This window comes from Eleutherodactylus coqui, chromosome 6 (genome assembly GCF_035609145.1).
Source record: "Eleutherodactylus coqui strain aEleCoq1 chromosome 6, aEleCoq1.hap1, whole genome shotgun sequence".
Taxonomy (NCBI): domain Eukaryota; kingdom Metazoa; phylum Chordata; class Amphibia; order Anura; family Eleutherodactylidae; genus Eleutherodactylus; species Eleutherodactylus coqui.
The window spans coordinates 140,969,265-141,078,900 of NC_089842.1; the positions used below are offsets into that span (position 1 = coordinate 140,969,265).

General features: G+C 44.6%; 2 protein-coding genes across 3 annotated transcripts in view; both read left to right on the forward strand.

Moving 5' to 3' along the window:
• Nucleotides 1-1,025: 1,025 nt before the first annotated feature.
• PPP6R1 (protein phosphatase 6 regulatory subunit 1) lies at nt 1,026-80,533 on the forward strand. Of its 2 annotated transcripts, XM_066607751.1 has the most exons (24): nt 1,026-1,240; nt 22,752-22,984; nt 24,934-25,120; nt 28,254-28,391; nt 29,894-29,959; nt 32,907-33,019; nt 35,637-35,750; nt 36,383-36,551; nt 47,029-47,181; nt 50,630-50,764; nt 52,198-52,262; nt 53,327-53,442; nt 53,919-54,004; nt 57,689-57,778; nt 58,340-58,437; nt 64,170-64,193; nt 65,525-65,582; nt 65,672-65,817; nt 67,931-68,049; nt 68,153-68,315; nt 69,705-69,802; nt 70,519-70,711; nt 72,412-72,534; nt 73,864-80,533. In XM_066607751.1, exons 2-24 carry the CDS (start codon nt 22,758-22,760, stop codon nt 73,865-73,867), a joined length of 2,685 nt encoding a protein of 894 aa, XP_066463848.1. In that variant the 5' UTR covers nt 1,026-1,240; nt 22,752-22,757; the 3' UTR covers nt 73,868-80,533. The 2 variants fall into 2 exon arrangements, with proteins under 2 accessions (XP_066463848.1, XP_066463849.1); XM_066607752.1 differs by lacking the exon at nt 64,170-64,193.
• Nucleotides 80,534-105,201: 24,668 nt separating this feature from the next.
• TMEM86B (transmembrane protein 86B) overlaps nt 105,202-109,636 on the forward strand; it is a 15,226-nt gene continuing 10,791 nt past the window's right edge. The window contains exon 1 of the mRNA XM_066605776.1: nt 105,202-105,252. Within this exon, the coding sequence (XP_066461873.1) occupies nt 105,202-105,252 (51 nt within the window). The remainder of the gene's footprint in view (nt 105,253-109,636) is intronic.

Consider the following 109,636-nt stretch of genomic DNA (forward strand, 5'->3'; position numbering starts at 1 on the left):
AATTAGGAAACGGTGATTTTCATTCCCGTTTGTGATGTGGTGTTTTCTCTCTAGCCCATGTTCCCCTATGGAGCCTCCTTTTTATCGCGTCGCGTGAACTTGTGATTATTGTCTGACGTATTATTGACTTTTGGTTGATTTTTCACAACAAAAAGCATCGCTGACGCTCAGAGATCACCAGAACAAAAAGACTTTCTAACAGCGATATGGCGACCGCCAGTGTGGAGGAGCCAGTAAGGTAGTTTTCATCATATTTTGTGAGATAAAACCAGGAGTGGAGCAGAAAGTAGATGGGGAGATTTCCATTTCTTCAGTATTTTGGACCCGCTGCTGGTTTGGTTCACAAAACACTGTATTACTACCCTAATACCCCGGGAACGCTGCGGCCCCCTGGATTATACAGCTGGCTGTACATGGGTATCATTTTCCTCCTCGGTAAAGGACACAAAATATGTCTTAGGACTTGTGACCTTAATTTTTAACCTTTTGCAATCCAATTAGGGGGCTTTCTCCTTCTGGCGCCATCTGCTGGCTAGAGCCAGTACTGCAGCATGTGACATGCCTGAGAGGCCCCTGACAACAGAGCGGCCAGTAATCTACAGTAAGAATACCCTGCCGGACGTCTTCCGACATCGGAGCTGTACAGCCTTCAATCAGAATGTCTTCAGACATCAGACAGTGGATTGGAAAGGGTTACAATTCTCACAACCCCCGTGGAAAAACACCTTAAGGGTTAAAAACAGATGATTTCTCTGTCAAAAGAAACCATATTTCCAGTCTACAGCGGGACACACCGGCCCGAGCACAGCGCCCGCCCGGCACCGCCTCTCCCACCCGCACCAGCAGCTCTGACAGGAGAACGCCGCTCCACACTTTCCCGCCCACCCTTCTCACAAGCCCCGCCCATCCTCACGACTTCACCACATGACACCGCCCAAATGTTTCAAGGCGCCCCCTAGCTCCACAACACTTCCGCAGCGCCACCCGCAGGTCAGTTGAGGTGACGCACACCGGAACCCCCTCTCCTCCCACCCGCAGTTCTTGCGAGCGGAAGCGGAAGACTCAGCTCTTTCCGCTGCTGCCGTCCTTCCAGAGATCGCTAGCCCCCGTGACAGCAGCGATAGCCGGGTGTGTGCACCTCCTCTGCCCGTCTCCTGTACTCCCCCCGCCGGGAACGGAGGTCTGGCCGCCGGCGCTGAGCCTGTCTTGTACGTCACTGCTCCGGGAGAGCCGCCGCAGGGTGAGTGTGTGCGGACGGCCTGCTGACACGGGCTCGTCACCCCGGGAGACCTCCGGCTGTTAACCCCTGCCGGCCCGCCGCCGCCTGTCACCTAGCAACGCTGCGGCCTGCCCGCCCGCGCGTGGTTACCCACAGTGCCCTGCGCCTCAACTGCCTGGAGAGGGCAGTACAGAAGCCTTCACCTGTGGGGGGCGCTGCTGGACCTCCTGTCAGTCACTTCATGCAGGGGGTGGCTGATGCCAGTGAGCAATAGAGTGCAGTGATTATGAAAAGACTGTTATAAGGAGTGATTGGAGAACATTAGGGCTAGTTATGCCGATAACTCATATATTCCCACGCTGCCTCCGCTGTCAGGCACTGTATGAGCCGGGCTTCCCCAAACGCCTCCCCTCCGGGTCGTTTCTGACACGTTGCGTCCCTTGTGTCGGCCTGGTGCCTCGCGCCCGATGCTTGCCACCCTCACCCACACGGATTGTCCGTGTACTTCTCACTGACTGCGTACAGACGGCGAGCGGACCCATTAAAGGGTCTGTCGTTACAACAAGACCCGTCCCCCTGCTCACCTGGCCTAATACCTGTCCTGGAGCCCAGGGGCGCAGCTGATAGCTGCCACCAGTATCAGGGGCAACTTCCAGGTAGACGGCGGAAGTCAGGCGTCTGCAGCCAATCGGAGGCCGCAGCGTACCCGTATATACGGCACCGTACATGATCCGATTGGCTGCAGGCGACACTTGGCGGCCCGTGTACCTGGAAGTCACTGCCAGTACCGGTGATGGCTCTCAGCTGCGTCCCGTAGCTTCCGGACAGGGGAGTATGCCCTCTTTTATTTAGGCCGGGCGCAGTGGGTCTTGTAACGACAAAGCCCCTTTAACCCTTTAATGTAAACCGGTGGATTCAGAGTTTTTTTTCTTCTGCGGAACTTTATTTCACGTAAAGAAAAAAAAAATGCGCTGGTCCTTTTTTGTCCCGTATTCTCAGACCGCCCCCCCCCCCGTATTCTCAGACCGCCCCCCCTCCCCCCCGTATTCTTAGACCCCCCCCCCATCCGCCGTATTCTCAGACCCCCCCCCCATCCGCCGTATTCTCAGACCGCCCCCCCCCCGTATTCTCAGACCGCCCCCCCCCCGTATTCTCAGACCGCCCCCCCTCCCCCCGGTATTCTCAGGACCCCCCCCCATCCGCCGTATTCTCAGACCGCCCCCCCCCCCCCATCCCCCATAGTCTCAGACTGCCCCCCCCCCCCCCCGTATTCTCAGACCGGCCCCCATCCCCTGTAGTCTCAGACCGGACCCCCGTATGAGGGTTTATTGGGGCCCGGTCACACAGGCGTATTTCTCATCAGTATTCTGTGAGCCACAACCAGCAGTGGATCCAAAATACGGAAGAAACGCGACTCTTCCCGCCATACTTCCTGTTTGTACGCTCCATGAACGATCCTGATCTGTGAAGGAGCCCTGAGTGTTTAAAAGACCAAACCGCATTAAACATGGCGTGGGGCCGCCTTCACATTGGCGTGAAAATGCAGAATTATGAATCCAGTGATGTTTATTGGTCTAATTCCCACTTGCCGTGTTTTCACTAGGGGACAGTGAACACCCCCTCACCCCTCCCCCACCCCAAACAATCTTGGTCCATGAATGCAGTCCATGATAGAATCTGCTGCGATTTAATGTCAGTCGGTCCGATGGGCATCATATCCGCCCTTGTAGGGAGCATCACATGTGAGATGTAGGCTGGTGGAGGTCATCAGCCCCTGCGTGCAGACAAGGAGGTTACCGCTTACTTATGGCAAGCAAAGATTTTGGGAAAAGTGGCAGTAAAGTATAAATGGAGTGGTAAATCTGTTGGGGTTCCTGTCCCCGTGTGTTCACTGCACCGCCGCCTGATACAGGTGTAGGGAGTCAGTGACCATGGACGTTCATTGATCCATGGACGTGTGTATAGACACTGTGTAGATCCAGAGATAGATGGCAGCATGCTGTATCTCTGATACCACGCAGCATGAGCCCCATGTGTGTGCAGCGTATGAAGCGCGGTCCATACACAATCTATTGCGCTTTCATACGCGACTTCGCCATGACATTTTTTTTAAAAGTTGCACTGCCGTGTGTGTGAGATACGTGGGCATTCAATGTACATTTGCAGTCCTACGCGCTCTCAGCCGGCAGACCCGCTTACATTTACCGATACATTTGTGGACGTGGCCTTAGGCTGGGTACTCACCGGACGGAAATCCCACGGCTTAGCCGCACCAAAAAAAAAAACCACGGTACAGCCACACTCTTAACACCCGCGGCATTTCGCCGCAGGTTTTATAGGGGAGTGAGGCTACAGTGGGGGGGAAAAAGGATTGACATGCCGTGGAATTGAATTCCGCACCGGATGTCCGTTTCCACCCAGCTTTGCCGCAACAAATTGACCACCCAGTGTGTACGAGAATTTTGCAAAAACTCGTCCAGATCACTGGCTAATCCTGGGATTAGGAGCCACGGGCGGAATTGCCACATGGAAATTCTGTGGCAATTCCGTCCCGTGTGAACCCAGCCTTATGGTGGTTTCGCATCTGCGCTTGGGGTTCCTCTTTCCTGCTCCATTTGGGGAGCAGGAAAGGTGAATCCCCGCAGTCAAATTGCTCAGTCTTTGAATGGAACCGAAGAGCGCCGGATGCACTCCATTGACTAGAATAGGATCCGTCTGCTTTCCACCCAGCTGCCTGGTTTTTGGACGAGGTGGAGTGCTTCCACTGCAGATCCACAGCAAAATTCTTGTGTGGTGGTCCGATTTTGCTGTGGATCCTATGTAGTTTCACCCCTATATATTGAAGGGGTTGATCAGCTGTGAACATCCACTGTATTTCCACAACATGAGCTTGCTGTGGTTTTCAGTACAGAATTTTACCGCTGGCTGTAATTCTCAGGCCAGAGAAAATAAGACCCTGTCTTATATATTTTTTTTGCCCAAAAATAGGCACTTGGTCTTATTTTTGGGGGATGTCCTTATACTTGCCTAGTAGGCTTGGTCCAGGTCCCTCCTGCTGCTCTCCTGAGCTCCGACGCGCTGAACCACAGCATTGGCCAATTCATAAATCCCACCTCCACAATGCAATGTCTGTGATTGGTTCTTCGACCAATTGGCTCGATAAACCAATTGCAGCCATCGATTTGGTTCGAGTCCTGCACTGATTGGCTGAGAAGTGCTCAAGACCCAATCAGAGCCATTGTTACCTGGAGGTGGGATTTATGAATCCCATAGCCCGGAAGTGATCATCTGTGGTCGGCTGAGGACTGCAAGAAGCACGTCATAGCTCCAGAGAGCAGCGGGAGGGTCCTGAACCGAGCCTGCTAGGTAATGTATTCCTTTTTTAAAATGTAATGCAGCTAGGGCTTAGTTTTAGGTTAGAGGTTATATTTCAAGCCTCCCCGAAAATCCTGAAAAGTCAGAGTAGGGCTTATTTTCAAGGTAGGTTTTCTTTTTGGGGGAACAGGGTAACTGTGCTAAGGACTCGCTCACTCAAACTTATTTACCGTAACCTGCGTATTACATGTGTATATTTTGCACACTTAGGGTGCCTACCCACTAGTGGGTTTTTTCCCTGCGAATTCGCTACGTTTTTTTTCCCTAGTTGTCATTGGGCCTTTTTAATGTTAAAAACGCAACGCATCAAAAACGTCAACTTGCGTTTTTAACATTAGAAAGTCCCATTGACAACTAGAAGAAAAAACGTAACGAATTTGCAGAAAAAAAAACAAACCTGCATTTGTTTTCCATGTGCGTGGAAAAAAAAAGCATCAGCTCCTCTTCGGTGCATCTTCCACCCCATTCTAGTCCATGGGGGCAGTACATGTGCATGTTACTATGTATTTACTGTCTTACGTGCGTTATAAATACGTGTATTACGCAGACCACATAGACCCGTGTGAGTGGGCCCTGGACGTCTTCATTCTCAGAATGGGTGGGTGTCCCTTATAAAGCCGTGGTGTATTCGAATGATATGCTATCACTGTACAAGGTGGGAATAGCCGTTTACGAGCGGATCATGGGTAGGCACGCAGTGTGGGGTGTGTATTGTAGTTACCATTTCACTTCATCCTTATGCAATGGTTACCTGTGGTAAGAGAAAAACACCTTGGCAGGTGAAGGGTAAGACAATCTCCAACAGCAGTAGAAGCAAATAAAAATATATAATTAAGCCTTCTGCTGACAAAATAGAAGAAAAGCCCGTTCAGGCATGATAAACGTTTTCATGCCTGGAAATTGAGAGAAAAACTACTAATATTGGTAATCCTACTGTCCTGTGATATCGCCTTTATACCCAATGGAGTAGATTTGTGAAACAGCCTAGAAGAAAAACTGTCTTGGTTCCTCCTAGCAACCAATCACAGTGCAGCTTTCATTTTGTTGATCTCTGATTGGTTGCAACGGGAACTAAGACTGTTTTTTTTTCTATTAGACCTTTTCATAAATCTACCCCAGATTGTTTGTGTGTTCCAGTCTTTGTTTTTCATATTTTTTCTTCTTGTGGCTCTGGGCGTTGGTGTATCTGCTGTTCAAATTACTATTCCAAATCCGCTGTCGTGTGTACATGAGGATTACCAGTATCTGGATATATGATGTTATCAGCAGTGTTCTCCTCTGCAGACTGTAGCTGTGATTTTCCATGGTCTCTGAAGTGGTGGGAGGAGCCTGCTGTTATGTCTTCTATACTCTGTGCATAGAGAAGATTGCAGAATGTATTCCATAACTGTCAGACACAGACTTAACGTCATCACGGAGGACACTAAAGCAGTACTGAACAGTGGAGATGTGATTCCAGTAGCTGTAACAGTCTCACACAGACTGATTGTTTACGATCTCCAGTAGCTCACTCCCCCGCACCTCCCTATTGATTTCTCTGGACAGTATGAGTTCTCATATGGGCTTTCTTGACAACAGGCAGTGGACAGCAAATGAAAAGAAAAGGAGACCCCTTAATGGCCAGCACTTTAGAGGGATTTTTCAGCACAAAAATGTAACCCCTTAGTGACCAGCCTATTGTGTTTTTACGTCCTGTATCGCCGGGCTACGTATGAAGAGAGATTGCACTGTGATTTCCCTCCATACATCCCGGCTGCCGTGGGGTGGCTTGATAGAATGCCTGCCCGATCACAGTATGATGTAATGCTGTCTCCAAAAAAAAAAAATACAATAAAAAGCGAGCCAAAAAGTTGTATGTATTCCAAAATGGTACTAACGCAAACTACAGGACGTCCCGCATAAAATGACCCCCGCACAACTATGTTAATGGAAAGATTTAAAAAAGCTATTGCGTGCAGAAGATGGGGGAAGAAAATGATTGAAAACAATTAAATGTCTTTGAACAAAAAATACTAGTACAGTAAAAAAAAACAAAAAAAACTGTTTATCGTAGTAATCGTACTGACCCATAGAATAAAGTTATCATGTCATTTTTGTTTCCATAGAAACAAGACTGTCCCAAAGATGATGGAATTTAATTTTTTTCCCCCTTAGAAGTTTTCAGTACATTACATAGCACCATTGAAAAATACAACTCGTCCCGCTAAAAACAAGCCTCATACAGCGACGTCGATGGATAAATAAAGGAGTTATGATTTTTTTTTTTAAGAGGGGGGGGGGGGGACACAAAAATAGGGAAAACTAAAAGGCTTTGTCACTAATAGGATAATGTTAGGTAGATGGTGATTTGCACTCTTGCTAGTTGTTCATTGGCTATCATAGAAGCACAAGGTGTTTGAAAATGACTGAGCTCTTCCTCTTCAGTTGGGTCATGTGATTTCATTGGGACCGCCTGCGCATTGCGTTTCTCTCTGTTTTCTCACGAAGTCACTATGTCCGTCACCAGGTCTTCCTGTATGTGACACTTCATGGCTTGTAGCGCACAGGCTCCTGTCACACTGGCCCGATGAGCGTATTGGGACGTGTCTGTATTACACTTTACATTACAGCCGTATCTTATCAGCATTGGCCTCCGTATTGTTTTTATTTCCTTCTCGGCAAATACAGATTTGAGTTTGCTTTTTTCTATTAGGCAATATGGAGGCAGAAATGTAAAAAATAGGGCATTTAAAAGAAAAAAAACTGAAAAATACAACCATGTGAATGGATACGTAGGTTTATATTGGCTCCATATTACAGTCCACAAAACATGGACCAAATACGGAGCTAAAATATGATTGTCTGACAGCAGCTGTGTACGGTTGGGCCTCTCACACAGGCGCTTTATACATGCCGTTGGCTGCAGGGAACTGCGACCAAATGGGAAATTGCAGCAAAACACGGCGCTCTGCCACATTCATGTGTGAAAGCAGCCTTATAATGGGGATGACCGCTCCTCCTCCTCCTCACTGTATATTTATGATCTGTAGTCTATTTAGAAGAATATACATGGTGATAATCAACCTCTGTGAAGTCAGCACCCCATCTTTCAAAAAAGTTAATTTTTTTATAAGTTCTGGATGCACCCCAAAGAGTTCTAGAGTTCCCAATTAATTTTAAAAATAGTTCTAGCAAATTAGGCAAAAAAATCAACAAATGTATCTCTGCGGTGCTAACTTCCAAAAGTGATATTACTAAATCAGCGAGAACTTTGTAAATATTGGTTCTAGAGCTTCGAGCATTAAGAGTTTTCTTCAGAACTCTTGAGGTGCTACCCAGAACTCTAATAAAATCGCAGGATTTCCCCAAAAATTATTTACACATAATAACTGAATTTTTTTTGATCCGGCATTTGAAAATCCGCGAGAACACTGTAAATATTGGTTCTAGAGCTTCGAGCATTAAGAGTTTTCTTCAGAACTCTTGAGGTGCTACCCAGAACTCTTATAAAATTGCGGGATTTCCCAAATTTTTTTTTACACATAACTGAAATTTTTGGATCTGGCATTTGAAAATCAGCGAGAACTTTGTAAATATTGGTTCTAGAGCTTCGAGCATTAAGAGTTTTCTTTAGAACTCTTGAGGTGCTACCCAGAACTCTTATAAAATCGCAGGATTTCCCCAAAAAGTATTTACACATACTAACTGAAATTTTTGGATCCGGCATCTAAAAATCAGCGAGAACTTTGTAAATATTGGTTCTAGAGCTTCAAGCATTACGAGTTTTCTTCAGAACTCTTGAGGTGCTACCCAGAACTCTTATAAAATCGCGGGATTTAAAAAAAAATTATTTACACAAATCCGCAGCGGCGGCTTCTGCCGGCTTAGATGCAGCGGATTTGCCATCCCGTGTGGACGAGATTTCTGAGATTTCTCAGCTGTCATTCAGCTGAGAGCTGCCCCTGATTGGTCCCTGCTCTGAGCCAATCAGAGGCAGCACTCACTCACCCATTCATGAATGGGTGTGAGTGAGAGCTGCCTCTGATTGGTCAGGCTGTGACCAATCAGAGGCAGCTCATTCAGCAGGCGGGGATTTTAAAGCCCCGGCTGCTGAATACTACTCTGAGCAGTTCAGGAGAAATGCCGGCCGGCCGCGGCTGAACTCTGTCTGCCGGGACCAGTGAGTATATATATTTTTTTGTTTTTACACATTTCTGGATGAATTTCAGGGAAGGGCATATATTTTTAAGCCCTTCCCGAAAATTCATCGTGAGATCGCCCGCAGCCCATTGCTATCAATGGAGCTGGCTGTATTGCCGATTTCTATTGAAACGTGGCTAGGAGCAGATTTTGGGGGCGATTTTCCGGCCCTGGTAACGCGATTTGCGATCCGCAAATCGCGGGAAAAAATGCCCATGTGACCAAGCCTTGATTTTCAAATGCCGGATCCAAAAATTTCAACGTTATGGATAAATTTTTATTTTTATTTTTTTTGAAATCCCATGATTTTCTAAGAGTTCTGGGTAGCACCTCAAGAGTTCTGAAGAAAACTCGTAATGCTCAAAGCTCTAGAACCAATATTTACAAAGTCTCGCTGATTTTCAGATGCCGCATCCAAAAATTTGTTATGTGTAAAAAAATTGGGGGGAAATCCCGCGATTTTATAAGAGTTCTGGGTAGCACCACAAGAGTTCTGAAGAAAACTCCTAATGCTCGAAGCTCTAGAACCAATATTTACGAAGTTCTCGCTGATTTTCAAATGCCGGATCCAAAAATTTCAGTTATGTGTAAAAAAAAATTTGGGAAATCCCGCGATTTTATAAGAGTTCTGGGTAGCACCTCAAGAGTTCTGAAGAAAACTCTTAATGCTCGAAGCTCTAGAACCAATATTTACAAAGTTCTCGCTGATTTAGTAATATCATTTTTGGAAGTTAGCACCGCAGAGATACATTTGTTGATTTTTTTGCCTAATTTGCTAGAACTATTTTAAAAATTAATTTGGAACTCTAGAACTCTTTGGGGTTCATCCAGAACTTATAAAAAAATTAACTTTTTTGAAAGATGGGGTGCTGACTTCACAGAGGTTGATAATCACTCTGTCCTCCCAGCAGGCAGGGATGGTGCTGACACTAGTTGCCCATGTGATGCTGTACTGATGCATCATGGGATTACTAGCATGGCATAAAGGAAAAAAAAGCAGGGTGAAATTTAGGGCTGGGTTCCCACACGGCGTATTCCCGGCAGACATCTCGCAGTTTGGCTGCAGCGAAAAACCGCGAGATTTCCGCTGGGAAAGCGCTACTTCAAAACCCGCGGTAGTTGGCCGCTGGTTTTGGAGCAGCTTGGGCGCATGCTTTTTCTCCCATAGAAGAGAGCGCAGCCACAACGGGAAACAAAAGAATAAACATGCTGCTGATGGCAAATCCATGACGCAGCGCCGGCTTCTGCCACGATGGATTCGCCGTCCTGTGTGGACAAGATTTCTGAAAAGTCTCGTCCACATGGCTGGGTAATCTAGTGATAGCAGCCGCAGCGAAATTCTGGACGGAATTTCTGCGGCAAATCCGCCCTGTGTGAACCCAGCCTGAGGCTTTATTCCCCATCGACTGCCGCTTTCAAGGCTGGCTGATATATGCTATGTTGGGAGAAGAAAATCTGGTGAACGGGCGCACAAATCAAACGTTTGTGCGCCTGTTCAGATGGCCTGGTGAGGCCGGTGCAAATACGCCGACCTCACCAGGCCATCACCCATTTCCCCTCCCTCCCCATCGCACTCTCACCTCTTGTTCCTACCCGCTCGTTCTGTGCAATAAGGAGGTGGGACAGGGGCGGGACTAGGTGCCGGTCCGCCCTGCCTCCTCCCATTGATTGCTATAGACAAGTGGTGGGGAGGGTGGGCGTTTACTCTGCCCATGTCCCAACCCTGGTCTATAGCCATGAATGGGAAGAGGCGGGGCGGACCAGGGCTTAGCTCTGCCCATTCCCATTTTACAGAACGAGCAGGGAGGAATGAAAGGTGAGCCTGCACGGGGAAGGGCGGGGGGACAGAGGGAGGGAGTTTAGCAGCCACGCTGCTAAACTTCCTCCCACCTACAGCCAGCAGCCGACGTATTCTGGCCCAAAAGATACTTCCAGGACTATCTTTTGGGCCCAACGTAAAAACGCCCGGCGCTATATTGGCTTGATTGGGCGTTTTTATGTCTCAGAATTATGCCCATGTGATCTGATGTATCAGATCACAGCGCATATCGTCTGGGCGTGACACTGGCTAGCCGATATGTGCTCGTGGGAAAGAGCCCTAAAAGTGAAGCTTGTCCCTGATGATTATCAGACAGGTGGCTGCATTGCATAGGAGACATCTAGAGTGTGATCAGAGAGACGCAGTGATGGTAAAATGTGTTTTTGCTGGAGTGTGGTTTAGATTTCTATCTCCATTAAAGGCCTGTTCACATCACGGTTCACCTAAAGACCCATTTATACACAACGATTATCGCTCAAAATTCGCTCAAAAGCAGTCTTTTGAGCGATAATCATTGTCTAATTGCGCTGACATTTTGCACTTTTCGTTAACGAATCACTGATCGTTCTCTTTCAGCGTGCTGAAAGACAACGATAAGCCTTATCAGGTGTTCACAGCGGGATACAGCTGATACTATTGTTTCAGCTGCATCCCGCTCTTTGAACACAGCCGGGGTATGAAGAACACAGCGGTCCAGCTGTGTTCTTCATACTCCACACAGAGCGCACAGCTGTATACCAACTGAGCACTCCGAGAAGAGAACAGCTGGATGCCGAAGACAAGCAGCCCCGCTCGGAACGCAAAGTGATTGTTCAAAACTATCAGTCAAACTGCCATTTGAGCGATCACCTTGCCATCTAAATGCACAGACCTCTTTTGAGCAATAATCGTTGCCTCTAAACCAGGCTTTACTTTCCAGTAGTTCTATCATGATTTACGTCTAAAATACTGAAACTGGCATCCAGATGGAAGCCATTGTAGAAATCTGCTGACGCGGCGACCACTAGACCTGTCTTATTGCGGTTCCTGCATTTTGTGCTGGAAAGTATAATGTGCTGCACCACGGAAGTTGTTGTGGGTTTTTTTTGCACTTTGTTCCAGAAAGAATAACAGAAACCTGCGAAAACGGGGAGATATTGGTTTTGAGGATTTTAGATGTAAACTGTGATGAGCTTCCAGCATGTAAGGTGAAACATGATGTGCATCGGCCTGAAGGCTGACCTGCTTGCCTTGGGGAGCCTGTAATTCTAGTAGGGAATCCTCCCCTGCTTCCCTGCCCTCCTTGTGATTGACAGCCTGGTATCCAGAGGACGGTCACTCCACAGAAAGGCAGACTCCAGTTGTTACCTAATTCTACTTGTATGACATAAGCCATGACCAGGTCTGAGCATTGTAGAATGGAAGTTGTACTTGTTTATGAATTCCTGCCCTCGGGGAAGGTTGGCTGTAAGTTTTTGTGCCTTCATGCTGGGATAAGGGCAGATAATTATGGGGTTGTTTGCTGTAGAAAATCCTCAAAATTTTGAGTTAATACAAGGATCCCCTGTTCAGAACCCTCATGTATTCTCCGTAGTGGAGAATGGGTACAAAGAGTGTCTCGCTCCGGGGGATCCGACAAGTCCGTGCAATACACAGACAGCCTATTGATCTCCGTCAGACGTTGTATAACGTCACTGGTATAGGAATGGAATATGTTGCCGGACCCCTGACAGATTACACCTGATTACTGGACATACACATCTCCTCCAGCCTCACGCACACGGCCCTATTATGGCTGTTCGGGGGCACCTATGGAGGTGCATGGGGCCATTACCGTACCTTTATATGCCTCTAATGTTTCAGTCTGATTTGCAATTCTCGGGTGAAAAGATTCGGGGGGCGCTGGAGATGAGTGGGGGTTACAGAGGGGAGTGGGGGGGGGGTGAGAGAGAGAGAGAGAGCTCCCCCCTGTTCCCCACTGCTACCCCCGCTCCAGCACGCCGCCCCCGAATCTTTTCACCCGAGTAGCCAGGTACTCAAAAATAGCGATGCTCGATTGCGAAATCGCCCGTAACGAGTACGTTCGCTCATCTCTACTCTGTACATATATATATATACTCCTGATGGAACTTTGTGCAACAGCACATGGAGTCTCGTACACAGCCTCGTCTAACTTCCTGTAACTTCATACAAGCTTTCAACCACGGGCAGCAAGTGCAGGGAGAACAAAACTTCTACAATGTATTGTTAGTTTTTTTTTTTTTTTTTTTTTTTAAAGTGGTTCTCCACCTGTATGAATTTTAGTGAAATCTGATTGATTTAATGCTATCTGGGAGAGAGTGTCATGGTTGTTGCCAAGCCACATTTTTCCTTCCTCCTGGCAGCACTGTGCCAATCCACCTTTGGGCTGAACAGCTGAGTCATATGATAGACGACAGCCTCTTATATTCAGTTGTCAGGCAGCTCTTCCATTCCAAACACTCTAACATTTACTGACGTCTTTAGCTCAAGTCACTTAGCTGAGGACAATAAACGGTATTAGTGTATCTTGACGCCACCATGAACAAGTGGTGGAGTCAAGATTGACAGGAGGGTGACTCCCCCTGTAGCTGATTGGCTGGAAATCTCTGTTTGCTGCAGGTCCTGGCAGCCCAGTACACTGATGCTGCAGCTGCAATCCAGGGCGCCCTGCACCTCCGTTCGCTCCCGGACCCTGTGTCAGGTGCGCATTGGGGCACCTTAAACCACTTCCGCGCCGTCCTGCACGTCCATTGCTTCTCGCCCCCAGGGCTCCAGCCACGCTCCGTTGGCTCCCGGCCTCCCGCTACAGGCGAGCATTGTCCCAGCTTAAACCTCTTCCCTGCCAAACAGCTAGAGGCCGGCACCCCGCTCTCTGTTGAAGCGCAGAGCGGGGTTGGCATTAGAGAGGCCACAGTGGCGTTAAGCGGCTTTACCAGCCGTGCCGCCGAAGGCGCATCCCCCCCCAGCTGTATTAGCGGTCGGCAGAAGGGAGGACAGAGTGGCGGCGGTCCCCGTAGTCTCACACTGGCCGCGCTGCTGAAGGCAGTTTACAGTATATAAAAACTTGTTTGGATAAAAAGCAAGAGTGTAGTAAAGCAAAAAATCCACCTAATGGTGAGTTTAGTCGGACAGCCCTAGGGTCCTTCGATGGACCCTGGACTGTTTACCCATTCTAGGAATCAAAAGGTCGTCGCCATTCCGTAGATTCTCCCTTAATGTCATAATTTTCGTGGATCATGGGTTAACCCTTTCCAATCCAATTTCCCTGCCACCCGCACTCTCCCCAGCTCTTATTTATTTTGGGCCGGAAAGCACATTGTGGATTCCTTGGAATTACTCAACAGAAACGCACAACAGTAAACGGTCATGATGATGATTTTATTAGCAGTTTTCTGAGCATTAACTTTTTCCAGTCCAGTGTCTTATTGTATGTCAAACCTCATTCACTTGGACTGTTAGGCTGCAATATCTGGTACTGCCAGTAGACTAGAGTAGTGCTGTTTCCGAAAAGCCTTCCAACATTCCTAGTTATGTTGCAAGGGCCATTAAAGGCTCTGATATTGACTCGCAGGGTAGCAGCTGTCCAATCGGTTACACTGTGGGGGTATTATTCGATCATTCACTTGCATAGTTTTTTGTAATTTTTTTCAGGGAGCATTGCATGGCCTGTAATACTCCCTGCACCTCTACAGAGTAGCATTAAGGCTGGACTCACACATGCAGTGAATACAGAAGTTTCTTAAAACCTGTCTTTTCTTAAAGAAGGTATGTCATGTCCTCGGGTCAGCAGGGCTGGCTGCCTAGCTTTGCAGCCACAGCCTTGGGGACTCTACCGCAGCTTTTCTTTCCCCTCTGCTGTACCAAGTCCCGTTAGATTCAGCTTCTACTTCTTTGAATCTGCCTAGTGGCTGGTCTCACTGCCAATGGATGACAGCCATGTGAGGTGGGTCCACTGGATTGTCCATGCAGAAAATCTACAGCATTTACAGATTAAATTGATTTATAACTAAGCAGATGACCAAAAAAACGCAAGATTTCCGTGGGATTAACGCAGCTTCAAAACCCCCAGCTTTTAGCCCCTGGTTTTGAAGCGGATTCGACGCCTGCATTCCGCTACGGCCATCTCTCCCCATACAGGGGGGAGAGGCTGCTTCGAAAATGAAAAAAGAATTGACATGCCGCGTCTGTTTTCCACGGGGCATGTCAATTTCAGTGCGGCTTGGCCGCAGCGTGTACACGAGATATTTGCAAAATCTTGTCCACATTGCTGGCTAATCCCGGGATTAGGAGCCGCGGGCGGAATTGCGCGGCAATTCTGCTCCGTGGGAACACAGCGTTAAGCAAATCTTATCCACACTGTGTAGAGAAAAATCTATATGAAATCTGCATGCAAATTGAGGTTGTGGTGCGGATTTTAAATCCACAGCATGTGAAATCTTGTTGCTGTTTTTCAGAATGGATTTTGACTTTTCAATGTAGAAGGTAAAATATACAACACCAGCATATATGTTCACATCATACATATACTTGTATACTTATTTCCTTGAATCGTTTTTAAAGAAGTTTTGATCTTTGACCTACTATTCATATATTTATATATATTTTTACTGTTTGATCAAATTTTTTGATAAAGTTTTATATATATATATATATTTTATTGATTGAATTGCTAAGAATGATTTTTATGCATACATTTCGTTTAGTGTTACAAGAATTTTTACTATAATGGATTTTGTGCAACTTTAATCTGATAGAAATAACTTGATGCATTTTCATATGGATTTTTGATTCAACTTGCTTTTATTCTGCATCAATTTCTCACTCTACCCTTTTGGACTCTTTTTTTTTTTTTTTAAACCATTATTTCTTTACCATACCGTTGTTTTATTTATATGTATGTATATATATATGTGTGTGTGTATGTGTATGTGTGTATATATATATTATATATATATATTAGTGTGTATACAGCGAGAAGAGGCGCGTTTGCCTCAAAACGTTTTGCGTTTTAAAGAAAAGGTGTGCTGGCTTTCATTTAAGGAATATAAACTTTCTCTCAAAACTTCAAGCTTGCGTACATCTGGCCAAAAAAGTTGTGCCATTGCATCACTGGTTTTTCTTCTTTTCTTCTCCACATCAACATTGGCCAACCCTAAAGACCCTTTTGCACACAACGCTTTTCGCTCAAAAATCGCTCAAAGCCGTCTTTTGAGAGATAATCAGTATGTCTAGCTGCACTGACATCATGCAGTTTTGTTAAGCCATCCTTGTCTTTCAGAATGCTGAAAGATCAGCTATCAGGGATTCACAGCGGGATACAGCTGATACTATTGTTTCAGCTGTATCCCGCTCCCTGAAGACAGGCGGGGTATGAAGAACACAGCGGTCCAGCTATGTTATTCACCCCCCCGCTCAGCTGTATAACAGCTGGGTGCTCCGAGTGGGAAACAGCTGGATGCAGAAGACAAGCGGCCCCTCTTGTCTTCTGCATCCCCCGCTGAGAGTGAAAGGTGATCACTCAACATTTGACCGATCACCTTGCGCTTTAAAAAAGCACAAAGATTTTTTGAGCGATAATCGTTGTCTAAACCAGGCTATACAGGTTGCACAGTCACTGATCTGGAAGCACCTCGAACTGTATGCAATTGTGTTCATTATTTTCCAATAGGCATCACCCACTGGAATTGACACTCGGCTCCTCTCCACCCCGGCTCCTCATCAGAGTAGCTCCACCACCTTCCTTTTTCTACCACTACATTTATAGCTTTTCCACAGAAAAATTCTTGAGAAAAGTGGTGTGTATGGTCACTGCAGAAAATCCACAGTGGTCCTGCACTACTCCAAATGACAACCATAGTGATTACTAATGTGACCAGGGCTTTGCAAATGGTGACAGGATTTTTCAGTCTTGTCGCCATTTGTCACTAGCTCTGATGTGCTGCCATGCCATATTGGAAACATTTCCTCCGCCTCCAGCAGACCCGTTTCCTAACTTTACATGCTACACTTCGGGATCAGGAGAATTAGTGGTGTTAGGGTGCGTTCACATGGGGTGGATTTGCACTGGGGATTTCTGCGCAGTTGCGTACCAAAATCTAGTTCAAAGTCTGCGCAATTTGATGCGGAATCTGCATTCAATCCTCTGTGAACATACCGTTATGCTTCTTGTGAGGAGTACAGTAGTCTGGTCTAGCTGTTATACCTGTAAAATGCAGAAAAGGAGGAGTCAAAAGCAGGCGAGATATGCGGGGCCCTGCATGCAATTAGTTTTTTAAATTATATAGGTATTTAATTTTGTCAGAAATAAATAGTTTGCCGCCTACATTTTTCAGTTTAGGAGCCAATGCTTTCTAGGCAAAAAAAAAACATTTTTTTAATTTAATTTTTTTTTTGTCTGGAGCCTTGACCTGCATTATGTGGCCATACCCTTCGACTTTCGGAATCCACTTCTGGCTTTAACTCAGAAATTTGCCTCAAAAATTGCGTGTTTGATTGTAGTCTAAGGCCTCATTCACACGGGCATAAGCATTTTTCAGTCTATGACTCTGCAGCGTGCTCACGACCCGATAATTGCCTATTCCCTACATACTTCGGCCCTTGTGCAGTACGAGTCCTTAAAGTCAGCACTAGGGAAGTAGGAAGAATTTGCCTGTTCTCCTTCAAACCCAGATTCCTCTGTCAGATGGTGCAGCCTGATTCCTTAGTCCTGAGGAGGTAATTCCATTGCTCTCAAGTCTCCTGGCAGCGTCTTTATATGTCTCCAGCCAGTGCTTAGCCGTCTACATAATTCCAGAGATTCATGCAAGGGAACTGTCGTCCGGCATACGCCGTGTCCATCAATGTACCGGGGTCTTGCTGCGTCCACAATAAGCAGTCACATTTCCTGTTTTTAGGCTTCTTGAGTAATGTTGTGTTTAGACGTAACGATTATCGTTCAAACAAGCGAAAGTGAATGACAATCGTTCGGTTTAAGTTAACAGGTGAACGACCGAGTCGTGCAGTTTTCATTCATTGTTCAGTTACTACAGGACTAAAACCCATTGTTGGCCCCTTCACTTATCATTGCATTTAAACACCCATCGCTCAGTGTGTAATGTAGGATTGTGAGGCGGCGAACGAGAAGTAAGCGAATCTCAACGATCTGCCTGTCTAAACAGTTTGCACGAGTTAGCAGTGATGTCACCCGCTTGTTCAAATTAGAGCATTATGCGATCAGTGGAGATCCAAGAGTCGGTACCACTCAGAGCTGTTTGAAGGGACCGCAGCACTGTGTCCTTTTCATTGTTTATCAGGCACCTTTAGAAATGGCTGTATCTTGTATTGCAGGTCAGTCCTGTTCCCTTGAATGTTATTGAAGCGTTTGTCCCAGCTCTAGCTCTGTACATTGTTCTCTGGCCTGGGTTGGTACTACACCGTGACTCCCATTCACTTCAATAGGACTCAGTCTACTGTACCAATCCGAGCCACTGCGCAATTTATGGAGGGGTCTGCTTCCTGCAGCAAAACAGCTAAAAGTAGGGCAACCCCTTTAATTCCATTAAAGGGAATGGGACTGATCTGCAACAAAAAGTACAGCCATTTCTAAAGGTATATTGCTGTGCCTGATAAACAACATAGGGAATACTGTGCTTTGGTTCCTTCACACTGCTGGTCAGTGGGGGTGGCGAGAGTCGGACCTCCACTAATTTTATATTGATGGCCTAACCCATGGATTGGTCATCCAATCTAAAATACCGGATAAGCTCTTTAAGTATCTAATATGTATTCAAAATAACATGCACTATGTTGATAAAAGTAATGGGACACCCACCAATCCTATGCTTTTGGATGAAGGGGCTATAGAAATTAAATGTGAGAACATTAGGTATAAAGGGGAGTATCATACAGGTATATCCCAGTAAAAAAAAAACACAATGTCAAAGTGTATAGTTGCCAGACTTTCCCCAGGGTATAGTGGTGGAATGTCACCTGAGCAACTAATCGGTACCGGACATAGCAGCACATTTGGACCTTCCAACTTCCACTGTTGGCAAAGTTATTTGGAAATGGAGAACATCTGGTGTGTGTGCTGCCATGTTCTTAGAGACCTCGTAAACTGACAGAATGTGGCCAACGAAACCTTGTTGTCAGAACACCCCTTAGCATCGGAACAATCCATAGGGAACTGCATGTGAGAGGGGGTTACCATGGACGAGCGGCTACACACAAGCCCAACATCATAGCAGTGAATGCACAGAGGTGCCTGTGATAATGCTTGGAGCGTCGTTCTTGGACTGTAAATGAGTGGAATCAAGTGTTGTGGAAAGCTAAATCCCAGTACACTATTTTTCGATCAGATGGCGCACTTGGGTGTAGTGGGTGCTCGGAGAGATGATTCTACACGATTGCATTATCCTAACGGTGAAGTTTGGAGGAGGTTTTGTTATGGTGTAGAGGTGTTTCTGCTGAGAAGGACTAAGACCATTGGTTATAGGGAAGTCTAGCCTCAATACCAATGGGTACAGAGACATTCGGGACAATGTGGCAATATTTTGGTACAGCTCGGTGTCTCTGCCAACATGACCGAGCACTATGTTATACGGCATGCTTTGTTGAGGCTTCGTTTTGAGGAGCAGAACGTCTGCAAACTTTATTGGCCAGCTCAAAGGCTTGATCTCAATCTCATCAAGCATCTTTGGGACAAACTAGAACATATTCATACACTCCCATCATACCCCACATCACTATCAAAAGCTGTTGAGGAATGCAGGCAAATCCCTCTACAGATCTATCGAAATTTGGTGTAAAGCATGTCCAGGAGGGTTACTGCAGTCATTGAGGCCAAAGGTGGCCCAACGCAGTGTTGAAAAATGTAAATCTAATTTCATCACTTTCTGTGTTTCCCAATACTTTTGTCAACATAGTTAATATAATCAGAAAAGGCATTTAATTTCAGTATGTGGATAGTGCCCAGAGGTCAAACTCTACCTACTGTCTTTCCGTGAAAATAAGTCCTACCCTGACCTTTTGGGGGGGGGGGGGGTGTTTAAGGGGGCTTGAAATATGATCCGTACCCTAAAAATAAGCACCAGCTGTACTACATTAAAAAAAAGCAATGCATTACATAGCAGGCGCCATCCAGGTCCCTCCCGCTTGTCTCCGGAGTTCCAGCAGGCTCGCTTGAGGTTCTCAGCCGCTGACAGAAGATCGCTTGCTGGTAATGAAGTTCGTAAACCCCACCTCGAGAAAGTGATGGCTCTAATTGGCTTAGTCGCTGCACTTGAGAACAAATCAATGCAGTGCTCGATTAACCAATTCTGATTGGCTGAGCTGCGGCGCTTGAGAACCAATCAGAAATATCGCTTCCTGGAGGCAGGTTTACAAACCTCGTTACCAGGAGGCGATCTTCTGTCGGCGTCTGAGAATTGCAAGCGAGCAAACCTGCCGGAATTCCAGAGACCAGCGGAAGGGATGTGGACTGTGCCTGCTAGGTAAGTATTTGTGCATGCTCGGCAAACATTAATATAAGACAGGGTCATCTCACCTGTTGGATGCCATGCTGCTGGATCGCCCAAGCAGCAGTCCATCGCTACAGTGAGTGTATTGGTTTTAAGATAGTTTTGCACAAGGGAGTCCTAAAGCTATATGTGTATTTTGGGGGAACCCGGTATGTTATGGCCACTTCTATAACGTTCTATAATAGCCAGATATGCTTTGGGATTCTCACACGTCATTCACCACAGTTCACAGAATGTGAGCGTTGTATTACTGTAAGTGATTTGTTTTTCTTGCGTCTTCCCTATAATGCCTTAGGGTGTATTAGGTTTTGGAAGGTAGAAGTATTTTACCCTTTGGTGTGTATTAATATTGGTTAGTAGGGGTTTTTCGTTCAATATGCTGCTATGTCCTCTAGGTACCCTATGTAGTCTTATAGTTCTCATTTTGATCCTCTTTATATTGGCATTTAAAGGGGTTTTCTGATATCGTTAAAACAGGCAGTGGAGAAGATTGCACATATATAGAAATCTAGGGGAAAAATACCTTTATGTTAATGAGCGCAGCAGTCCGTTGCCACAGTGAGTGTATTGATATTAGATAGTTTAGCGCAAGGTTGGCCCAAAGCTATATATTATAATTTGTATTCTTCCCTGCTTATTATACAAATGTCACCCTTCAGAGTGTTTGACCTATCTGTGCCTTATTGATTTTTGGTTGACTTTCAATACTTCCTGCAATTCTTATTGACAAAATGACAAGAATGTCAAATCAGCAATACAGGTTTAACCCTTTCCAATCCACTGTCTGACCTCTGAAGACATCATGATTTAAGGCTGTACAGCTCCGATGTTGGAAGACATTCATCGGGGTTCTCTTACTGTATATTGCCAGCCTCTCTGCTGTTGGAGCCTATCCAACGTGTCACCTCATGCAGTACTGGCTTTAGCCACCATATAGTGCCATTGTATAATGGCAAAAAAGAGTAAGCCCACTAGGAAAACAAGGATACAAATTGGATTGGAAAGGGTTAAAGCGTCAGAGTAACTGAAATGTTCTGTTAGGCTGGGATCACACAGGGTGGATTTGCCGCGGAAATTCTGCCCGGAATTTTGCTGTGGCAAGTCCGCCTACGGCCGCTAATCCCGGGATTACCGGCCATGTGGATGAGATTTGTCAAAAATCTCATCCACACGGGGCAGCCAATTCGTCACGGCAAAGCTGTCATTGCGGCGCGGATTCCCCAGGCCAGCATTTCTATTTATTTTTTTTTTTCCCGTTGCCGACGTGCAATGGAAAAGCATGCGGCCAAGCCACTCCAAAACCCGTGGCTAAGTGCCGCGGGTTTTGATGCTGCGCTTTCCCGGCGGAGATCTTGTGTTTTTTTTGCTGCGGCAAAACAGCGAGATTTCCGCCAGGAATACGATCCCTGGGAACCCAGCTTTAAGGTTTTGTGTACGTTACGTTCAAGCGTTACATTAGGCATATAGACAAAGGAAAACTCCTGGAGCCTATATCGGACTCTAATCACTCATGGGAGGCTAAGGCCGGCTGGATTTGCACTGCGGAATCCGGAGCGAGCGTCCGCCTCGAGATTCCACAGCAAATACCGCCCATAACATGCTATGGGAAGCTGTCTTTCCTGCACGTGAGCAAAAATGCTCTTTTTCAGTCCAGATTCTGCATGGATGGCTCCCATTGAAGTCAGTGGAAGCCGTTCGACCCGCAGCCCTTCCGCAGTGACAATCCAGATCGCCCATGTAAGACCGGCCGTATGCTGTTCTTAGTCTGCCTGAAATATATGAATAAATTGACAACTGGGTCGTACCAAAACCCCCTTTAAAAGGCTGTATCTTGAATCTTCAGGTATCCCACTGTTTAAGGACACACCCTATTAACAAGCTTAATGCTAATGCCCTTTTGTCAATTTATTCCTACCTTTCCAGACAAACCTAGAAATGGTATAATGTGTCAGTATAAGTAAAGATGCTTCTATAGTTATGGATCACCGTTGGGCTTTACTGTGGAGATCGGACACGTATGAGTGAATCTATGCATCAGGTTGAGTCACCGTAAAGGAGAAGTCGAGGCAAACTAGTGACTTTTACACAAACACTTCCTATCGGTTATATGTAGCAACTGTGCATGTTCAAAGCATCATTGGTCTTGAAGGTTAAGTATTAGGTGGGTGTGAGGCCGGTTTCACATCTGCGTTAGAACTTCTGGTCAGAGGTTCCACTGCATACGTGGCTCAAAGTACTGGAAGAGAAAGCGAAGCAAGTTGTTGGTTTTTGTTAAATTTCTGTCTAAAAGCAGGGCAGCTGAGCGATAACCAACCCGATTCTGATCAATGGCGTCCATTTGGCGCTAGTCGGTCCATGCTGAAACAAAGCTGTCTGGCCACGGGGATTCTGCTTTCCTGCTCCATTTGCAGAGCAGGAAAGGGGAACCCTGGGCGCAGGTGTGAAACACTTATTACTCAGGTGTATTGACCTCTCTTCATAAGTAGTCCTATATCTCTGTATCTTTGATTCATTGCAGCTCTATACATTCTCAGTCACTGAATAGTTACCTACATTAGGTTTTGGAGAAGTTTCTGCGTTTGTTAGTCCACTTATGCTTCCACCAGGTAAATGAACCCAGTACAAGTCGCCCGCTGAAGTAATAAATGCTTTTATTTTGCAGTGAGACATGTTTTGGAAATTTGACCTGCACACAAGTTCACATGTGGACACCCTGCTGGAGAGGGAGAACGTTACTCTCTTTGAGCTGCTCGATGAGGAAGATGTGCTCCAGGAGTGCAAAGTAGTCAACCGCAAACTTGTGGAATTCCTCGTCCAACCACAGCACATGGAAGAACTCGTCACCTGCATTACCCAGGAGCCGCCCAGTGACATGGAGGAGAAGCTGCGCTACAAGTGAGCATGGATCCACCGGTTTATATTCTTATGGAATGTGTTTCTAGCTACCATTTAAGCTTGGTCTTTAGTGCAGATTAGTGAAGTTAACATACGACTACTGATTTAAAGGGGTATTACCATCTAGATTTTTATGGCATAACCACAGGATATGCCATGAAAAGGCTGAGGCCTCATGTCCACTTGCATGCACGGATTCCCTACTGAATCCCGCAGTGGTATCCATTCGTGCCCATGGACATGGAGAGGAAAAGACAGTTTCTTACCTCTCTGGATCCAGTGCAGGTCTCCCCTGAGCCGGTCGGATCTTCTCTCTGCAGCCTGGCGCATGCGCAGTGCTTTTTTTCTTTGTTTTTGAATCTCCTGCTTTCCCGCAGATCCGTAGCACAGCCACAGTGACAGCTGCGGGTGTGCTGCGCATCGGACTGCTTCCACTGACTGCAACGGAAGATGTCCATAAGGGATCCGCAGGAAAATTGAGCATGCTGGGGAAAAAAAAAATCACATCTGAATGCTTTAAATTGCCTTGTGGATACTAATGCACCCCTATGGGCGGCAGGAGGTGCGGATCGCACATGTGGGGGAGACACTCGGATTTTATAATTATAATCCGGCCCTTCACATTGGGCCTAATAGGTACAGAACCTGCACCTGTCTTGAGATCTAAGCCTGACCACCCCAGACCTGCTGTTTGGAGTTGTGAATGGGCTGCTTTGGGGTATGTTGTGCAGCATCTCAAAGGGGTTATCTGGTTACTGGACGTTTTTATTTATTTATTTTTAATTAGAAGTGCAAATGTGTTAAAATAACAATTTGTGGTACTTACTTGCCCTCTTCAGTCAGGTGCCATTCCCCTGGCATTATGGCTCCCAGCATCCCGGAGTTGATGCCAGAAGAATGGCACCTGACTGTTGTGGCCTCTGATTGGCTACAGCTGTCAGGTGGTAGCTGTTCAACAACAAAGAGTGGGAGGGCTTTAGGGTTGCAGTGCTGGGGTGGAGGATGGGTAAGTACCCCTGCTTTTGTTTTAACACATTCGTACCTATATTTAAAAATAAATAAATAAATCTTCTGTTAACTAGACAGACACTCTAAAGTAGCAAAGTGGATGGGATTTTAAGAAATACCAGTCAAATGGTGCTGAAAAATCCACTGTGGAAATTCCACTACTGGCAGATGTAGACTAATGCTGTTTCCGTAGCTGCCAAAGATGATGATGGGCGTTAAGTCAGCAGCATAGCGCAGCCCACTTGACTGATTCCATATACCTGGCCACAGGGTACAGCGGCGTATTCTCATGTCGTCCATTATTGGTTGAGATGGGAAGATCCCTTTTAAGGAACCAGTTTGACTTTATTGTCTGGTTATTAAAAGAATCACCTGAGACCTCTATAGAATGAAAGCGCCACCTTCTTTTTGAGGCACACTGATTACTTGGCTATACACACATGAAGTGGTCCTCTGGGTCCCTATACCAGTGTCTACCAGCTATTCTCGTGGTTCAGTTGTTTTACACTGCTACTTACTGTATATGAAAATGGAGATGTTTGCTGTTCTTAGAATATAATGTTAGGGTTTGTTCACGCGGCGTATTTTGGCACATATTCCGTGCCACAATAAGCTTACAATAGACGTCCCAGTGAATCGTAATGGTACACGCTGTCCCTGTCTTGACGACCTGTTTTTTCCCAACGAGTATAGAAACTATACGTTGCAGAAAAACAAGTGACATGCCATTTTTGTGTTAGTTTTTCCATGTCTGATATTGGCTCTGCAATTAATGGGACTCCAAAAACCGCATCACCACGTGTGGACACGTATCCGTGCCTAAAAACAGAGTTCACGGGTGTATTTTGATGCAGACTTTTCCCTCCCCCCCTGTTACATACCCTTAACAAGCATACAATACAGCAGAATGTATCTGAGATTTGCCTCCTTTCTTTTTCTAGGTATCCCAGTGTATCATGTGAAATCCTGACGGCAGATGTAACGCAGATTAACGATGCTTTAGGAGAGGATGAGTCTTTACTGAAGCGTCTGTATAGCTTCTTACAAAATGAAGATGACTTGAATCCCTTGCTAGCCAGTTTCTTCAGCAAAGTTATGGGAATTCTTATAAACCGCAAGACAGAACAGGTAACACTTGGAAGCTACATAGTGTCATATCTAGTATATATGAAAACTAGTGCAGGAAAAAGCTCAACACTTTTTAGTGAAGTCTAAAGATCAAAGCTGCCTGTGTTAATTTTCAGAAATGAGGATTGGTCTGTTTGGCTAGATGATCCTATAACTATTGGATATACAGAAACGCAGTCCCCTCCACGGGGTATATTCACACAGGGCAGACTTCTTGCAGGAATTTGAATACGGCTTAGAGACATCCCTGCAACGTTACTGAAACGGCCCCATTTGCGATTGGCTTTTAGTTAGAAACATTTCTGCAACAAATCTTGGGGTCCTTCTAGACGAGCCGATTCTCGTTGGCACAGCAAATGCATCGCTGGCTCGTTCAAGCAAGAATCATTCAGTCCCAGTACAAGTGAATACAGAACCTGAACAATTGCTATTTAACCTAAACAAAACGCAAGTGAGTCCATATTGATTATTATGCTTCCAGAAACTGAATGCCGTACGAGAAGCGAACGATTCTCATTCGTCGTTCAGTCATTGGCTGAACGCAGCACGACTCCTGAGCTTAGTCTTATTGTGCCGGTTAGAGGCAATGTGTTTGCTGTAATGGAACGCAGCATTTACAACGCTCCCTGTGGTGTTCAGGCTGTATCCAGTGACACTCATTTAATAGAAGTCCACAGTGCTTTATTATAGCGATCATAGCAGCTATGGTACATATTCCCAACAAGGATATGAAAAGATGTTAAAAATAGTGTAAAAAAAGTGGTGTTTTTTTTGTGCCTTTTCCCCTATTAGTATAAAAACAGTGCAGAATTGATATCTTTTCTCTCCCTGCTATCATAAAAAATTTATAAACTTTTTACAATAGTCTATGTATTCAAAAACGGCACCAATAAAATCTACAGTTTGCCACGTAAAAAACGAACACTCATACGGCCACGTCGATGGGAAAATAAAAAAGTTATGGTTTTTGAGAAGTGGAGATGAGAATCCCCCAAAAATCGCTGTGTCCTTATGCCCAAAATACATCATGTCCTTAAGGGGTTAACGTAGTGTCTTTTAAGCCAGATTCTCACAACTGTGTTTGCGCGTGCAGTACGCAGTGAATAGAACACATTTATTTCACAAGTGCATATTTTGCGCGCGCAATTCTGGCATGCAAAAAATATGCAGCATGTTCTGTTTTCCAGCGCATTCGTGCAGGTATATGGAACATGTTGAACTAATTACACTAATTGGCCATTTCAATGGCTGAGATAACAAATAAAAATAAAAAGCACTGATAGCCAGGCAATAATGGCTGCCTTTACAACATGACCGGTCCTCTTAACATTTGTTGATTCGACAGCTACTTCTGGTGAGCCCCTGGTACTCGTGCCTGCTCAGTTTGTGTTCTCAATCGATAGTGCAGTAAGCTATGGTCAGACACCTTTTGGTGTCGGCTTAAAATACTTTAGCACCAAGGATTGGGCATATTGAACTGCCTCTTTCTATTCCCCACTACATGCCCAACAAACCTCAGCCAACCCTGTCATACTCATTAGATAGTGGAACATTCCTGCTGAAATTGCTGGGTTTGGCTGGTGTATAATGTGCATGACCTTGAGACGTGCGGTTTTATTGTAGCCTGATAACAAGTAGAGAAGTAGAGGATTGTTTGTTTACAAAACTGTGTAAAATCTTCAGCGACATGTGCATGCGGTTCAGTAGGGCGGCACATCTCACAAGTATACAGTGGATATAAAAAGTCTACACACCCCTGTTAGAAGGCCAGGTCTTTGTTGTGTTAAAAAATCCAACAAAGATGCATCCTCTCAGATGTATTTCCCCCTTCAGTGCGGCCCGTTATCTATATAATTACATGGAGGAAGAAACTGGAATCATTTGGGGAGGGAGGGGGGGGGGGGGGCGACAAAACTAGCAAAAACTAAAACAATGTGTCTGCATAGGTGTGAGCACCCTCTTATATTTGGGCGATGTTGCCAGAATTAGCCAATCACGTTGAAAGTCCTGATAAACAGTAGTCAGCACTCCGCTGCCATCATTTACAGCGATTCTCATTTCCACCATATAAAGTTCGGCTCCTCTAGGAGGATTCTCCTGACATTTTCTTAGTTGCAATTTTCAGTAAAAGCCATGGTCCGCAAAGGGCTTCATCAAAGGGATCTAATTGTTGGAAAGATCTGAAAAAATTGGCCTGAGAGGCGGCCAAGAGGCCTACAGCAACATTAAAGGAGCTGCAGGAGTTTCTGGCAAGTACTGGTTGTGTAGTGCATGTGACAACCATCTCCAGTATTCATATATCTGGGCTGTTGGGTCAGGTGACAAGATGGAAGCCTTTTCTAACAAAGACAAACTTCAGTCCTGGCCATATTATGCCAAAACCTTCCTCAAGTATGCCAGAAGTGTATTGCGAAACGTGATCTGGTCTGATGAGACCAAGGGGGAACTTTTTGGCCATAATTCCAAAAGGTGTTTGGTACAAAGCAAACTCTGTGCATTCCCAAAAGACCACCATACCCATAGTGAAGATGGTAGAGGCAGCATTATGCTTTGGGGCTGTTTTTTTCTACTGCTGGAAGAGGAAGAGGAATTTTACCTTTTCAGCTCGACAACGACCCAGAGCACACCTCCAAATCAACCAAAGAATGGTTTCACCAGAAAATCCAAGTTTTGAAATTATCCAGCCAGAGCTCAGACCTGAATCCCATTGAAGATCTATGACTTGACCTGAAGAGGGCACTACACACAATATATTTGCCGGCCGTGAAAACTCTGGCCGATATACGCTCGTGCGAATAAGCTCTTAGAGTCAAAGGGTAAATCAACAAAGTTTTAGGGTGTGCATATTTATGCAACCACATTAGTTTAGGGGACGGATCCACCCTGAAAGATTTCAGTTTTGTTTTTCAATGGACTTGTACAGATAACGAATCGCATGGAAGGTACAAATCTTACATGATTCATCATTGTCAAATTGTTTTAACCTGCTAAAAACTTAGAAGTATACCTCACATGTTTTGCTGTCCCCTTAAAGTACAACTAGCCGGTGAAACTGTATAATGTAGTCATTTGTTTATACTATGTTCTGTTTGTCTTTTTGGTCTGTGTACCATAATATATTTTTATTTTGCAGATTATAGCCTTTCTACGTAAGAAGGATGACTTTGTAAACCTGTTGCTGCGGCATATTGGCACATCGGCAATTATGGATCTGTTACTGCGGCTTCTGACATGTGTTGAACAGCCTCAGCTGAGGCAGGATGTATTCAATGTACGAATAAACATTAAATGGACATTACGTTTTTACATAACTTCTGCTCATCTAACAGCCGACGTGTATATCACCAATCTTGTAATATATTTGCATTAGTATTTATTTTTTAAGCACTGAGCAATAAGTTGGAAGTGCCTACCAATAGGGTCTCCCTTCGATCACCTTTGCAATCAACTTACTGTTAGGTATATGGCTTCTCTAGTAACAGGGACATGGGGACACAGCTAGTTACTGCATGCAATAGAGAGGTTCACACTCAGATGCTTCCTGGCAGCTGATTGGAGGAGGACTATACAAGGCAGCATGGGAGGTGTGGGAAGGAAGTTCTGGCTAGCACAGTACTGTCAGAATGACTGACCTGTAAGCGGATGCATTTAATAGGTAAGATGGCGTAATTATACTACTCAACCTAGTAAAAAGTAAGCCTGACAGATCCAATTAAAGAAAGGGGGGGGAGGGGGTCTGCCCAAATAAAAAAAATATGGAGTCAATGTTTTAGTGAGCATTAGGCAAATAACTTGCCAGTCACACTTCATTTTTACTATTGCCTCTGATCCCTGTTGCAGGCCAGGGTCATGTGACCCGAGGCATGTGGTGTTAAGTACTTTTGGCAGGAAGTCCCGTGTGATCTATCTCACAGCTCGCCTTGCCTCTCAGATAAAATGTAACAGCGGAACATCTACACAAAATGCCTGCTTCTTTCTACAGTGGAGTGAAACCTAAAGACACAGCGAGTCGGAACCGACACACATAAATAATGACAGTGACACCAGGTCCCATAGTATCTAGTTTATAAATGACAGCACCATGTCCAGGAGGCGCCGCAAGAAATGTTTTATACAAAGCAAATATGACCCTATATAGGAAAGGATTACAATGCTATATAACAAGAGATTTTATAAACTGCAAGTTAAATACAAAGGGCATACCTGTATATCCTGGCTCTTTAAAACACAAGAATATCCCAAATTACATGTAGAAGGTGTTAATGAGGCTAATTAATTTGGGTACTTGTTTATCAAAGCACCAGCTATCTGTGTTAATGCCCCTGGCTGTCTCCTCTTCCACAGAAGCCACAATTACAAAAAAAGAGGGCCAGGTCAGATCAGTGTCCTGCTTGTTAAAGGTAGCAACAACTTTTCTACACCGCATTGAGTAAAACAGATCTGAAACAGCAGTTTAAATAGAGATACATGAGATTCTTCATTTACTGACCATAGTGGCAAGGTTAAAGGTGGAGCTTCACTTCAAGTCACTGAAAAGATGTTATCTGAGGATCCCATTGTGGTAAAATATTAGCATAGAAAGCGTTTGATCTATGAGAGCAGCTTAGTCACTTTACTCTAGATCTTGCCTTTAGATCGTCACCATTTTCAGAAACTCTAGTGGCGGTCATAATGCACGAATAATGAATGTTGTACGTTATTCCTATACCTTGTAGGTAATATAGTGTAACCTCTTTATATCCTATTCTTTTTATTTATTTTTTTAATACACAGTGGCTTAATGAAGAGAAAATTGTTCAACGGCTGATTGAAATGATTCATTCTTCAAAGGATGATAATGTAAGGATTTTCTCTCTACTTTTTGTTCTCGTGCATTTCTCAACTTAAGGGCTTATTCACATGGACATATATTGGCCGGGTTTTCACGCCCGTCCAGTATACGCTACCCCTCTCTGCAAGGGGATGGGGTGGGAGCTAGTGTGCTGAGCTCCCGTCCACTCTCCGATCCACTGTTTGCAATAAAAGGGGCGGGACAGGGTGGAACATAGCTTCACCCCATCCAGCCCCTCTCATTGCAAACAGTGGTAGGGGGCGGGAGCTCAGCACACTAGCTCCTGCATCGTAAGAAAATGACCTATTGTATGACTCGAGCTCTTATGTTAAAGGTATTTTTCTCGTTGGTGTCATTGGGGAACACTGCTACTGCCACTATCTGTTTGTTTTTTTTTAAAGACATTTTTACGTTGCAGCATTTCTTCCAGACCTGCCTAAAACGTTCGCACTTAAAAACTGAGCAAAATGTGTTAATACGAAAAATAGAAGTACTTGCCATCCTCTTTCCCGGCAATCCTGTGGTTCTCCCAGTGTTGGTTTAGTAATGGCTATCACCTAATCGCTACATCAGTCACGTGCCATTCTCCTGGCATCAATGTTCAGATGCTGGGAACAATCATGCCAAAAGAACACCACCTGATTGTGGTGACCTCTAATTGGCTGCAATGTGGTAGCCATTTCTAATCAAAGACTGGTAAGGACCACTGCAACGCTGGATCACAGGTGGGGAAGACCGATAAGTTGTATCACACCCGGACAACCCTTTTAATTTTCCATTTCACTCTATATTAAGGAAAAATCCTGAATTCCTGCAGTTTTCACTCTGGCCACTGAGATTCCTAATAGTTGGACTTTTGTTCTGTATAGATCAATTCTCAATAGTCTTAATATCATAGACAGGATTACAGTGAAGGCTAACACCCATGTGTAGATAGTATAGCATCTATCATTCACAATAGATGAGGTTACAGCTCACCTCCTCCCCCTCAGTTATAGCATGCCCATAACACTCTCCTATAGAAGTCAACGAGTTATCTCCAATCTAAAGATTCATTATGGTCCAATTGGCTGCTTTAAAGCTTTTTCTCTGAATGCTATTAGCTCAGACAAGATGGCCGCCCCCATAATCCTGTATAGAAAAGAGATTTAAAATCTGGAAAAGTAGAATAGAAAAAATAGGTGGTCCAGTCTCTTTGGTGGGGGGTCAGGGGTGGGGAGTAGGATTTTTTTTTTCTTTATACAGAATTGCAAGCAGCCTTCATACTTTAACCTTTTTATTCCTATCCAATGAAAAGTGGATCACAAAAATGAAAAGCACCAGGTACATAGGATAATTAAAGGTTAAAGCTCTGCTGCTAACGTTTGGGTGCCAGATACCACAAGACCTCTGAAGGTGTCATGTGGAGTTCATACCTTGACAGGTCAAAGCTTTCCTGGGGGCAATATTAGGCAGGTGGTTTTAATGTTATAGCCAATGTATTTTTGTCTTAACCCCTTCCCGCTGCAGGGTGTAAGTCTACGTCCTGGCAGCCTGGTACTTCCCGCAACAGGACGTAAACTTACTTCCTGGAGAGAGCGCGGGATCACATATGATCCCGCAGCGGGAGACGGCGTCCCGCTGCAACAGCGGGGGGGCATCGGAGATGCGCCCCCAGCTGTTAACCCCTTCCCTGCCACGATCTAAGTAGATTGCGGCAGGGAAAGAGTTCACAGAGGGAGCGGACTCCCTCTGTCTTCGGCCGGAACTCGCGATGTCATCGCATGTCACCATGGCAACCGGACGCCAGACACTGGCGTCCTGTATTGCCTATGCCTACGATCGCTGTATAAGCGATAAGGCATGGCAGAGCAGTAGCTCTGCCATGCCTTATGACAGCGATCATCAGGGCAGTGGTTAAAGTCCCTCAGAGGGACACAAACAGTGTAAAAAAAAAAAGCAAAGATTAAAAAAAAATGTAAAAGAGTAAAGCCATTTTTTTTATGCTTCTCAGATTAGCATAAAAAAGGTAAAAAAAAAATAAAACCCCACATATTTGGTATTGTCGCGTCCGTAACGACGTGTACAATAAGTTGCACATGCTTTTGACTGCATGGAAAAAAACGCTAAAAAACTGAGGCTGAATGCTAATTTTTAGCATTTTGCCTCACTAAAAATGCAATAAAAGTGATCAAAAAAGCCGTATGTACCCCAAAATGGTACCAGTGAAAACTACAGCTCGTCTCGCAAAAAATAAGCCCTCACAGAGCGCCGTACATCAAAAAATAAAAAAGTTACAGGACTTTGAATGCAGCAATTTAGAATAGAAAAATTTCCAAAAAAAAGGGTTTTTATTGCAGAAAAGTGGGAAAACCTAAAAAAAATGTAAGAATTTTGGTAACGTTGTAACCGTACCAGTTCGCAGAAAAAAATGGAAAGTCTCATTTATGCTGCATCATTAACGCTGTAAAAAAAAAATAAAAAATCTATGGTAGAATTGATGTGTTTTCTCTCTGCTATCATAAAAAAAATAACATTTTTACAATATAGTCTATGTACCCAAAAGTGGCACCGATAAAAACTACAGTTCGCCACGCAAAAAACAAGCCCTTATACGGCCGCGTCCACGGAAAAATAAAAAAGTTATGACTTTTGATAAACGGAGAAGAAAATCCGCCAAAAATTGTTGCGTCCTTAAGCCCAAAATAGGCCGTGTCATGAAGGGGTTAAAGGAGATTTCTAAGACCCAGAAAGTTTTTAGTTAAAAGCAGCGATTGTTGTAAATAATTAATTCTCAGCGATCATGTGCGGAGTCGAGTATGTCATCACTGCAGCTGAGGATTGAGCAGGTCACTTATGCCTCTTCTGTTACGATCCCTGGCTTTAGATAATTTTTTAACTTTGTCTTTAGTGCCATCTACAGACTGCGATAAATGTACTGTTATTTCATTGTTTTAATTGTTTTTCTTGTTTCAGCAACATTCCAATGCTTCCCAGTCACTGTGTGATATTATCCGACTGAGCCGCGAGCAGATGATCCAGATTCAGGATAGTCCTGAGCCAGACCAGTTACTGGCTACTCTGGAGAAGTAAGACATGACATATTAGATTTAGATATACAAAGATGGTAGGAGTTGTCCTTGTCTTCACAACTTTTAGGCTTTGCTATATGTTACTCACTGCTTTGTTGGCGTTATACTTCACAGGCTGTAAGAGGCAAACAGGACCGCTCATTGCAAAGTAATTGTAGGGGAAATTGCACAGATTTATTAAAATTGCAGAAAATAACCATGAAAAAAATCAATAGTGGATATTAATACATTTTTAACAGTTGGAGATCCATTCTACTGATTAAAATTCCTTGTAGTAGTAAGTGATAACTGCTTGGCTAACTGCAGCCACCATTAGACAGAGCCTAGTGTCTGTACACGTCTTTATTTGTGGAGGTCAATGTATAAATTGTCTACAGTAGGCTCTTGTAGCTGCAGCAGGTAGCCAGGCATTTGTCTTATAGATAAGGACAATGCTCTAATCAATATAAAGATATTTAATTAAATTAATTGGCACTGAATGTTGGGACAGAAAAACATGGGCGTTAAAATGTGCACATTCACAGTGGAGCATTGGGACATTCAGAATTTGGGGGTGCAATGTTACTGGACTTCAATTCTAAAATAGAAGATGTTAAAGTGGTTTTCCTACCCAAGACATTTGTCATATCCTTGGGTTATGCCATGATAGATGCAGGTTGTACCTCTGGTCCCCCAACTCCTATCCCGCCTAATGAAGCAGCTCCTTGTGTATTAGCAGTCTGTGCAATAAAGATGTAAAATGTGTTCATGTCCACAAGTCTCAGTTGCTGAGGATTTAGAAATCTTGAGGATCATGTTTGTGATCTCTTGTTTTTTTTTATAGGGCACTAGCTTACCCGTTGCGCATTACTGCGAAGACAGACAGACATACATTTGTGTGTGTGTGTATGTATGTATGTATGTGTGTGTATATATATATATATATATATATATATATATATATATATATATATATATATATATATATATAATAACCAATCACAGCGCAGCTTTCATGTTACCTCAGCAGTATAAGAAATAGCAACCAATCAGAGCGCAACTTTTATTCTGCCTCAGCAATATAAAAAATAGCAACCAATCACAGAGCAGCATTCATTTTACCTCAGCGGTATAATATATAGCAACCAATCACAGCACAGCTTTCATGTAACCTCAGTAGTATAAGAAGTAGCAACCAAGCACAGCTTTCATGTTGCCTCAGCACTATAATATATAGCAACCAATCACAGCACAACTTTCATTTTACCTCAGCAGTATAAGAAATAGCAACCAATCACAGCACAGCTTTCATTTTACCTCAGCATTCTCAATATCCAGGAATTGTCTTGCGAAACGTTCGGCGGATGCATCATTTTCTGGTTGAACACGCATCCCGTTGCTCGTAATGCCTTTTGCTTTCGTGCTTGAGATGGAAATCAAACGATCTTTGTCTGGGGGGCATAACTGTCGACGATGCTCGCACGCGCGCCACCTATCGTAGGATAGTTGTACTATGCCAGTAACCTTCCCAGGAGTGTACTCAACAACTTCCCAAAGTCTCATGGCAATTGGATGAATGGTCTAGTAATGCATAAAGGACAGAAAGACATACATTCATTTTTATATATATATATATATATATATATATATATATATATATATATATATATATATATATATATATATATATATATTTATATATATTTATATATTTATATATATATATATATATATATATATATTATATATTGACATCAGGAAGTGAGAGAATTAGATTCCGTACATAAAATTTGGACGCTAATTCTTTGGCGCTTAGAATTGAATAATCGAGTTGGGACCCATTAACTTTTCCTATTTATGACATAATCAATGCTTGTGCCAAATTACATCGGGAAGTGAGAGAATTAGATTCCGTATGTAAAATTTGGACGCCAATTCTTTTGCGCTAGAATTGAATAATCGAGTTGGAACCCAATAACTTTTCATATTTGACATAATCAATGCTTGTGCCAAATTTCATGTTTTTATGACATTGGGAAGTGAGAGAATTAGATTCCGTACGTAAAATTTGGACACTAATTCTTTGGGGCTTAGAATTGAATAATCGAGTTGGGATCCATTAGCTTTTCCTATTTAATAATCGAGTTGGAACCCAATAACTTTTCATATTTGACATAATCAATGCTTGTGCCAAATTTCATGTTTTTATGACATTGGGAAGTGAGAGAATTAGATTCCGTACGTAAAATTTGGACACTAATTCTTTGGGGCTTAGAATTGAATAATCGAGTTGGGATCCATTAGCTTTTCCTATTTATGACATAATCAAAGCTCGTGCCAAATTTCATGTTTCTACGACATCGGAAAGTGAGAGAATTAGTGGCAATGATGGAAATTGAACAATCTACGTGGGGGGGGGGGGGGGATAACTGTCGACGCTCGCACGCGCGCCATTTACCATAGGATAGATGTACTATGCCAGTAATCTTCCCAGGAGTGTACTCAACAACTTCCCAAAGTGTCATGGCGATCGGATGAATGGTGTAGTAGTGCATAAAGGACAAACAGACACACAGACAGACATACATTCATTTTTAAATATATATGTTTTAAGTGTGTTCCTTTCTTTACGCAGACAGGAGACTATTGAACAGCTTCTTAGCAACATGTTTGAAGGCGAGCATAATGAGTCTGTGATTGTGAATGGTGTCCAAGTTCTTCTAACTTTATTGGAACCTCGAAGACCAAGGTAAGCTTCATTGTTATCCTGTGTCATGTTTTGGCCTTGTTGACCAAACCTTTTTAAAGTTGATGACTTGCAACCCTTTCAGATTGAACTGCCACTAAAGTGGGTTATGCAACAGAAAGCATGGACCAGTTTGATGGTAGTTATTTAGACAAATGGCTGTACATATAATACACGGATGAAGTCAATAGAAGCCATCCGTCCCTTGGCCATTCTGCAATAATCATTGCAGAGTGGTCGCGGGATCCCTGACATCGCCTAGCAATGCAATGGCATCATCTGTATCGCGCATGTGTGCCGGCCGGCATGTCCACAGCTCACCAGCCGGGCACTGGGTCGAACTCTGCTGTGGGATCCCACAGGCGGCCTAACTGTATTGTAGCAAACCCTGCTACGGTATCCATCACCCAACCACCGCATGTTTTCCTACTGCATATGAAGGTTCCTATCGATTGGCAGCAAGCAGAGAAAGTACAGGAAATATATGGGAAATGTGTCTAATTTTTCACTATACAAAGTCTAACCTCTGTTTCCTGAAACATTGCTGCAGTAATCGTATAGACAGCAGAAGTAACTTTACGGTTTCTATTCGCAGTTTTGTATTTCATGCACATGAATGTGTTTCTCTATTGCAGAGCTGAACTTGGAGGATTGAATGCATTCTACTGTAATTTAGAGGGTCAGCTGGAGATTAATCCTCCTGGTATAGATTCTTCTTCCAATACCCAAGCCAGTTTAGGCACGATGTTGGCGATCAAGCAGAGTTTAAAAGAGTTTCAGCAGCTCCTCATTGATCCTCCTAAGGTAAAACCGGGCACTTATAACCGTTTCATTTACATAATGGTTTAAAATAGCCAATTGTCTTAGTCTGTCATCTGGAAGTTCATATTTTTAAACTATGTCACCGTTGTTGTAAATGATGGAGTACCTGCCCCTTTTCTTCTACCTCATTTTTCTTGTCACTTTTTGATAGTTTTACTGATTTAAATGTTAGTTAGGCACACTCCATTCTCGCATCTGTCGATTTTATTACATCTCAAAGGCAAAATAGGTGGGTCCATGACCACCCACTTTTCTATTGAAGGCTATATTTCCCAGTCACATTGAAGACTGAATCTGTGTGCAGTGCATATGCAAGCATTCATCCAGGGTGAATCTTTGCTTCCTTTCCCTGTGTTTGTAGAATGGTGCATGCGTGGACCTGTAGCACTGAAGTAAGACCTTTCCCTGAGCTCACCTGTAGCTCTCACACACATTGTAGCTGTATGGGCAGAAGAAAAAAATGCCTAATTGGAATGTCAGGTTCTGGGGAGAGGGGAATGACACACTCAGTAAACCAAACACTGTGATTGCAAGACACTTCGCGTGGTCCCATTGTTGCACCAAATCTTGGAGCCTCTTTGTATAAACTACCTGCTTCCCAGACCAGACAGCCAGCCTGTCCCAGGGACATCCAGCGCCATGCCACTAGAGGGCTCTAAACCGGAATGGGTGTGCTTCCTCTCGGTGGTGGTTTCAGATTTGATGAAGTCCTACAGGTCCATTGTAGAGATGCTGGATGATTTAAGAGATTCTCCATATGCAAGAACCCAATCCCTCTGCAACTGCAGACTCCTTCCAGTGTCTAAAACCTTCCCCACTGTTGCGGGATTTGAGGAGATCCTGTCCAAAGAGTGGTCCGCTCCGGATAAATATTTCCCAAAGCCTAAGCGTCTTCCTCACCATCAGTAGATGCTTGTGTCTTGCCTACCCAAATGCACTACCTTGTACCTGGCAGATGCATCCTCTTTTATTGTTCAGCACTTGTACTTTGCTCCTTTCATTGCTCCTGCCCACGGCCTTTGGAGTGGTGTCCATCCCCTCCGGAGCGCGACAAATGCTCAACCTTCAAACAGCGCTCTTCTCTGCCCACCCCACCCTCGCACACAAGCAACCAAGCTCTCTTCAGCAAAGTCCGTTTTCGCATGAAAGGCCGTTTCATCTCCGGTCATCCAGGGTGTGGGGCAGTCTCCTGCTGTACAGGGATGTTTGGTTCACTCGCTTCCAATATTCCTGGGTGCGTGAAATCGTCTTTTTAGTTTCAAAATACTTTATTCAGGAGTCAAACATATAAAGTACAACTTTTTTTTTTTTTTAAGTATTCAAGAGTGGATTTCCCCTCGCAGGGGGTGTAACATAACAAACAACATTAATCCTATTCCTAAATTGAGTGTACTATTCTCTTATCCAATTTAATTCTAACAATATTATTCCTTAGACTCTATCTCCGGTTTTCACTAGAAATATTGTTTCAACAAAAAACAAACAAACAAAAAGAAAATAAAAATAAAAAGATAAGAAAATATTTGTAGGTCCTAAATATCGTGGTTCAAACATTAAACTTTTAACAAAGATCAACTGTGGTCGTCTCTCATTCCCTTATTAGGTGCATTCGTATTTCTCCCGTCTATTCATCATATGGGTCTTATTTTTATGTCGACTGGAGGATGTGTCTCAAACCTGGTATTTCTACCATGTTTATCCAGGGGTCCCAAATTTCACCGAACTTTTCTAAAGCATCTGTTCCTACTGCGTGCATTCTCTCGTATAGTACGATACGTGAGACTCTATCTAGCACGTCCTGGAAGAAAAGGTCTCTCTGCTTCCATCTGGAGGCAATGTGTATTCTGGCGGCCATACAGATCGCCTGGATTAACTTGTGGGCTCGATATCTGGTCCCAGGTTGACGATCACCCAGTAAGAGTGTGGCTGGTGATCTCTGTAGGTTACCTATGAATAGCCTCCGTAGAAGCCTATGGACTTGCGTCCAGAGTCTAGCCACCACTGGACATGTCCACCAGATATGGGCTTGTGTGCCTATTTCAGCGCATCCTCGAAAACACAAAGGCGACGTGGACTGAAATATTTGGTGCAGTCTGTATGGCACCAAGTGGGTTCTATGGAGAATCTTCATAGATGTTTCTGTCAAGGTCACCTGGTGACTCCCCTTCGCCACCGTCTCACAACACTGTCTCCATTTCTCTAGTGACAAGCTTATTTTTAGGTCCTTTTCCCATTTTTCCATATAAGGAAGCTTTCCTTCTCCCCCTGGTCTGTTCAGCATGTTATAGATTAAGGATAGGGACCCCTTTTTCATAGGGTCCCTCAGGCATAGTCTCTCGAATGCAGTCAGCTCTGGTAGAGAACTTGGAAGCCTGAGTGAGCCTAGGAAATGATATACCTGATTAATTCTAAAGTTCTCGGATGTGGGAGGATTGAATTTGATTTTAAATTGATTTATGGTGAGTATTTTGGAGTTTTCTATCATGCTGTGTAAGCTAGTAAGCTCGTTTATTTTCCACCACTGAAAATGTAACAGGTCTCTGCTTGGAGGGAACTTTTCGTTTGGTATCAGTGTCATTAGTCTAGATGGATTGTTTGATAGTTTATGTTTGTACCTGGATTCCCTCCAGATGCGTATCGAGTGATATGATAGTGGGCTCTTGTCCATAAAGTTTGATTTGAGTGGACCTGCCAACCAAGTCAGTTCCGCGGGGGTGTGTGGGGCTAGCTTATGCGTCTCCATGGTGACCCAGATTGGGGCTTTTGTACCCCCCATGGTTTCGATCCATTGTGCCAGTCTCGCTGCTAGATAGTATTTTTTCAGGTTGGGGACTGAAAGGCCTCCTAATTTCTTATGATAGTACATAGTCCTGTTTTTAATCCTTGCCTTTCTACCGGCCCAAATAAACTTGAAGATGGCTTTTTGAAATTCATCCAGAACTCCGTTTGGGATAGGAATGGGCAGTGACCTAAACAAATATAGTATCCGGGGCAGGGTATTCATTTTTACCGCGTTTATCCTTCCCATCCACGAGAGCATGGGATCATTCCACTTTGTTAGCTCCGAGGTTAGTTTCTTGATTAGCGGTGGGTAATTCCATTTATATAGAGAGGACAGGGAGGGGGTCAGGTTAATTCCCAGATATGGTATATATTGTGCCTGCTGATTAAAGCCGAAATTTATATCTATTAACTTTATTAGGGAGGGTGGAGTATTTATATGTGTTATATCGCTTTTATCTGTATTTACTCTCAGTCCCGTTAAGGTTGCCCACTTATCGAGGAGATTCATCAAATTTGGCAAGGTTGTTAGGGGTTGCGTGATAGTCAATAGCATATCATCCGCAAATAAATTTATTTTATATTCCTTATCCCCCAAGGTGACTCCCTTTATATTTGGGTTCTCTCTTATTGCTATCGCTAACGGCTCCATAGCTAGGGCGAAAAGCGCTGGAGAGAGAGGGCATCCCTGTCGGGTGCCTCGCTTAATTGGAATTGGTCTTTCTTTGGTTGTTGGCAGTTTCAATAGGGTTGAGGGATGAGAGTACAAAGATTTTATTGCCCGTAGAAATTCCCCGTTAAAACCCATGTGACCCAGCAGGGCGAACAGATAGTCCCACGATATGGAATCGAACGCTTTTTCGATGTCTAAAGCGAGTAGAGTCAGGGAGTTACTATTTCTCTGGGCCTGGTCAATAATGTTTAGTACTTTCCTGATATTGTCCGGCGCCTGTCTTTGCGGAATAAAGCCTACTTGGTCTTTATGGATGAGTTTTGCAAGAAAGAGATTCAGTCGCCTCGCTAGGACACTTGTAAAGATTTTATAATCTAAGTTTAGGAGCGATATTGGCCTATAATTTTTTGGGGACAGTGGATCTTTGTTCGCCTTCGGTATCACCGTTAGGTTTGAATTAAGAAATTCCGCTGGTGGGGTTTGTCCGTCCATCAGGGTTTGAAACATCTCCCCGAGGGGTCCAGCTAGACGGTCCTTGTATTTTTTATAATATATAGCTGTAAGGCCATCAGGGCCTGGGGCCTTACCTGGTTTTAGGTTGTCTATTACCTCTACTATCTCCTCCTCCGTGATGTCGGCATTTAATAAGTCTCTCTGTTCCTGACTTATGGTGGGTAGTTGTACTGACTCTAGGAATTCTTTTCTCAAGGATTCTCCTCCCCCCCCATGTTCTCGGTAAAGGGCCGTATAAAAGTCGGCGAATGTGTTGTAGATTTTTGTTGGATTGGTGGTCGTTGTATTATGTGGAGTGTATAATTTGAATACTGAGTTTAGTCTCTGCGTTTCCCGCAGCTTCTTGGCTAGCATTTTATCTGGTTTGTTTGCAAATTTATAGTATTTGTATTTGGTCCACTGTAGCGCCCGTTCTACTTTTTCCGACATTAAGATGTTTAGTTGGAGTTTAATGTCCTTGATTTCTTTCGTGGTCGCCCGTGTCGGATTCCGCTGGTTCAAGTTTTCCAGGAGAAATAATCTCCTTTCTAGTGCTTGGAAAGCTTTAGATCTTTCCTTTTTTTTCTGGGATGATGTTTGAATCAGTCTACCCCGGATATATGCCTTGTGGGCGAGCCATGCCCACTGCGGTTTGTTTTCTGGCCCCTTATTATACTCAAAGAATTCTGCTATTTGGGTCGCAATTTTGTTTGAGGTTGCTGGGTCCTTCAAGATCGCCTCATTTAGCCTCCATCTGAACACATTTCCTTTGGTGTTTTCTAATTGTATCTCACAGAGTACCAGATCGTGGTCCGACCACGCATTCGGGTAATGCCTGGCGGTCGCGAGCTGGGGTACTAGCTGTGTCGAGATTAGCACATAGTCGAGTCTAGAGTAGGTCTGGTTTGGTGCTGAGAAAAAGGTATATCCTCTATCTTTTCCATGTACTTCTCTCCAACAATCAGCCAGTCTGTGGTGTTCTAGTTTAGTTTCCCAATCTTTTCTCTGTTTTACTGAAAATCTGTCTGGGGTATTACTTGATCTATCTAACATTTTGTGGAAGGGGAAGTTGAAGTCCCCTGCCCATAGGACCTTGTGTTGCGGGAATCTATTTAATTGATTTGCTACTTTTTGCATGATAGGCCAGGGGTTTTCCGGTGGTGCGTACATGTTAACTATTAGCAGTGGCTGGTCTTGGAGTGTACCCCACGTAAGGCAGTATCTCCCTTCTTGGTCACTTTCTGAATGGATGTCATGGAGGGGGAATGAGTTATGCAATAGTGTCATGACCCCCCTATGTTTTTTGCTTGCTGTGGATGAGAAGCTTCTTGTGTAGTTGTGGTTAATGTGTCTGGGGGCTGAACTATGGGAGAAATGTGTCTCCTGGATGCAGATTATGTCCGGTTTGTGTTTGGTGTATGTTATAAAGGCTTTTCTCCGTTTGTTCGGTGAGTTAAATCCTCTCACATTGTGGGAAATCAAACATACCATTTGGTGGTGTGGTCTGGGCTTGCTGTGATGTCCTTACCAGGGAGCTTGTGATCGTCTGCCTGTTGTCCTCCAATCTGACCCCAATTCTGAGAGACGACCTGTGATCTTAATTCAAAAACAGTTACAAACATGCATTCAAACATATCCACCTTTCCCCTCTGTGTTTGTGGGAATGGTGTAACACTTAACCAATTCAGGTTAACTAGGGTCCTCGGACCCTTAAGGCCAGAGATTGGATTGGTGTCACCTTTTGGTGACCCCTCCATCTCTGAAGTACTCGGCAACTTTCTTACCATCTTGGGACTATGCATCCTGATCTACGAAAAAATATGAGTTATACAATCAATTTGTACTCTTTCTATGGGGACGCACCCACGCGGGATCTCCCCTCCGCGGGCTCCTCCCCCCCCCTCTAATATATTCATTATGAATCATAGAAATATTAGCCTTTCGTTTATCTAATTGTCGTCTCCTCTCCCCCCCCCCCCCCCCCCCCAGTCCTCCCCCGTTTCTTCTTCCCTCTTCTCCTCTATAAACCTGGGAGAGTGGTAAGCGGGGTTACAGCGTCCATTTTAACTCTTTCAAGCCTTCTCTAGGCCCTGTTGGGCCCATTGTTTGATGCAATTTGATCTCGCGGTCTGGATCTGCTTTGTGTCGGGTGTGGAGTAACCCAGGATCGCCTAGGACGCGGGCGCGTTCTTCTTGTTTCTGGTGGTCTTTCTATTTGTATCTGTGCTCTCTCTAGGGCTTCGTAGGCCTCCTCCAAGGACTTCGCCGTATGTGTTCTGCCTTGGTATTGGAAGATAAGCGCGAACGGGAATGCCCATTTATATCTGATGTTGGCCGTTATTAAAGCTTGTGTAATTGGCCTGAACATCCTCCTTTTCGCCAGTGTAGATGGGGCAATGTCTGCGTAGAGTTGAACGGCGGAAGACATCCCGGGTAATGGAGTGAGGTTCCTGGCTGCCGCCAGGAGTTGGTCTCTCACTTCGCTGTAGTGTAACTTAAGCACCACATCTCGAGGCAGTTCTGGATTTGGGGGTTTCGCAAGTGCCCTGTGTATTCGGTCAATTTTAAATGAAGTTTGATCGAGCTGGGGCAGAAGTGCGGAGAAGAGGTTGATTGCCGTCTCTTTCAAGGCTGTGATCGATTCTGGAAGGCCCCTTATTCTGATATTAGATCGCCTCGACCTGTTTTCCAGGTCCTCTAGTTTGGCTTCCATTTGATCTACTTTAGATTCTAAGTCTGCCACATAGCCTCGGTCTGTTTCCACAACTTCGATTATGTCCTCTGTTTTTCTCTCTAGTTCTTCCGTTCTTTGCCCCAAGTCTCGTATCTGCTCAGTAAAGTCTTTTACTGCGGCCGAGAGCGCCGTTTTGAAAACTTTTTCCATTTTTGCTAGTAGACTGGAGTGGTCTGCGTTATCGTGTCTTGTTTCTATATTTTCTTCTTCTGCATCTATTTCTGAGGGGCTTCTGGACGCTGTAGGGGAGAGGGTTTCTGCTTGGGATTGGGAAGCGAACATGTTCATTAGCGTGCCTTTGGATGGGGTCTTTGTTGTTTTGCCTTTGTTTTTAGACATTTTTTTTTTTTTTTTTTTTTTTTTGATGGTTGCTTCAGGTCTACAAAGGGTGCTTGTAGGTTTTAATCTATTTTTCTTATTGCATAATGCAGCTGTCCCGATGGAGCAGACACTAGGGCCTCATTGCCCGAAGCGGCTAGTTCTGCTCAAGCGCTGAGTGGGGGTTGCTCTCTAGGCTAGGAGTCGGGTTCAGGGTTCTCCTTTACGCTGTCGTGGTCTGTATCGGGGGTCGGTCGGGTTCTGTTTTCCCTTTATACAGACAGTCCTTGCATAGATCGTGACAGGAGGCGGGGAGAGGTGACGAGGGTCTTTATGGTGTTGAAGTTTTGGGGCTGTGCAGGTTTAATTATTGCTGTTGCTGTGCCTTTACTATATGGCTTTTGCATCCGTAGGGGGTGGGTTGCTCTATGAGAGTTGTTATGCTCAGTGGTTAACTGATTCAGAGCCAGGCTTGTCCCCACACTCCTTTTTCTCCTCCTGCAGGGGCCCCCTCTGTGGTCTTTTCCCCTTAGGGTCCTTGAGCCTGTTCCTGGTCCTTCTCCCTTTGCCTCTCTTCTTAATAATGTGCAGGGGAGAGTGTCTGGGAGTTGCGCTTTTCTTTATTGTTTAGGGGTGATTCTTTTCACCTTGTTGTACTACAAAAGATTGTAAAGGAGTGTAGACTTCTGTGAGCCTTGATGAATTTACTGGGGGCCTGTAGTACGTCGGGCTGCCAGTAGGTGGTGGTGTTGTTTCACAGAAGCTGCAGAGTTCTGCACGGTGCAGCCCCTATGTTTACTGGGAAGCCTCGGTTTGTGGCTCACTAGCCGGGTCTCTGAGGGGCTGGAAAGAGGTAGGGGATGCCTTTTTTCTCAGGCTTTGTTGTGCAGTTTATGTCCCCTGTGATCCCTCCTTTGTTAGCCTCCGTGCTTGTTCTCCCTCCTCCTCCCCGTATCCTACCTCCTGCTGTCTCTGCCGGGTCTTCTCCTCTTCCACCTTGTACAGGGGGGGGAGCTGGGCTTCTTTTCCAGTTGCCACAGGTCTCTTGCTGGTGGTACCTGGTGAGCAGGGGCACTTCCCGGCCGTTCGTGAAATCGTCTTTTTAGTACGCTATAGATTTTCATTCTGCTCCCCCAGAGCATTTTTTTTTTTGCCTCTTCCCCCACCATCCAATCCAGCCAGACTTTCCCAGTACCCTCACGACATTCACGATTTACTCAATCAAGACGTCATCTGTTCCTTCTCGCGAACATTTTACCATTTTTTTCCCCCAAAAAGGACAGCTCAATTCGCCTGTTCCTAGACCTGAAGTTCCTGAACAGCTATGTCAGTCTGTCAGCCTTCGTATGGAATCCATCAGAGCAGTGATAGCCATTCTCCTTTATCCATAGAAACAATCGTTGATCAATATCAAGGAGACCTACCCCTACATTCTGATTTGCCAGTACCACCAGCTTTTTCTTTGGCTTGCAGTGAAGTCAAATAATTTCCAATTCATCGCCTTGCCATTGGACCTAGCAGCAGCTCCCAGAGTGTTCACAAAGGTGCTCTCGGGGTGCTTTTTCATTCTCAGGGGCTCTGGGCAATCCCTTTTCTGGACGACCTACTGATCAAGGCTCCCTCCCTCGAGACCAGCAAGGACAGTCTCACGATAGTTCTTGACTCTGGATGATTAATGGTACACCCGAAACTTGGCCCCATCACATCAGCTCACTTTTCTCGGCCTATTCTTAGAGACCTGTTAGGTGAAGGTACACCTTCCGAGAGACAAGTTGCACTTCTGCAGCAATGAGTCTGCCTTCTGCAGTCAGACTCGTCTCAATCTACCAGGGCATGCGGGTGCTGGGGCTTATGGTAATTGCGCTTGAGGCGGTCCTGTATAGGCAATACCACACTCGCCCACTATAATGGGCCATCTTATCCAGCTGCAACAGATCGTGCTAGTCCCTAGATTGACCCTTAATCCTCCGTCGTTCCCTCTCTTGATGGCTAATTTCCCCCAACCTCTCTGAGGAGGTCATTCCTTCACTGGAAAATGATGACCACAGATGTGAGTCTCTTAGGCTGTGGATGGATCCTAAGCAGCCTGACAGAGGACCAACTTGGAATGTTTTTTCCACATCAACATAATGGCACTTGGAGCCATCCACTGTCTCTGACCTATTGGTCCCAGATTTTGGCTGGTTGTCAGTTTGGACATTGATTGGACGATGTGACGACTGTCACGTATCTAAACCACCAGGGCAGCACAAGAGCCACAACTGTCATGAGGGAGGCTGCCGAAATCCTCCGCTGGGTAAAGGCACACGTTTCAGCCATTCGTATTCCAGGAGTGGAAAATTGGATGGTGGATTTCCTCGTGTGGCACCCACTCCCCTGTGTCTGCTTCCCTGATGAGGAAGTCTTTGCATATATATGCGCCAAATGGGTCGTGCTGGATGTGGATATGATGGCATCCAGGCTCAACAGTCAGCTCCCGCTCTTCATGTTGCAGTCTGCCAACATTGGTGGAGAACACCCTATAGATCCCATAGAAGCAGTTCTCTTTCTTGTACGCCCTTCCACCAATGCCTCTGATCTCGTGGCTTCTCAGTCAGAATGGAGGGTGTCCCAGTGATCCTCGTAGCACCAGGCTGGCCACATCCTCGGTACAGCTCTTCACCTGCATTTACATACGCTACATTTGGTAGCATGGCTGTTTTCTTCTTGCGCATGCACAGTAGCTCTCCCTTCACTGCCTGTATCGTGGGGAACTGTGGGAACGCGACATGACGTTGGCTCAACACACGGCCTGAGACTACAGGGATCCACTATGGACACTAAATTATAAAGAAAAGTTGTTTGTTTTTGTTTGTATTTTTCCTTAATAAGGAATCGCTATATACCAGGAGTAGTTAGATTTATCCTCCATTGCAAGTAAAACATCATTTTTTAGTATTGGGACCCCCACCCTCCCCTTTTTGAGATTGATTTTATTTGTTTTTAAAGTTCTTTTACATAATATGTGTGATTCATGTGGTGGGACTATCCAATTACTGATGCGCTGCTGCCCATAAACTTTACATTTATGAGATGCACATTCACTCCATTACAATCATAAGGTGTACAAGGACCGTTTTCCTTCAATTGCTATAGCGATACAGTTTTTTTTTCTTCGTCAGCAAGAAGCAATTATTTTGAGCCGTTTGAGTGATTGGGGTTAAAAAGTTTTCAAGTGTCAATTAGAAGCCAGTTTCACAACAGCTAACGGCCAGCTGCTCTACACCATTAACCCAGCAGTATTTGCGTAGCGCATTGGGCTGCTCCACATTTATAGCATAATGCACTAGCAGTTGCTCTTCTTTTTTTTTCTTCTTTATGATGCAGGATATAACCAACATTTCTAGACTCTCTGTGACTGTGATGCAGGATAGAAGTCTATTTTAGCTTTTGTCTTTGTTTTTTTACCTCCATTTATTTAGAAGGAAAGCTTGCAGACAACTTGGGGCGTTCTTGATCCGCCATTAGGGAATACTCGACTCCATGTGGTGAAATTGCTTACCAGTGCAGTAAATGCAAACAACACTGCTTTAAACCAAGAAATGATTGAGCTAGACTCCATCAACACCATGCTGGTAAGTTACTATTCTAATATTATGTATCTAGCACTACCATAATCTATAGAGCTTTACATTTCAGAAGGTGCATTTGTAAAGAAAACCCAACATCACCGAGTAACTAATTACACTGGCCTACAAAACTAAAAAAAATGTTCTTTCCCAAGAATATTTAATAGGGATTCTAATAGTATTTCGCCTCCTGAATTTGAATGTTAACGTTTTCCATCAGGAAGGTTTTTTTTGTGACACGCATTTCAAGTTTTATAAAATTAGTACTTATGTAAGTCAGCATTATGTGAAATCCAGTTTACCTAGAAAGTTTTTGATGACGAATGCCGGGAATATTTTGCTTCTGGGATGTCTCTCTTCATGGACCAGCAATAGTCGGCCAGAATACTAGGACTCCACTTGCCTTGGTACCTCTGTGCCATCGTAGACATCTGCTGATGGAAACTCCCAATGGTCACTGACAGCCCCAAGACTTTCTGGGAAGAAGTCCAGGTGGGAGTTCAGCATCTGAGGTTTTAAGGGTCTGTTGCATCCTATAATTGGTATGATATCAGCAGATCACTCACTAGATTTATGATTTCCAAGAAGAGGTTTTTTTTTTTGTTTGTTTTTTTTAAATGCATTTACAGTTCCTGAAATCTGTCGTCGTCCATCACTGATCTTATTTGTGGCTCTATAAAAATTGCTCGTTTTCAGTTTTGCATCACTAACTTTGGGAAATTTAGATTTCAAATGCATAAATGCTGCAGAATTTCTATCAATTGCTTTTACAAATTCATTCAGCAGTCCCAGTTTTATATGCAGTGAAGGCAAATACACTTTTGTATACACGTAAAGGGGTTTTATCATTAGAAAAAAAAATTCTATACTTGCCTATTCCTCCCCAGGCAGTCGTCTTGCCACATCATCTCCTTGCCAATCTCCGGGCTCCTCCTGGGTCATGTCACCTCAAGCCGGACAGTTCTTCTATTTCCTGTGATGTAGCGTACATTTGCGGCATTCTGCTTCCTGCAGGTCCGTGGTATGCTACGTCACTAGTGACATAACATTCACTGCCTAGTAGGGAATGCCAATTCTACGGCAGACTGCTTTAGCACACGGGCTATTGCTGCGACTGCGCGGAAGTCTTGTCGCAAGTGTTCATATAGTATAACATGCTGCTGAGGATTAGGCATTCCCTGCTAGGCAGTAAATGTAGCGAATGGACGCTACATAACAGGACGAGGGTCTGGCCAACTTCCTGTGACGTGACCTGGGGGACTGGAGGAGCCAGGAGAAGATGCAGTAAGAAGCCTGACTAGGGAGGAATAGGTAAGTATAGAATTTTTTTTTTTTTTTTTCCCCCTAATGACAAAACCCCTTTTAAGGGTCAGAAAAAAAACCCTGTCTGATGGAAAAGTTCTCAACATATTTGAATTCAGAAGGTTAAAAAAATACTACTAGAATTGCCATTTGTGACAAAAAATCATGTTGACTAGTGTAATTCAAGCAAGAGGTATGAGAGCCTTGCTCTCAAAAGCTCAGCCTGAGGAAATAGGGGTCGCACAGGGTAACAGTGCTTGTCCTGTACAATGGTGTGTTCTACTAAATAGGGTAGTATACATGAAGCTGTATGAGCCGGTCAACAGCCAGTATCTGTATGTACAGAATTAAACTGCATTAAGATATAAGGAATATAGGAGATGGTATTGAATGAAGGGATCAGGTTCTGAGGAAGAATAGGGATAAAGACCAGGGATAGCACAGTCACAGGAACTGATGCAGTGTGAAAGAGTTCTTGGAGACAGAAGTGGCAAGCTTGAATTCTAGAGGATATTAATATTCAGCCATTGGCGGAATGGAGAGTACAGATAGTGCAGCTCTGTAGAGAGCTTTATGGATGAATGAGGTGTTTTAAATTGTATTCTGTTGTCAAAGGACAACCAGTGGCACATGGGTAAAGACATTGGTGTAGTGGTTGGATAGAAAGATGAGCCTGGCATTCAGGGTAGGTTAGAGGGGAAAGGTAAGGGAGTGGATGACTGAATAGTAATAAGGCTGCCTGTCCACGGGCGGGTTTGAATTGCGTTGCTCGCAGCGATAATCCGGCCGCGGGAAACGCAGTGAAAGCTTTCCATAGCGTTGCTATGGAGAGCTCTCCCCTACTCTCCACCCCACATCCACGAGCAGAGAATCATTGCGATTCTCTGCTCACGGGCTGCAATTCGCAGCATGATGCGAATTTACTGCGATTCTCTGCGGTCAGCCTATCTGTCAGATAGACTGTTAGAGGAGATCCGTCTGCTGGCTTCTACTCCCGGGTGGCGGTATCCCTCGGCTGATCGCTGCCGCGGGATCCCGCAACCCCTGTGGACAGGCAGCCTAAGTTATAGTAGTCAAGCCAAGAATGAATCATGGCAACACTTGGGCCATATGCACACATGCTAACGGCAAGGTGCCACGATTTTGAACATTGCACTTTCCTGCTATTTTACTTTTGTATTCGGAGGCTTGACTCCTGGCTCCAACAGGGCGGTTTTAGCACACCCCATCATTGATGAGGTGCACCTAGCGTGGAAAAGAGAGCAGACAGTACTCGAAAATTGCTGCGCTGGAATGCACAGTGTTCAAGCACATGTTTGTAAGGCTCCATTGAAATCAATGGGAGAGTTATACTGTGATTACCGTAGCGTTCAAAACGCTGCAGTTAAAGACGTATGTGTGAGTGGCCCAAGGGTATGTTCACATGGTGGATTTCTCACTCCGAATTCACACAGGTCCTGATGCAAATGCATACCCCATTGCATTCAATGGGATTCCATGCTGTGGTCTACAGGGTGTAGATATCAAATCCATGTACAGAAGAAAGTGACATGTCACTACTTGACAGATTCCACCCTGTTTCTCTGCGGAATACGCATCTGGAATTCCGCACTTGGAATCGCTTATTGAAAAGATCTAAATCCACGTGCAGATCCTCTGCCCTACATCTGCATAGCCATGGCAGTGATCTACAACCAGACTGCAGTTGTCAGAGACGGAATCAATGTGGAAAGATCTGTTACATTCTGCCATATGAACATATGCTCCAAGAGGCTTCGCCATTTCCAAAAGAACATGGTGGATTCTGGAGAGGTTTTTGAGGTGCAGGTGACCTACAAGTGATTTGAATCTAAGGAATAAAGGAAGCATGGATTCCTATGTTAGTACCGCAGACTAAAAGGAAAATATCAGGTGGTTGGTTAGTAGATGGTGGAAACGCAAGAACGGTAGTTTTTGAAACCTTTTCAGTTGGGGAGAGGATGTGATGTGGGAGACAGACAATCCCTAGTGTTTGGTAGCAGGGGTGACGTCCGAGGAAGAAGTATAGAATTCTGTATTGTCCATGTGTAGAGCTGGTACTGAAAGCCAAATCTGCTGACTTACACGGTGCTGCTCCTATTTGGTAAACCTATGTATGTTTTTGCTTTTTCAGAATTTATACTTCGAGTATATGTACAACAATTTTTTACACTCTCAAGTTGAGGCTTGTATCACCACAATTTTGAATTCAAGTTCCATTGATGATGCCAATGAGAGCAGCGCGCAGGAGAACTTGCTCGTCAAATATGTAAGATTTGTAATATTTTGGTACTAAAGTATGTGCTTAACGTGGCACTAGGCAAATATTTACAGTGAAATACTGGGCAAATTTTCATACTTAGTAAAATGGACTTACTGGGGTCTTTTAACGTCCAGAGACATTCTTTCACTGTAGTCTGTTTCCAATGTATACTATAGGTCTTTACTAACACATGTAAAAAGTCACCAAAGCCGCATTTCCTACTGAGGCTATTGGCGAAATTGCAGTTCTATACCCTCTGCAAATATACCTAGTAGCAGTAATAATAATGAATGCTCTATATTTACCCAATTCCTCTAGCATTTAGGCCAGAAAGCAAGAAGCCTCTGAATATGAACAGTGTGTTCTCCATCATAACCCCTTAGTGACACTGCTACTTTGGACATAAGGGTGCAATGATTTTTGGGGGGGATTTTCATCTCCACTTTTGAAAAGCCATAACTTTATTTTTCCATCCACATGGCCATACGTGGCGAGCTGTATTGTTATTGATTCCATTGTGGGGTACAGAATAATAATGTGTTGTATAATTTATTTATAAAAAAAAATTTGTAGGGCAGCGAGAAAAAAAAACACACCAGTTTTGCCATAGTCAGAGCACTGACGGCTTGTTTTTTGTGTGATAAGCCTGGGTTTTTAATGGTACCATTTTGGGTTACATACCTCTTTTTTTTAAACACTTTGCAATGCATTTGGAAGGTATTTTATTTATTTTTAAATGACGTTTGTGGTAATGACTTAGATTTTTTTTTTCTTTTTACAGACTTTTGAACAAATCAGAGTGCACAAAATTTTTTTTGTTTTACTCTCCAATTTTTAGGTCACTGTAGGGGACTTGAATCTATGATTTTATCATCGCTCGGAGTACTTCTCTACTTCAGTGCATTACCGCCATTTATAGTAATCACGGGCCATGGCAGACTCTGGCATCCAGTTACCATGGCAACTCATCGGCCCTCCGCAATTACATATTGGAGGGCTGATGACATCAGAGGGGGCACCCTGTCGCTGTCTACCCTTTACATGTGGTGATCAACATTGATTATAGCACGTAAGGGGTTAGCGCCAGGGATCAGTGTTTTCACTAATCCCTGCTGTTTCGGCCAGAGGCCAGCTGTCGGTCACACTTGGCTCCTGCTTGGCGCAGGAGAAAAATAAATGGCACCAGACAAACCCCTTTTAAGGAGTTGTAATAATACATATAACCTATCTGCCCCCCCCCCCCCCCCATGCCTTATTGGGGATTTTGAAATTGAGGTAGAGCAGAGTGCTGATGCAAAGTGTAGTCTTTATTATGGAAGAACATCATCTCACATTGATTTTAATAGGTGTAGCTCTTTGATTGCAATATGTACATATTTATTATTATTAATACGCATTCAGATTTGTATAAAATCCGTATCTGTGTCTCTCTACATCAGCTTCTACAGAAATGCCAGCTTGTGCAGAGGATACTTTCGGCATGGGAAGATAATGAGAAAGAACAGTAAGTGTTTATATTATCACAAGGACTAGATAAAGTATTTTTATTGCAGGGTTATAAAATATGTTGCTCTGGTTTCAGAATACTCTAGATTGCAATAGGAATAGTCACTGACAAAATGTTACCGTGACAGCTTCTTTCCTTGTCTGCTTCCCTGATAAGGAGTTGATCTCCAGCGCTGCACTTGCTACCAGCAGTCTCCATTGGTATTGTACTTGGAGATAACATTATTGGTTTTCAATTAAAACAGATGATCTTTCCTTGATATTTCCTCTGTGAGGGCCTTTCACATAAAGGCGCTTATCTTGGAAAAAATGTCAAGTAAAGGTTCACTCATCTCCCAGTGTAAATGTGTTCAGCTAGAAAGGCCTCAGTAGTCATTGATTTAAATCTTTTATGTTCGCCTAAAACTTTTTGGTTGTCACCATGCTATCCCCTCATGGAAAACTGCCTCTGTTAGCTGCATTGTCCTGACTTACAATAAATTTACAGTGGAGTGTACGTTGAAGGACCTTTTTTAAAAGTAAAAAATATATATCCACGAAATGGTTAAAAAAAACACTACATGTTAAATGGCCTTCCGTTCCTGCACAGCCACGCGACCACTGTAGCCCAATCACTGACTTTGGCTATTACTTGCAGTAAACGCTGTTCAGTGGAACTTGGGTGCCAGGTACGTACTTCTGGCTGCGCGTCCAAAACTGTAGGTGTGAAAAATATATTCAATAGATGCATTGTGCACGTTAATTAAGTTGCTTTTAAAAAGAACCTGTCTGTATGATATGCCACATAGCTGTTATCAATGGCATCCAATCCTCTGCCCATTCTTAATCTAAAGGGGAGTGGTGTTCTAGAACGCCTCAAACCCTTTCATTCAGCAGCTCTGTAACATGGAAGTTGTGCTGAAGATCTAGAGTTCTTCTAAACTCCGACTTAGGGACCCTACTGGTAGCCTATGAATTGTTGTGGATTTCCTATTCAATATGTCTAACTGAAGTTATTTCGGAGAAGGGATTTGAATATGCTCATTGTTGATTTTCTTTACATTAGCTTTGTTAATATTTTAGGTCAGAAGGTGGACGACGGAAAGGCTTTATGGGTCATCTCACAAAAATAGCAAATGCACTGGTCCAAAGTTCAGAAAAAGGTCCCAATACTGAACTCATTATCCAACTAGTTAAAGGTGACTGTAATCTTTCACTTGAAATGTTGAAATGCATCTTCATTGTGTTGAAAAACAAATGCATACTTGTTTGATTTAAAGGCCTATTTTGACGGGACGAATGTCTGCCAAACGATGCCCGAAACTCGCCCCCGCATGTACTAGCTCGCGTGCTTTTACACAGGAGCGAGTATCGTTGCTTCACAGCGGGGTAGCTGCAGGAGATTTCACTCCTCGTTCTCCCCTGCCCTTCTTTATTCACTTAGCAAAGTGGCCATTCAGTACTGAGCAGCTGCTATTTACGCTGAGCGGCTGCTATGTTAAGTGAATGGAGAGGGTTGGGGAGCGGGAGGAGAGAAATCTCCTGCAACCGCCCCGCTGTGAAGCAACGATGCGCGCTCCGGGTACTTGTGGGGATAAGTGCTCGACATTCGTCCCGTCTAAATGGGACTTAAGACAGTTGAGTTTAATTCTGACCCCTTTTTATACATTCACAGAGCTCTCAGATGAACAGCAGGAGCAGTGGGAAAGCTTCATCTCAGGATCTCTTACAGAAACTAACAAGAAGAACACCGTAGACCTGGTAAAGATTCTGTTTTTACTTTTGTTGTACTTAAAAGAACTTGAGGGTACATTATAACTTCCAATTGAATCGAAGGTCCGTGAAGGGTTAAACTCGTAGTATAGAGTGCCCACTGATCTATTTTCCATACAGCACCCATCTGTAAGCGGATCGATAGCTCTGTGGCCCAATCGTGGGGGTGCTGATATATTTTCATGGCATCAGGGAGTTTAACAATGACCCCCAGATCTGTATGTATGTGAATTGGGCTCACTAGGCTGCCTGTACGTATTACACTGACAGGTATAGTGCACAGCAATATAGAAGTATTGCAGTGTATTATCAAAGCAACTAAATGATCTCGGTTAAGTGTCATTGTGCAACTAAAATTAATTTATAAAAGGTTAAGCCTACAGAAAAATGACACAAACTAGGAATGCTTTCTTTTTCCCTTGCAAAATGTTTTGTTAGGGGGGGGGGGGGGGCAAAAAAGACAATCAGCATTGCTACAATCATTTACTATAGAATTAAAGGCATTTTTTATGCAAATACTACTGATGATTTATCCTTAGGATAGGTCATCAATAGCTGATTGGCCTGGGTTTACAGCTCCCAATCAGCTGATCGGGTGCCCGCTTTCTGTCGGAGCTAAAGCATTTGGCTCCAATCCCTGCCTAATGGCCGGTAATTGTAATTGCAGTTGCAGCTCTCTGACCGCTGTGTAGAAAACCTGTTCTTTTATCCCTCACAGTCAGCATAGAAAAACACCAAAAAAGCATTGACATAATTGCCTCCAAAAAAAATGTGCTCAGTTGTATGTGTCCTGGAGTGGTGCCAATGAAAACTACAAATCATCCTGCAAGAATACAAGCAATCTTGAAGCGTTGCTGGCTGAGAAATAAACAATTTTTTGCTACGAATTTGGTAACTCCACAGAAAAGGGGTTACATGCTATTTATACCACTCCTGTAAAAACACTCATGGCTACATGGATGGAAAAGACAGGTCTTTCAGAATGTGGGGATGAACAAATAATTCCTCAGTCCATAGGGTCCAAAATTTTAACCTGTTTATGACCAAGTACTGTAAATATACGGCACTTGGGCCTGGGTTTTAAACCTGCGTCGTCATAAATATATGGCGAGGGTTTAAAGCAGGCCGGTGCTTCCCCAAGGAGAAGACGGAAGCAGCTTATGAACACCTCCGCCTTCTCTCTTTCACTCTATGAAGTGCTAAGTAGTGAACACAGGAAGCCGTTCTGTTTTCTCTATTGAACCTGACGATCATGTGATCGCTGGCAACCCCTGTTATGGAAGAACTGTTGGATCTTAGCAGACCCAGCTCAGCTCTGTTGTCACTATAGGGGGATTTTTACCTCTGTAACTGGGACTCCTATGGATGCCTCAGGAAAAGTGGGAAAACTGCAAAATTAACCCTTTCCAGTCCAATGTCGGGCCTGCCCCGACATCGTAATTTCCCTCCACAGCTCCGATGTCGGGGCAGGCCCGACACTGCAGTGCAGGAGTTCATCTGCACCCGATCATCAGACACATCGGGTGCAAGATACACTCCTGCACTGGTCCTCATCGAGGACCCCCAGGGAGAAGGCAGAAAGGGTTTTTAACCCTTTCTGCCTTCTCCTTTACACATTACATAGTGCTCAATTAGCGCTATGCAATGCATAGATTTCGGCTGGCGATCATGTGACCGCCGGTGTTACCTGACCCCCGGCGGTCACATGAACGCAGAGCCAGGAGCCTGCACCATGGGAGGACCTGCTTACCTGACCGGCGTCTTGTGCATTCTTCTGTCTCCCGGCCCGGCGATCATGTGACCGCCAGGTGCCACCTGACCCCAGCGGTCACCTGATCGCCGAGCCGGGAGGCAGAAGGAGAATGCGGAAGACGGCGGACAGGTAAGCAGGTCCCTCCCTGCATCCTCCTGAACTCTGTCAGTTCAGGAGGGTGCAGAGAAAGTGTATTTTTTCTCACCCATTCTCCCCAGCTCCAATTTATTTGGAGCTGGGGAGAATGGGTGAGAAAAAATGAATGGATTGGAAAGGGTTAATAAGGAAAAAGACAGTGTGACTGTCCCCCCAGATCTTATATGATGTCATGGGGGACATAATTTTTTTTTCTTTTTACCATAGCTGTGACCTGTAATCTGAGACTATACAAGTTTATATATGAAAACTACTGAAACAAACAAAATGAGAGAACCCATTTCAATTCTTTAGTTTAGTGTTAATTTATAGTTATTACATTAGTACATGGGGGGGGAAAAGTTAAATCACTCTATGTCATGAAAAAAAAATGACAAATAATTTTGGTAGTCTAAAATAGGACCTTAAAACCACCACTTGTCTGGTGCTATAGGACTGAAACACTCCGGTCAATAAGGCTTCTGTCCACAGGCGTTTTTGCATTGTGTTCGCCGCGGAGATAATCCGTCCACAGGGAACGCAGTGCACGCTATGGAAAGCGCAGCCCCCCTGTCCACGAGCAGAGAATTATAGCGATTCTCTTCGCGGCCGGCAAATTGCAGCATGCTGCGAATTGCCGCAATTCTCCGCGGTGAGCCTATCTGTGGTCCCGCAGCGGAGATCTGCCACGGGATATCGCAGCCTAAGGGGTAAAGTTGTTAGTTCTTATACACAGTGGTTGTTAGATTATACTCTTGATTTGTGTTAGAGGAGATTTCAAGGGCGCCTTATCAGTTTACCATTTTAGCCCTTTTTTTCATAAGTTTTTTTTTTTTTTTTGTTCTAACATGAAATAACAGAACATGTAAATTACATAGTGGAAAATGTCCCCAGTGCACAGGGTGTACAATACACAATTTATGGCCCACAACTTTAGTATAGACAATCAAGTAAGTCAACATGTAGTTCACATTCCGTCATATAATGGGACCTGGGTATGGTGTTGACTGGCTAATTTGTTTGAATCCGAGCCTGCACATGTCCAACTGGGAGAGTATACCAAGCCTTTTATTATTTTAACCCTTTCCAATCCAGTGTCTACCCCTGTCCGACATTAAGATTTCCCTACATAGAAACTTGTTGGACGAGGTCAGACATCAGAGCTAACAGTATACATCGCAGCGCTGTCCTGTATACTGTAACCTACATATGCAGAACAGCCTCCGACATTGGAGTGCTATCCTGTGCATTGTAACCTACATATGCAGAACAGCCTCCGACATTGGAGTGCTATCCTGTGCATTGTAACCTACATATGCAGAACAGCCTCCGACATTGGAGTGCTATCTTGTGCATTGTAACCTACATATGCAGAACAGCCTCCGACATTGGAGTGCTATCCTGTGCATTGTAACATACATAGGCAGAACAGCCTCCAAAATCTGAGCGCTGTCCTACATGCTTTTAGAAACATGTGTCTGACCTCGTCTAACATAAGAGCTATGCATTGAAATCTTAATGTTGGCCTGACCCTGGATTGGAAATGGTTAATTTTCGAAAAATTGTTAATAAAATCGCCATGACTGTTTATTTCTACGTGTTTCTGTTGAGTACTTCCAAGGAATCCACAATGCACTTTCCCACCCCCAAAAAATGAGCTGGGGAGTGTGCAGGTGGCAGGGAGTTTGGATTGTAAAGGGCTAATCCTCAATTTTGGTATTTTGTATTTTGCAATCTTATCAGTAAAGAAAAAGAAAAAAATGATGTACATTTTTTTTCTATAGGTAAACACAAGAAATATGCACTCTTCCAGTGATGATGAAGACAGTGACCTGAAGGAATTTAACTTTCCGCAAGAGGCAGTTCTCCAGCAGGTGACACAGCAATTGTTTCTTACATACAAGGCACACTAAAATTATGGAATAGAAAACATCATAACTTCCTTGTCACTTAAAGAGCCCTGCCCAGGAAAATAACTTTATAAGATAGGAACGGACTTCTAAATGAAGCTTTGCCAATTATTGGTCATTTAGTAATACACTTTCACTTAGGCCTCATGTCCACGGCAAAATATCATTTAAAATCTGCAGCGTTTCTCCCGCACGCGTGATCCGCACCCCATAGGGATGCATTGGACACCCGCAGGTAGTTAAATACCTGCGGGTGTCATTTTCCCCTGAGGCGCGGATTGCGTGTGCGGGAAAGCACCTCCAGCATGCAACATTTTGGTGCGGGTCCCCCGCATGCTTCTATTGAAGCCTATGGAAGCCGTCCAGATCCGCGGCACAGCCGCAGCTGAATTTCTGCTCATCCTGTGTACCTGAATGATTTCAGAAATTCAAAGTTTGATAGTATATTTATGTACTTTATTCTTTTGAAGTAATTGATACCATGCATTCCATTTATGTACATTTTATGTGTTTCTGTCCCTCTAGGCTTTTGTTGACTACCAAATGCAGCAGATGACATCTGCTTTTATAGATCATTTTGGGTTCAACGATGAAGAGTTTGGAGAGCAAGAAGAGAGCGTAAAGTTAGTAATAATATAGTTGTGCATATCATTGTCGCACTTCATCTGCTTTGTCTCCACCAGCAGAATGAGTGGAGACATGGGGTGGGCGCCCTTACACGCCTGTAACAGGTGATTAACTGGCTGGGCAACACATTAAGGACTCTGGAGGCCGGTGCACCGTACTCGGAGGATGGTCTTTTTTGAAGTAGCATGCCGCTCCTTGGCCGGCTCCTCCAGCTGTGCCATGGTGACACTGGCATGCTGACAGCAGTCCGCACATAAGCAATATAGCTGCATCTGTAGCACTCCGCACAATGTAGGGCAGCATACTGCTGAAGCAGTCCAGCTGTTTCCACCAGAGGCTCGTCCACTTGCCCTCCGCCGGCTGTAACTCGGCGTCCCCACTAGCAGACATGGCAGTCCAGCGGTGCCATGTCCCCACACGGCAGTAGGGGGGATTTTGGCAAAGGGAGATGGGTGGTGTACACAGTGCCAGTGGTAGACGGGACCAAACCACAGCCACGAGAGTGACAGTGGGACGGCTGATCAGGGCGACGGGAGCAGACATGTCAGCACGGCGGCAGGGAGTTGTGTGACTGCAGTGGCACGGGGAGAGATTGACAGCGGGATCGGCTGATCAGGGCGATGGAGTAGACATGGCACTCAGCCGGCTGGGACATGTGCGAGTGCAGCGGTGAGGGCACTTAAGTGAACACATGTGTAAGCTTCTTAGGTCTCGGGGATGGACGGTACATCTGTCTCCGGAGAGCTGGCCAACCAATGAGCAGATATGCCCATCACCTGGGCGTACCCTATAGCTGTGCGCGCTCAACCCATGTCTCCACCCTCACCCCTCACATCCAGTGGAGACTAGATGCACCAGTACCCTTCGTACCTTTCTATGGTTGTCTAAAACCACATGTTGCAGGCTTTTGTATATTAAAGTGCATCTGTCATCTGAATATGCTGTCCTATGTGAGGGCAACATATTTCTGGTTTGGCACAAGGAGCAGTGAAAAAGTACAGTGCATAGCTGTAGATTCACTGGATTCATGATGGGGAACGCTCCTTTGTAAGGCGCTCCCCTCATGAATACAGCGAACTCCTTATTATACACTGTTTTTTCTGGGCTCCTATTCTACAAATGAATTGTAGCTACTAGGAGTACAGACCTGTAGATGTAATATATAGCTCTTACATGGGAGAGCATATTCAGCTGACATATCTGCTTTAAACAAGCATATGCGCTTATTGTATATATGAAATGACTTGATCTGACCAGGGTGCTAATAAACATTTTTTCTACTAGATATATTTAATACATAAAATGCTGGTAAAAGTCTTAAATGAAAGTATTGGAACAGCAATTTATAATCGTCTTCACCTTTTATATTTCCTTAAAATTGGTTGTCTTGTGACAGTGCCCAATGATCAGCTGTTGGTTGTTAAAGCTGTGACCAGCTAGACCTTTTCCCTGAATGGCCATAGATGTGTAATGCGTGGATGTACCAAATCCACCAGACACCCACTCCACCCACTTTTTGTTAGATTTCACACTACCGAGTAGTTGTGTAATTCTTTCGCACCATAATTCTGCAACTTTACTTTGGCAACCCCTCTTTTGTTATTCATTTCAATGTAATGAGTGAAATCCATGGCTAAAGCGGCACTAAAAAGGTGCAGATTTCATTGCAAATTTTTGTGTGCAATTTTACTGCGGATTCACATCAGATATTTTATACTGTGTGTTGATTTAGCTTTTTATAGTGCTTTTACCAGGGACAACATGTTGGGCACAGATGCCCAACAGGCCATCCCAGCTATGATCGTTCTGTGCTTTTACACAGCAACGATCGTCACTAGTAACTGGAGACGAAGTGGCCCGCGTGCATTCACAGTAAACGGTCAGTCATTCATAGCAGATTCACTGCCTGTTTACACTGGCTAATCTGTCTAAACAAACAACAAATTTATCTTTTGTCCATTTGTGCCAGCATTCAAACTGACCGATGATCTCGCAGAATGATTTCTCAGCCAGTGTAAACGGGCACTTAGCGATTCTTGGTTCATAGAGGAAGTTTCTGATCAGAGGGACACTCCTCCTATGATCTTTGTGCCCAATAGGACATATGTAAATAGGCCTTTTTTTTTGTGGTTTTTTTTTCCTCCTCTTTTGGGATAGAATTACAACTTTGATTTTAGTTTTACACAATTATACAATAGTTGTGTGTGTGTGTGTATATGTGTGTGTATATGTGTGTGTGTGTGTATATATATATATATATATATATATATATATATATATATATATATATATATATATATATGTATATGTATATGTGTGTGTGTATATATATGTGTGTATATATATATATATATATATATATATATATATGTGTATATATATATATATATATATAATATGTGTGTGTTTATATTTATATATATTATATATATATTATATATTTATATTTATATATATATATAATATATATATATATTAATATATATATTTTTTTTTTTTTAAGCCAGCATGTTGACACTAATAAAATTAATTATCGTTTACACAAATTATACCATATCTGTTGGATTAGGGTTCTTCTATAAGGTTTCTCACTAAACTTCCCGTCTGTTGCATTGGAGGATATCAAAAAAGACCGTGGGTATAACTATTGCCGCTAGGAGGCGGACACTAAGCAGAAAACTGTTTATCTCTTGCTACCTACTATACCCCTCCTACTAGCACTAAACTAATCAGTTTTAGCTTAGTGGTGCCCAAAAAGACGGACCCGTCCAACCTGTTCTGAATCTGAAGAGGTTAAATCAATACGTCGAGGTTCAACGCTTTCAAGCCTTTGCACTCGCCATCCTATCATCTGGACTTTCTGGGTCTCTCCTTTGATACAGCTTGTGCCCGGGTTCTACTCCCAACACAGAAATTGCACCTCATTCGGGGGCAGGTGTGCTCCCTGCAAGCTTGGAATCCTGGAACGATCTGTCACTGCAAAAGAGAAGAATACACAGCAGCACTCAAAGTAAAGCCCCAGCAGGGGGAGCCTACCCCTTCTTTTTTATGGAATGATCATGTAATAAGATCATATTGAGTTTATGAATCTTTTGTATGCTGCCACTTTTTTCATCATTTTCTGGATCTGTCACTGCATGAGATTGCTGGGGCCGATGGTTTCATCCTTTTCAGGAGATTACATTCGATCAGTTTCACATCTAACCTCTCCAGTGGACCATCTTCTCCCTGAGGGACAAATCTGCAAACACTCTCAATCAAGAGATCTGACTGCCTTGCCAACTTTAGCGTTCCCTTCCCTAGAGGCTGGACTCTGCACAGGTCCTTCTGTCGTGCTCCTGTCTGACTCTTCACTGGCTGGTGCTCACCATAGAAGCTAGCCTACTTGGCTGGAGGGTATTCTGTGGAAGCTCATAGTGCAGGGAACTTGGTCCTCCCTATAAGCCTGTTTGAACTGTGAACCTTCAACACTTTGCACCCCAGTTGACAAGACACCCTGTCTGGGTCCAAACCCACAGCTGTCGCATACATAAATCAGTAAGGCGGGACTAACGGGTCAGCAGTCATGGCAGAGGCAGCAAAAGTCCTAGCATGGGTCGAAGATCACCTTCCAGTTGTTTTAGCTGTACACATACCAGGCGTGGACAATTGGATAACTGACAATTCTGAGCAGGGAATCGTTCAACCCAGGGGAATGAAAGTTACGTCCCCAAGTGTTCCAAACTCTTTGCAAAAGAGGGACATTCGGACGTCGATCTGATGGCATCCAGAATGAACAGTAATCTCCCAACCTTTTTGTCTGTCTCGGGATCCCCAAGCTCAAGTAGTGGATGCTTTCGTAATTGCCTGGACAGACTTCCAGTTCCTGTATATTTTCCATCAATTTCCACTCATCCCACGACTCCTGAAGAAGGTAGATGAAAGACTTACCGGTGATTCTCATCGCCCCAGACTTGCCTAGTCTTAAGTAGTACGGGGATCTTGTATACCTGTTGACACTCCATGGTGCCTTCCCCTTCTAAAAGATTTCCACATACAGGGACCACTCTTGCCAGAGTTTGTCCACGCTTGGTTTAACAGTGTGGTTGAAGCCACGGTCCTGAGAGCCCATGGTTTTGTGGAACCTGCCAATCAAACTATGACGAAGGCCATGAAGCCCTCCTCTTCCAGGGTTTACCATTGTATCTGGAAGACTTTTTTTTTTTTTTTTCCCCCCTCTGGTGCAAACAGTGTAGCTTCCATCCTTTTTGTGTTTTTTGCTATCCCATGTTCTGTCCTCTTTAAGCGGGTCTGAACATGGATTTGGGCCTCAGCATCCTGAAGGGTCAGTGCTGTTCATTCTTTTTTTTTTTTTTCTCCCAATGCCCCCTGGCTTCTAAGTCGGCCATCCGGACCTTTCTACAATAAGGTGCCCACTCTGTGCCTCCACACCGTTATCCCGTCGATTTTAGTACTAGATGCATGATGCACTCTGATCCCTTTTGAGCCTTTGTCTTGCCAAGTGGCCTTTTTGGTAGCGATGACATCCATTCAATGGTTCTCTGAGCTTGCATCGCAGCCTTGTCGAACACACCTCCTTTGACCATCTTCCATCAGGATAAGGTGGTCCTGTGCCCTATGCCATCATTTCTTCCTAAGGTGGTTTCAGCTTTCCACTTTAATGAATAAATTATCTTGCCTTCATTTTTCTCAGTCACTCATCCAAGGGAATTATTGCTCAAATTTCCACTCGTCCCACTACTCCTGAAGATCAAGATGGAAGACCTACCGGTGATTCTCATCGCCCTAGACTGGCCTGGTCTTACATAGTATGCCGATCTTGTAGACCTGTTCGTTGACACTCCATGATGAATTTGAGCGATATAATTCTTTAGTGTGAATGCAAAAAAAGCGCTTGCTTGTTAGCAGTTGTTTAAGCTGACTTTTCAGCTTAAAAAAACTATTAGCATGCTGGCTTGTCGTTTTTGTGTAAACGCTCCCTTCTCAGCGCTTCGCATAGGAGGTGAAGCACTGAGTAAGAAGCCAGTGAGCCGGCGGCAAGTCTTTCTGTTTGAATGCTCTGCACGAGTGCTGACGTCAGCAGTTGTACAAAATACTATCGGCCCGTGTGAAAGGGCCTTTGCCATGTCAAGGGCAGGGGAGCCTCCTTCCCGTATTACTGCGCATTCGACCCAGGCAGTGGGTGCTTCTCAGGCAGCTCGCAACGGACTTCGGCACTTCAAGTGTGTAAGGCCACCACTTGGGCCTCTCTACACACCTTCTCCAAGTTCTACTGGGTGCATAACTTTTGCAGACGGCCATTAACTTGACCGCATTTGTCAATGTATTTTTTAACCCTTAAGTATACAAAGGTAAACTCAAGCTGTATAAGTATAGGTGGGGTAGCAGTGTAATCATGTCTATTTACAGATGTTCAGTGTAATTATTGGTAGCTCCCACTATTACAGGGCCAGAGTCCTATCCTCTAATTGTGTATGCTCACCAAAGCATGTGACCCTCACCTGTTGATTACACATTGCTTCGTTTAATATCAACATCTCAAATCACTGTGTATCGATCCTTATAGTAGATTTGACGAGGATTTGTTCTGCATATGAATGGATGCTTTACAATGCACTCACAGATGTTTTTGTTATTGTCCTGTTGGCTCGGTAGTTGATTTGCTTTGCCACCTTTCCTTACCTCCACCTTAGTTTCTGCTATTTCTTTCTCTTTCTCTAACCTGCAGTGCTCACTTTCGACAGCTGAAGAGGTAAAACATACTTACACGGTTATGGTAGGGCACTGCACAGCGACCTATATGCTTCAGTCACCACCTTTATGGATTTTTTTTTTTCTTAATTGCAATTTTATTTTTGGTTATGGCAAGCATTTATTTGTTGCGTGATGTTTGGCTTCAGATGGCCATGTCCTTCTCATCGCCAAATCTGTTGTGTGTTGTAACTATAAAAGTGTTCATGGACCTTCCAACAATATTACTTTTCTGGTGTGCAGAAAGCAGCCTTCCCATAATAAGCAATTATAGCTCATCTATTTTTAAAAATCCCTGTCATTTTTTTTACATTTTTTTTTTTTTTAACGTAACCTTCGTTAAATTTGAATATCAGATGTAACCAAACTGTAAACCACTTAACTCTGGCCCATTACAGGTTTTTCTCGTGACTTAAAGGGGTTGTCTCGCGGCAAACCTCAAAATTTTACCTTACCCCATTCCCCCTGTCACCCCCCTGGCATAAAATAGCAATTTAAAGCGGTTTTTAAACCGCTTGCTACTCACCGATCCAACGAAATATGAAGTTTTAAATATCTTCTCCCTAAGATGGCCGCCGATCCTTTCCCAGGGATGCACTGCGGTTTTCTCCCATGGTGCACCGCGGGTCTTCTCCCATGTTGCACCATGGGCTCTGTGCGTTCCATTGCCGATTCCAGCCTCCTGATTGGCTGGAATCGGCACACGTGACGGGGCGGAGCTACTATGACGACGCGGTGACCAGCTCTCCGGCACGAGCGGCCCCATTCACCAGGCAGAAGACCGCACAACGCAAGCGCGTCTAAAAAAGCAAGAAGACATCAGAATTAGACGGATCCATGGCGACGGGGACGCCAGCAACGGAGCAGGTAAGTGAATAACTTCTGTATGGCTCATATTTAATGCACGATGTATATTACAAAGTGCATTAATATGGCCATACAGAAGTGTATAACCCCACTTGCTGCCGCGAGACAACCCCTTTAACATACATTGTCCACGGGACAAGCTTTTGTATCTTTCATTGTTGGAAGTCCAAAACAGCAGCTGAGATGTAATAGGCGTCACACTTGCACGATATGGATGTTTTTGCATGACTGTAGCTGTGACACGTGTCTCTCATACATTACGTGGCTATAATGACGGCGGTGATGGTATCAGTCGCACTGCATGAGACAATAGCAACGTTCTGCCAGTTCCTTTTCCTTTCTTTAACCAATTCTGTTGTCTTTAAAATGCACAATGGAAATGTGAATTGTGTGTACACAACAAGCAATAGAAGAAAAACTTTGTATCATTCAGTTTCCAATACATTGTTTTTTTTGTTTTGTCAGTGCTCCCTTTGATAAAACTGCCAACATCACGTTTTCCCTGAATGCAGATGAAGAAAGTGTAAGTTTTTTTTCCTTCCCCAGTATTTGTGTTATTTAAAGAAAATAAAATAAATTAATTGTGCTTTTCCATATACTCATGTGTTGCAGCCAAATTCCAACTTGTTTGAGATTTGCTACAAAGAGCGCATTCAGCAATTTGATGATGATGAAGATGAAGGCTCAGATGGAGAGGATATCTGGCAGGAGAAGGAGATTCGTTTTTCTTCAGGCACAATGCAGAGTACTGGCACAAGGTAGTGTAAGATGTATCCCGGAAGCATCCTTGTATGAATGTGACCACCCACCCACAAATGCAAACATGAAAGAGGAGAACCCCTTATAAGCTGAGTGCTAGAGAGGTCCAGTTTCTCAAACCCCTGGCAATCAGCTGAGGTTAAATGTACTAGTATATCGTGGGTGTGGACCAGTTGGAGAGACGCTGGCATGAAGGGAGTGCTGGCCAAGGATGTGCAATCTGCACTCCATTAATTTCAATAGGGCTATCGAAAAATACCTGAGCAGGTACCACTCGAGTTTCTCTGCAACCCTATTGGCTAGTGTTCCATTCAGTCTCCTCCTCACTGCTGTGGATGAACATCCTATGTATGTATGATGCTTTGGGTTTGGGTCCAGAGACCCACGGTCAAGCTAGAACACATTTCTGCACTCCATACATTTAAACGAATGGTGCAGAAGAGAGTGGGGTCGGGTCCCAACTTGTAATTTTGGTACAACCTTTATAACTTTTAATTTGCCAGTCAGTATGATTACAGAAATACTATAGTTCTGGCCACTTGTAATGGGAGTGCTAAGATGGCAGACCTGGGGACCTTCTTTTGGGCCCCAGCTACCCTGACAACCCCTCTGCACCCTGCACCATATATATTATACACACGCAGTACCTTTCCTTGAGCTGTGTTGAATGCATGGATGCAGCCTTAGAGTTTTCATAGGTCTCCTGCTGCACTAGGCTCATTAAAGAGGTTGTATAGGATATGAAAACATGGCTGGCTCTTTCTAGTAACAGCGCCACATCTGTCCATGAGTTATCTTTTATTACAGCTCAGCTCAGTGCAGTACAAACAAAACTTGTGGATGGATGTGATGCTGTTTTAGGAGGAGAACAGACATTTTTGTTCAGACTGTATAACCCCTTTAAACTTGTAATGCTAATACGCAGTAGACTAAAGTTGATTGCAACGGACACGACACGTTCAATCAAAATGATCGTTCATTGGGTGGAATATAGCAGCAAACAAGTAATTCAGCCAAATGATGACAGTCAGTCATTATCTGGAAATAACGTGGCCAGTGTTGACATTTTCATCCGATAGTTGGTCAAAAGATCTTTTAGTTCAAAGAAAGATCTGTCATGAATGATTTTTCATTCCCACAAAGATCTTTCACCTGTCACTAATCATGTATGGCCAGTTTGAACAACTGCCACTACCAGTATGGACTAAAACGTGTATGGCTGCATCTGCAAAAATTAACGTTCACCAGACATTCCTTCGTTCAGTAGCTGTTCAGTTAGTAGCCTACTTCTGTCTGTGTATGGCGGGCTTTACACTGGGTTTTACAGTACAGTATGGAAAAGTCAAAGGTGCCAGTCAATGCTTTTTAGTCTCTGTAGATCTTCAGCGCATATCTGCTTCGGTTGGTTCATAGTGTAACATTTGCAACCAACCTCTCAATCTTCTTAAGATTTCCATAGATTTTAGACTAAAGGTGACAAAAATTGAGAATTTCAACCATAAAGATAACACTTGGGTAAAATTTGACACCAAATGACTGTTTTAGCTGACCGTGTGGAAAGAGGTTGGGCCTTTTTTTTTACATTTTCGTCCAGCAGTCAGTCAAAAGATCTCCTTGTCTAGGAATGATATTTCTTTGAAAGAACGTCCACAGAAAGCTTGGTCACCCGTCCCCCAATGTCATTGAACATGTAAGAGTATTTCAGCAACACGAATACTCAAGATGGACTAAAATGTGTATGGCTGCTTCTGCTTCAGCCATCCAGCTACTTCAATCTCATGTTTATGACCTGCTTTACACTGACTATCTATTATGGAAAGGATCTATGTAGATCTCTCCTTTGCATATTTGCAATAATGTCTAAGTGAAAACTGCCTTCTGGTTATTGCTGTGAATTAGGATACTTTGGGTCTTGAGTGAGTATTTTGTCTTGCAACTATTAGTTATGGGCATGGGCTTTTTTTTTTGAGGAGGTGCAAAGTGTCTCTTCTGAACCAGCTACTCTGGTAGAGATGGGATTACAAAGCTCACCTCCTTTATCTTACTTTTGCTTTCTATTTTTATACTTGGCTACAAACGATATTGATAGTAAGTTTTTGTGTCTTATTTCAGGAGCTGTGGAAGCACAGATAGTGAAGATAGTCGAGATTCTGATGAAGAGGAGGAAGATTCTGGCGGTGGTGCTAGTACTAATCCTTCAACAACAGATCCAGCACCAGAAACATCAACAGGTTGGAGGCATTGATTTAAGCTCTTAATTAATATGCATAATTTTATATAATTACTAAATAAGATGTTTGAGATGTGTAATACTTTTATTTTCCCTATCTTCAGAGCCTGGCTGGACAGCAACATTTGATTCCACATCTACAGATGCCTCTATCTCCCCATCCGTTACTTCAGAAGATACTGGTTCATCAGTATGGGCAGAGAATGCACCGAATAATAGTAGTGAAGCTGGCTGGGCCGTCTTTACAGATCTCAGTAAACAGACGAGGTTATTATGTTTTATGTTTTTTTTGCACCTGCATCACAAAGTAGTGCAAGAAGGTGATATTTAGCTTCCAAAAAAAGACTGCTCAGGAGCGACCTAATAACTATGTATAAATATTTCCATCAAAACTGAGATCTCTCCCATCATCTATTTATACCGTGGACTGTAACAAGGGGCATCCTCTACGTCTAGAGGAAAGGAGGTTTCTACACCAGCCTACAAAAGGGGTTCTTTACTGTAAGAGCAGTGAGACTATGGAACTCTCTGCCTGAAGATGTGGTGATGGTAAATTCACTAAAAATTTAAGAGGGACCTGAATGCCTTTCTTGAATGTTACAATATTACATGTTGCAGTCACTGCTTACTTCAGAAAGGCTGATGGTCCAGGGATTATTCCGATTGCCAGTCTTTGAGTCAGGAAGGAAGTTGTTTTCCCTTAAATGAAAAGGATTGTTTTCTACCTTCTTGAGTTGTTTTTTTTTTTTTTTGCCATCTTCTGGGTCAACATTGGGGGGTAATGGGCTAAACTGGATGGACCTATGTTTGTTTTTGTTTTGTTTTTTCTTTAAGCCTTGCATACTATGTTACTAACACATGTTGCCCCCATTCAATTGAAGGACTGCAGATCCGCTGGGAAATATGCTGCAAATTTTGGTTGGAGAGACGTCAAGTTTCTGAAAAGTGTAGCTACTCTTTAAGCCCTTCCCGCTCCAGGACGTACATTTACGTCCTGGAACATCTGAGTATGTATTGAGCGGTTGTGGGGCGACCTCTCTTCATACAGCGCAGGCGTCAGCTGTTGATTAGAGCTGACACCCGCAGGCAATAGCTGCAATCGGCCGATCGCGGCTATTAACGCTTTAAATGCTGCTGTCAATTCTGACAGCATTTAAATCCCCCGTACGTCCAGTAATGCGCAGTAAATGGTTTTTTTTTTTCCTTTCTTCAAACTCCTACTTTCCGCGGAATCCGTGGCCTGTCCACAATGTTAATTGCGGATCGGACGGCTACCATTGACTTCAATGGAAAGCGTCCATGTTAAAACCACACTAAAATAGAGCATGCTGTGATTTGATTTCCGCATCTAAAGATCTGCAAATCAAATCTGCATGCTTTAATTCAGTTGCGGGCGCTCATGTTTCCCTGTCGGCGGCTTGAACGGATCTTCTGCAATTCAAATCCGCCCATGGACATTGGGCTAAAGTAGTGGTCCATACAGCAACACTTTCTTAGTAGCTCTGAGGGTACGGATTATTGTAGAATGACAGAATATTGTAAAGCTTCCAAACAGTGTGATGTTTAATGGTGACCATTTTTGACTCTATAGTTTACAATCAAATGCTCTATTTTTTAATTGCTCATTCTACAGTGTATTCTCTTATTTTTCTAAAGTTCCCAATCAACGACTCCTGCAGAAGCACCTACAGAATCCGAAAACAGTTCAGCTCAGGAAGTAAATAACAGTGAAGCATCCGATACATCTATAAAAGGTTTGTATATACTATTTTAAAGGGGTTTTTCAGGCAAATATCAGTGACTTGTACTCAAGCTCACTCATCAGAGTTGTGACTGACGAAAATATCTAATAGGAGGCAGTTCATTAAACCGAAACATTAGTGAGCTGCTGTTCCATAGAGACTTGCTGTTCTAGAGAGACATGCTACATATTAACTTTATTGCTCACCGAAATGGGCCACCACACACCAATGCATCCTTCTCTACCCACACCCATCACACAACTACCGAATGGATAAAAGGGCCTACATCACATTGGCATCTAGGACTTAAGAGGGAGAAAGAAGATCATAGATACTAAAACTTCCATATGAACACAACACATCCCCTGCTAGTTCGGTAACTGCATTACTAAACATGTCTAGCCACCATTGGGCATACATTTACTGCGAGGCTAAGAAATGCAAAACCATAGTTGGGGCTGCCAGTCTCCCACAAGGCCTGCACAGTTTGTAAGGACTCCATGTCTGTTCTTGCCAGTAAGAGGATGTAAGGAAACCGTCCAGCTGTTCGAAAAACCTCCTAAGAATCCTCACTGGAAAGACATTGAAAAAAGATGCAGGAACTTAGTAAGGTATATAAGTTTTAAACAGATTGATACACCCTAGGGGGTGTATCTACAGCTATATAGTATTTTTTTTCCTGTATGTCACGGTCTTTCTCAAATCTCCCCTTCACTCCCATTATCTAGAAACCATTCAAACCTCAGCCACACTGGGTAATTCCCAGGAAACTATAGCAGCCCCACAGTGTTCTGCTGCAGAAACGGGTACAATAACATCGTCCAGTGAACCTGGGGATGAAACCACATGCAGGTTGACTTTAAATGGTGAAACTGCTGAGCCTGTGACGCAAGATGAAACTGTGACAGAAGATACTAACAGGTATAGTAACGGTCGTGGTTTACTTTAACCTGCAGAATGGGGACGGAGTTTATGTTGGCACTGTTTCATAGCATGGGTTTTGGTTTTTATTTTGCTTTTTTTGTATAATGGAGATGGCAGTGCACAACATATGCCATTATACCGTACCTGTTTTATAGGTAAAGCAATGCAGATATGTACTTAAACATGTTGCAGCAATAAGTTCCAGGACAGCGTTTGTCATTACCCAATCTACACATGGCTGTAGTGCAGATGGAGGCTGGGTTCACATTGCATTTTGAATCCAGCACTGGTTTCTTTCCTCCATGCAGAAAACTGTATGGGGATGGAAGAAAGGACAGACTCTGGATAGCACCATGGGGACAAGATGTGAGATAATGGCCTCTTTGATCTTTTTTACATAGGGTCCATCTCTTTCAGTACTCTGTCCTCAGCTGTTTTCTATCCAGTGTAAAAGACTGAATGATTTTACTCCTTCTGGTTTATTTTTAAATACACTTTTGCTCAAAATTTCACAATGTGAAAAATGTCACTTGTGAATATTTACGCCAAAAAGTGATTCTTCTGAAAACGCTCATTGGAGCAATAACTGAAGCACCAAAGAGCTTTGTTCTGCAGACATGTCTGCTCTCCTGAAGTGTTTGTATTAGTAAATACTTGTATTCTTCATGAAACATGAATCTGGATTAGCTTTACTTAGAACTCTACTTTGGGCTCTTCCTCTGTTATTCATCATAGGTCTTTATGAATAATGTGCTATTAGTTGTGTTCCTACACAATCCAATAGGGTCCAATCAGTGCTGACAGCATTGGACTGTGTAGAGACATGCAACTTTGACAAGTTAATGAATAGTAACACCTAGCTGTTAGTTTATAAATATTCAGGAGGAATTACAGAGGAACAGAACAATGCAGAGTTATAATAGAAGCTTCAGGATTACGTCATGAGAAATAAAACTATTTAGTAAAATAGACATGGTGACAGAAGTGGTGACAAGATCTCTTTTTAAACATGTCTCAGTAGCAGAAGAATAATCTATTTGTCCATTTTGTAAATGGGTTGTCTGCGTCCGTATGCCCTATGATAGCATACCTAGACTGCAGAAGATTAGCAATGAAAATATGGATTATGGCTATGGCATAAATCATTTAATTTTAGTAATAGGAGAAGGTGGTGGGCTAAAAGCATACATAGTAACATGGTTAGTAAGGCTGGAAAAAGACATGCGTCCATCCAGTTTAGACTTTTATCCTACAATGTTGGTCGAGAGAAAGGTAAAAACCTATGAGATAGAAGCCAATTTTCCCCTATTTTACATAGCTAATTCTTTTGGATTTACGAGGCGCATGAATCTGAACCCCGTTCTTTTGACGCAGCACGACCTATCTTTGTGCGTGCTGTCGCATTGTATCTCCCATTGTTCTCAATTGGTCTGGCTAGGTGCACGCGGTATGGTGTGATGTGGGGTTTCCCCATTAAAAACAATGGGAGGAACTCTGCGATCCGCCGCCACGGCTGTCAGCAGTTACAAAAACGCCTCACATTTGCGGAAAAAAACACATATTGGCAAGCGCTCACCCGTGTGACATTAGCCTTACACTAGAGGCAAATCGGATCTTCCTTTTGACACAGTATGTGAAAAAAGTCTGGATATGCCAACTTCCTTCCTCATATTTTCTCCTCCCTTATTGTGATGCAGGGTGGAAGACAGAGCCCCATCTACCTCACAGATGGATAGCACTGCAGAGTCTAAACAACAGAGCTTGGAATTAACAAATGACACTTTAGATAAGAACTCTAATGAAAATCAGACAGAAATCCGGTAAGAATTTTAATAAAGTTGTGCCTGACTGTGTCGCCCATTAGTTCCTATGGCTGCAAAAAAAGTCATCACATTCGCATGTAGATGTGATTTTTCTATTTTATCTCTTGAAATATGATTTTCAAGCATGGAAAAATCACAGCTTTTTAAGTGCCATATCTGGTCGCATTTCTCAGTCAGATAACACGTGAATGCACCCTAATAGAAATGTTCTACTACGGTAATTTCTCTTCTAAAGATATCTTCTCATTACATTTATCTATGCACTTTCATTAAACGCATTGTGCGTCTTTAAGGACCTTGGTCTCTGAATCCAGCTAAGGAGACAGTTCATTTCATCACGATTAAGATGAATTTCTACTACTTTTTGTAACTTAGGTAAATGAAAATTCCTGTAGGGGTTTTCTGGGGTTAAGATGACCTTTTCTCAGAATAGACCATCAATGTCAGGGGTCCTGATGAGAAGACCCCAACTAATCCGCTAATTGAAGAGGCAGTGCTGCGGTTTCCTCTGAGGCCTGTGACATCACGTTGATCAAACACAATATAGGAGCAGCTCAGTTCCATTCAAGTGAATGAGATTTTGCTGTTATACCACACACAGCTGCTATGCACATCGTATGCGGTGAAGTGGCTGTGGCACTTCAGACAGCTGATTGACATGGGTCCTGAGTAGTGATGAGCGAGTATACTCGCTAAGGGCAATTGCTCGAGCGAGCATTGCCCTTAGCGAGTACCTGCCCGCTCGAGACAAAAGGTTCGGGTGCCGACGGCGGGCAGGGAGCTGCGGGGGAGAGCGAGGAGGAACGGAGGGGAGATCTCTCTCTTCCTCTCTCCACCCTGCTGACTGCCGCTACTCACTGGTCCCCCGCGCCGGCAACCGAACCTTTTCTCTCAAGCGGGCAGGTACTCGCTAAGGGCAATGCTCGCTCAAGCAATTGCCCTTAGCGAGTATGCTCGCTCATCTCTAGTCCTGAACACCGGACCCCCACTGGTCGTCTTTTGATGACCTACCCTGAGAATAAATCGACAGTATCTTCGTCCCGGAAAACCCCTTTTAATAGTTCTTAAATCTGCAGAAATAGTGTGGTGGTGTCTTAGCGTGATCAATCTATGTGATGAGACACCCTTTTGTGCCAAAATAGATAGGTATTCTATAACCTTTATTGGCTAACCAGAAATATTTTATATTTGCGCATAAGATTTAATGGGACCTACTTGCATGTTAATGAGTCCTCTAGGACTTTCCTTTACTTTGCACCTTCTTATGGTAGAAGTGATGGTTCTGTAACAGCGGCTGTTTAGCGTCTTCATTTTGTATTCTTCTAGGTAAACATTGTCCCCTAATCTGGCATCAGAAATAGATGACTGTACATCCAAAGATCTGCATTAAGTATACATATGGATTTAAAACCAGGACAAAGACCAAGCCTCTGTCTCTGTACAAGGAACTAGGAGCCACCAATCCAGAAGCCGTTGTAATCCATTGTATACAAGAAGATTGTGAAAGCAAGAGACAAACGATACTATTTTTTTGCACTGAAAGTTAATAGCATATATGTGTGTTTGTATAATGTATGTGCATATATATGTAAAATATTATATGTACACACATCTATCTCACACATGCTTTTATATATTTATATATGAAAGTGGCAACGGTAACTAAAAAAAGAAGAAAAAAAAACAGGAATTAATTAAATTTAAATTATATATAAATTTTATTTTACTCTTTTTTTGGATGGCACACGATGCCCCAGACTTAAGCACAATAAGTCGAAACCAAATTTTTTTTTTTTGTTATTTTGCTATTCCCAACTTGATCCATCACAAATAATAAAAAAAGAAGTCTATGCAGATGTGCACACTGCAATAATTGGCTCGTGGACTTAATGCCTCAGCTGGATTATTGCCTTTGTCAGGCATAGTTGTGTAACTCCATCTGTTGTCCAATGCCTCTGATAAAAACATAAACTTTTCTTTTTCTTTTCAGTGTCCAACCTGTTTGTATTCTAGTCCACAGGCATCCCATTCTGATTGTGTTTGCTGTAATAGCTTTCTGTAATGAGGTTACCAAAAGAAATCCTCCTACAATGAAAAGTTTCCTAAGTTGTTAGATTCTCAGTAATAATATTAGCAGTGCCTTATTGTCATCCCATAAACATGTAACCCATTAAAGTGTACTAGGAATGACATTGCCCAGTCTGTGTATATTGTGCATACTAAAGAGGTATTTAGCATTCATTTACGTTTTTGCAGCTGGCTCTGACTTGCAGACATTTGCACAGATCTCGCTGTCTGCTTCAGAGCTTTTTGTACCTTATTGCTTGAAGATGTGGTGATCTGTGTACTACCAGGAGGTTACGCTTAATCTGCCCTCAGCAAGTGTGCTGAATACTGGCATTATACATTACAAAATCTATTCAACAGGGGAAGTTTACTAGACCAAATGTGACAGAATTCTGACTAAGTAGATCACATGGAACATGCTGTCCATTCTGCCGGCAGCATGTTCTCGGGCAGGAGGAGCTGAGTGGATTGGTATAGAGTTTTATTGGAAAAAATGTAGTATAATTTGTATTAATTTATATTTCTGCTCATTCTGAGGTCTGCCCATAGCCGCTGTGAAGGCAAATTTACACGGAGCGATGATCGCTCAAAAATTGCCCAAAAAGTTTCAGTGACAGCTTTGAGCGATCATTTTGGATCAACTATTAAGTAGCTGCTCGGCTACTTAAAAGCAATTTAGCATGCAAATGAAACCTTTAGCTGAATTGTTACCAGCGCGAGGGCTCTTATCCTCTTTCAGTTCCTTTGTTCTCTGACGGGAAACAATGCTATCAGCACTACCCGCGGAGAACTGCTTATAAGGCCGAACGTCGATTTTTAGGTTGGCCTGAATTTAACGTTCAGCTAGGAGTGCACGATGGGCGCGCTTTAGACGCAACGATGATGGCTCAAACGATCGCTTTGTAGCTTTTTTTTTGAGCGATCATTGCTCCGTGTAAATAAGCCTTAAGCTATCAGTGATTTGACAACTATTTCTGTATGCACAGTCCTACACAGCTGTCAGTCACCCACTGGACCACTATACTTAGAATAAGCAGAGAGGCCAATGAATATAATACAAGTTGTACTGAATATTTTCCTACAAAGCTATATAGCAATCTGCTCCGCTCCTCCTGCTCTATAGCATGTTGCCTTCAGTTTAGACAGCATGCAGAACTGGCAGGTTCCCTTTTAAAATGTGACAATGTGCTCCAAAACCTTGGCACAAAGTAAGCCAACCAATAGATTGCGTAAAGTTAGACGAAAGTGTCCTAAGATGCACTGAATTTATCGCCCATCATGAGCCGTTGTGATAATGTGGCACATTTTTAGCCTGTCTTGTCTAAGTTGTCAGGTAATGTTAAGGGACCTATACAAGTTGGCCACTACTTTATCCATTACGGGCGTGTTTGCACATAGCGGATTTTGTGCTGTGGATTTTAGTGCTGATTCACGTCAGAATCTGCACTACAGAAAGTCCACACCGATTTTTGCCATGTGTGAACGTACCCTAAGTGCTTACTGGCTGTAAGTTCCCTGTTTAAATGCACCTGCCTCATGACAGGCGTACATTATTATTTCTTCTTCTTCTGAGAGGGTATTACATCTGTAGTTATCCACACAGAGAAGTAATGCAAAATGGCGAAAAATTCACCAAACAAGCTATTAGGCGGGGGTCTCTTTAAATGCTACCCTAGTATGGAGCTTTCCAGAATTTTAAGCTGTGGAATGAATCCTAAGGCCAGTCATAGGTAATCAACTTCCCTTATGCACTGTAGGCTACACTGCTGTGAAAGCCTGACAGCAACCGGTCAATTGGCATCAGGAAGCCTGTACCTTTTTTAGGTTCAGATCCTGCAATTCAGTCAACTAAGGAGAATATATTAGAATCGTATTCCCTAGTTAGCTTTTAAACTAGAGATGTTGGAGGATTGCTCGCTCATCTATTATGGCCATTTTAGTAAACGTTTGCATAAAATATCAGTTCTGAAGCTTCTCCTCTTATATCGGTTTTGTGATGTCTGTCATTCCACGTGGAAATTAAGATTGACAACTGGGTGTTGCTCTTCATCTTGTTGATGGGGAGCGTTGCTACAGTGCTAACAAGTGTCACACCCTATTGAAAAAGATCTATTCTGTCTATCAATTTCCAGGAGAGACGACAAAAGAATGACCCAACACAGAGATCTAAGAGAAGATTCCTGGTGAATACAAGTACTAAAACGGACCTGTTGGAAGAGCGGGCAAACTCATTAAGTTTAGTCAAATTCCTGATTGTGAAAATTATACGGGGTTATTGATAAAGGAGCAGATTTGGGGATTTATTAAAGAGGTACACAATCCACACATTACTGAAAAGAGGAAGGTTCAAAGCTTACGACATACTAGTAAGTTCCATCTTATGCCGCAGTGTTGGGTGCCTTTAATACGTTCCACATTCTTATGAGACCTGTGCGGGCGGACAGGGTGTGTGTTTTTCATATGCAACCAAGCTCAACAAATTTTCTGTGCCACTTGTAAGTTTGCTTGTGGCAAGGCGTGACAGGAGATGGAACTTACAGGTATGTCCTAAACTGTGAACCTTCCTCTTTTCAGTGATGTGTTGATAGTGTACCAGTCTATTGTAGTTTTTGTTTGTAATTTAATCCAAAATCTCCTCCTTTTTAATAACCCTGTATATCATTGACATTAAAATATACATTTCTGTTAAAGTAGACCAAAATAATAACCTCCGATGGCTAGTGGGCATTTGATGCATTTCGGACATCCATGACGGTAGTAACTGATGTATTAGTTTATTCTAATTATAAAGCAATAATTTGCATGTCCGTTTTTAGTTGGGTTTAGATGTTTTTGTTTCCTATATCACAGTGGAGTTAACACAGTATGTATACTTTTACAGAGGCACTTTATTTGTATTGTTGACTTGCAGATAAGAACTTGATGCACTTATATGCTGTGTAATAGTAGTTACATCAGTTTTCATGCCCTTGTCGATGTCAATCATATGTGGGCTGAATTCTGTTTCAGTACTGTATACCAGCCGTTACATCTGTTCTGTAGCCGGTAGTCCCTATGATAAATGTTGTTGTGGAAGATGCAATCCTTTTACTATTTGACTAGTTTTTTTTAATAGCCCATTTCATGATATAAAATGTGAATGGGGAAAAAAAACTTGTTTTTGTTTCCCAATTCAGTAACCTTCAAGGCCCCAATGGGCAATTGACAGAGGTTAGACTAGTTATTTAGAGCCTAACTTTTTAGTATGACCACATTACTACTTTTAAAGGTGTTTTTGACTTTTGATATGTGCCTCCCATTGATTTCAATAGAGAAATGACTTTAGTTGCATAGTCACTTTCCTATTGAAAACATGAACCAGGACCTTTTATTTTCCACACCAGTGGAGGTCCCACTGCTGGCCCCCCTACTTATGGGACTCTTACAACAAACCAATAGTCAGGAACCCCTTTATTTCTCATTCTGTACAGTATAAGCTATCAACATAAATTTGTGGACCACTCTGACTGTAGGATCACAAGTATTCTTGGGTTGTTGGGTGGGGTTTTTTCTTTGCTTTCTCCTATTGCTTATATATGTTCAGTTAGTTACAATGAAAACCACCGTCTATTATTTCCCAATATCCCTTATTTCTTGTATATGGACATTGGATTGTTAGTTTCTCCACCAAAATATTTTTTTGCAAATAATAAAAAGCAATAGATACTTAGAGGCGCTGCCACCACTCCTGATATGTCCGTTTTAGTAAATACTTTTCTCCTAAAAGAAATTTTAAAAAAATTCACCTAGAGAAGTTTGACTAGATTGACAACTGGGTGTTACTATTGTTACTATTGATCTTGTTAAAAAGGGTGGTGTGTCTACAACCTGACATTGTCAGCACTGATTGGACAATAGAAGATTGTGTAGGGATACTAACCAACTAGTAACGCCTCATTGCTAACTTATTCATAAGGTTCTCAGAGGAATAGCAAGAACGGCACATCAAATGGCCATGACAGAAGCTGCAGAATGTCAGGAGTGCTGCCAGATCCTCTAAGTTCCTTCATGCCTTTTTGCCCTTTGTGTCCTCTCAGTTTAGTGGCAATACTGCCTTGAGCAAAAGACCTCCATATTCCAGGATAGACTGGTTGCTAGAAATATGCTGCCTTACAACGGCACTGAAAACTAGTTGGTAGTAAGTGTATCTATAGCAACCATATTGTCAGATATGACTCGGTCTTTCCATTTTTGGCATCCTTGAGACTATACTGACAGCAGAGGGGGAAGCGGCTTGACAGCAGTCACTTATTCCCCACCTCACCCTGCAATAAATGTAAATGGTGAAGAACTTTAAGGGGTTTATCTCTGATAAAGTAATATTTGTCTCTTGATTCATTACTTTTAATTGTTGAAAATTAAAGGTATTGTCCTGGGTTACGAAGAAAAGGGTTCTTTTTTTTAATTTTATATATATAGAAGCGATAGTGCTGTTGTCCATGGCTTATGTTTGATATTGAGGTACATCCCCATTCAAGTGAATGAGGCTGAGCTGCAATGCCAAACACAGCCCGTTACTGGGAAAGAAAAGCCGACTCTTTAGTAATCCTTTACAATCCCTTTAAAGAAGTTCTGTCACTTACCTTTAGCCCTATAAACTAAGCTTATGGGCTGAAAGTAGGTGACCCGCTGAGTCCGGGGATGTAAGGATTTTATTTACCTTTCCGTCATTCCCCTTGTGTGAGTGGTGGAAGCTGCCACTCAATGCATTGATTGGCACCACTAAGTACTCTTCCCATTGTAAAATTAGAATGGAAGACTACTTGGCAGCGCCACTCAATGCATTGAATGGAGGCTTTCTGCACTCGCACACGGGGGGGAGGTAAGTTTAACACTTACGTACCCAGACTCAGCCTTCCAACCTCCCAGTTCAGTCTCCAACCGGTGGCTGGGTAGAGGCTTGTGTCTTAAGGCTTTTCCCTGTTGTGTATATAGACCAAGTCCATATACCAACCTGTAGGTGAATAGATCCATAGTGTGGACCTCACGCTCCATGCTCAGACACTTAATGTAGTACATTATAGTGAATCAATATAGATCAGTTTCCTAAACCCAGAGAACCCCTTTAAACCCAACTCTAACATGTAATACTACATTTGTGCCCCAGGACGATTTATCCTTCTGTCTCACATCACTGACCTAATGGAGATAAGGGATTAGGCAAGGGTGCTGTAGTCAACTTCAATATTTTAGATTTTCTACCTGTGTATTTTTTGAGTTGTCTATTTGTCATATAACAATCAGCATTTTAATTTGAACGTGCCTTTCACTGGCCCTGTGTGGTTGGTGCATGTTGACTGTCCTTGTAGTTACTTCTAAAGAAATACAGTAATGGTACAAGAGGGAAATCGGTGTAAACTATGTGTTCTGTATCCACCTTGCTAACCCATGCCTTCCCCGGCATTTTCTGTGAAGTCATTATGCCACTTAGCAGCGAGACGAAATTGTTCATTTTTTTAATGAAAAAAAAAATGTTAAAAAAATGATTTCAAATATATCAGATAATTTATATATTTTCTTTTGCAACTTTGAGAATATTTTAAATATGTGTCCTTTATTTTTTCTTTGCTGGAAAGAAAAATAAATTATACATATACTTGCTTACAGTGTATATGTATTTTATGTTTTGTGTGTTTGTGTTTAAAGGAGCGTTTGGGTAATAACTAAAGCCGAATATCCAGATGACAATGCATTAATCACTTAAACTGTATTGTATTAGGACATGGTTAAAATGCACATGTTGGGAGACACATGCATTTTAAACAGGGACCCATAAAGACTTAAACTAGTGAGTGGAGTCTGGGGACTCTATACCACTTCTGTCAGTGAAAGCAGTGAATGCTAATGACTTTATTGTAAAGTACTATATGAATAAAGGTTGTTAATAATATGCAGGTGATCATCATTATTCTTAATGCACATTGCTTTGGCTAGATACACAGCGAAGGGGAGTGATGCAGCTACTACATTAAAGGGGTTCTGTCACTAAAAAAGAAAAATGCTCTACTTATCAATTCCTCCCCCATCAGTCTACTTACCAGATCTTCACCTCCCTTATCTTCTCCTGTCTCCTGCAGTCCAGGGGGTCACTTCACCTCCACTTGCCTGATTCTTCTCCTTCCTGTGAGGTTACCTACATTAGGTTGGCAGTCTGCCAATGTACATTATGTCACAGCTCACAGGCCAGCAGGAGGACTGCCTATCCTCTTCAGAGATTGCTCATGCCAGCTGTCTCTGAAATAGATTACAATTCCTTCCTAGGCAGTGAAGCTACAGCACAGGGACTTGACCTTCACTGACGCAGCAGGAAGGAGTTTGTGATGAGCAGCCTTCATAACAAGCTGGGCCCAGCCTGCAGTGAGCTGATCTGGGGCACTGGAGAAGCTCAACCGGGAGACAGACAGGGAAGGAATAGGTAAGTTTTTAGATTTTATTTTTTTGACAAAACCCCTTTAAGAAAAAGACCGCTTTATTGGATTTCCAGAGAAATCTGAAGGAATGAATACTGCCAATTTTATTTCTGATTTGAATTCTTGAACATTATGGAAGAGCCTTCCATATTTATTGCTGATTGAATGGGCACATAGATTCCTTCTAGCAAAGTCCCGGAGCTCCCCGTCGATCAATAATTGGGAATGTTTCACTTTCAGTGACAGAAATTATTGTGAGAAAGGCAAGGAAAAATCTAAAATAGAATGACTATTACACTTCATTTTCCAGCTTATTCTTGAAAAAAACCAGCATTTGGGCTCACATGAATGTGTTTTGGCTGCATTTTAGACTCGTGATATGCGGCACTAAAACACCATTGACTTGTCATTCAGACCGGCGTTTTTAACGTATGTGAAAAAGCAGCATGTCTTATTGTGTTTTGCGCTTTATAGTATATGGTTGTGTAAAGTACACAGTGGATACGCCTGTTACGCAGTCAAAATAAGCTCATGTGAGTGAACCCTTTCTGTTAAAAAGAAGCTGCAAAAAATGTTTCCTCCAGCTAGAACAGGAGTTGTGTGGAAGACTATTGTCATCTTCAATAAGCCACAGGAGACTAATAGTTTTATGGATGCTGAGGGACTTGATTTATACAGGGCTACTATAATATGACTACATTTTTAATGTTATATAGAACCAAAACACTATGTGTTGTAACGTAGAGTAGGGATGAGTTTTCTCGTCCGTGTCATTGGGGACACAGAAGACCTTGGGTATAGCTCCTGCCACTTGGAGGCAGACACTAAGCAAATAGTCCCTCCTGCAGACACTGAGCTAAATTTTTCTTAGCTTACTGTCCCTAGGAGGCAGACGGTGTTCTCTGATTTCCTTATTTTAGTCGTTTTCCACCCCCCTCCCCCTTTTTTTTTTCCTATCTAGGTAGGAATCGGTGATGAGCTAACTTCTCTGATAACCCATAATTGGGGAGGGCAAACAGTGCTGCATGAGACACACTGTGACTCCTTCCTCCAAGAAGACAAAGTGGAAGAGAGTGGCACCAATCACTCTGCTTCTTGCCACTTATGGGGTCACCTTCTGTTCCCCGTGCATATTAACTTATTCCACAAGACTCCTGCTCGATTTGCAACCTAATTGGTTCTTTGGGTTGGCTGATTCACAATTCCAGAAACCTGATTGGTTGTTTGGGTTGGCTGATTCACAGTGATTGCTTGTTTGTGTTGGCCAATTCCCCAAACAACCAATCACTATGAATCAGCCAACCCAAACAACCAATCAGGTTGCTAGAATTGTGAATCAGCCAACCCAAAAAATCAATGAGGTTGCGAATCGAGCAGAAGTCTTGTGGAATATAATATGCATTCCCCATACCCCCTCTCTTTCCTACCCCAATCCAGCGTACTCTCCTTACAAGGCATAAACCGCTGAAGGGATAACCCTGTTGGTACTTCGAGGAAGCTGCAGGAAAGGATGAAGATGAGGTGAGTAAACGGAATTTGGTAAGTATGTTGCCATACACCCTTTCCCTCCATCATCAAGGTCATCTTCTACTCCTACATTACCTAACTTGAACTGTGCCTTTAACCCTCCTTGCTGGTAGAGCCTACCCTTCTCTATTTGAGGCTTCCTCAATATTGAAATTTGGGTAGCCCCATTAGGGTACTCAGACCATCTCCGGAGTTCCAGAAGGAATAAGGGTAGTTAGAACAGGGTGGCTGCTTTCCCCCTTCCCCAGTATCTCTCCATCCATCCCCTTCTTGGCCTGCTCGCCGAAAAACCCTGCTAAGCCATGGAAGGAGCCGTGCTGCAGAAGGTCTGTCCTACACTCTCATGCGAGTAACTGCAGTCTTTCAGATGCTCCAATCGCTGTTGTGGCCATCTGGATAATTTAGGACCTGGATTCGGGCCGCAGGTTTCAGGGGTGGAACTTTGAGTGTACACGCTCAGGGAAGGGTTTCCCACTCCCTGCTTCCCAGCATGCCTTTTGTGACCCTATGGGAAGCTTCAGGTAGGGGGATCAAGCTTCAGTAGCCCCTCCTCTTCCAGTCCAGTGTTCCCATTCTTCTTTCTGGTAACAATAGCAAGGAAGCCATTTCTCAGATTGCTGGGTCCTCAAGTCTACAGTCCCTCAACTTGCAGCCCTTCAGCTACCTCTTTCTGATCCAAAGCAGGGTTAGCACATTTTCTGCTAGGATCTGTTTTTGATACTCCTGCGCAGTTACAGCAAGCACCAGCAGTCTCATTCCCTTTTCAAGAGGAGGGTAAGTGCAATACTGCTACACTCTGCATCTGAAACGCCCACAGGTCAGAAGGTGCATCTGCTGCATCATTTTTCCTCCCATATGAGGGTAGGTATATGCTAGCGGATGTATAACATGAACACACAGTTATAGCAAGCACTAGCATCTCCATTACTCTTCCAAATGGGAGGGTATGTGTATCACAGCTAGACACTGTTCATGTCGCAGCTATTGGTCACAGACAGCATTACCCCATCATTTCTCTTCCATAGCAGTGATCATGGAATTAATGTTTGGTCATTGTATAGCCCCCTTGCTCAATGTAGGATGCACTAAAGCATCCCAGAGTGATGTCTGTTCAGACTCTGTTTTGAAGACTTCCATTGAAGGAGAACTCGCCACCTCCCGTGGCAACCTGTTCCACTCACTGATCACCCTCTCTGTCTAATATCTAATTTGTCTCTTCCCTTTTCAGTTTCATCCCATTGCTTCTAGTCTTTCCTTGTACAAATGAGAATAAGATTGATTCCTCTGCACTGTGACAGCCCTTCAGATATTTGTAGACCTCTATGAAGTCTCCTCTCAGACTTCTATTTTGCAAGCAAAACATTACCAGATCCCTTAACCATTCCTTATAGTACCTGATTTGCAGACCGCTCACCATCCTGGCTGTTTTTCTCTGAACTTGCTCCAGTTTGTCTATTTTTTTTCCATTTGGGTGCCCAGAACTGGACACAGTATTTGATGAAGTCTGACCAAGGAAGAGTAGAGGTGATAATTACCTCACGTGATCTAGACTCTATACACAGAATTGCGTTTGCCTTTTTTTTTCTGTTGCATCACACTATTGACTCATATTCAGTCTGTGATCTATTACCGTAGTATACCAGAGTCTTTCTCATGTGCTGCTGCTTAGCCCAATTCCTCCCATTCTGTATGTCTTTTTTTAAATACTTCTTGCCCGGATGTAGGACTTTGCATTTCTCCCTGTTAAATACCATTCTGTTAGTTGCCACCCACTGTTCACGCTTGTCAGGATCTCTTTGAATCCTCTTTCTTTAGTGTTAGCTATCCCTCCTAGCTTTGTGTTGTTGGCAAATTTGATCAGTTTCTGGTCATGATTACAATGACTGCTATCAGACTGCTGTATTATCGCCCTCTAAAGAAGAAAACGTTCATGCAGGGTGTAGAAGAGGTATGGCGATTCACACAATGATTATTGCTCAAAATTCATTCAAACGAACAAATTTGAGTAATATTTGTTCAGTGTAAATGCAAAAAAGCTTGCTCACTGTTCGTTCACTTATAGTTATCGCTGATAATGCTCAGCTCTGTAACTGATAAGTTTAAACAATGATCATAATCATAAGGCTGCTTCATTCCCCCCTTACCCAAATAGCAAAAAAAAATATTTTACTGGTGGACTGTGATCCTTTAATCATCACATAATATACAATCAGTCATCACTATATCTTCTGTCCTAGATGTTGACTGTCATATTACACCTCTACATTGAGTAACTATATTACTGAGAGACATGATATCGACAGCGTCTCCTATTGCTATCTTCCATCTATCGGAGAAATAGCAATGTTCCTGCTAGAGTCTAAGTAGCATGCGTTTACAATCAGAGTAGCTTCAGATTATCTCATCACCTTCCATAAAGCATTGCTGTATGCCGCTGCATTCTATACTCGGCTGTTATGCTATGTTTGCAATCGGTGGGCAGAAGCATAATTGCATATGGTCAGTACATATCTAACCCAGGTTCTCCAATATCGGTCAATGTTGGTTAATGTATCTTCATAACCACACGATCATGACCAGTACCAGCCACCTCATTCCCTTTTTTTCGTATAGCAAGTTAGAGTAAGCCATCAGTCTAGTAGGCTTATACCAAGTTAATCCACCATACAGCCGCCTTAACCCCTCCCTTGATACTAGCAGCTCTTCGGGTATCCGCCGCCTTCCTCCACCTAGGTGGAGCAGTTCTGGATGGCAGATTACCCTCCACTTTCAGGCTGTTTCTTATGTTGATACTGCTCTGCAGTAGCATTGATCACATATCCTTTGTTCCTGCACTAGATTCTTAGAAAGTTGGATAACGTCAGCTGAGGATGCACAGGGTGATGAGACTCTCTGGTGTCCAGTTCAAACCTCTCGTTCTTCTCTGGTGCTGTTTGCCCTCCAAGCTTTTGTCCCTGTAAGTAGATCCCAGTCATTCCCTCTTATCGTTCTGGGGCAGATCCCATAAAAATCCTGCCTTGGGAGCATGATCTTATTTCTTCTTTGCACCTTATTGTCCTTCAGACACCAAACCTACTTAGTTTGTTCCCTGTGTTAGGCCACTCAAAGCAAACTACACCAATGGTCTACCGGGCTAACAAGCCACATGCGCGCGCGCACACAAAAAAAAAAAAATCCCTCTCTTCCTGGTACACCATGTAGATACTAACGGCTAACATAAGGTGTATCCCCACCTATAGCTGAGGAAGTGCATTGCCCCAAAACATGTCCTTGTATGCTAGTATAAAATAAAACTGAGAAGCTGAGCTCACGTCTTGTATTGTTGTTGAACCTTTATATTTCGGTCAGTTGTGCCTACAGCCATCACATTTTTATCTTCACAAATCTATCAGAATAGTCTCGCCTGCCAGTCTGACTAGCATCGCATTGGCTAACCCCGAACAACCACGAACCAACCATCTTAACAAAAGAGAAGAATCGCATCATCTGCACATTCCTCTTCAGGTAGCTCTATATATAATTCCCCCCATCCCAACCAGGAAAACAGAAGGAATTGGTTGGCACTGCAAGGTGATTATAAGGAAACTAATAATTATTAGGAAATTATAGTACCAGTGTTTCTGGTGGCACAATGTGCCACACAGCTCTGGTACATGCATGACACACACACAGCACTGCTACATGTACATCCCATACTACAGGGCTCACAAGCAACACAGCAGCATCCTGCACACATAGTACCAATACAAAGTAATTAATTTGCACTGACTATATGACAAATATAGTCAGGGAGGAGTAAGAATCCTTAATGGATCATCTCCACCAGATGGTCAGAGAAGAGGTCCAGGCATTTAAAGTGAAACCAGTCTCTCAGCCCCAGCTGGGTCCTTCTAGACCAGCAAAAAAGGCCTGTACTCGGGGGTATAGGTCCTCTACATCTGAATTATCGGAGATAGTTATCCGAGGGAGAGCTTGAATTGACCCCCCCCCCCCCCCCCGCCCATAAGGACGACTTATATCGGCTCGGCATGAAAACCGAGCCGATATACATCCGTGGGAATGCAGCCTCAAGCAGAGGACCTCCAGGAAGGAAGTTAAGTGCGTACCATTGTTTAAAATGGCCACCAGATTCCTGGCAGATACCTCAGCAGAGTCTCTACGATTTTCAACAAAAAACACTGTGTTGGGAAACACTGCAAGGTGTGGTCTATAGCTTAAGACCTGGGCAGGAGACAGTCTCAAAAAATAAGTTATGCTATAAGAAAAAAGGTTTCCCAACCGACTACCTACCCAAGAGGAATCCTTCCTTCTGTAAGCAGGTGTACCAGCCTAGGGATCAGAGGGCAAGGGCAAACTGGGTAGATGGTACTACCCAAAAGGAGGCAAGGGGAAGAGCTCCATCTTTACCCCAAGACAGCCCGAATCCAGATGAAAACATAGAGCCTGTGGGGGGTATGGTCTCTCAGTTCCCCGGAGGAGATGGAATCAGATAACTGGGAATTCCTGGTTGCTGCAAATAATATCTCTGGGGTTCAGAATAGGATTTGTCCCCCCCCCCCAAAAAAAAAAAAAGGTTTATAGATCTGCCAGAACAGTCCCCTCTTCAAGAAAGATTTGAGTAGGAAATTTGGGACTTAATACAATTTCCTTTAGAGGAATGTTTTTTTTGGTTATTACTCCTTCCTTGTTTCTAGTTACCAAAATTAACAGTTCCTTTTAGAATCATACTTAATTTAAAGTCCCTTAATCAGTACATTTCTGAGTTTGTTTAAAATGGAGACTATGAGGAAACTATTCCCTGATTAAACAAGGCAGCGTCGTGCACAATTGACTTCAAAGACGCATACTACCATATCCCCATCCACCCGACATACCAAACTTATCTTAGATTTGCGGTTAAAATGGATTTAAAAATCATCCATTTTCAGTTTGTCTTCCCTTTGGTATATCCACTGCACCTAGTGTGTTTTCCTAAGTAATGATTGAAGCGATAATTCCTATCCCCCCGAGATAGCCTAACATCATTCCCTATCTAGATGACCTACTTATTTCAGATAGCTCGGCCTTTATGAAGAGTCACCTGGGGCAGAAAGTTAAATTCCTTTCCGAGCTAGGTTGGCTTATTAACGTCCGAAAATCCAGCCTAAACACAGACACTCAAATTTTTCCTCCATGTACTCCTTGACTCCTCAAAAGGATATTCCTTGTCACCTCAAACAAAAAGGGGAGATATCATACTTTCCCTTAGGAGATTTAAGGAGAAGGGTACTTGGCCAGATGACCGCTTGTCTGTAGATGGTCCCTTGGGCGCAATTCCCGCAGGCACCTCCAGCAGGACATCCTGTCAGCATGGGATAGGAGGCAATCATCATTAGACAAGAAGCTTACATTGTTCACCCAATTAAAAAGATCTGTAGGATTGTGGTGGTCACCCCCCCCCCACCCCCCCGAAACCTTAAAAAGGGGTTCAATGGGCCTTATCCCTATTTATTTTGGTAACCACCTATGCAAGCCAGTAGGGTTGGGGGGCATAAGTGACAGGAAACTTCAGGGTTCTTGGCCTTCCCCCATTAAAATATTTTCCGATAATGTTAATATTATAGCAGAGTTTTTTATTCGCCATCAGGGCGGCACCAGACATCCACATCTCCAACTTCTGTCGCAAAGAATATTCTCCTGGGCAGAGTGCAAATAAAGTTCTTATCTGCTATTCATCTAAAAGGCTCCCAAAACATTGTAGCATACTTTGAGTTGACAGAAACTAGACCCTGGGGAATGGTCTCGGAGCACGGAAGTTTTCAATCAGTTAACATCTTAGTAGGGTCAGCCCCAGGTAGACCTCTTTGCCTCAAGGTGGAACTCAAAATGCCACAGGTTCATCTCCCTAAGGCCTCATATCCACGGGCAAAAGAAGAATTAAAATCCGCAGCGGATTCTAACTCTTCTGCCCGTGGATCCGCATCCCATAGGGATGCATTGACCACCCGCAGGTAGATAAATACTAGAGATGAGCGAACACCAAAATGTTCGGGTGTTCGTTATTCGGAACGAACTTCCCGCGATGTTCGAGGGTTCGTTTCGAACAACGAACCCCATTGAAGTCAATGGGCGACCAGAGCATTTTTGTATTTCGCCGATGCTCGCTAAGGTTTTCATGTGTGAAAATCTGGGCAATTCAAGAAAGTGATGGGAACGACACAGCAACGGATAGGGCAGGCGAGGGGCTACATGTTGGGCTGCATCTCAAGTTCACAGGTCCCACTATTAAGCCACAATACCGGCAAGAGTGGGCCCCCCCCCCCCTCCCAACAACTTTTACTTCTGAAAAGCCCTCATTAGCATGGCATACCTTTGCTAAGCACCACACTACCTCCAACAAAGCACAATCACTGCCTGCATGACACTCCACTGACACTTCTCCTGGGTTACATGCTGCCCAACCGCCCCCCCTCCCCCCCCACAGCGCACACCAAAGTGTCCCTGGGCAGCCTTCAGCTGCCCTCATGCCACACCACGCTCATGTCTATTTAGAATTGCGTCTGCCATGACGAGGGACCGCAGGCACACACTGCAGAGGTTGGCACGGCTAGGCAGCGACCCTCTTTAAAAGTGGCGGAGCGATAGCCCACAATGCTGTGCAGAAGCAATGAGAAATAGAATCCTGTGCCACCGCCATCAGGAGCTGCACACGTGGGCATAGCAATGGGGAACCTATGTGCCACACACTATTCATTCTGTCAAGGTGTCTGCATGCCCCAGTCAGACCGGGCTTTTTAATTCATAGACACAGGCAAGTACAACTCCCTATTGTGAAGTCCCTGTCGACCCACAGCATGGGTGGCTCCCTGGAACCCACCGGCGGTACACAGAAATATCCCATTGCATTGCCCAACACAGCTGAGGTAGTAATGTCGTGCTTAATGCAGGTGGGCTTCGGCCCACACTGCATGCCCCAGTCTGACTGGGGTTCTTTATAAGTGTACAGATGTAGTAAAAACTCCGTGTGCACCTACAGCATGGGTGGGTGCCAGGAAGCCACCGGCCGTACATAGAAATATCCCATTGCATTGCCCAACACAGCTGAGGTAGTAATGTTGTGCTTAACCCTTTCCAATCCAATTTGTATATGGTTTTCCTAGGGGGCTTACTCTTTTTCTGCCGTTATACAACGGCGCTATATGCTGGCTAAAGCCAGTACTGCATGAGCTGACACGTACGATAGGCTCCGACAGCAGAGAGGCTGGCAATATACAGTAAGAGAACCCCGACGGGCGTCTACCAACAACGGAGCTGTACAGCCTTAAACCCTAATGTCTTCACAGGTCACACAGTGGACTGGAAAGGGTTAATGCAGGTGGGTTTCGGCCCACACTGCATGCCCCAGTCAGACTGGGTTTCTTTATAAGTGGAAACAGATGCATTTATAATTCCCTGTGGACCCACAGCATGGGTGGGTGCCAGGAAGCCACCGGCGGTACATAGAAATATCCCATTGCATTGCCCAACACAGCTGAGGTAGTAATGTCGTGCGTAATACAGGTGGGCTTCGGCCCACACTGCATGCCCCAGTCTGACCGGGGTTCTTTACAAGTGGACACATGTAGGTTAAACTCCCTGTGGACCCACTGCCTGGGTGGGTGCCAGGAAGCCGCCGGCGGTACATAGAAATATCCCATTGCATTGCCCAACACAGCTGAGGTAGTAATGTCGTGCGTAATACAGGTGGGCTTCGGCCCACACTGCATGCCCCAGTCAGACGGGTTCTTTAGAAGTGGACACATGTATTAAAAACTCCGTGTGCACCTACAGCATGGGTGGCTCCCTGGAACCCACAGGCGGTACATAAAAATATCCCATTGCATTGCCCAACACAGCTGAGGTAACGTCAGCTGTAATGCAGGTGGGCTAAAAATTAATTTGATTACACTGTAGGCGAGGGCCCACAAAAATTGCTGTATCAACAGTACTAATGTACATCCCAAAAATTGGCCATGGCCAGCCAAGAGGGCAGGTGAAACCCATTAATCGCTTTGGTTAATGTGGCTTAAGTGGTAACTAGGCCTGGAGGCAGCCCAGTGTAACGAAAAATTGGTTCAAGTTAAAGTTCCAACGCTTTTAAGCGCATTGAAACTTATAAAAATTGTTCAGAAAAATTATTTGAGTGAGCCTTGTGGCCCTAAGGAATATTAGACACAGATTGATGAAGCAGAAATGTCCCCGTTTTGGATGGTGAGAGAGAACGTAGCTTCCATCCGCGGGTGCAGCCTACGTATTGCTTACGTATCGCTGCTGTCCGCTGGTGGAGAACAGAAGTCTGGCGAAATCCAGCCTTTGTTCATCTTGATGAGTGTTAGCCTGTCGGCACTGTCGGTTGACAAGCGGCTACGCTTATCTGTGATGATTCCCCCAGCCGCACTAAACACCCTCTCCGACAAGACGCTAGCCGCAGGACAAGCAAGCACCTCCAGGCCATACAGCGCTAGTTCAGGCCACGTGTCCAGCTTCGACACCCAGTAGTTGTAGGGGGCAGAGGCGTCACCAAGGATGGTCGTGCGATCCGCTACGTACTCCCTCACCATCCTTTTACAGTGCTCCCGCCGACTCAGCCGTGACTGGGGAGCGGTGACACAGTCTTGGTGGGGAGCCATAAAGCTGGCCAGGCCCTTAAAGACTGTTGCACTGCCACAGATACCACCACCGAGCTGGGGCCCGCAATTCTGGGGGTGGGTAGGACATGAGCGGTCCCAGGCTCTGACTCTGTCCCAGCCTCCACTAAATTCACCCAATGTGCCGTCAGGGAGATGTAGTGGCCCTGCCCGCCTGTGCTTGTCCACGTGTCCGTAGTTAAGTGGACCGTGGCAGTAACCGCGTTGGTGAGGGCGCGTACAATGTTGCGGGAGACGTGGTCGTGCAGGGCTGGGACGGCACATCGGGAAAAGTAGTGGCGACTGGGAACTGAGTAGCGCGGGGCCGCCGCCTCCATGATACTTTTGAAGGACTCCGTTTCCACAACCCTATACGGCAGCATCTCAAGGCTGATGAATTTTGCTATGCGGACGGTTAACGTTTGAGCGTGCGGGTGCGTGGCGGCGTACTTGCGCTTGCGCTCCAACAGTTGCGCAAGCGACGGCTGGACGGTGCGCTGAACTACACTGCTGGATGGGGCCGAGGACAGCGGAGGTGAGGGTGTGGGTGCAGGCCAGGAGACGGTAGTGCCTGTGTCCTGAGAGGGGGGTTGCATCTCAGTGGCAGGTTGGGGCACAGGGGGAGAGGCAGGGGTGCAAACCGGAGGCGCTGAACGGCCTTCGTCCCACCTTGCGGGGTGCTTGGCCATCATATGTCTGCGCATGGTGGTGGTGGTGAGGCTGTTGGTGTTGGCTCCCCGGCTGAGCTTTGCGCGACAAAGGTTGCACACCACTGTTCGTCGGTCGTCAGGCGTCTCTGTGAAAAACTGCCAGACCTTAGAGCACCTCGGCCTCTGCAGGGTGGCATGGCGCGAGGGGGCGCTTTGGGAAACACTTGGTGGATTATTCGGTCTGGCCCTGCCTCTACCCCTGGCCACCGCACTGCCTCTTGCAACCTGCCCTGCTGATGCCCTTGACTCCCCCTCTGAAGACCTGTCCTCCTGAGTAAGCGTTGCACACCAGGTGGGGTCAGTCACCTCATCGTCCTGCTGCTCTTCCTCCGAATCCTCTGTGCGCTGCTCCCTCGGACTTACTGCCCTTACTACTACCTCACTGCAAGACAACTGTGTCTGATCGTCATCGTCCTCCTCACCCACTGAAAGTTGTTGAGACAGTTGGCGGAAGTCCCCAGCCTCTTCCCCCGGCCCCCGGGAACTTTCGAATGGTTGGGCATCAGTGACGATAAACTCCTCTGGTGGGAGAGGAACCGCTGCTGCCCAATCTAAGCAGGGGCCCGAGAACAGTTCCTGGGAGTGTTCCCGCTCCTGAGCAGGTGTTATTGTAGTGGAGTGAGGAGGCTGGGAGGAAGGAGGAGCAGCAGACAGAGGATTCGGATTGGCAGCAGTGGACGGCGCAGAACTGCGGGTAGACGATAGGTTGCTCGAAGCACTTTCTGCCATCCAGGACAGGACCTGCTCACACTGCTCATTTTCTAATAACCGTCTCCCGCGTGGACCCATTAATTGGGCGATGAATGTGGGGACACCAGAAACGTGCCTCTCTCCTAATTGCGCAGCAGTCGGCTGCGACACACCTGGATCAGGAGCTTGGCCTGTGCGCACACCCTGACTTGGCCCTCCGCGTCCTCGACCGCGTCCACGTCCTCTAGGCCTACCCCTACCCCTCAGCATGCTGTATTACCAGTGATTTGATTTCACAGGCAGCTAATAAATTGGCGCAAGACTGCAGGCCAAATATAATTTTTTCCCTTTTTTGAAAACGAAAGGCCCCACTGCCTCTAGTGAATGAATAATCTAAGTTTAATAACTGTGCTGTTTTCCTGCTAATGTGTCACAGAACGTGAGGGTAGCAGAGTTATTAACTGTGGCAGAGCAGGTATTTTTTTTCCCAATTAAGGAAAGCAAATGGCGAAGCCAGGAGTAAAACGTAGCTGGGTGCGTCTGATTTTTACAGGTTGCACACGCAGCCGACACGTGTCCACCGCCCTTAGGACGGACAGAGGCAGGACAAATAGAATTATTTTCACTTGTTTTACAAGCAAAAGGCAGCACTGCGTATATTCTATGAATAATAACTGTGTTGTGGCCCTGCCTATACAATTCTTTCCCTGCAGTATCAATGGAGGGTGCAATGGTCTGCAGAGGCGATTTTGAGAAGCAAAAAAAAATGCAGCACAGCTAACAGCAGCCTGGACAGTACTGCACACGGTTAAATATGGCCCTAGAAAGGACCGTTGAGGTTCTTGAAGGCTACACTCACTCCTAACACTCTCCCTGCCTATGCAGCACTTCTGTCCCTAATGCCAGGTGCAACGCTCTGCAGAGCCGATTTTGAGAAAAAAAAAAATTGCCACTGCTAACAGCAGCCAACACACAGCTATCAGTGGCCCTAATAAGGACCTTTGGGGAGTCTTGAAGCCTACACTAACTACCAATTCTTTTCCTACAGCAGCTCCGGTACAAACAGCACTGTCCCTCATCTAACTCACACGGCATCTGAGGCGAACCGCGGGAGGGGCCGACTTTTATGTTCGGGTGACACCTGATCTTCCCAGCCACTCACAGCAGGGGGGTGGTATAGGGCTTGAATGTCACAGGGGGAAGTTGTAATGCCTTCCCTGTCTTTCAATTGGCCAGAAAAGCGCGCTAACATCTCAGGGAAGGAAGTGAAAGTAACCAGAACACCGCATGGTGTTCGTTACGAATAACGAACATCCCGAACACCCTAATATTCGCACGAATATCAAGCTCGGAAGAACACGTTCGCTCATCTCCAATAAATACCTGTGGATGGTCAATAAAAGTGATTTAAAAAAAATGGAGCATGAAAAAATCTGGCCCATGCTCCATCTTCGTGCGGGTCTGCTGCGGGGACGGCTCCCGCGGGCTTCTATTGAAGCCTATGGAAGCCATCCGGATCCACGGGAGACAAAAATCGGAATTTACTCACCCGCTCCGGATCTTTCCTTCGCCGCGGCTTCATCTTCTTTGTCGCGACCGGATCTTCTTCCTTCGGGCCGGTGCATGCGCGGGGTACGCAACCGACGTGCCATGCACATCCGCCGGGCCGAAGAAAGAAGATCTGGCCGCGACGGAGAGAAGATGAAGCCGCGGCGGAATGAAGATCCGGAGCGGGCGAGCGGTGAGTTAATTCTTATTTTTATGCCTCATGTCCGCAGGGCAGGAGGGACCCGCTACTGATTCTCCATGGAGAATCCGTAGGGGGCCTGATTTTCCCCCGTGGACATGAGGCCTTAACACAGCAGACAATTCCCTGGTACTGGACGCACTCTCCCAAGTATGGGACATGGACTTGGCAGATGCTTTTCCCCCTCTCTCCCTAATTTCCAGAGCCCTACAAAAAATTCAGAACAGCTAGACCAGGGTAATCTTCATCGCCCCCGCATAGACAAAAAAGACCCTGGTTTCCTTTTGTTGTCGTCACTGACAGTTCAGACCACAATCCTGCTGCCTCTCAGGCAGGACCTTCTGTCCCACCGCCCAGTGTTTTTTCAAGAGATCGACAGGATGAAGTTGACGGCTTGGCTACTGAACGGCAGAAATTGAGAGACAAAGGACTGTCATCCAAGGTAATAACCACTCTTAAAGAGCAAAAGGGCTTTACCTCCGCTACATACAACAGGGTGTAGTATAAATTGCATAACTGGTACGGATCAGATAGACCAGACTCTTAGTTCTTTCTTTGACACCCAGCTAATAGAGAACAGGTGGTTCAACAGATTTCTCAGAGGAGCATATAGACTCTAACCCTTCATTAGGAAATCTGTTCCCTCCTGGGACCTTACTCTAGTGTTAGATGGTCTCTGTGAATCTCCCTTTGAGCCCATACAATCAGTATCGCTAAAGAACCTGACTATCAAAGTGGCTTTTTTGGTAGTAATTACAACCACCAGATGGATTGGAGAGACACAGACATTGTCCTGTAGAGAATCCTATTTAAAAGTGCTTGATGATAGAATAGTCATGAGACTAGATCCCTTCTTTTTTCCAAAAGTGGTATTGCTGTTCCACATGGAACAGGAAATAATTCTGCCTTCCTTCTGTCAGTTTCATAAAAATGATAATAGAAAGGCAACTATCGTACATAACCTTGATGTTGGATGTGCAGTCTTGACCTACTTAAAAGTCTCACGGAATTTTAGAAGATGTAATAACCTATTTCTTCAGTTTCAGGGCCAAAAAGTAAAGGGAAAGTGGCTTCAGAAGACTCCATCGCTAGATGCATCAAAACTTTAATCCAGGAGGCATATAAAGTCAGAGACCTGTCTTCCCCTGCAGGGATAAGAGCCTACCCTACGAGGGCTCTTGCCTCCTTATGAGCTGAACGTAGCGAAGCCTCAATAGTGCAAATTTACAAAGCCGTAACACGGTCTAGTATTCACACCTATTCTAAGCATTCTTGCTTGAATCTCCATTCTGGTAGGGAACTGGCCCTTGGGCAGAAGGTCCTCCAGGTTGTAGTCTTCCCCTGATAGTACCATTATAATTTGGTATTGCATTCATGTGTGCTGTCTGTATAGACTGAATGGTACAACTAGGATTAATTTTACCGTAAATCCCTTTTCCATCATGACAGCATATACTTACCCACCCTGGTATACTATATACCATGCATGTGACATAACACATTGTATTTCAAGCAGTAATAAAAGATTGGGCCACGTATCAATTGTGATAATTTGAAGCCACTGGGGAATGGCAGTGGGAGGCGGCCTTTAGAACTTTCCTCTTCCTGTCCCAGTAGGGTCAGAGGGCAACCTCAGTGTGTGCTATCATGATGAACTCATGGAAAAGGGATTAACAGTAATATTTATCATAGTTTTCCTTTATATGCAGAGGACGCCCCCTTGTTACAGTCACACTCCTGAGTATAAATAGATGATGGGAGAGATCTCTGTATTTATATAAATATAATATTGGCAGACACACTTCTTTATTTTCTGGCTAGTCAAATTATGGGTTTGTTCAAGACTAAAAAATAGGGGTTGTATCAATGAATTGCCTGACACCTGGGCTGTTCTGACAAGAATGTTAGGAAGTGTTGAGACCAGTGGATGTGTGAGGGCACACACACGAGGCGACTGGGCTCAGGATGCCCTTGACAGAGGACCAGTAGTGAGGATCATCTGATTGTCTGACCAGCATGAGCAGTTTCAACTGTTACCTGGCCCTGGATGTCAGATAGAGATGAGCGAGCACCAAAATGCTCGGGTGCTCGTTACTCGGGACGAACTTTTCGCGATGCTCGAGGGTTCGTTTAGAGTAACGAACCCCATTGAAGTCAATGGGTGACCCGAGCATTTTTGTATATCGCCGATGCTCGCTAAGGTTTTCATTTGTGAAAATCTGGGCAATTCAAGAAAGTGATGGGAACGACACAGAAACGGATAGGGCAGGCGAGGGGCTGCATCTCAAGTTCCCAGGTCCCACTATTAAGCCACAATAGCGGCAAGAGTGGGCCCCCCCCCCCCCCCCCAACAACTTTTACTTCTGAAAAGCCCTCATTAGCAATGCATACCTTAGCTAAGCACCACACTACCTCCAACAAAGCACAATCACTGCCTGCATGACACTCCGCTGCCACTTCTCCTGGGTTACATGCTGCCCAACCCCCCCCCCCCCCACGACCCAGTGTCCACAGCGCACACCAAACTGTCCCTGCCCAGCCTTCAGCTGCCCTCATGCCACGCCACCCTCGTGTCTATTTATAAGTGCGTCTGCCATGAGGAGGAACCGCAGGCACACACTGCAGAGGGTTGGCACGGCTAGGCAGCGACCCTCTTTAAAAGCCCACAATGCTGTACAGAAGCAATCAGAAATCCAATCCTGTGCCACCTCCATCAGGAGCTGCACACGTGGGCATAGCAATGGGGAACCTATGTGCCACACACTATTCATTCTGTCAAGGTGTCTGCATGCCCCAGTCAGACCGCGTTTTTTTATAAATAGTCACAGGCAGGTACAACTCCGCAATGGGAATTCCGTGTGTACCCACAGCATGGGTGGCTCCCTGGAACCCACCGGCTGTACATTAATGTATCCCATTGCAGTGCCCATCACAGCTGAGGTAACGTCCGATTAAATGCAGGTGGGCTTCGGCCCACACTGCATGCCCCAGTCAGACTGGGGTTCTTTAGAAGTGGACACATGCAGTTACAACTCCCTGTGGACCCACGGCATGGGTGGCTCCCTGGAACCCACCGGCGGTACATAAATATATCCCATTGCATTGCCCATCACAGCTGAGGTAATGTCATGTTTAATGCAGGTGGGCTTCGGCCCACACTGCATGCCCCAGTCAGACTGGGGTTCTTTAGAAGTGGACACATGCAGTTACAACTCCCTGTGGACCCACAGCATGGGTGGGTGCCAGGAAGCCACCGGCGGTACATAAATATATCCCATTGCATTGCCCATCACAGCTGAGGTAATGTGCTTAATGCAGGTGGGCTTCGGCCCACACTGCATGCCCCAGTCAGACTGGGGTTCTTTAGAAGTGGACACATGCAGTTACAACTCCCTGTGGACCGACAGCATGGGTGGGTGCCAGGAAGCCACCGGCGGTACATAAATATATCCCATTGCAGTGCCCAACACAGCTGATGTAACGTCAGCTGTAATGCAGGTGGGCTAAAAATTCATTTGATTACACTGTAGGCGAGGGCCCCCAAAAATTGGTGTACCAACAGTACTAATGTACCTGAGAAAAATTGCCCATGCCCAACCAAGACGGCAGGTGAAATCCATTAATCGCTTTGGTTAATGTGGCTTAATTTGTAACTAGGCCTGGAGGCAGCCCAGTTAAAATAAAAATTGCTTGAGGTGAAAGTTTCAACGCTTTAATGAGCATTGAAACGTATAAAAATTGTTTAGAAAAATTATATGACTGAGCCTTGTGGGCCTAAGAAAAATTGCCCGTTCGGCGTGATTACGTGAGGTTTCAGGAGGAGAAGCAGGAGGAGGAGGAGGAATATTATACACAGATTGATGAAGCAAAAAGGTCCCCGTTTTTGATGGGGATAGAGAACGATGCTTCCATCCGCGGGTGCAGCCTACGTATTGCTTAGGTATCGCTGCTGTCCGCTGGTGGAGAAGAGAAGTCTGGGGAAATCCAGGCTTTGTTCTTCTTGATGAGTGTAAGCCTGTCGGCACTGTTGGTTGACAGGCGGGTACGCTTATCCGTGATGATTCCCCCAGCCGCACTAAACACCCTCTCTGACAAGACGCTAGCCGCAGGACAAGCAAGCACCTCCAGGGCATACAGCGTGAGTTCAGGCCACGTGTCCAGCTTCGACACCCAGTAGTTGTAGGGGGCAGAGGCGTCACGGAGGACGGTCGTGCGATCGGCTACGTACTCCCTCACCATCCTTTTACAGTGCTCCCGCCGACTCAGCCTTGACTGGGGAGCCATAAAGCTGTCCAGGGTCTTAGAGAGTGTTCCCCTGCCTGTGCTGTACATGCTGCCTGATCTCCGCGCCTCCCCTGCTACCTGGCCCTTGGAACTGCGCCTTCGGCCACTAGCGCTGTCGGATGGGAATTTTACCATCAGTTTGTCCGCAAGGGTCCTGTGGTATAGCATCACTCTCGAACCCCTTTCCTCTTCGGGTATGAGAGTGGAAAGGTTCTCCTTATACCGTGGGTCAAGCAGTGTGTACACCCAGTAATCCGTAGTGGCCAGAATGCGTGTAACACGAGGGTCACGAGAAAGGCATCCTAACATGAAGTCAGCCATGTGTGCCAGGGTACCTGTACGCAACACATGGCTGTCCTCACTAGGAAGATCACTTTCAGGATCATCCTCCTCCTCCTCCTCAGGCCATACACGCTGAAAGGATGACAGGCAATCAGCATGTGTACCCTCAGCAGTGGGCCAAGCTGTCTCTTCCCCCTCCTCCTCATGCTCCTCCTCCTCCTCCTCACCGCGCTGAGATATAGACAGGAGGGTGCTCTGACTATCCAGCGACATACTGTCTTCCCCCGGCTCTGTTTCTGAGCGCAAAGCGTCTGCCTTTATGCTTTGCAGGGAACTTCGCAAGAGGCATAGCAGAGGAATGGTGACGCTAATGATTGCAGCATCGCCGCTCACCACCTGGGTAAACTCCTCAAACTTTCCAAGGACCTGGTAGATGTCTGCCAACCAGGCCCACTCTTCTGAAAAGAATTGAGGAGGCTGACTCCCACTGCGCCGCCCATGTTGGAGTTGGTATTCCACTATAGCTCTACGCTGCTCATAGAGCCTGGCCAACATGTGCGCAGAGCCGGCGCACCTTTCCGAGCAGGTCTGTCAAGCGTGGGTAGCTTTTCAGAAAGCGCTGAACCACCAAATTAAAGACGTGGGCCAGGCATGGCACGTGCGTGAGGCTGCCGAGCTGCAGAGCCGCCACCAGGTTACGGCCGTTGTCACACACGACCATGCCCGGTTGGAGGCTCAGCGGCGCAAGCCAGCGGTCGGTCTGCTCTGTCAGACCCTGCAGCAGTTCGTGGGCCGTGTGCCTCTTATCTCCTAAGCTGAGTAGTTTCAGCACGGCCTGCTGACGCTTGCCCACCGCTGTGATGCCACGCCGCGCAACACTGACTGCTGGCGACATGCTGCTGCTGACACATCTTGATTGCGAGACAGAGGTTGCGTTGGAGGAGGAGGAGGAGGGTGGTTTAGTGGAGGAAGCATACACCGCCGCAGATACCAGCACCGAGCTGGGGCCCGCAATTCTGGGGGTGGGTAGGACGTGAGCAGTCCCAGGCTCTGACTCTGTCCCAGCCTCCACTAAATTCACCCAATGTGCCGTCAGGGAGATATAGTGGCCCTGCCCGCCTGTGCTTGTCCACGTGTCCGTTGTTAAGTGGACCTTGGCAGTAACCGCGTTGGTGAGGGCGCATACAATGTTGCGGGAGACGTGGTCGTGCAGGGCTGGGACGGCACATCGGGAAAAGTAGTGGCGACTGGGAACTGAGTAGCGTGGGGCCGCCGCCGCCATCATATTTTTGAAAGACTCCGTTTCCACAACCCTATACGGTAGCATCTCCAGGCTGATAAATTTGGCAATGTGCACGTTTAACGCTTGAGCGTGCGGGTGCGTGGCGGCGTACTTGCGCTTGCGCTCCAACACTTGCGCTAGCGACGGCTGGACGGTGCACTGACAGACATTGGTGGATGGGGCCGAGGACAGCGAAGGTGAGGGTGTGGGTGCAGGCCAGGAGACGGTAGTGCCTGTGTCCTCAGAGGGGGGTTGGATCTCAGTGGCAGGTTGGGGCACAGGGGGAGAGGCAGTGGTGCAAACCGGAGGCGCTGAACGGCCTTCGTCCCACCTTGTGGGGTGCTTGGCCATCATATGTCTGCGCATGCTGGTGGTGGTGAGGCTGGTGGTGGTGGCTCCCCGGCTGATCTTGGCGCGACAAAGGTTGCACACCACTGTTCGTCGGTCGTCTGCACTCTCAGTGAAAAACTGCCAGACCTTTGAGCACCTCGGCCTCTGCCGGGTTGGCATGGCGCGAGGGGGCGCTTTGGGAAACAGTTGGTGGATTATTCGGTCTGGCCCTGCCTCTACCCCTGGACACCGCACTGCCTCTTGCAACCTGCCCTGCTGCTGCCCTTGCCTCCCCCTCTGAAGACCTGTCCTCAGTAGGCGGAGCAAACCAGGTGGGGTCAGTCACCTCATTGTCCTGCTGCTCTTCCTCCGAATCCTCTGTGCGCTCCTCCCTCGGACTTACTGCCCTTACTACTACCTCACTGATAGACAACTGTGTCTCAACGTCATCGTCCTCCTCACCCACTGAAAGGTCTTGAGACAGTTGCCGGAAGTCCCCAGCCTCATCCCCCGGACCCTGGGAACTTTCCAATGGTTGGGCATCAGTCACGATAAACTCCTCTGGTGGGAGAGGAACCACTGCTGCCCAATCTGAGCAGGGGCCTGAGAATAGTTCCTGGGAGTCTGCCCGCTCCTCAGAATGTGTCATTGTAATGGAGTGAGGAGGCTGGGAGGAAGGAGGAGCAGCAGCCAGAGGATTCTGAGTTGCAGCAGTGGACGGCGCAGAACTGTGGGTGGACGATAGATTGCTGGATGCACTTTCTGCCATCCACGACAGGACCTGCTCACACTGCTCATTTTCTAATAAAGGTCTACCGCGTGGACCCATTAATTGTGCGATGAATGTGGGGACGCCAGAAACGTGCCTCTCTCCTAATCCCGCAGCAGTCGGCTGCGATACACCTGGATCAGGAGCTCGGCCTGTGCCCACACCCTGACTTGGGCCTCCGCGTCCTCGGCCGCGTCCACGTCCTCTAGGCCTACCCCTACCCCTCAGCATGCTGTATTACCAGTAATGCAGAAACAGAACGCTGTAATTAAATGTGCCGCTTATTGGCCTGTGGTTTGAGGCTGACTTCGCTTACGGAACGCCAGGAAATAATTTTGCGCAAGCCTGCTGTAACACTTAGCTGGCTGCGTATGAATTTGGAGAACTACTACACCCAGCAGAGACCCAGAACACTGAGGACAGTCACAGGCAGCCCAAATAGATTTTTTTCCCCAAATTTTTTTGCAAAGGCCCACTGCCTATATTCAATCAATATGTCTTCTGTCCCTGCCTAAGCGCTTCTGGCCCTGGAGTATGTCAAAGAACTGCAGAGTGTTGCACTGTGAACTGCAATACAGCGGTGATTTCACAGCCCAGACAGAGCCAGGAAATAATTTTGCGCAAGCCTGCTGTAACACTTAGCTGGCTGCGTATGAATTTGGAGAACTACTACACCCAGCAGAGACCCAGAACACTGAGGACAGTCACAGGCAGCCCAAATAGATTTTTTTCCCCAAATTTTTTTGCAAAGGCCCACTGCCTATATTCAATCAATATGTCTTCTGTCCCTGCCTAAGCGCTTCTGGCCCTGGAGTATTATTGCAGGGCGCAATGCTCTGCACGGCCGATATACCAAAAAAAAAATGTGCAACACTGCAAAAAGCAGCTTCCACAGTACTGCACACGGTTAGATGTGGCCCTAAGAAGGACCGTTGGGGTTCTTGAAGCCTAAAATACTCCTAACACTCTCCCTATAGCAGCTCCACCAAGATAGCACTTTCCCTAAAGTATGTCAGAACGCATGTGTGGCGAGCCGCGGGAGGGGCCGACTTTTATACTCGTGTGACACCTGATCTCGCCAGCCACTCACAGCTGGGGGGTGGTATAGGGCTTGAACGTCGCAGGGGGAAGTTGTAATGCCTTCCCTGTCTTTATATTGGCCAGAAAAGCGCGCTAACGTCTCAGAGATGAAAGTGAAAGTAACCCGAACATCGCGTGGTACTCGTTACGAGTAACGAGCATCTCGAACACGCTAATACTCGAACGAGTATCAAGCTCGGACGAGTACGTTCGCTCATCTCTAATGTCAGACAATGAGTCTGCCTGAACTATTTCCAGGCACTTGGCTGAAGGACAGTTGTTTTCATGGCACTCATTATGGTGTAAGCCCTTTGACACCCTCCTTTGCCTCCGTTTTGCAGTGGTGTCGTAAACGACAAAACTGGACTATTATGAAGTGCAACTAAGTTGTCTTCAGTGACAAATCCAAGTTTACGTTGGGCACTGACGATAGCCGTGTTAGTATTTAGAGACCTAGGGTTGAGCCCCTCAATCCTGCCTTTTCTGCAGAGTGACACACTGATGGTGGGATAGTCTAGGGGGGCCATCACATACAACAGTCGGTCACCCCTAGTAGTGGTATGAGGGACAATAACAGCTCAGCGATATGTTCAGGACATTCTGCAGCCACATGTGTTCCTCTCATGGTGGCTACCAAGAGGCAGCAGGATAATGCTCGGCTGCACACATAAGGGTGTCACAGGAATACCTCCACAACTTTGCCACACTTCTGTGGCCTGCCTGGTCACCAGATTTATCATCAATAGAACATGTATAGGACCATCCGGGATGCCAGCTGCAACAGCCTACAAGTTTACATGATCTAGAGGCTCTGTTACAACAAATGTGGAGTGATATGCCGCAGAATAACATACGGAACCATGCCCACCTGTATCACATCTTGCATGCAAGCTAAAGGCAACCCAAAGGGTACTAGATCCTCCATGCCCGCTGTATCACATCTTACATCCAAGCTAGAGGCGGTACAACAGGGTACTAGAGCCTCCCTTCAAGTGCTCAGATTTCCACAATAAATTAATCTTTTTCTCTGATATTGTAATCACTTACTTATTTTAACGTTACAATTAGACATAGAAAGTTTCATTCGATTCCGACAACAAAGTCGATGTTTGATTTTTTTATTTTTTGCTAATGAGTGTATGGTGATTTCACATACTGTACACATACATAGACATTCTTTTACTTCCATGCACACATACATTTATTCAAGCACTCCTAGAATGCTGCTGCCTGGCAGTGGGAACACTGCTGCTGTAAATGGCCTCATCTGTCTATCTGTTAATATGAGTGCAGCTTGTCTATATTGTGTATGCATTCAAGTTACCTGGGGTTGGTGTTGGCCCTAAGTAAAGATAGGTGCATGCTACACCTCTGAGACCTACACCAATCAGACTTTATGGGTATATTTTATGGATATGCCATAAAAGTCAGAGATTGGAGTAAAACTTCCTTAAACTCCTATATGCCCAAAGCAGCTCCTCCCAGGCCCCCTAGGAGTCTGCACACCCCCCAACAACGATTCTGTGGCCTAGTGATTACTTTAACAACTACTCCCCTATTGAGGACAGAACTCTAAAGGCTGGTTTACACGGGCCGTTGATCGCTCAAACGACCGTTTGAGCGACAGCTTTGAGCGATCATTTTCCATAAAAATTAATTGGTATTAAGGTAGCTACTCAGCTACTTACGTAAATACCAATTATCATACCAATAATCGGCTGGGGTAAATGGGCCTTTAGTGATGCGCTAATAACATGCAGGTAGCAGGAGTGACTAGGGGCTGTGTGAGCCGCAGCGCGCTCTTCCTGCTCAGCGGTACTGCGGCTGTAGGTGCACTGGTTGTGATTTAAGCTCCATTCACTGTGTGCAGTCATTCATCTCTCCGATTGGTAGAGCGGCCTCTGTATTCAGGCAGAGCTGTAAGTACTGGGACTGATGCTGGTTCTGCCACCAGAAGAACTGAGGATTTCTTAGGAAGTGAAGTATGTAAGGAAGCAGCAGGGGGTTAAAGAAAGTGTTTTGGTTTTTTTCCTGTTATAGCTGCTGCAGTGCCGCCCTAGGCACTGGACCTCCAGCGCCTAGTGACAAATGAGGCCCTAGTGGTCACACAGACAGGGATTATTCCTAACGTAGGTAATCACAAGTAACGAACGCTACAGTCGGCTTCTCCTTGGGCAGGAATGGTTGATTATAGATAGGATAGATTGAATCCCACTACACATAAGAGAAGTCCGTAGGTTCATCAGTATCTCTTTAGGTCATGCAGTCATCCGTGAAACAGAAAATAAACTTATAGAGAAGTTTTTTTTTTGTAATGTTGCTGAAGATATTGGTCAAACTTGTGAAAGATACTCCAGTCAATGCTAAACCATGTACAGAGTGTTTCCATGGGGAATGAATATCTGATATCTCTGATGGACTTTGCTATGGAGCAGCAATAAGAGCATTGCTTAATAGTAATCTAAATAGAGCAGTAGAGATAAATGTAATATTGTATTACTGAGTAATCTAAACTGGCAACGATTGTCAGCTATGAGCAAGTCAGTTTAAATGGTATCCCACAGAGTCAATGACAAGTATATGACTGGGAATGTATTCGTATACTATGTCTTGGTTTTGCTCTTTGCCCAGATGATGATGATGATGAATATAGACACCCCGTTATCAGCAACTCTGTGCCTAAGTTAAAAGTCCAGGCCACAGATTAAACTATAACACGCAGATCAAGGGAATTCATTTTTTAATTCCACAGAAAGGGAAACATCTGCGAGCCTCTGTGTTTTGTGTTCGGCCTGAGATACCATGGATATTCTAGAGACAGATTCAAGATATAGGAGAAAGTCCCTGGCTTCCGTAAGTTTACTCATACTGGCAGCAGGGGACGGAAGGGTGGCATTTCATATTGTAAGGCTTTCTTGGCTTTTTTAACCTTAAGAGAAGCATGTAGGAAAACTCCAGAAGAAAATTGCCATTATTAGAGCATGCTGAAATTTAAAAAAAACTGCCCCAAAAAACTCCAATTTGTAATTTTTCATAATTCACTATTGATGTGAAATTTACCTCTCTGGATGAAGCATTTATTGCTGCAAAAACCTCAAGCAAGGGGATGTTGGGGTATTGTCTTAATGGTCATGAAAAACCAAACACTGGAACCTTATGCCCTGGGTATCAAAGTTCTGCAACATAATGAGGGGCACATTTTGATCTTTGCTCAGAGGACATCTGTTGACTGCTATGTACTCTGCAGCTGTTTCATTAACATTTAAGGTTTCTGTATTTTTAGAATTTTTAGAATTTTTTTAAAACAAAAGTGTACACTGTGTGCTAAATGTCATTCTGGTAATGTCAAAATCCCGGATGGTCCAATAATAATCTTTACTGTATATAGCACCTACATATCCTGCAGCACTTTACATTTCAAGGGGTTGAAGTACAAACAAAATCGGACATTACAGAGTGACAACTAATTGACAATTCAAACAATAGTAGTGAGGGTCCTGTTTGCATGAGCTTACAATCTAAAAGGAAATCCATAAGCCAGTACTCAGCCATTATATTAGTAATCTTTATATAGCGCCAGCATATTTCACAGCACAAACACAGAGGTGAAGTACATTGGGATGCATGGAGTGTGAGAGGGATTGTTATATGAAGCGATTGAGTTCTGAGGAATAACGTAGAAGCATGGCTGGTAGAGATGAGCGAGCATTGCCCTTAGCGAGTACCTGCCTGCTCGGGAGCAAAGATTCGGCTGCCGGCGGTGGGTGGGGAGTGGCGAGGTAGAGCGGGGAGGAATGGAGGGGAGATCTCTCTCTCCCTCTCTTCCCCCTGCTTATGGCTGCAACTCACCTGTCACCCGGGCCGGCAGCCGAACGTTTCATCTCGAGCGGGCAGGTACTCGATAAAGGCAATGCTCGCTCGAGCAATTGCCTTTACCGAGTATACTCGCTCATCTCTAATGGCTGGCATTATAGGTGTGTGACCTGCGTAATCGCACATGGGTGCTCCAGTAGAAAGTGGCGCTACATATGGCCTGGCGCCCGAGACTTTTTACGTCTATGAATCATATCGCTTTTATAGCAATATTTTTAGATTACTTTATATAATTAGTCATTTTTAGCACCGTGTGTTGGTATTTATGATATTTAGTACTTTACAGGGGTATTTACTTAGGAATTGGGTGGTACTGCTATTCAGACACTGTACGGTATGCTTGTTTTGCAGTGTATGGTAATGGAGGCACTGTACAGCATTGATATTTAGACAACCAGATGGGAGTGTTCTTTAGGTGCCGGGGTGGATATGCCATACTCTAGAAAGAAAAAGTAAGTTAACTCTTTGGCATTACCTGGAATTCTACATTGATTATTAATAAAATGTTGCCTGATTATTATCTAGGTCACAATTCTAGACCAGCACAATCTACGGTAGCTAAGCTAGAAACACGCAGTTGTACCGTTCGTGTCTTTTATTAAGCACAGAGTTAGCATCTTAAATGCAGTTAGAAAAAGTAAGTGAACCTCTGTGTTAATGACCTCTCTAAGAGTTAAATGTCAAAGTGTGTTTCAATTAAGGAGATAAGATTGGAAGTATATTTCATAGGTGATTTGCCCATTAAATACAGGCACACAAAGTGTGGTTATTGACAAATCTGTTCTTTTCAAGAAAGATTGGTTACTGTGAATCATGTCTCAATGCAAACCATTTTCTAAAGACCTATAGAAAACCATGATCCTGGAAAAGTCTACAAAGTCTGCACACGACCATGTCACCTCAACTGTGAGGCATAGTGGAGTGGGCAACATAATTTGGGGCTGATTTGCTGACTCAGAGTATGAACAAGTAGCAATCACTGAGGAAACAATTACTTCTAAACATGTTATAGGAGAATGTAAGGTCAGCAATCCATGACCTTAAGCTGAAGAAAGCTGGGTTATGCACTAACACAATGACCCAAAGCAGACAAATTAACTAAAGAATGGTTGAAAAAAGATGACTTATGTTTTGCAATGGCCTAGTCTGAGATATGACCTTAAGCCAATTGAGATGCTACAGCATGACCTGAAGAGAACTGTCTACAAAAGGCATCCCAGAAATACTGATGAACCAAAACACATTTGCAGGGAGGAGGGGTCAAAAATTCCTTCTCAACGTTGTGCAAATCGTATTTGCAACTACAGGAAAACGTTTGGTGCAGGTGATTGGTGCTAAGGGTTATGCAATTAAAGGGGTTGTCCCGAGGCAGCAAGTGGGTCTGTACACTTCTGCATGGCCATAATAATGCACTTTGTAATGTACATTGTGCATTAATTATGAGCCATGCAGAAGTTATAAAAAGTTTTATACTTACCTGCTCCGTTGCTGGCGTCCTCGTCTCCATGGTGCCGACTAATTTTCGCCCTCCGATGGCCAAATTAGCCGCGCTTGCGCAGTCCGGGTCTTCTGCAGTCTTCTATGGGGCTCCGTGTAGCTCCGTGTAGCTCCGCCCCGTCACGTGCCGATTCCAGCCAATCAGGAGGCTGGAATCGGCAGTGGACCGCACAGAAGAGCTGCGGTCCACGGAGGAAGAGGCCATCTTCAGCGGTGAGTAGAGAAGTCACCGGAGCGCGGGGATTCAGGTAAGCGCTCCGGTGAGCTTTCTTTACCTCCCTGCATCGGGGTTGTCTCGCGCCGAACGGGGGGGGGGGGGGGGGTTGAAAAAAAAAAAACCCGTTTCGGCGCGGGACAACCCCTTTAAGGGTATCACCTTCTTTTTCTCTCTGCAGTGTGAATGTTTACTAAATGAGCTCACTAAGGGCTCTCTCACTCAAGCATGTTTTATCACGAATTACACTTGCAGGTTTTGCATGTGTAATACATGGTAATAAATTTTACAATTCTTTCAACAGTGCTTCTTACATGCAGTGTGCTAAATGCACACACAAAAAAAGCAACATACTCTATCTTAGCGCGTATTTAGCGCCGGGGATTTGTCGGCAAGCAGTAGTATGCAATGCATTATGTACTGTTGTGTGCTCCCCATGTGGGAGATATGCCTGCAGAAAATGCTTGTGTGAGAGCCCTAAAGACATGAATGAGCACAAGGTGCTCTACTATGTACTAACGACATTTGTCATAAAGAGGTTGAATAATTCTGAGACTGCGGTAGTCATTAAGAATGGTATTTTGTGCTGAATTTAGAGAAACCACTTGTTATATTAGTTGTGTTTGTTCTATATAAATTGCTCGTTTGACTGTTTTTGTGCAATTGTAAGTTAATGCGATCCGTAAGGATTTGGTTGATTTATATTATAAAACAGATTTGTTATACCAGTTAAAATAGAAGCCATGACGCCAATGTAAACTGTTTTAGAGTGGGAAAAAGGCCCTGATAATGTCACATTTGTCACCATTACATCTAAGCCACAATCGTCTTTGAGTGCCGTTACATGCTCACTGGAACTAATACGGGTATGTACGCTTCCTTTATTGTATCCACAGCACTGTGCATAATTTAGAGAAGATGGAAGTAAAGGCTGATTACTGTACTGTTTGAGGACCTAACAGCTGTTAAATGGCCATAGCAAAGCAGTTTATATGAGATGCATGTCTTATCGCTCAGCTAGCAGTAGTATAGCTGATAACATTATAAACAACTCCAACCATGCACAAAGTCTTGCTTTCAAATAACCCTTATCTTCAGCCTCCAGTTAAACGATCTGTCAGTCTTCCCACCCCACTGTAGTATAGAGCTGTAGGCATTGTGTTGCCATCATATAGCCTCCAAAAACAGAATGACAAGTTAAGGCCCATTTACACGTAACGATTATCGCTCAAAATTCGTTCAAACGATTGAAAGTGAGCGACGGTTTTGCTTTTAAAGATGAGCGTTAAACCCTTTCCAATCCAATTTGTATCCTGGTTTTCCTAGGGGGCTTACTTCTTTTCTGCCATTATACAACGGCGCTATCTGCTGGCTAAGGCCAGTACTGCATGAGGTGACACATTATATAGGCTCCAAAAGCAGAGAGGCTGGCAATATACAGTAAGAGAACCCCAACGGATGTCTTCCAACATCGGAGCTGTACAGCCTTAAATCATAATGTCTTCATAGGTCAGACAGTGGATTGGAAAGGGTTAAACCTAATGATTATCTCTAGAAATGGACGTGGCGTCTGGGCATTTCAGTCGTTTGTTGTGTCACTTAGTACCGTTTACATGTAAAGATAAGTGGAGGACAGTTTGATAGGAGAGCATG

Excerpts from the sequence above, each read along its gene's own strand:
- PPP6R1 (XM_066607751.1), top strand. The coding sequence starts at position 22,758 with ATGTTTTGGAAATTTGACCTGCACACAAGTTCACATGTGGACACCCTG. Across the intron at positions 28,392-29,893 it reads TGAGGCAGGATGTATTCAAT|TGGCTTAATGAAGAGAAAAT; the intron begins GTACGAATAAAC and ends TTTAATACACAG. Across the intron at positions 47,182-50,629 it reads ACTCCATCAACACCATGCTG|AATTTATACTTCGAGTATAT; the intron begins GTAAGTTACTAT and ends TTGCTTTTTCAG.